The sequence below is a fragment of the Micropterus salmoides genome, unplaced genomic scaffold (genome assembly GCF_014851395.1).
Source record: "Micropterus salmoides isolate LMB-PRFRI ecotype aquatic unplaced genomic scaffold, ASM1485139v1 Ms_hic_scaffold_3, whole genome shotgun sequence".
Classification (NCBI taxonomy): domain Eukaryota; kingdom Metazoa; phylum Chordata; class Actinopteri; order Centrarchiformes; family Centrarchidae; genus Micropterus; species Micropterus salmoides.
The window spans coordinates 26,496,991-26,641,169 of record NW_024042261.1 but is presented as its reverse complement, the minus strand read 5'-3'; the positions used below and the strand labels follow the sequence as shown (position 1 = coordinate 26,641,169).

Below are 144,179 nucleotides of genomic sequence, written 5' to 3'. Positions count from 1 at the left end.
TTCTCCTTGACCCTGTGTTTCCTGTGTTCTCTGACCTTCATCGGTCGGCCCTCTGAGTGGTCCTGCATGCTGCGACACACAGCATTTGGCATCACCTTTGTCCTCTGTATCTCTTGTGTTCTGGGGAAAACAATAGTGGTGTTAATGGCCTTCAGGGCCACACTTCCAGGAAGTAATGTAATGAAATGGTTTGGGCCTGCACAGCAGAAACTTGGTGTTCTGGGTTTCACTCTCATACAAGTCATCATATGTCTCCTCTGGTTAACAATTTCTCCTCCTTTTCCATTTAAGAATTTTAAGGAGTTCAAGGACAAAATCATCTTAGAGTGTGCTCTGGGCTCAGCTGTAGGCTTTTGGGCTGTACTTGGTTATATAGGACTTCTGGCCATTTTATGTTTTTTTCTTGCTTATCTGGCTCGAAAACTGCCTGATAATTTCAATGAAGCCAAATTTATCACCTTCAGCATGCTGATATTCTGCGCAGTATGGGTCACTTTTATCCCAGCGTATGTCAGCTCTCCTGGAAAGTTCAGTGTTGCTGTGGAGATATTTGCTATTCTGGCTTCAAGTTTTGGACTGCTCATATGTATTTTTATTCCAAAATGTTATATTATTTTACTGAAACCAGAGAAGAATACAAAAAAGAATATGGTAGGGAAGGGGGCACCATAATCCTTCTGAAAATGTAAAGTAGTGTAGTTGCTAAGGCATTCTAGTGCCATTATGTATTTTACATAATAATGTGTTAACCAGACTATCAAGTAGACATCTATCTAAATTTTATTGAAGACTTGCATTGTGCTATTATAGTAGTTTTTCCACTACATATCCTTTCATTTGAGACATAGCATATCGAGATTACAATGTAATATACAATCATATCAATCAAATACAAGTACAAATAAATGCACAAGCCTAATACTTAATTCCAACATGTAACAGAGTTTTTGAAACGGTAATCAAAAAATACAATCCACATTTTCACAGATCTTTGGCTTAACTTGTTTGGTTTCCTTTGGTCTCTTGAGTCTTGAGTTCAACCATGACAACTTCCCCCTTGTTGTTGAACCTGTATAAAGCCCTGGCATGAGCTGTAGAGCCGTTTTGCCTGGCCTGAAGAGCAGAGCTATGCTGATGTTGAGGATGCTCCTTTTGGTTCTGCTAATGGGGAAGGCAGACTCTGTGTGCCGACTGCAAGGCACAGCACAACCAGCTGAACTGGCCCAAGATGGTGACCTTGTTATTGGAGGCATTTTTTCATTTCGCACAGCACAGGATTATGTAATTAACACATTTGAGACAATTCCAGAAGTACGAAAATGCAACAAGTATGTATTATTAGGGCTATATATTAAAAATTGTTTTAAATGTGTATTTTGTGCTGGATTTCAGACATTAACATAATGATATATATTTCATTCTATCTTTCACCACCCCCAGCTTTGATTTTAGAGAATTCAAATTTGCTCAAGCAGCGATATTTGCTATAAATGAGATAAACAAAAATCCTGATATGCTCCCTAATGTTAAACTTGGCTACAAGATCTATGATAACTGTGGAACAATGGACATACTGAGAGCTGCGCTGGCACTGGTGAGTGGACTAAAAGGAGAAGTCAGTGACGACAATTGCACTAAAACTGAGACAGTGCAAGCTATCTTGGGACATTCAGGATCAAGACCAACTATTGCATTTGCAGAAATTGTTGGAAGGTTTCAGATACCTGTGGTAAGTCAAAGAAAGTTTAGTTAGTGTGAATATTTAGTTACCATTGTGTTAAGAGTACTCTTGGAAATATCTATAGTTGATTAAAATGTACAGCAATGTAAATGTTGCATGAATCTAAATAGTGTTTATGCAGTAATGTTGAATATTTTCTCTTTCACTGCCTCTAAGATCTTTGTATCATTCACTGCAGATCAGCCATTTTGCGACCTGTGCCTGTCTGAGCAACAGGAAGGAGTATCCCACTTTTTTCAGAACTATTCCTAGTGACTACTTCCAGAGTAGAGCACTGGCAAAGCTGGTCAAGTACTTTGGATGGACCTGGATTGGGGCTCTAGCTGTGGATAACGAATATGGCCTCAATGGTGTAGCTGCTTTTATTCAAGTTGCACAAGAATATGGAGTGTGCATTGAGTATTTTGAAACATTTTCATTGTCAGATCCACCTGACAGTCTGCAGAGAATAACAGAGATCATTATGCATGCCACTTCCAAAGTTATTATGGCTTTTATGTCTCACAGAGAAATGAAGTTGCTGGCAAAAGAGTTGTACAAACAGAACACTACAGGACTGCAGTGGGTTGGCAGTGACGCCTGGATCACAGATCACTCTCTAACTGACAGTGAGGGACACAGCATCCTGGTAGGCTCACTAGGTTTCACTGTCAGCCAAGCTCAGATCCCGGGGCTGGAAGAGCACCTGAGGCAACTCCATCCCTCACAGTTTCCTGACAGTCAGTTTGTCAGAGATTTCTGGGAAGATGTGTTTGACTGCACTCTGAATAAAACTGCAAACACACAACGACAGCCATGCAGCGGCTTTGAGAGCCTGCAGAATGTCGACTCAGAGTTCACTGATGTGGCTGAGCTGAGATTCACTAATAATGTATACAAGGCAGTTTATGCAGTGGGTCATGCTCTTGACAACCTGATTAAATGTGAGAGGGGTAAAGGGCCCTTTTTAAATGGGAGTTGCGCTGATAGCAAACACATTCAGCCATGGCAGGTGAGGAACCACCAGTGAAGTGTGACAGAATGACAACTGCAAGAATCTTTGTCATTTAATGTAATTTAATCTCTGTATATTTTTCTTTTACTAGGTCTTGCACTTTCTCAACAGTGTGAATTTCACTACTGAGAGAGGGGAAAGAGTTTATTTTGACACTAATGGAGACTTACCAGCAAGATATGACCTTGTTAATTTGCAAATGACAAACAAGGGAACCATGGAAGGAGTAACAGTTGGCATTTATGATGCTTCTCTTTCAGAGATTCATCAGTTCATCATGCATAACATCCCAGTTGTCTGGGGAAATGGGCAGACAGAGGTAAAGCAGAAACTGAAGTTTGGACTCCTTAACTGTTCACTAATTTACTGAAAAATGTTCTAAAACCCTTGATATGCATGTGTTTTATGTTGTTGATGTGCATTTAACTGTACATATTGTACAGGTAGCATACAAATTGTGTTCATGTGTGTACTGTATGAGGTGCCTGTATCAGTCTGCAGTGAGAGCTGTCTGCCAGGAACTCGTAAGGTCCTCCAGAAAGGAAAGCCAGTCTGCTGTTATAATTGCATACCCTGTCCAGCAGGCGAGATCAGTAATTCAACAGGTATCTACCAGTATTTAATTTGCTGTTTGAAATGCAATAAAATATATTACATATAATAACATATATGAAAATAAAACAGAAAATATGAAATGCAGTGTTAAGCATTAACTTCTGAAACCATAACATCCATTCCGTCACATTTCTCTGTATTGCTTTTTGATTTGCAGATTCCATACACTGTATGAAATGCTCACCAATGTTCTGGTCCAATGAGCAGAGAGATGCCTGCATCCTCAAAGCAATAGAATTCTTGGCATATGATGAAACCCTGGGAACACTGTTAGTCTTATTTTCCCTGCTGGGATTTTTTCTAACTATGATCACAATGCTAGTCTTCTACTGCCACAGAGAAACCCCACTAGTTCGAGCCAACAATTCTGAGCTGAGCTTCCTGCTGCTCTTCTCCTTGACCCTGTGTTTCCTCTGCTCTCTGACCTTCATAGGTCGGCCCTCTGAGTGGTCCTGTATGCTGCGTCACACAGCATTCGGCATCACCTTTGTCCTCTGTATCTCTTGTGTTCTGGGAAAAACAATAGTGGTGTTAATGGCCTTCAAGGCCACACTTCCAGGTAGTACTGTGATGAAATGGTTCGGGCCTGCACAGCAGAGGCTCAGTGTTCTGGGTTTAACTCTCATACAGGTTTTGATTTGTATACTTTGGCTGACAATAAGCCCTCCTTCCCCTTTCGAAAATATCAAATATTATAAAGAAAAGATTATACTAGAGTGCAACCTTGGCTCAGATGTAGGGTTCTGGGCTGTGTTAGGATACATAGGACTTCTAGCTGTCCTTTGTTTTGTACTTGCTTTTTTGGCACGGAAGTTACCTGATAATTTCAATGAAGCTAAATTCATCACTTTCAGCATGCTGATATTCTCCGCAGTCTGGATCACCTTTATCCCAGCATATGTGAGCTCTCCTGGGAAGTTTACTGTAGCTGTGGAGATATTTGCTATTCTGGCCTCCAGTTATGGGCTACTTCTCTGCATTTTTTTGCCAAAATGTTATGTAATTTTGTTTAGGCCAGAGCTGAACACTAGGAAACACATAATGGGAAAGACATCTAATATTGATATATGTTTTTAACCATTGTCCAAATCATTTATTTTTGTCTCTTTTGAGTGTTTTTCTTTCAAACAAAATGTAATCTGTGCTTCTTCATTTTGTATCATGTTCCATAATGCGTTGGAATTTGTTTCAGTGAATAAATCTATAACCAGTTTTTTCATGTTGTTTTTTTGTAAATTTTTTTAGAAATACCACCAATCTACAACTTAAGAAGATTCTGAAAACATTCTAAGTGCATTGCCCATGTATACAGCCTCTGACACTGTAACAAATAAGCAATGTGAACAATATTATATTGGTAAACTACTGGCAACAACAGCAACATACTGTATATTGATAGTGTCAGCATTTAGTAGTAGTAGTTGTAGCACCAAATAAGCAAGTTGGTAGACTAAAATCTATAAAAAAAACCCTGTTAACTTCATTCCGCGACCTAAATCCAAGTGGTGATTTGTTATCGGACTTCTGTACAAATCATGGATTGGCCATAACTAACACCATGTTAATGCATAGGGTTATTCATAAGTGTACTTGGTGCCAGAACACATTAGGCCAAAGACTGATGATCAGCTTTATCAGAGCCCGTATTTATCAAGCTTCTCAGAATTACTCATAAGAACACTGCTAACTGTTAACTGGGCTGTCTGTAGTCACAAAGATATTTTGTTATTCTAAGGGCCCTTAAATAAATGCAAAGTCTTTGATGTACTTTTTATTACCGGCTATGAGGTTACAAAATAAAATCAAATATATCAGAACTACAAACCAAGAATTAAAACAAGCGCAAAGTTGCAGATCAACATTCAACAGATTCTTGCCAGCTTCCTCTCTAAAAACTGAAATGTTGGATTACACCTCCTGAACAATAAGCTACTGCAGACCCAAAGTACTTTTAATGTGAGAAACATAAAGCAAAATCAGTAGGTTTTAGTAAAGGTTACTCTTTAATCTGCTCCAAAGGGGCTGCATCAAGGCCACATTATTTTTAACAATCACTACAGCCAAAGTTAATTCATGATACCAGAGTTTGTATTTTGATAAATATTAAACAGAAATAAAAAAACTGTTTATGATGTAACTGGTGTGTAAACATAATCACTTTTGGATAAATATAATGGACGAGATGTGCAGGATATGTGTTCTGCATGCACCAATATTTTTATCACAGTTTATGTAATTACTGTATCCCTGTCATCCCTCCTGTCCATAGTGGCCCTTCATGTGACTATACTGTAAAATATTTCAGTCAGACTTTACGGTCCTTATTTCATGCAAAAATGCAATCTATAGTTCAGCCAAAGTTAAAATGACTCTTTGGCAATCTCAGTTATTAAAACCAGTTTCTTTGGTGAGCTTAGGGTTAGTAACACAATGAGAATTTTATCCTTTTTTTTGTTGTTGCATTATTTTGAAAACCCACTTTTTCAGTCATCTCAAGATATGGCTTGCAGCACTTCTGGCCATTGTGAAAATACTGCTGATATTTGTAAGTTGGCCATTTTAGGCTCTGCTTGTTGGACTTCCAAGTTGTAGCTGTGCATGCTCAGGATCCATGACTGTAATCTCAGCTTCCCTTCAGGTTTATTAAGGTTTTCTTAAACCAGTACCTATAGGAAATCCTAAAATTGAAAAAGTAACATTGATGGATAAAGCAAATGTGAAGGGGAAGTACGTCAATATGGTATTTCATAGATACTATGTAGTTTACAGTAGAAGAACAAGGTATAGACAGATGGAAATGTGTGGGGCTATAATATTCTCAATCTATGTGGATGCAGTTTTGAATTAGATACAAAGTAGCTAGTGGTTACAGTGCAAAATCTAATACCACTTAGTAGTAAAAACTGCTTAAAAAATGTCAAAGCACTACATGACCACCCCTGGTGTTGAACAGATGTTTATGAATAACTGTGTAACAACTTTGTTAGTGACTACAGTGTGTTTCTGACAAGATTCAATAAAGCGTGAAGCCTGCAACATAGCCCCAGAATTCCCATGATATTTATTTTAAAAAATTGCAGTGACACTGTGCAAATATACAATGATGCAATACAACAGAAATAAAGGTTACACATGAGCAAAAACAACTTGTGGAAAAACAGTGGAAGATAATTTAGTCCCCATCTGTTGTAAGCATGACTTCAATACCCAGTAGGAAAGCTAGAGACACAAGAGAATAAACATTGCAGATTGCTTCATCATTTTGCACAACAAGAGCAACAGGTGGCATATTGCTTCAAAGCAGAAAACATTGTATCTGTATTAATCAACACCTTTGTCACAACATGTAAATGTTATATCTTACATCAATTAATGGTTTGTTTTGATCTCTCTCTCTCTCTCTCTCCCTCTCTTTCTCTCTCTCTTGCTCCTGTTTTTTTCTTTTAGCTTTGACCTAAAGTCTGCTGTACTTTGCCATCGTTTACCCTATCTGCAATCTAAATGAAGTGTTGTATTTTAAACCATTTGGTACAAAACAATAATAAAATTATATGTAGCTATTTGTGATTACTGACCATGACCACCCTGAATTGCCTGTCCAATACGCCTCAATATGTGTCAACATCCAGCTGCTGTCCGTAAGGCCTTAAGGCTCCAAACGTTGTGCAATGTTATGACTCATGAATCTGTAATGTTTAGACAGGTCATAGTCCAATACAAATGTATTACAACTTATATACAGATTCTGATTGTGCAGGTACAGAATGCCAGGCCTGCATAACACTGCCGAAGGAGCACTCAACCATTGAAATGCTATTTTCATCTGAAATTCAAATAGAAATTAAAGCTGCGAGCAGCATTGGGCGGGCCCTCGCACTTGTAGTACGTCAGGGTGCGAGGCGGCCGCGTTGCACAATCTGGAGCTCTGCCGGTGCGGTTGTGAATTTGCTACGCGCTTCGGACACTGCATGAAAGTGTTATACGTCACTTCCTGTGTCTCCTTTGTGGCGCTCTAGGGCACTTGTGATACGACTATAAATTAATATTGGTGTAGACGTGTTCAGGGCGGGAAAATGATCAACCACGTAAAGTTTTGTGCAGATGTGAGCATGTACAGTAAAGTTACAACAACTTCCTGTGTCATGGCAAAGCATGGCACTTCGCCGCTACGCCACTGTCAAGGCGTTAACCGAAAATTTACAAGTTTTACAACATGGCCTCATCAATGTGTTAAGGGTTTCCTACCCGCTTGGAGAAGTACATTACAGCGTTGAATCGTGTCATTTCCTGTTGCCAGCAGTTGGCGCTATGACTTTGAGTGAATATTGGCATATGGATGTGTTCAGGGCGGGAATATATTCCAAATTTGGTGCAGATGTGAGCATGTAGTTGAAGTTACAATAACTTCCTGTTTTATGGCGAATCATCGATTTTGGACGCCACGCCACAGAAACTCACTATTTGCACAACTTTTAATCGTCAATGGGTTTAGACTGCACAGCCATAATTTGAAGTCAATCAGACTAATTCCCTAAGAGGAGTTTGTTAAAGTACAAAGTGTGTAAATCCAAAATAGCCGATTTCCTGTTGGTTGTTGGGCATTACTTCAAGAGGCTTTTTTGTATGTCTGGACATAATACACATACCCTAGAAATTTCGTACATGTAGGTGAAACATTGTCCTGCTCTGTAGCGGGCGCTAGCGAGCCATTTTGCCATGCCCATTTGCAAAACCCATAAAATACGAAGGCCCCAAAAATTGAGTTTCCTTTGCAGAAAAAAGAAAGCAAGAAATATCATTTCTTCAGTTTCAGTGGGGACCTCATGCGTATCGTGCTCGGGCCCTAATGAAAATTAAGGTAATGGCTAAGGTAAATAAATCAATAAGTAGCGAAGTAGCACAATGAATGTATACTAATGTAGCGGAGTAAAATTTATAATTTTTCTTTTAAAAACTGCTCAAGTAAGACTAAAATATGATGCATTAAAACTGTAACAAAGTAAACATAACTCGTTATTACCCAACTCTGATTATTAAATGTTACCCCCTTATTAAATTATTTAAATTCAAATAATAAATTAAATACATTTTCAGGAAAATACCCACGATTATATATGTCAGCAAAAATCAATCCAAAATATTTTATATCAACATTTCACATAATTTTTGGTTTTCAATAAAATCACAAGTTGTTCAGATTTACTCTAAACAGGCCATGCATTCTGTATCTTTTTGACTAACTTACAATGGCTAATTTCTGCTGACATAATTTCAAGCCCGGAAAGTTTGCTGGAGAAAGATTTAGGCTACTGGATTTTTATCAACTTTGTATCAGCATTTGTTTCATATTCAAATAGGATTACGTGACTAAAAAATGTGCATTGTCTTTAAGGATTGGACAATTTTTACAAATGTAATTTGCATAATTTCCTCCATGAATCTGAAAAGTCACAAAACATGACAAATTATTCATGGCGTAAATTTTGTCATATGCATATTTCAACAATTTTGCAGAGGTGTAAGCCAAAATATATTGTTTCTTGGACTATACAGCTCTGCACATAGGCGAATATGTCCCTATGCAAGCATATAGCATAAACTGAACCTTGTACATGTCTGCATAGTAAAAGCTTGAGATACAATAAGCAAACATTTTGACTTGTCATTATCAGCATAGCACAGGTGTAACTAATGACATTAATTAATAATTTTATTATGTATCATATCATGAAGTCATCTGTGAAGAAGGCCAATAGTGCATTGTGGAGGGCTGCAAGGTGTGGACAGAACATGCAACAAGCTAGCCTGTGGAATTCGATGCCACACAGTTAGAACACTAGTTGCAATTCACAACCCTCACCACTAGATGCCACTAAAACTTACACACTGAACCTTTAATACCCAGCAAAACTCAGAATGAGCAGAAAAAAATCAACAGTTTGAGCCACTCCTTCTTCTTGTAGAAATAATTTCTCAACAAACAAACAATCCTTTTTCAATTTGTCCTTTTCATACATGTATTTAACCAATTAACTTAATTTCTTTAAACTGTATTCAATGTTTATGCACACTTAACAATCATACACATGCATTCACTATTTAGTGCTGGTTTACAGAATCAGCTGAAAAACTTGGGGGTCTTAACCAAGTCTCAGTAATCAGTCTCAGTGAACACTCTTTACCTACAAGATTGATCGTTATTGGAAAACGGTGTGTATTCTTTTCAGATTTATTCTTCATGCTTGACATCCTTCAGGTCTTATGGTCCAAGTTGCTACATGCAAAACATTTGCATGTACCTCGGAGGATGGTCCACTAAATTGCCTCATTCACCTGGGTAGTAGAGAGAAAGCTACAAAAGACATCCTCCCAAGAATCCTGACTGTGTCAAAGGCTAGGCTCTGAGATGAAAACAGTCACATTTGTCTTCCTCACACTGTTCACTTAGATGGTGTCACCCACATGGCTCAGGTTGGACCAGTGTACTGAGCCCTTTCAGCATGGGCTTGATGAAGAGACAAAGTGCTTCAGCTCAAGTGCACCATCTAAAAATGCTATTATTTGTGACAAAACAAAACTGACACTGACATGTGAAAGGTGAGTAAATTCTTGGTAAATTACAGTGTTTTATGTTTTCTCCATTTCATCTACTTGCATCTTGCTCATTAACTTGTTTGTTTGTTTGTTTGTTTTGTCAAGGACCTGGATACCCCAGGGTGGTTTCCCACAGATTCCTCAGCAATTAGCTTGTAAATCAATGATTTCCTCAGCAGGGAATAAGCCTGAATTATGGGGACTAAACACCATATTGAGAGACCTCTCAGAAACCCAATTAAACAGTCTCTAGAGGAGCTTTTATGAGTCAATTACAATTTGAAGTCGGTTTGCTGTAATTATATACAAAATGACAGTCTCACAGTTGGGTTACTATGCTTTTGACATTGCACGTTGATTTGAAGATATTGTTTTACGAGCATTTCACAATGTTTTCATTTTTAAATGCCAGTTTAGCTTATTTCTGACAGCAGTTATTTAGCAGTTGGAAGATTAAAGCAATGTGTGACTGCGGTTAAGGGTTATGAATGTAATGGTTTGCTAAATAATGATGATGAACTGATGTCTGACTTTTTTTGTCACCTGTTTAGATCTTCTGAATTGAGTATTGCCTTGGAAAGGATTTTTACACTTGGCAGGATCAAAAAAGATTGTATCCTAATTCCTGGTGTGACTTTGAACTGCATGCTCTTTAATGGCTACATGAACCTGTTGCAAAGTTTCCTGTCTAAGACAAGCTTTCTTCTACTTACAATAGAGGTGAGCACCAGAGTTAGCTGTTAACTTGAATCATATTCATCAAAATGCATTTGAAATGAAATGAAATTTAGAACAGTGCACTCAACCGTTATTACCATTCTTGGGTGGAAAAAGTATTTCTGCTCATGCCAGTATATTATGAAATGTATTGACAGTCTTGTGTGTTTGTCTGTAACTTTCCACCATGCAGAAAAATACTGATAATCACAGCACACATTTGAATAACAGAAGTATCTGTCCTTCATCTGTCTTCCTGAGATCTGTGTCTCACTGCCCCTACATCATTGTCCTTAATCTAGTGGACCAGCGGAAAACCATCGATTGTGTCTGCATCTGCAGGGAATGCCACCTGGAAGTCCTGCAAGGCTATTTGTACAGAGAATGTGCATTACAAAGATTCCTTATTCTTATCCTGTCTGAGAGCCAAGTGAGTCAGATGTCCACCAAAGAGACAGCTTATGTCAGGATCTGCTATGTGAAAATTTGCATGTATACCTACAATATTTCTATTATGTATATTGTATACCTATGTTGTATCTATATTGTGCAGTGCCTTATTTCCTGCCTCAGTCTCTTGTAGAGTAGTGTGTTTTACAGTATAACCAGTGCTCATGGAGTGGCTGTAACAAATACAAAGATAATAAACTTTAAAACTAGAAGTATGGCAACCATACCATCTATTAGTTGTAATCAAGCCTGTAAAATCCGGTAATACATTGTACATATTATTGTCACAGACAGATGTGACCTTGCCATGAATGTGTTTATGCAATATTGTAGTATATAATATAGAAGAACAGTATTTAAATGTAAATCATTTTCAATATATTCATCAGTAAACTATAAACGAGATGTCTATGAAGATTCTCAGTCATCCAGGTCATAGTTATCCAACGAAGGTTAAAGTCAAGGGCAACTGGACTTGGTTGAAGATACTGGAAGACGTTTCGAGGGACGAAACATCTGTTCTTCCTCTGTGCGGTCTGGCGCTAAAGTGAGCGCACATGGCAGAGACTACTGGATGTGCCAAGGGTCAAAATAGCGCTGCTTTAAGGCCCATATTTTTTATGTGGGCTACGGTCTATGGTAAGGAGGAGACATGGTTGAGAAGGGCGGCTATATATGGTTTTTCATTGGAATAACCATCCATGCATCCATCGTCAACCGCTTATCCTGTGTTCAGGGTCGCGGGGGGCTGGAGCCAATCCCAGCTGTCGCAGTCATTGGAATAACACTTTTTATCAAATACAATCATTAAGCACATCGTTGATGAGCTGGTATTGATAGATGATCTGTCTCAGAAAAATGGTACTGACCTGTAATGGTGAGGCTTTTACCCAATAATGTTAGATGGGATCTTTCTGGTAGTCTTATTAGCATCCTTTGGGCTTTGCCACTGGTAGATTTACGAGTTGCTGAGATTGTTTATATTCTTTCTCGGGAAAGTATCAAAAAACAGGCAGTTAACCTATGTCCTAATTTTTTTTCCAAATGATCTTATGAACCATTAACAACTCATATATAAATGGTTTTTCATTAAAATAATACTACATTTATAAATAGTGAACCGATCATGTATAAAGTATAAAAATACAATTATTAAGCACATTATAGATGAGCTTATTAATAAAGAATACAACATGTATAACTATGTTTATAAATGACTTACTAATGTGTATTAACGTAAGAACAATGGTTTATAAATGATGAATTAAAAATTTACTAATAAACAACTGCTTCATAGTGTGTAGACAATAAAGAATAAAACATTTATAACTGTGTTTATGAATGACTTACTAATGTGTATTAATGTATGAACAATGCTTGATAAACTAAACAGTGCAATTTCTGGAGAAATTGCGTTGTGAATGCTTTCTGTTGGAGGGTAATGCTAAACTGAATTTCTAAACTTCATGCAAGCTCTCATTTCAGCCTCTCTCTTAAACAAGCAGTAGATGCTTCTGTCTCCCAGTTGTTATTGAGTTACACAAGACAGAAAATATAAGAAGCCTAATAACTCTCCTTTAGTGTGTGTGTGTGTGTGTGTGTGTGTGTGTGTGTGTGTGTGTGTGTGTGTGTGTGCACGCACTGTTATGTTTACATCTGTACTGTGTGACAGAGAGACAGGTGGACAATGAGACTGAGATGGACTGTGAGACAGAGAGAAAGGTGGACTAAAAGACTGAGACGGACTGCAAGACAGAGAGACAGGTGGACAATAAGACTGTGAGATGGACTGTGAGACAGAGACACAGGTGGACTGTAAGACTGTGACACCGTGAGACACAGAGACCCAACTATTTCCAATGAAGAGAACAGTGTGTGTGTGTGTGTCTGTTTGTGTCTCTCTGTGTGTGTTAGTTGTAGTACCAGGTAGTAGTAGTAGTAATTAGTAGAGTAGTAGTGTATGTAGTAGCAGATGCAGTACTCTGGATGCAGTACACTTAACGTCATTCAAGAAATAGCTTAACGTCTGTCCACCAATCGGAACACAGGACCAAGTGTGTGTGTGTGTGTGTGTGTGTGTGTGTGTGTGTGTGTATGTGTGTGTGCGTGAGAGAGAGAGAGAATGTGTGTGCGTGTGTGTCTCCCTTTGATCTCTCTCTGCTTATTAACATCACCTGGGCAACCAGCTATCCTATATAGACAGATAGGAAACTCTCTGAGACTTTGACTCAAACAAACCTCCTCAGAGACTAAAGTATAGGTTGTATCGACGAAATGACTTGACCGGGAGCGGCAGAAGGCATTTGTGAACAATATGATCTATTTTTTGTTTGGATAAAGTTGAAAAAAGTGACCACTTTGGCGAGTTAAAAAACTGGTACGTTCTGCTCTGGTCAAGAAAATTTGAGGAGAACTTACAATGGCAGCCAATGGATTAACAATTTTCTGTTACTCTTGTCCTTTGGAAGGACACAGAGACAAATCTATAACTCTGAGGGATTTAAAAAGCCCATTTGAGGAACCACAACAAAATTTACTACGTTTCTGGTGTAAAATTATGCACGAAGAGTTAAAATTGTGGTCAAGCCAACGAGTTAAAGAGAAAAATCTAAGAAGATTTTCCGAGCCTGCTACACTGTAGTGATGATTTCACCCACTCCAACTCACACAATACACACCCTTTATAAACTCAGAAAAGAGCTCAAAAAAAGCATAAAACTTCGGCGACCGTCAACAAACCATAAAACATCAAAAAGCTGAATACATCATTAATAGATTAACTTTTTGTGACCAATTTACAGTTTAAATCAAGTCTGTAACTGAAAGTATGCTGAACTGATGAGCTTTCAAAGTGGAGTAGGTATAAGGAGGATTTTGACAGTCTCTCCATTCACTTACGATGGGAGAATTTTCCTGGAAAACCTTGAATAATTTGAAAAGTATTCAAGGTATCAGTGACAAAAGTAATAGCACCCCATTCCTCATTGAGCCGGACAACTTGGAGTTTGAATGGAGTTTCTACGTCAAAAGCTGTAGGACTAGTTAGCGCACGAAAAAACGTGACAGAAGAATAATAATAAAGTTTAGCAACAACAAAGGATGCAAATGCTTGCAGCATTCACACCCAATGATGAATTCCTTATTTACTAATGCTTAACTAATGCTTAATAGTGTGTAGTTATTATAAAGTGCTACCAAAAGTGCTTATGTTGTATGCTGACAGTTGAGCTAGCCCCATGCCTAATGCTACAAAAATGCATATCAATTTCCACAGTTCCAAGACATCCATCCATCCAGCATAAACCGCTTCTCTTGTGTACAGGGTCACGGGGAGGGGGGCTGGAGTCACTGACATTGGGCAGTTCCAAGACAATAATCCAATATTCAGGTAAATGTAATAGCTACATATCCTACTCCAAATATTTTACAAATACCAACCCGTCCAAGAGCAGCAACATGACATCCATGTCTTTCCTCAGTCCCCTCTCTTATCTCAGCGGTCCACAACAAGGAAAACCTACACAAATGGTTATCCGTGTCACCTTTGATTGCTTTGGATCGTAATCCTTCCTCTAAACCCAAAGTTTCTTTTTTATCTGAAACATCATAAACTTTCCCTGGACACTTCTTAGGTTTTTCTGCCATAAGCCCTGCCATACTCCCATTTGTTTTAGAATACTCCGTTGCAACAGTTGCTCCAGAGCTATGTAGAGAAAGAGAGTTGTGTCATCTCTGTTTAAACTAGCAAACCAAATGTTGCCCCAGACACCATCAGTGATAGGCTTTATCAGCATTTTGTGAACTTGCTTGGCAAGTGCTTAAATGTAATCATTCATTTATATGTAAAAGTCCCATACTCCAGCTCTAATTTAACAGCTTACAAAAATGTAAAAGTATCCAAATTTTCAAACAACAATTTCTTCATTATGAAGATCAATGCATATTACCAAAGGATTTTAGGAATGTAACCCTGCCCAGCAGATAGCTGGCATTTGACTAGTGTTTGTGTAAGTGATGTGTGTGTCCTAGATATGGTGATCAACCTTTCCCTGTTGGACTAATCGTACCCATCTAAGATTGCTGTGCCCTTTGGGAAATAAATCAACCTGACACAGTTGTTATAAGAGCTGTGTCCTCATCTCTTTTTAAAAAATGCCTAGCAAACATGCATGATCTGCATGGATCTATTATCTTATCTCTGTTTGTTCTCTACCTGAGCACAGTTTCTGGCTGTGAGCTATTTGGTAGGTTTGACATGGCAAGTTTGTTTAAGCAGGGAGACATAATGATCGGGGGGATTTTCCCAGTTTTCAACAAAGAGATAAGTAGCACTTCTTTGTACAAAAGCAAGCCGCCTGGAGCAAAATGTGCAGGGTAAGTTTTAGTATATTTGACTTTTCAATACTTCTTACATGCTTCTCTACTCTTGTCTCACAAACTTGCAATTGTATGTACATGTACAGCAGTAGCTTTAAAATCTTATCACCTATTTCTATCACCAAATCCTTTAAAGATTTGACCTGCGAGCTTTTCGGTGGACCCAAGTGATGATATTTGCAATTGAGGAAATCAACAAAGATTCTGCTATCCTGCCAAACATATCTCTTGGCTATAAGATCCTTAACTCTTGTGCATCTCCTACAAATGCTTTACGTGCTGCACTCACACTGGCTAGTAGACCAGAGGAGATTGAATTGACTTCCCCTTGTCCTCCAGCTATATCTGCCCTCATAGCAGAGTCAGGATCATCTCAGTCTTTAGCTGTGGCTGGAACACTTGGACCATTTCAAGTGCCAGTAGTAAGAGATTAAATAAGATTTTTTATTTCATTGGTGAATTGTGAAATGCTCTTATATTGTGTGCTTATAAGCATTTGTTTTTAGACATCTTTTGGTGTTCTTTTTATAGGTAAGTTACTTCTCAACATGCGCCTGCCTGAGTGATAGAACTAAATATCCTACATTTTTTCGGACAATCCCCAGCGACTACTTCCAGGCAAAAGCTTTGGCAGCTCTGGTCAAACGTTTCGGCTGGCAGTGGATTGGGGTCATACAGTCAGACAATGACTACGGGCGCAATGGGATCCTGGCTTTTACTGATGAGGTTAAAGAGCTTGGGGTTTGTATTGCATTTGTTGGGACAGTTCTGCGTACATACACTATGGATAAAATTCTGGATGTTGTGGAAATGATCAAACAGTCAACTGTCAAAGTCATTCTGGCTTTTGCTCCAGAGGGTGACTTTTACCCTATGATGAAAGAGGTTGTGAAACAGAACATTACAGGAATTCAGTGGATTGCCAGTGAGGCCTGGATAACAGCAACTCGACCCTCCACACCTGAAATCTACCAAGCGTTTGGTGGAGCCCTAGGATTTGTTGTGCAGAAGATGGCTATTCCAAATCTAAAAGCATTTCTTATGGGCATTAGCCCTTACACTGATCCAAGAGCAGCCTTTGTGAGGGATTTCTGGGAGATTATGGTGGGCTGTATACCTGTTTTACCTGGGGAACACACGGGTACTGAGGGAACAAATAAAATATGCACAGGCAATGAGACATTAAGGAATTCCCAGGATGTGTTCTTCAATGTCACACAACTCAGAGTGTCCTATAATGTCTACAAAGGTGTTTATGCCATTGCCCATGCCCTACATCAGCTGCTATTCTGTCAGCCAGTTGTAAAAAAAACAGTGAGGCCATGTTTGAATATATCAGATATTCAGCCCATAGAGGTGAGAAATAGTGCAAGTAAAATCTGCAATATCCCCAACTGTCTACAAATATATTATATATATATAAACATATGTGTACATAAATTATTCTGTTAATCTGTTTGTTTTCACAGGTCAGTGATTACCTACAAAGAGTGAATTTTAGGAATCAGTTTGGGGATGATGTGTTTTTTGATGTCAATGGTGACCCTCCTGCATCTTATGATATTATTAACTGGCAGCTCATAGATGGGCAGGTGCAACATGTCACACTGGGTCATTTTTGCCTCTGCTGCTAACAGTGATTATAAGCTTAGCATTCAGGAGGGAGATATTGTGTGGAGGACAGGGAAAATGGTAATCATGAGGACTTTTTATCATGCATTAACCTTATAGACTTTGAATCATGTGTCCTGTTGGAACATAAAATCTACTGAATATGGCTGCACTGTTATAACATTGTTTAACGTTTTTCTTCTAAGGTTCCAACATCGGTATGCTCTAATATTTGTCCAGTAGGAACCAGGAAAGCTCAAATAAAAGGAAAACCCACCTGCTGTTTTGACTGCATCCCATGTGCTGAAGGAACTATAGCCAACTTGACAGGTATCAATAGCATGTATGCAATAGTAAACAAACATGATCATGATCCAATATAATAGCATTTATCGAGTCTTTGCATATATTTCAAAAATATTATCAGTTACTACAACATATTGAATTTTCTTTTGCTTTAATTGATTCTTTTTGTCCATGTTTCACAGGTGCAGCTGACTGTGCACCCTGTCCACAGGAATACTGGTCCAATGAGAGGAAAGATGAGTGCATCCCTAAAACAATTGAGTTCCTGTCATATCATGAGCCAATGGGAATAGCTATCACAGTTGTATCCCTGCTAGGGGTCTCCCTATCCCTGGCCACAATGATGGTCTTTATCTGCTACAGAGAAACTCCTGTAATAAAGGCCAGCAACTCTGAGCTGAGCTGTTTCCTGTTGATTTCTCTTGTTTTGTGTTTTCTCTGTCCCCTCACATTCATCGGCAGGCCCACAGTCTGGACATGCATGCTACGTCACACAGCTTTTGGTGTGACATTTGCACTTTGTATTTCATGTGTCTTGGGAAAAACTATTGTTGTTGTTACAGCTTTCAAAGCTACATTTCCTGGCAGCAAATTTGCAGGAAAATTTGGCCCTGCTCAGCAAAGGATCATAGTTTGCTCCTGCACTTTGATTCAGATAGTGATATGTGTGCTGTGGCTCAAGTTAAACCCACCTTTCCCAGACATGGTTTTCAAATACAGTAATAAAAAGATTGTTTTAGAATGTAACACAGGCTCTGAGGCTGCTTTCTATGCAGTGCTGGGGTACATAGGGTTCCTTGCAATAATATGTTTGGTCCTGGCATTTCAAGCAAGAAAGTTGCCTGATAACTTTAATGAAGCCAAATTTATCACTTTTAGCATGCTGATTTTCTGTGCTGTCTGGATCACCTTCATTCCAGCATATGTAAGCTCTCCTGGAAAGTTCACTGTAGCTGTGGAAATTTTTGCAATTTTGTCTTCAGTATTTGGCTTATTCATTAGCATTTTTGCACCTAAATGTTATATAATATTGATCAAGCCAGAGAAAAATACAAAGAAACATGTCATGGGAAAAACTGTGCAGAAATACAATTATAAATGATAAAATATGATATTTCTGGCGACCTGTCCAAGGTGTACCCCGCCTTTCACCCGATGCCAGCTGGGATAGGCTCCAGCCCCCCGCAACCCTGTACGCAAGGTTGACGATGGATGGATGGATGAAAATATGATATTTATTGAATCACTGTAATTTTTGTTCCTATTTGATGAGCAATAATTTTCACTGTGTGCGTTTAAGTGCTGTGTAAACATAAGTTCTACCTGTTTGCAGAAAACATTGTTGTGAGAGAAGAATATGAATTGATTATATTTGGCGGCACAATTTATGTACAAGTAATGTTTTTGAAGCTGTTCTCTCCTTCATCCTTAACATTTGCGTGATCAAACAAAAGAAACACTGTATTACTATATTGTGTAGAAATGCAAATTGCATTCATCATACTCAAAAATAAAAACTCTTCCCATCTCTCTCCTGGGATGTTTAGTATTTTACTATTATCATTTACTGTTAATAATACACTCTACTCTCTCACTCACACTAAACATTGAATAATACATAAAATATAACTTTTAACCATTGGTAAGATGCTTTATTTAATGTTCTATGTAATAAAGTTTTTTGTATACTGATATTTAAAATGTTATGTACAAATTGCATTTTATAAATTATATGTGTATATGTTTAATTATTTAGTTGTAACTTACGGTAAATTGTAGCATCATAAAGGAAACATTTTAAAGTGAGGAAAACAATTAGCTATATTACAACAATATTTCAATAATCATTTTCTAATACATTCATCTTTATCAACACATGTAATGTATTTCCATTTTCATCTTTGCCTCATGTTTTTCTTGCTGTTTTTTTCCGGTTTCAGAATTATCATATAGCACTTTGGAGCAAAAATGCAAAAAAGGAAACCAAAAGCTGAGGCTAAAATTGTAAAAATATGGACAGCCACTGTGTATTTCCCAGCTGTGCTCACATAAACTGGGATAAAGGTAATCCACACTGCAAAGAATGTCAGCATGCTGAAGGTGATGAACTTTGCCTCGTTAAAATTATCAGGTAGCTTCCGGGCAAAAAAAGACATGAGGAAGCACATGCAGGCCAAGATGCTGATGTATCCAAGAACACACCAGAAGCCAACCTCTGAACCAGTAACACATTCAATGATGATGGTAACATTGTGGTAATCTCTGTTGTTGTTGGCATGAGGTGGACTGGTGAGCAGCCAGATTAGACAGATTATTACCTGAGCGTTTGGATAAACATCATGTTAATTTTTAATCGACACAGCTCAAAAAATATTTATAGAGCTAACTTATAGACAGTGTTCTTACCTGGACTGCTGTTCCTAAAAGCACACTGGCTCTCTGCTGGTTGGGTCCAAACCACTTCATGACATTACTTCCTGGCAGTGTGGACCTAAAAGCCATTAGGACCACTACTGTCTTGGCCAGGAGGCATGAAATGCAGAGGGCAAAACTAATTCCAAATGCTGGGTACCTGATACGGCAAAGCCAGTCTGAAGGCTCACCAATGAACAACAGGCCCACAAGGAAACAGACAGCAAGAAACACTAAGAGAAGGAAGCTTAATTCCATGTTGTTGGCCCGAACTAATGGTGTGTCTTTGTATGTGAAGAATATAATGAGGAATGAGAGGGAGATACAAGCTCCGAAGATACATACAACACACAGCACAATACCCATTAAGTCATGGTATGACAGGAACTCAATAATCTTTGGGATGCAGAGACTTCTGGCTTTATTGGGCCATGTGTCCTCTGAGCAGCGTGAGCACTCTAAAGAATCTGGAGATGGGGAGAGAAAAGAGCTTATTTAATTAGAGAACCCACATTTAGACAAGCAGGTTTTTTTTCTATTTTTCCAGATACTTTATTAAACTTATCACCAACCAATGACTTTCTTTTTTAATTACAATAATACATTAAATAAAATCAAATAAAATGGGCGAGAAGGAAATTATAAGGAAATAAAACAAAAAAGCAAACCTAAATCTATTAGAGGTTACCAAGGAAGGAGGTGGGGACGTAATAAGAAAGATATGGGAAATGAAGACTGAAAAGGTTAGGGTGTAGGAAACACGTTATCTTTACTTGTGGGTGAGAGAAAGAAATATATATATCAGGGGTATTCAATTAGAATTCAAAGAGGTCCAGTTAGAGAAAATTTCCCGAAGCAAAGGTCCGGAACATCAAAACTTGCGTTATCATTCAGTACCATAACGTATAGTTGTATCACCATATGTTTTGAGTCAACAACGGACTGTCAAATCAAATAATATTTCAGTCAGTTTTCACATCAAACTGGAGGGATAATAAATAAATAAAATAACTACTCTAATAATAAATTCAAAATTTAAGTAAGTGCCTTTTTTTTAGAAAAAATGAAAAAAAAGTGTAGCTTGAAGTTCAACACATCTTAACAAATGAACAGCTGTAATGCCTCCTCTTCTCTTTCATTCCCTCTTACAGAGCTACCACTCCTACTTTCTCTTGTTCAGTGAGAATGTGAGCTCTAGTCTGTCCTGCCAGCTAGCATTGGAGTTCTATGAGATATTCTGGTTTTGAACTGCCCGTGGGAGGAATGTACATGTAAGAATCTGTACATTCTTGATTAAAAGCCATGTAAAATCCCTTTTCCCTTTTGTCTCCTCAATTCGTGTGTGTTTCCGAAACGTCACTGGTCTCACAAGCATCGGAATGCACAGATTTGATTGGCTGAGCAGCATCACATGAAACGATTGGAGCAGATGCGATTGGTCTGTGAGTTTCCTGGTCCACTAAACCAGTACAGTAAATACTTGAAAAGCTGCGCGGGTGAAAATAGAAATGCTCCGTCACGAGGTAGTAAGTCTAAATAATAAATCTGCTGTAGGTCGGCAGTCCGGAGAGGACAGAGGCTGGGTCCGGATCCGGACCGCGGTCCGACTATTAGTGACCCCTGATATATACAGTATGGTAGAAGGGAAGCAACTTTATAGAGTTAGTTTGGGCATAATAAAACTTGAGTCGTTAATGATACTCGTGGGACCATTAGTAGAAACAAGTCAATGTAATGGATGATTGAGATAAACAAACTAAATCAAAAATGGATAAAGAAGAGTGAAATTTTCAAGAAACTGATTGACATTGATAATAATAATAATAACAGAAGCGCAGAGGCACAGAGGATTATTGCTACCAATGAGAGAAATTAAACGGAAGATACAGAAGTATGGGAATGTACATAGGTGTTGTTTGTTGAAATTTGCTGTGGCACTAAGTCAGAGGCAGCTTGAGTGATGTAAGAAGTTTTGAATATGTTTCATGGAATTGCTGAGATTGATTTCTTTGAATGGCTGAGCTTTATTCCAATGTTACATGTTATGTTAAAAGATTCAACCATTGTGGAATAATGAGTTGGTTTTTATTCTTTCAATTAAGTAAAATAGATTTCTTGGCAATAGTTAGGGCTACTAGAAAGGCAGGAAATACAGGAAAAAGGGTCATAAAAGACAGAACACAACACACCAGTCTTATTACTAACTTGTCCCTCAGCACAGGGTACACAGTTGAAACAGCAGATGGGTTCTCCTGGTGATGCGGGAACCTGGTGGACAGCTGTCACTGCATACAGACCGGGAAGCCTGAGAGGCAAAGTTCAGCCACTCAAAATGACTTCAATCAATATTCCAGCTTTTGTATTTTTTCTGTTTTCTGCTTTGTTATGCAATACTTGCCTCCGCAGCCTGTATTATAGATAGAGACTAAAAGGTAAAAGCATGCAAACCAAATTCAGTGTGATCTATAAAAGTTGTGTTACAAATAAAACTGAAAACAATTCCGTGAACTACCCATTGTTATCATATCTTATCTACAGGATAATGAGGGGGTAAAAGTGTAACAATCCTGTAATAATTATCAGCCAAGTGTTTATTTTTTTTCTTGTAAATGTAATTACTGCATTGTTTGAACTGGAATATGACTTTTGTTGTCATAACCTTTAGAGCTGTGCTACAATGCAAAACATTATTAAAACATTTGCATGATTACATTCATAAATTACATTTGTAAAAGGCCACTTTCACTCTTTATGACCAACTACCCATTCAGACATACCTCTATTAACTTGGTAATTATACTTAAAATTTTAGGTTAGATAATGGGTTATAATAATTTTCTGATTGTTTATCAATAAAGCATATTGCACACAAATAAAAACAGATTAGCTTAACAATCTAAGAGGTGAACATGGTCTCAGGCCCATTTGTAGGGAACACACTTGCTTCCCAACAGGCCACTGAATCACTGAGCCATTTATGACCAGGGTGCGTCCAGAAGGTGAGGAGGCGTCGTAGAAACCTAATTTAACCAAAAATAATGAGCTGTCAGGCATCCTTTGCCAGTTCATGAGATCATAAGAAGCATTGGGGTCACCGTTTTGATCAAAGTTGACTATCTCCCCAAGTGCAGAAAAATTTGCACGCTTCATGTAGTGGATTACCTGAGAGAGAAAGGAAAACAGGTTGTTTACACAAACAACCTGTTTTCACAAACTATGGTGCATTTCTTTTTTTCTATTTTTACTTAAAGTGAAAATATTTAACCTGCAGTTACTCTCACCTGCCAAGGTTTAAAATTCTTTGGGTCTGCACAGGTGCCATTCAGGAAAGGCCCCAGTCCGACTGTGCAGTTACTCATATCTTGCAAGGCATGGGCCACCAGATACACTGCCTTGTAGACATTATAGGACACTCTTAGCTGTGTCACACCAGAATAAGGAGAGTAAACATCATGTAACTCCTCTGTCCCTTTACATGGCAGTCTGTCAAAGTTATCGACCCACGTGAGAGTGCCTGTTCACTGACCTGTTCAGTTGGCAGTTAAACATTTCTTCCCAAAATTCTGCCAGGAAAGCTGATTCATGAATATAGGATAGACTAGTGAGGTGTTGTTTCAGCCCTGGAATCACGTCAGCTCTCCGGATTGCAAAACCTAATGTTCCCATCAGGAGATCTCCAAACTCTTCAAATTTAGCAGTGGCCCAAGCCTCACTGGCGATCCACTGCAGGCCAGTTATATTACGATGTTGGATCTCTCTTAGAATACTCTGCATCTCTGACTCACCAGAAATGTTTATGATTACCTTTGAGGACGCCATCTTAACAGTGGAAATGTAGACATGATTAGTATGTAATACAATTAAACATTTTTAAGAACTTCAATTAAACCGATTGCGCTCTCCCCGATCCACGGGTATTTATTGCAAGTCTTCGTGTTATTTTGTCTATCCCTTGAATGTATGAAGAATTAGAATTGGCCCATAGGTACCTGAATAACATCCAGAAGCTCATCTAGAGCCTGCTGACTCAGGGAAACTGGGTAGAAGTGAGTGTAGGCAGAACACACACCATACTGCACAGACTCCTGCAGGAAGAGCTGGATGGCAAATCGAGCGTAATCAGATTCCACTCCAATGACTCCCACCCAGGTCCAGCCAAAATAGCTAACCAGCTGGGCTAGCGCTTTGATTTGGAAGGCATTCCTAGACATTGTTCGCATGAATGTGGGGAACTCCCTTTGGTTACTCAGACAGCTGCAGGATGCAAAATAACTCACCTGTTATTATGGAAAACAATAATTAACCTTCTGCACAGTTGGGCTCAATCAAACGGCTGCTGAACAGGCAGGAAATTTCACCACACAATATCAGAACTTTCCCTGCACTTGAAATGAAAGACGAGTTTGGAGTCTTGTGACTTAACTACTTAGCTAGATGGAAGATGAGACAATACTAATTTTAAAATGTGGACATTTAAAATGTTTTTTACCTTTCTGAACAGTTTCAAGAAAAGCAGATTTCAAAAGACAGCAATGATTTGAAACTGAATGGCACATCATCAATATGGTAAACACGCATATATTATTAACATTGGGACAGCAAAAGTACTCAGACAACAAAGTAGTCTCACCAGGGGGATATGGAAAGAACCCAGGCTTCTTAGCAGAGCCATAGACACGCCAGAGGCAGCGTCTCCTATGATTATTGGAGATTCTGTCCTTTGTAGAGCAGCACAGCCTAAATTAGAACTTATGTTACTTTCAGGACTTTCTCTGTCTCTGTTCACACTCTTGGCTCTGGAGCCACTCTCTGGCTGGCCGTTCACCAACAGCAAAGATGCTCTCAGAGACACAGGTATGTCATCACAGCTGTCACGGATGTGGAAACCCAGCTTGAGCTGTGGCAGGAGGTCGCTGCGCTGGTTGATCTCTTTGATTGCAAAAGTCATAGTCTGCATCCAGCGCAAGGCACGAGAGCTGAAGCTGTACAGAGGTGAAAAGCAGTTCATTACACAGCACAAATATATGTGTATATTAAAATACCCTGAACACACATGCAATTAAATGAAATGTACTCTGTGCTACACAAGCCAACTACTATCAAATACATTAAAATATTAACTTACTACTTATACATATTAGCTGTTGGTTTTGTGTTATATGTTGGAAGAGAAGACACAGGGCTGTAGTATAGAGGGAATAAGCCCCCAATAACAACATCTCCATCTTCATACAGACTGTTTTTCTCTTCTTCCCCCAAGAAAACACAGTTATCAAGAGCAGCAGTGTCTACAGCGGCTACCATTTGCAACACCACTAATTTACAATGGAATCGGCAGCTCACAGGTACAGTATTTTTGAGATTTTGGGGTACTTTGCTTCCTTAACATGTCATTTTTCAGACTAATGCAAGAAAACCCATTCAGCAGTTTATTTTAATACAGTATGTCTCTGTGTACCTGTAGAAGTTAACTTTCTAATGCTACATCTCCTGCCGCTGTCGCTGTCTGCACCATATCATCTGCGGTACCGTTGGAAAGCTCTCTCACTCCTGTACAATTCTGTTGGATCCAAATGTGGCCATTTCCTTTGTACCAGCAACCAATGGTGAATGTACAGAGGTGGATTTAAGCTAAGCATGAAATCTGGCTCTGTCTGTTTCTGTGTGTTTTGTGTGTGTAATTCTGTCTGTTCAGACATGCCGTTACTCAGATATCAGTTTTAATGTGTTAATATAGTGGTGTTTTTAAGGATTATATTTGATATTGGGTCTGTAAATACTCATTTTCAATGAAAATGTGTAGAATTGTACAATATTTATATACTTTTCTCAAAATGAGTTTTTCCTGATACTCTGAGCCTTGTCATGCCCAGCTCCGGCAGTTAAGGTCACGTTGTGTTATTTGTATTTTCCCCTCTGTTTTGTCTCACATCTCATCTTGTGTTTGGCTCTAGGTCTCCTCTGATCCCTGTCTGCCTCCCTGTGTGTGATCATTTGCCCCGATCTAATATGTTCCACCTGTGCTTCATTGTCGGCCTCTGTCTCTTTGTATAAATGCCCTGTTACCCTCTGTGTAGTCACCAGATTGTCTTGTTCATGTAACAAAATTCCAGCCACTTACTTTAGTATGTTTCCTTGTGTATCTCCTCTGTGTGTTAGACCTGACCTTGGGTGTGTGCCTGATAAGCCTAAAATCTCCACTTCAGTATTACTTACAAACACCCAACTTCTCGTTAGCCACTCCCCACTTGAGTGAGGCTTGCCCACTTTAGTGTACCGGTAAGTATGTGTGTTTGACCATGTATATTGTAATTATGAATGACACAGGTTTAATGTCAATTCAAAATGTGAATGAGGGCAGCAAGCTACCATGCAAGGCGCAGTTCTGACGATCGGGAGCAATTTTGGTTTGAGTCTCTTACTCAAGGACACTTTGATATGTGGACAAGAGGAGCTGGGTATCCAACCACCAACCCCGTGTGTTTGTGGACAGCCTGCTTGACCCAAATTTTCTAACCATTATTTGAAGCACCTCTGTATAATGCAATACAATTTAACAGTGCCACAAACTGCAGCCTCCAAAAAGACCATAAAGTTGAATCCTGTTTTTTTAAGTTGGACATTCTGTCTCTATTATAATTGTACTGTTACATAATTTACTATTTGTTATTCAGTCTGCATTAACCCACTTAACACTTAACACAATAAATAAGGCGGGGCTGCTGATGTCCAATCCAGTGTCACTCTGTCATTAATAAGATGCAAGAACATGAAGGTCTCATACTGTATATAATCTGGGTAATTTCTTGCTTTCTCTCTCTCTCTTGCTGGGGTGTGTAACAATATGACTCTTCTTGTGTTATTACCTGTGCTTTGCACTGTCTGTGTCATCACTATAGCTTATAACCCAGTTTCCAGCTTCACCTCTCCACCCCCATCTGCAGCCAAAGTGTGCATGCTTCAAAATAGCTTTCAGCCAGGTTTTGTTGCCAAGGGTGACTATGTTATTGGGGGGATCTTTCCCCTTCACTATAACCAGGAGATGCCAGACCTCAACTGCACCTACAAACCACCACCAGTGAAGTGCAACGGGTGAGTTTAATGAAGACTAAAATCAAAGGTCCTATATTTTACTTACTGCTTACTGTATACAACACACATGTTGGGAAACTCTTCTTTTAAAGACATATATTTATTTATATATTTATACAATACAGTGATAATTTAGCCTGACATGTGAGAAAATGTCCTTATATACAGTGATGGGTTCCACTGACTTGCACTTTGTTTGAGATAGATACATAAAAGACATGGTAATGCTTTGTTTTATGGCTGTGTAATCACTCATTTCAAAATCATTAAGAATGTCCTTTGGTAATGATGCAACGATGCAATTCAGACTAACTTTAAATTCAAAACATCCATGCTCGTTACATGATCACAGTACATTTACTCCATTTAGCCGATGTGCTACACCTGTCTGCTTTTCAGTAACGTTAACCACCTTTACTATCTGTGAATCTGTCACTGGAGGCTCAGCAATGTCAGCACAGCCCAATGTACTGGATGATAATGAAACGGTTTGTGAGCTGGAATGGATATTATAATGAGATTGTGTCAGACTTTATAACAATTAGGCCGCAAGCTAATGTGACTTTGTCTGTTTCTCCAGCTTTACTAATGCTCACTTTGTTCTGTTCTTATTCGACATCATCTGAACCTGATTGGTCCGATGGGCTTCAGCACATAAACCTTTATTGTTGTCTCCTTATGTGGAGCCTGTGTTTGCTGTGAGCTGGTAATTTTATGGTGTTAGTGAACTGCATGTTGTTAGCTGCCGTGTTGTCGCTGTAGTCTGAGAGAGGCTCGGGAGCGCGCACAGAGATGAATCCGACCGGGAGACCTCACATTAAAAGCAGAATAGTGGCTGATGCAAGCAACAGAGAAAACAGGCGTGTGGTTAATTTCTAAGTGAGTTTTGAGAAGAATTTGATTTATTAAAATCAAAAACTTACATATAGCCCCTTTAAGGAGATGTCCTCAATTCACATTTTAAAGCAAAGCCTCTCCACTATTTTCTTAATGGCTGGGTGGTGCATGGTGTTTAATCAGGATTTTTTTGTAGGAAATGTCAGAAAATAAAAACATCCCAACAGATTATTTACATTTACATTTACTCATTTTATCCAAAGCGACTTACATTTGAGGAACAACATACAAGCATCAACAGAGCATCAACTACAGATCAACTGACAATACATACTAGTAAGAGCAGCAATAAATACTAGTAAGAGCTCACAGTACATATCACATCAATGGGGTAGACACCTAAGGAAGGAAGCAAGAGTTAACAAAAAGTGCAATCAATACAAGATCATTGTAGGGGATAGAAGAAGAAGAGCACAGGAAGTGCATGTTAGAGGTTAGGAGTTAGAGGTGTTATAAGAGGAAGTGTTCTCGGAAGAGATGAGTTTTCAAGAGCTTCTTGAAGTTAGAGAGGGACGTCCCTGCTCTGATGGCATGTGGTAGCTCTTTCCACCATTGTGGTGTCACAGATGAGAATAGCCGGGACTGGGATTGCTTTGTGTGAAGGGATGGCAGAGCCAGGCGGCGTTCGTTGGAGGAGCGTAGCGGCCGAGAAGGAACGTAAGTTTGTATTATGGAGTTTAGGTAGATATGTGCAGACCCAGTAGTCACTCTGTATGCAAGCATTAGTGACTTGGATTTGATTCTGGAGGCCACGGGAAGCCATTAGAGGTCACTGAATAATGGAGTGACATGACTCCTTTTGGGCTGATCAAAAACCAGACGTGCTGCTGCGTTCTGAACCATTTGTAAGGGTTTCACCGCACAAGCTGGAAGACCTGCTAGGTGGGCATTGCAATAGTCGATGCGAGAGATAACCATGGCTTGTACCAGAAGCTGGGTGGCGTACTGAGTGAGGTAGGGCCTGATTACCCTTATGTTGTATAGAGCAAAGCGGCATGACCGAGAGACAGCAGCAACATGGTCTGAAAAGGACAGCTGGTCATCAATCATGACACCCAAGTTTCTCACCACCTTGGTTGGAGTGATGGTTGCGGAGTCAATTTGTAGTTTGATGTTATGGTGGATAGATTGCTTGGCTGGAATGACCAAGAGTTCAGTCTTAGAGAGGTTTAGTTTAAGGTGGCAAACCTTCATCCATGCAGATATGCCCGATACACAGTCCGTGATCCGCGCCGAGACAGTGGGATCGACTGGCGGGAAGGATAGGTAGAGTTGTGTGTCGTCTGCGTAGCAGTGGTAAGAGAAGCCGTGCGAGCGAATGATCGGCCCCAGTGAGGTGGTGTAAATTGAGAAGAGAAGGGGCCCAAACACTGAGCCTTGGGGCATCCCTGTGGAGAGGCAGTGGGAGGAGGATAATTGTCCTTGCCACAAAACATTGTAAGAATTCCCCCGAGAGGTAGGATTCGAACCACAGGAGTGCTTTACTCGAGATGCCCATTGCTGAGAGAGCGGATAGCAGGATCCTGTGATTGACTGTGTCTAAGGCATCTGATAGGTCAAGCAGGATAAGAACCGAGGATTGGGCTGCAGCTTTAGCTGACCTTAGGGCTTCTGTTACAGACAGAAGAGCCGTTTCAGTAGAGTGGGCACTCTGAATTCTGAGACCTGTTTGAATACTGCCCGTTCAATAGTAGTATCAACACTGGTTGATAGTTCTCAACTTGAGTTGGGTCAAGTGAGGGCTTTTTGAGCAAGGGTGTAACCCAAGCCCTTTTGAAAGTGGTCGGGAAGGTTCCTGAAGCCAGAAAAGTATTTATCACGAGTGATTGTCGGGACCACAGTAGGAGATATGGCTTGGAGGAGATTCGTAGGAATCGGGTCCAGTGGGCATGTAGTTGGACGGCTACGGGTCAAGAGTTCTGATACTTCGCTCTCTGTGAGAGGAGTAAATGAGGGGAGTGAACAACCACTGACCTGAGAGGGCAGAGGAAAAGATGTAGTAGGACTGCTACAATGGTTGAGTTTGAGTGTTTCAGAGAATTGGCTAGTTATAGCCTCCACTTTGCCTGTGAAGAAGGCAGCAAAGGTATCAGCAGACAAGTTTGTGGGTGGTGGAGGTGGAGGAGGATTTAGTAGTGCTTTAAAAGTGGAAAATAATTTCCTTGAGTCAGTGGCACTGCTTATTCTGTCATTATAGAAGGCAGTTTTGGCAGCACTGATGCTTGTTGAGAAGGAGGATAGGAGCAATTGTTAGCCCTTAAGGTCGGCGGGGTCTTTGGTTTTTCGCCATTTTCTTTCAGCCACTCTGAGATCAGTACAGAGCCCACGGATGGTATCAGTTAGCCACGGGTGGGGCTGGTTTGGGCGAGCAGGCTTGGTGGATAGAGGACACAGGCTATCCAGGCACGAGCTTAGTGTAGAGCACAGAGATTGTGTGGCATCACTGACCTCAAGTGTGGAAAATGTGTTGAGGGAGGGTAGAGCGGAAGCTACCACTGAGGCAAAGTGAGCAGGAGACAGGTTGCGTATATCCTACTCAGTTTAGCAGAGAACAGCATCACATCCTCACATTTGAGGAAGTGGAACCAGCAAATGCTGGGTTTTTGCTAAATAAATGGCTTAAACAATTATCTAAATAATATTTTTTCAGACAATGGACTAGTCAATTAATTGACTAATAATTTTATAATTTCAGAGCTGAAAGCCATTATCTGCTCCATAGGTGCCAGTGTCTGTGTGCAGTGCCAGCTGTCTTCCAGGGTCCCGGAAGGCTGTCCGTCATGGGGAGCCTGTTTGTTGTTTTGACTGTGTACTATGTGACGCAAAATTAGCAATCAGACAAGTGAGCTTAAAACCAAACAATAAAAATCACAACCATTCAAATCTAATATATCATATTACAACTAGATAATATTTCAATATTTTAAAATGAGCTATTTTTTTTATCTTCTTCCCTTTAGATTCAATAGAGTGCACATTTTGTCCTGAGGACTTCTGGTCAAACAAAGACAGAACAGCCTGCATCCCCAAGATGGTGGAGTTCTTGGCCTATGATTCCTTGGGTATAGCACAGTCATTGTCCGTGTGAATAACTCTGAACTCAGCTTCTTCATCCTGTTTGCACTGACCCTGTGTTTCCTGTGTTCCCTGGTGTTCATTGGGGAGCCAACACGTTGGTCCTGCATGCTGCGCCACACTACCTTTAGCATCACATTTTCACTTTGCATCTCCTGCATTCTGGGGAAGACTCTGGTGGTGTTGGCTGCTTTCACTGCCACCAGGCCAGGGGACAACATCATGAAGTGGCTGGGGCCCAAACAGCAGAGGCTCATTATCTTTAGTTGCACTCTGGTTCAGGTGGTTATCTGCGCTGCCTGGCTCATTGATGCTCCCCCTTTTCCATCCAGAAATACACAATATGAACGCTCAAAGATCATACTGGAGTGTAGTGTGGGCTCCAGCCTCGCATTCTGGTGCGTTCTAGGATATATTGGTCTACAGGCCTGTCTGTGCTTTGTACTAGCTTTTCTGGCCCGTAAGTTGCCGGGCAACTTCAACGAGGCCAAGTTCATCAATTTTACCATGTTGATCTTCTGTGCTGTGTGGCTGGCATTCATCCCTGCTTACATCAGCTCCCCTGGGAAGTATGCAGATGCAGTGGAGTCATTTGCCATTCTGGCTTCCAGCTTTGGCTTGTTGTTCTGACTGTTTGCTCCAAAGTGTTACATTATTTTACTGAAGCCAGAAAGAAATACAAAACAGCATCTAATGGGGAAAAAAAACCTCATAAGTTAACCATTTAAAAATACTTGTGATTTCTATTCACTTAATGTTATTTAAAAGTAGTCACATTTATTGAGGCAGTTTAGCATTGCAACTGAAAAGTGGCATTACAACTTAGTACTTGTAACTGTAACTTTAGTAAAGTGTACAAGGTATTCAGTATACAATGCGCAAACAACAACAACAACCATCTTGCATGACTTTCATCATTTCAACTCATAATGTGACTCAGTAGTGTGTATGGCCCCCATGTGCCTGTAAGCATTTCCAACAATGTCTGGGCATGTCCTGATGAGACGGTGGAAGGTGTCCTGGATCAGATCATCACTGAGCTCCTGGACAGTGTGTGGCGCTACAAGGCGTTGTTGGATGCACCGATAAATGTTAGGGCCAGTGAGAGATATGATTGGGCCAGCCCAGTGTCAGTGTAGAAAATTACTCAATGGGCCGATGTCTTTATGGGCCGGTCGTTGGCCCATTTTTTATAAAGAGTTAAATAAATAAATAATTTATGTTACACCTGCCCCACAGGTGCGCCGGCATTTGCCTCGTATGCCAGATTACCAGTCCACCCCTGTTCTTGAGACTATGCTGGGAGACACAGGAAACCTTCTTGTGATGGCAGGTATGGTTGTGCCATCCTGAAGTAGCGGGACTACCTGTGCATCCTTAATCGGCTGCAGGTACCGCCTCATGCTACCAGTAGTGACAAGGACACTAACAAAATGCAAAAATACATTTAGCTTTATGGGGGTTGTCTTGCTGTTGCCTCTCCATTGAACCTGTTCATGTTCATTTGCACAAAAACAGGTGACACTTATTCACAATTGCTTATGCTTCCTAAATGGACTGATTGATATCCCTGAAGTTTAACTGACTTGAAGGTATATTGTGATGATATTGTGAAGTGTTCCCAAATTTTTTAAGTGTATGCTCAAACATTATTACAACAAGTGCATCACTGTAATGTATGTATTTAAAAAGAAATAAAGATATTTTGCGGTGAAAGTTCTTTGGAGTTTATAAGAAAAAGGTCTACAATTGTGCTGACCGTGACTGAAGGTGAGATTGAGTGAAATGAATGTGCCAGCTTTTTATACCAAGCTGTAACATTACACTGCATTTATTTGGCTGTTACTTTTATCGAGAATGACTAACAATAAGTTGCTTTTTTCATCTGCGAAACATCTCTCTACTACTCCCTGCTTTTATGCAACACTCTACATAAGTCTTAGTCAATGCTTTGGTCACGTCACACATGACCTACTGTAATGCAATTCTGGCAAATATCCCCAATAAATATATTAACCAATTTCAACTCATCCAGAACTCTGCAGCACAGATTATTACTTACTCATGTCACGTCACAGCTGATTCAAGTACACTTGCTCCCTGTGTCATAATCGATTTCCTTTAAAATCTCATAACATTTAAAGCTCTTCAAAATCTATCCCCTGCTTGTCTCAAAGACATCCTTCAGACTTTCACTCCCTCTCGCCCCCTGCAGTCTTCATCAGTAAGTCTACTAGTACTACAGTGTGTACCAGGGTCTATGCTCCACCCAAACTTTTGATTGTAGAGATTGATTGTTGATTATTATTGATGATCTTATGTGATCTAAGATGACCTTGAGTGCCATGAAAAGTTATTATTTTCACTATTATGTACTTTATCGACAGAAACAGAAATGTTGATTTACAGTATGCCACATACATGAAGAAATTTGATGAGATGAAAAAACAAATTGCTTATCATACCCACCAGTATTTTATGGTAAACCTGATTCACATACACTACAAGTCAAGACTTTGGACACACTTAAAAATGTCCTTGTATTTGAAAGAAAAGTACACGTTTCTTCAATTAATCTGATATACAGTGTAGACATTACCAAGGTTGTAAATAAATCTATCTGCCATTTCTTGCACATACAGTATGCTTGTGATTACAACAGGTACATGTGGCAAAATAACTCACCCATAGGCAGCAGAGATGCTCACAAGTCTTTGAGCTAGAGTCCAAGTCAAGTCTCAAGTCTCTGAGCTAGAGTCCAAATCAAGTCTCAAGTCTCTCGTGGTTATTACGAATGTTGTATCACCTGCTGCGTTCAATCCAGGCTGCTTATAAAACTGCATAGCTATAAGGAATTCTGTAACTGTAACCTGTTTTTCATTTACAGAGCACAACCATGTAATGTGCAATGCAATTATTGACGGCTTATTAAATACTGCAAGTCAACACACTCCCCAGACTCTTAAACCCAGTGTAACGGTAACTAAATAAAACTGTGACATTGCATAATCAACAATAAACCTGTAACCTGTTTTTAACTTACAGAGCACAGCATGTAGCCTAATGTACAATGCGTCTACAATTAATTACAGCTTATAAACTACTGTAAGTCAACAAACCCTGTTGACTCTCAAACCCAGAGTAAAGTTAACTAAATAAAACTGTAACCTGTTTTTACCTTACAAAGCACAACCATGTAATGTGCAATGCAGTTAATAACAGCAAGGTCATCAGATGTTTCCTAAAAATAAACATTGTTCACAAGTCCCGCACCTCGAGGATGAGTCTCTAACTTGAGTCCCCATCTCTGATTGGCAGATTAAGTTAACTCAATATTTAGAGATAAGATAGAACCCAAAAACAAAACAGTATTAAACATTATTAAACATTGTGTGATTCATCACAAAAAAACAAACCAGGTCTCTCACACCAAAGGCATGTGTCTTATCCATTGCGCCATCAACACCGCAACTCATTTGGCCAACCCCCCAGAGACAGTATCGCCTGGTGCCATTGAGGTGACCCCCGTCCTGCTTGGTTCCTCGTTGGTGGCCGACCAACACCTGTTCCTGGTTCTCCATTGGCGGCCTGGCCGATTCCCGCCCCCAGAGTCATGTTGGCAGACCGGCTGGCTCCTCAGTCCCCTGAGTTGCTGCTGTCCCCACACGCTGCAAACCACAGCAAATCCCTGTCTTTGCAGTGCGACAGCAGCTTTCAGTAACTGTACAGCTACAGCAGCTGCCAAACCTTGCTGAGCTACGGCAGATCCCTGACCCTGTGGAGCAGCAGCTGAATCCTGCTCCTGTTGTTTAGCCACAGCAGCTCGCAGACTCCTCACTGCTATGACAACCCCCCGAAGCTGCTCAGTTGGAGCCTCTTCCAGACTCTACTGAGTTACTGCAATGCCTAGTTGAACTGCAGAGGACTGTTGTTGTCAACACTGTGTTATAGCACACTCCTGTCAATCCTGAGCAGCTGCACATCCCGGACTCAGCCAGACTCCCTGAACTTTAGCAAGAATACCTATCCTTTATAAGACTGTTGCAGCAACTTCCTGGACGGTTACAGTCCCTTGCTCCTGCTGTTCCCCCTGTACGGTGGAAGCAGTCAGTTCCTGTCTCCGCTCAGCTGCCACACCGCCTGTACCTTGTGCAGCAGCTGCAACAACCAGCTGAGCTGGAGCGCCACACAGTATGTGCTGTGCCGCTGCAGCACAGTGCCTCCATGGCTCTATAGGCTCACCAGTTGGGCTCTCAGTTGTCGGCTATAGTCTGGCTGCCCAGTTGCAGCCCTATAATCTGGCTGCGCAGACTCCACCCTCCAGTCCTCTTGCCAGTCCTCAGCCTAGCAGCCCTTACTCTGGTTTTCTGTTCTGCTGCTTTGCTGCTGGCCTACTGGTCTATTCCTACCCTGCCTCCAGAGGGTTACTGTCTTTGCCGCCGACCGCCTGCTCAGCCTCCGACCTGTTGTGTCAATCTCCAGGTTGATCTCTGGGCCTGTCCAGCCCCCTCAGTCTTCGAGCTGCCCACCGGATGTTTTGCTCCAGTTCCTGCCTTGGGCTTCCTGCCTGCAATCCCTTGCTCTACCCCTACTCTGTCCCCTGCTCTGCACCTGGACTGTGTTCACTGAGACTCTGTTTTCACAAATGAACAACTGTGAGGTCCCTGTGCTGAATGGTCTACTCATTCATTTAAACAATACAATTTAACAGTGCCACAAACTGCAGTTTCCAAAAAGGCCAAACAGATGATTCAACACCTTACAAAACTGTTTCATCTAGAATGCAACATTATACCCCTCATAAGGGTAAGATATATCACATGAGACTGCATTAGCATTATTTTAACTGTGTGTGCCTAATAAACTGTCAAGTAAACTTGACAATCTATCCCTAATATGCCCTGTTACGTCATTTACTATTCATTGTTCAGTCTGCATTAACCGACTTTAGTAAATAAGGCGAGACTGCTGTTGTCCAATCTAGTGTCATTAATAAGATGTAAAAATTAGAACGTCTCATACTGTATTTAACTTTCCTAATTCCTTGCCCTCTCTATCACTTTTTGAGGGTGTGTAGCAATATGACCCAACTAATCTTATTTCACTTGCTTTGCACTCTCTGTATCCTCACAAGAGCTTATAACTCAATTTCCAGCTTCACCTCTCCACCCCCATCTGCAGCCAAAGTGTGCACACTTCAAAACAGCTTACAGCCAGGTTTTGTGGCCAAAGGCGACTATGTTATTGGGGGGATCTTCCCCCTTTACTTTAACCAGGAGATGCCAGACCTCAACTGCACCTACAGACCGCCACTAGTGAAGTGCAATGGGTGAGTTTAACAGATGTTGATTAGAAAACAAGTGGTAAGAATTGACTTACTGTCTCCAATTAAAGTCTTTTATGAAAAGATTACACATGATGTGTTATGAATATCAGAATACAGTGATAATTTATCCTGACATGTAAGAAAACATTCTTATATTTACAGTGATGCCTTATTGTATGCCTTATTTTACAGTAATGCTTTATTTTATGGGTGTATAATTTCCTAATAGTTTCCAAGACGTTTACTGGAAAGAAGTATGTAATTTGTTCTGGTTTACACAAGCAACTACAGTAACTGGAATTAATAACTTGGAAGTGCACCAGTTGAAAAGTGTATCCATATCCCCTAAAATGTGTTAGAAATTGTAACAGTCACTGGACTGACATATATCTAATATCTATTTTGATAATTTTGTGACATTTAATAAAGCATAACGTTATTACAGCGCAGTTATGTTGTGCTAAGTTATAGTTTTAACACAGCCGCACCGTAACTTTAGTCCTGCTAGTGTTTATAGCCAACAGCTGATGAGAGTTGTTCTGGGTCCACTTCAGAGCCCTGACAGAGTTCTACCGGGAGCTGTCTCCTCTCCAAGACAAGTGGACTGGGTCATTAAAACATTAAAACACAGCCACATAGCAATGTTAGCCCTGTGATGTGTTTACAGCTGACAGCTGATCCGGTCCGCCAGAGAACACAACTTAACTTTTACTTTTTATTTATCGACAGAGGCGTGCTGTTGTTTCACCGCTCCTCACTGGTGAACAACCTGCAGTGTTGCAGTAGATTATTATTAAATTTGTTACATTTTTAGATTATTATTAAATTTGTTAAATTTTAATAAGAGTGTGTTTTATTCATCTAGTGTGTCAAGCTACTTCAGTATATTCCCTGTAAATCTGATGTTAATATATAGATTTTACTCATGGATAGGCGTTAGGCTACTGTATGAATAAGCACTAGAGATATAGTGATAGTAATTATAATTATATTTATATGGCTGGTCTGGTTGTATACTCAGGAAAGATTGTGAAAATGGACGGATTTAGCGTAGTGGCTTAATTGAATATTGACAACATATTTCTGTGGTTTGAATTTGGTTGTGGCTCCATGGGACTTTATAGAAGCATGATAGAGAAAGATCAAGAGGTGAATTTGTGCATTATACTTTGTTAATTAGAGCAAGCCAGGCAGCCTTCTGTGTTTGAGAACTGCGCTGTTTAAAAATCGTAGGCTAGGCTGCAGCTCCGCAATAACCAGCCTAGTTAAAATGAACGAAATGACACAAAAAAAGATTAGTTCATTTAAATGAACGATATTTGGTGACTCGAGTGTTTCAAAAGAGTGACTTTTCCCATCACTAGTCTAAAATGACAAGAATAGGTCACATTTACTTAATGGCCTACAGGAGGTGCAAGAAACACTTGAACAGAATGAATGCATGTAACATTACAACAGTAGCCCGAAAAAAAAGAAGCAGACTGCAAGCCAGACCAGTTTAAATGGCGTTTCATGCCAGCAGTGGTTTTGTTGTTTTTCAAAACAACTAATGTGCTCAAAGCAACAACAGACACCCCTGGCAGGTATAATCCAGTATGCTTACTGTTACGATATTGAATTTCATTTTATTTCACTTAATTTCATTAATTTTAATTCATAATATCTATTGGTTGTCAAGCTCCAATACTATCTCCAGGAAGTGACTTTTAACATTGCCGGGGAGAAGGTGAACTTTGACCGAAAGGGCGACTCCAGACCTTATTATGATGTAATCAACTGGCAGAGAGGCACAGATGGGAACAATGAGTTTGTCAACGTGGGATTTTTTGATGGAACGAAGCCTGCCGGAAAGGAGCTGGTGATCCATGAGGACAGAATAATTTGGGCAGGACATCAGAGTGAGGCAAGCTGCTCACACTGTGTTTTTACCTTCATCAGATGCCAACTGTTAAAGTTCTGTAGGTTGAGGTGGAGGTAAATCAGAACAGGCGGGACAAGCTAGATCTGACCTGAGTTCCTTTACAGTTAACAGTAGAGATTCGAAGCCCCTCATCCAGTATGACATGTTTAAGGATTTAATACTTTACCATTGCATTCCTTATGGTGGAATTCATGCAGGGAGGTCCAGCGGGCGGCCCGAGGACTGAGCAGGGGAGCCAGGGAGGTCCGGGGGCTGGGCTAAGGGACGAGACGACCTCTCCAGAGGCCGGGGAGCAAGGCGAGACAAGCCAGTGAGTACGGGCGGCAGGCCCGAGGGACGCCCCAACAAACAAAAGCAGCGACACGTGACCTCTTCGCTCTTCCCTTGCACTCCGGCACGCGCTCAGCGTGCTCCGTCTCCCAGCAATGCCCTAAGAAGTCCAGCCCGGCTTGCTGCGAAAACTCTTTTGGTCTTTTCAAGCCACACACGCGAAGCGCCGTGACTTCGGCTTTTCCCACATTTCCAGCATTTTATTTTCTTTTGTTATGTTTGTTAAAGGTCAGACCGTTAAGTTACACAATTTAAATTCAAGAATGACCAAGTTCTTTTAAGCTTTATTCCAATGAGCTACCTTACACTGCTCCCACTGAAGCCCGGACCCAGCCATGTGGGCCCGTCTTGCCAGCAGTAACCCAAAGGACTTCCAAACCAGAACAGCCTAAGGGTATTTCTTTGATGTGCATTTAATTGCATTTATTTCACCTTAGTTATCTAATAAATTTCACCATAATCACAGGAACTGTGTGTGTGTATTGTCTAACTCCAAGTCCCTGTCACGTAGGACCTACTCCTTCGATATGAGATTGACTGATTGATTAAAGATAATTGAGCGATTATTAACTGATCATTAACTGATCATTAACTGATCATTAACTGATCACTAGTGAATAATTGTATAATTATTAAAACGTTACCCAGAGGTCCGGAGACTCTGGGCGAAATATTAATTTTCATAATTTTATCAAAATAATACGTAGACCTGCTACATTTAAATGCATCATACTTTTACTCTTACTTCAGTAAATTTTTAGAGAAAAATCTGTACTTTTACTCTGCTACATTTGAATACATTCATCGTGCTACTTCGCTGCTTATTTATTTACCGCTGTCACGCATCCAAATGACTTGGAGCAGAATAATGGCTGAAGCTTATGGAAGTATGGCTTTCAAATAGCGCTTGCATCTAATATTTAGGCTACAGATTAAAATTTAGCACACCATGGAGCCAGCCTTGTCTCATCCCAGGGTTGTCCAATACCGACGCTCTGTCAGGCTTTCTCGCCCTGAGGCCCTGAGATGGGACCGTGTTAGTGCAGTGGGTTTCATGTGGGCAGAGGGGCCGGCTGGGGCGGTGGAGCGGGAGGCTAGAGGACAGCAAAAGGCACCGCGCTGGCAGTGGCCGCTGGGCTTCTGTGCCACTGATGACTCCCCCTCCAGCCACGCCAAGTTAAGACCACGGTTGAGGCCCAGTGCATAGACACAGCTTTTTCAGTGCTGCGCATGTACGCAAAGGGTAAACCTTATTATAGCGATAGCCTTGTGAAGCCTATACAAAATAGAACCAAGAGAGCAGTCTCAACAATGGTGTAGCTTTGCTCTGCTGGCCATTCAGCTCTACACCTTATGGCTGGGCTTTATGCACATTTAACAATGAGGAAAGTTGTCATGTTGAACTCAAGCCTCAGGAAACCAAAGAACACCAAAGACATTTTGTCCATGAATCTGTGGATTTTATTCTTTGATTAACTGTATTGAATGTTTTTGCTTAATTAAATATATTGGTTGATATGATGGTATATTATATGTTACGAGTGGAAAAAATACTACAGTATTCCAATATAAGTAAAAGCATAGATGTTTCATGGAAAAACGCCTAAAAAAATAACATAGCCAAAATGAATCAGGAATAACTCCACAACCATTAGGCCTAGATGCATCTGGTCTATTTTTTATAGGTCATAAAGTAAGGAATATGAATCCATTGTAAATTAACCCATTTATCTTTCCGTTACAGACTAAATGGAGATGCAATTAAGGAAAAAATTATATTTTCATCCTTGCCTGGTATAAAATCTATATAAGGCAATATCACTGTCAAAACCATCATCTTGCAGATTATAATGCATCTAAATATCTTCTACTACACCTGTACTACAACTGTAATTGTAAATATGATGAATAGAAACTAAAATACAACAGTTATTGTGCAATATTTTTAAAATATACAAGGGCAAATGTCCATGTTTTGGCCATATTAACTGTTTATATGTTGACTGTTACTGGGAGTTTTCTTCAAAACAGTATTTATGTCCACACCACCACGTTTCAAATAACATAAAGTTTCCAAAACATTGAAATATTGAGAAATACAGTGAATATTTATCAATAGTCCTATGACCGAAAGAACTCCCATGCTTTACAGGCCTTGAGAACAGAACATCCCACAGTCATGTATGTGGTCTCTATCGATTTGTCTCGAGCAGACGAATTGTTTGACATATGCATGTCTGTGTAACTACTACGAGTCGGCTACCAGACAGCGATAAAGGCCGTGTGTTTCAAAGCAACATTTCCTCTGCAGCAGTCAAAGCTGAAAAAAAGCTGGCAGAGCTCAGAGAGGTTTTTGCCCAACACAAAGATGGCGGCGTGGAAGCAGATTTTGCAGGCTTTTGAGCTATTTTTGGACTAAAAACAGTGAAAACTGCAAAAGTCAGCGGTTGTAATTGTTAGTACTATATGATAATTGTTATCTGGCTAATTAGTCGATGTGAGTGATATGAGTCACACAGCTGATCGCAGCTGGAGCTGAGCTTTGATTAGAGTAGTCAGTCATGTAGTACGATGAGATGAGAGATATCTGGATGGCAACAATTGCAGGCATGTGCAGTGTTCACAGAGCGATATACTGTATGTTGTGATTTAAGCTCATGTAGATGCTTGGTGTTTGATGTGTGTTTGGTTAGGATAAAAATGGTTGGTTTGAGATTCTGGCTGAGCTTCCTAGCTTCACGGATGTGTGTTGCATGGATAGGGTGATGTAATACTAGATTCGGAAATGATATTCATCAAAAACGTATTGCGTGAAAATCTTTCACTGCCCCCTGAACCAGGGGTGGCAGGGCTTAAAGTATTACAAAATTAGAATGCCTTTGCCACCATATTATTTTAAGATTTCAGAAGGATTATGGTGCCGCTTTCCCCATCATATTCTTTTTTGTATTTTTCTCTGGTTTCAGTAAGATCATATAACATTTTGGAATAAAAATACAAATGAGCAGTCCAAAACTTGAAGCCAGAATAGCAAATATCTCCACAGCAACACTGAACTTCCCAGGAGAGCTAACATATGCTGGGATAAAAGCGATCCATACTGCGCAGAATATCAGCATGCTAAAGGTGATAAATTTGGCTTCATTGAAATTATCAGGCAATTTCCGAGCCAAAAAAGCAAGAATAAAACATAAAATGGCCAGAAGTCCTATGTAACCAAGTACAGCCCAAAAGCCTACAGCTGAACCCAGAGCACACTCTAAGATGATTTTGTCTTTGAACTCCTTAACATTCTTAAATGGAAAAGGAGGAGAAATTGTTAACCAGAGGATACATATTATGACTTGTATAAGAGTGAAACCCAGAACACTGAGCTTCTGCTGTGCAGGACCAAACCATTTCATCACATTACTACCTGGAAGTGTAGCCCTGAAGGCCATTAACACCACTATTGTTTTCCCCAGAACACAAGAAATACAGAGGACAAAAGTGATGCCGAATACTGTGTGTCGCAGCATGCAAGACCACTCAGAGGGCCGACCGATGAATGTCAGAGAACACAGGAAACACAGGGTCAAGGAGAAGAGCAGCAGGAAGCTCAGCTCAGAGTTGTTGGCCCTGACAATAGGAGTCTGCCTGTAGTGGAAGAAAATAATTGCCACAACAGCAGTCATACATGTTCCAAATAGGGAGGCAACAGTGAGCAGTGCTCCCATAATCTCTTCATATGACAGAAACTCTGACTCCTTCTTTACACAGGCATTTCTTTGCTCATTTGACCAGAACTCAGAGTGGCATCTCACACATGTGATAGAATCTGAAAAATAATATTGAAGCAAGTGTTAGAATAGCTCAGTACATTTGTATTTTTTGTGTCTATGTTGCATCTTTTCTGTGCCTACAAGACAGACACTACAAGATAAGATTATGATATTATGATTACCAGATAATAAATGGATAACATTATGACAGCTGCATGGTTTGTTCATGAAATATTTGAATCTTACATGCAAAAGATACAGCATAATTTCTTTAATTGCTTTTTTAATACCTACGCATATATTTTGTTTCTTGAAAGATATTGTTGTAAAGTATGTTGCGTTTTTCAAATGGAAATGTTCAATCCCGTAGCAAGACAATAATGTAATTTGCAGTTTGAGTTAGCTGACCCCTTGTTGACCATTTCTAACTTGTTACCCATAATTATTCTGATATATATATATAATAATAAAAACATTAACCAGAAAGTACTTTATAATTGACCTAGTATTTAATCATTTCTGACCTTGTGACTTATAGTGGTTGTACCAAATAATACACTGATGCTGATAATGCATGCCACTATCCCTCTCTTCCCCTCCCACTGATATGACACAACAGGCCCTATTTTGGACCTGACCAAAGTGCAGCGCAAGTTTCATTGCTAGTTTCCAACCGACGTAGATGTCATTTTCACACCCAGTACTGATGTTCAGACAAATTGTTGGGGCATTGCTATCTTGAGGCAGCGGAAAGACCCCCAAAAAACATGTCTAAAGTCCATTGACCATTGAATGAAATGCTGTGTGCTTAGATCGTTAAAATAATCCCAATAAGTCTGAGAATGAATGGGCTGAAAGCAGCACAGACTGTCCCAATCTCCCCAGGGATTTTCAGAATTGTTCTATGTACAATGAAACTGGAGAAATTGTAAACACACTTTAGTTGCATAAATATTTCACATTGGTGCTTTAACTTTGATATGCATTTCCAAGACTGTTCATACCTTTATGTACCTACTTTCATACTTATGAATCAGTTTAGGATATTTGGTTTGCTAAAAAAACTACATATATGTGCCCTGTAGGAAATCCCCCATGCTTTTCGAATCAGATAAAAACTATGCCATTTCTTCAAATTTAACGACATGACAACTTATAGACTTTTGTTTTGTCTTGCATTCATTATTACTACACCTGTAATGTTGCTAATTTCTCCCTCTGCACATCTTAAACAGTCATAGCAGCAAACAGGCTTTCCTTTCTGGAGAATCTTGTGAGTTCCTGGGGGACATTTCTCACTGCAAACTGACAAAGGCACCTGCATGAACAAAACAAGTATGATTAAAGTGTATGGGCATTCACTTTGACATTGTGTTATCTTTGCAAGCATCTATAATAAAATTTATATGAATATAACAATTCAAATAGACCATTAACAATTACAGTAATCACATGGTAACTTACCTGTTTTGAGTTCTGTGCCCAAATGATAGACTTATTTCGCAGATTCAGCTGTTTGTCTGCAGGTAAAGACGCATCATGAAAACCAACTGTGACAAAGTCCACAATGCCATTTTCTTTTGGCTGCCAGTTTATAATTTCATACTTTGCAGCTGGGTCTCCATTCTCATTAAAGTAAACCTCATCCCCTTCCTTTGTTTTGAACTGAATCTTTCTTATATGCTGTAAAATCTAAGATTTGCATAAATGTATTAACGCATTATCTGATAAACATTGTTGTCATATAATATATATAATGTATATGTTACATAATATATACATACATATATACGTAATGTCTCGACAGCATGATAGACAGACTGCACAATTTGTTTTTTTAAATATTTAATTTTTTTGTAAATGTGACTTTATGTAAAAACAACAACTTTGGTCTTCAACTCACCGTGATTGGATCTAGCTGCACAGTGCTGTTGCATGTTTTATCACAGTTGAGAATATTATGAAGTGCGTGGGCAACAGCATACACTCCTTTATAGACATTATTAAATATAGGCATTAGCGACATGTCAGTGAAGCTGTTTTGCACTCCTGTCAGATCTTCATGTCCAGTACATTCTCTGTGATTCCCTGCTGATGACTTGGAATGGTTGAACTTGCAGCTAAATAATTCCTCCCAAAACTCTGTAAAAATGTAATTACTAGATGAATTGAGCGGCCTCACATCCAACATGAACTCTTTCATGCCACTGACATGTGCTCTGGGAATGGACAGGCCTATGGCACCATCCAGAATGTGATGCCTATCCATGGCTGCAGTTTGGGAATCAAAGATCCAGCCCTCACTGCCTACCCACTGGTACCCAGTCATGTTGTGGTGAGACAATGCATGTATTAGCACATCCATATCCGAGGGGGACAGGAAAGCAACAATCACCTTGGAAGTGGAAGCCTTGATAATGTCAACTATGTTTTGTATTTTGTCTGGTGCATCTGTTCTAAATACAGATACAGAGTACTCTAAACAGATGCCCAGCTGCTGGGCAGTTTCTGTGAATGTGGCCATGCCATTATTCCCGTAATCATCATTTGTTCTAATAGCTCCAACCCAAGTCCAGCCAAAGTGCTTGACCAATTGTGCCAGGGCTCTGCTCTGGTAGTAGTCACTGGGTACTGTTCTGAGGAAGGATGGGTACTTGATTTTATCGCTGAGACAAGCACAAGTAGCAAAGTGGCTGATCTAAAATAAATAAGAAATCATATCCAAAGATGAAGATGTAAAATATAAAACATTTACACAGCACACTACAATTAATTTAATACAACATGACTAGCTGGAAGAATCAAAGAATTATACTTAATTTTCACAAATTAAATTTTTTCCTGTCTTACTCACCAGTGGGATGTGAAAGGGTCCAATGACCGTAGCTATAGCTGTGCAAGGAGAGGAAGAGGTCTCTCCCATAATGGCCTGCACTTGGGCAGGTCTAGTACATGGTGCCTCGGAGGATGCGGATACTATTTCATTACCATTAGCCAAGGCCAGTGCAACCCTCACACATCTGGCAATGGAGCCACATACATCATAGATCTTATAACCCAAAGATTTGCCAGGCAGTAGATCTGTGCTGTTATTAATCTCTTCTATGGCAAAGAGCATGGCCTGGGCATATTGGAACTCTCTGAAATGCAAACTTTATGCAGAAAGTTATAAACTGTTGGAATTGCCAACAAATTGTCCTTGAAATAAAAAGAGTAATGTAGTAAATTAAAGCATTTGGTTTTTCAATAAACACAACAAGGAATATTTCTTACTTTATAGTTTGATAACCTTTTTTGTACCTTTTTTATCATACCTCATCTTAGTTATTTTAAATCTAAAAACATTTCTATGGTATATTTACCTGGTGCATTCCAGTGACAGTGGTTTGTGCATGTAGGTATCCTGTCTATCTCTCCAAGTGCTGTGGAAAGAGAACATCCCCCCCAAAATAATGTCTCCATCCTTAGATAGCTGGGGGTTCTCAGGATCCCCTCTCTGCTTGCACTCCATCTCCTCAGCCTGAGAGACAGACACCATTAACAACAGCTGTAAGAGTGCCCAGCCCTGCTCTGGCCACCTCTGTGTTAATGTCATATTGTCGAAGAGAGCTAAACCACTAACCCTAACTCTACCTTGATGTAAATTCTCAGCTTGCCCTGGTATTTATACATTTTGGAGCAGTAGGAAAAATAATAATAGAACTGTGATGTTTTACCTCTGTGGACCAACAAGGTGAGGCAAGAGGAGGGAGGTTCCCAAAATGTAAAAGAGTTTTGGGCATTTGTGTATTTTAAATATATTTTAAAAAATGTATTACATATATCTGTCAACAGATAAGAACATGCTTTTTGTTGTACAAAGGGTTTCCCTTTTTCCATCATTAATATTTAAAATGTATGGAGGGCACAATTGAACTCCTAATTATTATTATTTTATTTTATTAAAATTTTCACGAACATAGATATCAAACACATTAAGGACATCTTAAAAAGAAAAAAAACACTCCTGAGGTTGTGGTAGAAGCCTATAATGGATTATATGAATAACCATACCCAGAAGACATGCATATGGTAAAGATAAAAATACAAAATCACAAATACATTTTAAATATTTGTAATAGTAAATATTGCAAGTAAAAATAAATATGAAATAGAGATCCCCCAAAATACAGAGAAGCAGGAGTAGTTATCTAATGTATAGAATGAACTGCCGTTTTTTAGGAGTAACCATTTTTCTTTTAACTCAAATGTTTTTTGACAGCAGGGCATTTCTAAGTCTGTTTTTGTACCCAAACAACGGCACAGAGAAATCCATTAAATGCACATTTTCATTCCGCAAGATAACTCCATGATATTTAATAGAAAACTGACCATGTGATGTTTTATACAGAGGAAGATGAAGATTCTTAGCTTGTCTAGTTTGATAATTATGGAACTGGGAATTATTAACAAAGTAATATCTAAAACTCTGTGGTAAATCTGTATTCATGTATCTCACTTTAAAAACAAATATTCAACATTGTTGATGTCAAAAATAGTCAACACCTTCAGTTAAAAAAAAAGAGAGGTGCACTTGGTACAAAAGGTTTGGAAAGAGTTGTTAATCTCTTTCCAAACTGGAGCAGCAATATATTGTGAAGATAAGTTTGAAAAGTTCTTGCCCATGCAATATGTTAAATATCGATAAATTAAACTATACTATAATGTTAATAAATATGTGCTGTGTACAAAACATTTTATTTTTCTCATCTCTCAAGAGATTTAATAATCTTATTGCAGACAAAACCAACTTGTTCTCTCCAAGAGAGTTTATCGTCAATGCAGATACCTAAAAAACATGTTGATGAAGCTTTGATTAAGTCTTCATTTTGAAAATGGAGTTTAATTAGCTCACTGTCATATTATTATTATTTCCTGCAAAAAAAATGAAATTAGATTTTTTGATAATTACTTACAACTTATTTATTTAAAACCATAAACAGTAATAATAAAGATCATGATTTCTTTCTCTACAAAGAGCTGTTAGATCTCTATTTTAGACCAATAGGTTGGTGTCATCTGCAAACCAAAGGGAATGTGGTTTTAGATACTACAGCAGGATGATTTATATAAATAAGAAATAGTAAAGGTCCTAATATAGATCCTTGAGGTACACCATACATTATTTTATTACTTTTCGACTCTTGACTATTTGTAAAAACATATTGCTCTCCAGGGGTGTACTGTGGCTGAAATTCAGCCCAGAACTTTGAGACAGAGAGGCCATTTATGCGAGTGCCCTTGGGGGTGTGCAGAAATATTTTTTGCAGTTATTTTAATACATATTAGTGTTTTTGTTATATACAGTCAATCAGATTACGCTGAAGACATTCAAGAAACTTCAGGATGACGCCTGCCTCCTCATTTTGTATAAGCAAGGCAGCTCTGCACTGAACAAGACCAGGTCAGGCAAGCCTGAGTCAGTCAGAGTGCTAAAATTTTTAAATATACTCAAAAACTACAAAGCATTCCCATAAAATAGAGCAATGTGTGTATGTGTGTGTGCAATGAAATCAAAACCCTCATCTTCAGGTCTGAGTAGGCCTCTCCCAGGATGAGATTTCACTGTGCTGGCCCCCACTCTGCTTTTACTGATTGTACAGCTACGTATGCAGGAGAAAAAACATCAGTAGTAAATATGACTAACAATAATCCATTTTCTAATTCTATCTATGCATACTTTGATTTCCTAACCAGCCTTGCACAGTTCTGTTTCTTCTCTCCCTCCTTATCAACATGATGTCATCACCCTGTCACTCTCCGTCACTATAACCAACCAATATACATAAAAATGTACAGAGATTCCTTACTTCTAGAATTTCAGTTTATAATAAATGCATTAGTCTTTTAATTGTGCACCTGTCTCTGCCTGTGCAGGGTCCTGCCTCACCTGCTACAGCAACCTTTCTGCCAAGTCAATAGTTAATTATGTGCATTTAGCTGCCTCTTGTGCCAACATTTTTTTCTTCTTAATTCTTATTTCTTCTGCACCACTCATTTCTTTTTCCTCTTTCTCTTTTTTGCCACAGTTGCCATCTCTGTTGCGCTTATCACACAACCCAGCGCTGAGTTTGGAGATTAAACTCACCCCAGATGGAAAGTAAACACCCCAGATGGATAGTAAACTCCTTTGATCGTGCCATTGAGCCAATCAGATTTCAGCAAAAATGAGGATCAGTCCAAGTTGGGAGGGGCCGCTCGTATCCCCCCTCCATATCTAAAGTATTGGTTTGGCCCGGTCTGGCAGCGTTCACTGCAGCTGACCTGCAGGGTGGATCATAAAGTAAAACATTAGAAACTGAAATATAGCCTGAAAACTACTGACACCCGGCCGGTTTGCTCTCTATGAACAACACAGTTAACAAGCCACTTATAAACTTTACCATGGCATCCATATCTATATATTTTTGAAAGCAAAATAGCATGGTTAACAGTAGTTCAGTAAGTAAAAGTGACATAATAGTAGAATGAATCCATACTGATGATTATAGAGAATATTGTATGTGTTTAAGTGTTTCATGATTCTATTGTACTCTAGTTTTTCCAATATCTTTGAAAAACAAGGCAATTGGACAATAGTTTGTAAAGGATCCTAGATCACCTGTTTTAAATAGTGGAATAACTTCAGCCAGTTTCAGATCAGAAGGTATTAAGCCACTTTCCATTGATGATGCAAATATAAATGTTAACGGCTCAATACTATGAGTAATGACTTCTCTGATTAGGGAGGAGCAAATTCCATCATGACCTGGAGCCGTCTAATATAATATCATTCACCTCCTTAGTGTCAGGCAGATCAAAGTTATTAAAAGATGGGAAACTACCCTTTATATAATCTATCTGATTAACTTCTGTATCAGTTATCTTTTTGGCAAGAGATGCACCAAAAAAGACCAACAAAGACACCAACAAAGAGTTGTCAAAGTCATTAAGCCTACAAGCTATATAAAAATGGATCGGTGAAAGTAGAATATCCATCTGTTGGCATTTGTAAACTGTTCACTGAAACAACTTTTTTTTGGCTACTCTAAGGAGATAAATGTATTTATTTATGTAATTATACAGTAACAAATAATTCAGGAGAAAATTAGACTTATTAGGCACACTAAAATGCCCCACAATAGAATGTCAATCTTATTTAAAAAAGCATTCACTGATATTTTGTTTTGTTTTGTTGTGTTCTATTTTTTAGGCCACCTGTGGATCTAAGGAAGCCAAGGCACCAGTGACCCGTGTTTCCATCCAGGGAGTCAAGTGGACACTAGGGCTGACCCCGAATAATCTAAGATTCGATGCTTCGATGGGCAGAGCCTGATTCGACTGTCAGTCTCACAGTCGAAGCTTCGCAGCGAAACAAGGATCATGCCATTTTGGCGATATGGGGGTGCTCAACGTCTGATTTTACATAGAGCTACTAGTTTTCTCCCAATAAGTTAATATACAGCCTATTACAATACACATTTCAACTTTTAACCCCCTGAGGTCAGCTTGGTGTTTACTAAATGTTTCTATTAATATCTCTGCGATCATGTAGCACACAGAAAAGGTTCAGATATTGCCTTAATCGAGAGATTATCAGCTTCAAAGTCCTTATCCACGCGAGATCATACGTGACTCACACAGCGAGCTAGGGGGAAGACAAGATGGCCTTTCACCTTGCGTAATTGGTGGGTTAGCCTGTCTGTCTGCATTTTGTATGAAGCTAACCAATAGACGCTCTCAAAATCACTTCACCTCACAGTGGGGAAAATACCAATCTGACATAAAGAGAGAAAGGGGAGAAAAGTCTGCGAGAAAAACATGGAAAAAACATGTATAAAGAAGAGGAAAAAATAAGAAGAAGACGAGGACAGAAAATGGCGAAGACGCCTATATTGAAAGACGTTCTTGCAGCGGTTTTGGAGAGCAGTGACGAGGATGAGAGACGAGTTTCTGAGCCTGACTGTTTTGATTCTTACGATGAAGAGGATTAACATTACCTACACAAAAGAGATCCATTTGACGACGGGTAAGCGTATTTATTTTATAAAACCTTGTTTGCAATGGTGCACTTAGTGCTTGGCTAACTGTAACCATCTTGGCTAAAATAAGCTGCGTCTGTGCTGCTTTGTGTTTCACTAAGTTGTCGTGAACTTTGACAAATTGACTTCCCCTTTAGTTTACTTTTTGTAAAAGTTATTTTCTTGTGTAAAACTGGGATACACTTACAAATCGTAACATTTTAGGCATGTAGGCTGTTCTAGGTGATCTCCTTTTGATAACTTATGTAATATATCTTCACCTCCATTCACAATTTGAATAACATTATCTCTTGTAGTGATGACTAAATGTGTTTTGGCCGCTGACTATTTTATCATAGTACTTCTACAGATGTGGTCTTTCATATCATTTATCATCATCTATTTATGTTCAGTATATTTATACTGGATGAGTGTAAATAGAAGAGACAATATTCCCACATCTCATTCAGATGTTACTTGCTTTGATTTGGGGTGGACAGGGCTGGCAGCACAGATAATAAATTGGAATAGACACAGAGAAGATTAGCAGAAGGAAAATCTGTCAAATCTGTCATCCTCCACATTCTTGTTAGGTGTAAAGTGATGTGTGTGTGTGAGGGGGACCTAAAGGAAGACCAGAGAAGATGTGTAAACTTTCTTTCAATGAAGTCCTAATTTTTTAAAGTTTTTTTGAGAGGATTCCCAGCTGCCCAGGGCCCAGTGAAACACAGGCAGCATGACCTGTGCCTGCCTCCAGGTCACCACCAGGACCCCAACAGCATCCTGCACCCCCATCTACTCAGCAGCCAGCTCCACTGTCTTGGAGCTGAAGATGAACAAAGACCCAGCCATCACTCTCCATCTCCAGATTTCAACCAGCTCGGACACAGGGCTATAGCTCATAACATAACATGCAAGTTATGTAAATAGTGGGGCTTTTCTGTGTTTTTTAATACATAGTTAGTCTTTATATATAAATATTGTTTAAAAGTTAAAACATGACAATTTGTACATTTTGTAAATATTGTCAGTAGTGCGTTTTATTTCTGTGTGGCTTTTATACACATAGTAAACATTTTGCTTGAAAGAAAGACCTGTTGTAATGCTTATTTTTTATTTGCACACATCCCCATGAAGCTTGATGTGTTGTAGGAAGTTATTATACAGTCCTGTTTTATTTAAGTCCCTCTAACATTAGGTGAAAGTAGAGTCACAGTCAACACTTGTACTCAAAAAACGATTATTCAAAATGTCACTTTAGACAATTATTATGCATTATCTACAATTTTATTCATATATGTCACTACTTTTGTGACCCCAAGACTTTGGTAAATCCATTTCAAGCACCAAAAGAATTCATCCACATGACTATGTTTCCATAAGAGATTTGAAGAATTTCAAAAATCTTTTTCAACTTTAGAGCCACATTATCTCTCTCTCTCTTTACACAATGCTCTAGGACAAGTGGTAAGCTCATTATAAAGAGAGCGGGGGGTTTTATGCACATTTTGATATAAAACACATGGTATCATGTTATGCAATTGCCTTTAAGAAGATGAATTTAAGAAGATGTGTAAAATCAAAGAATATGTGAAAAAATGCCCTTAGACCTCAGAGGGTTAATGCTGTAAATAAACATGTAAAAAGAACAAAACTTTCAAGAAACATTTTTAAAAGTGCGTGAATAAATCCAAAATTGTAACCCTAACCCTGGATCATTAGTGCGCATGTGTAGGCGTAGCATGTGTGTGTGTGTGTGTGGTGGTGCTGAAGAGACTGGGCCTCAGCTTCACTGGTGTTATGCCGAGTTGTCCGCACCTTGCGGGACTTTCGGATTTATCACTGTTGATGAACCACACAAAGAATATTTAATTTTTTATAAATAGCCGGCTACTTGAAATAGACCCACGAGGAACCGCAACGTGCATGTAGTTGTCAGGAGCACGGCATGCACATAAAACTCACACAAGACCGGTGAATGGCAGGCGAGAGAAAGAGAGAGAGAGCGAAAAGGGTCTTCTGGAAATTTACAGTGTAAGTTGAATGAATAGAGACTGCAATTCTGAAGCTTCTCAAGATTAAAGCGGAGCTAGCGTGTGTTCTGGGGCAGCAGGTTAAGGGTAGCGGAGGCCAACAGACTCAACAAACTGATCCATCCATCAATCATCTATCAATATTATCTGTTTTAATACTTAATTTTTTTTTGTCTTTATATTTTATATTTATATATTTCTTTATTAACCAACTTTCTATTATTCTTCTTATTCCCTGTTGCTTTGATGTGCATTGTGTATATCTTTATTTTTGCAACTGTGACACAATAGTTTCCCCTCTGATTCTGATTCTGATTCAGAAATTTCTGACATTCTAAGCATTGGCAAATAACCTTGTGATCATGAAAAATAGATATGAATGTTTTTTAAATACACTTAGTGTTATTCTGAATAACATTTAACAAGGGTACATTCATATCAGTCACAATAAAAATAAATTATTAGCTTTATTCTTGAATATATGTAATATAAGGGCATAGGTGCTGCATTTTGTTTGCTTCTTTTGAAACCTTATATGTCTTTGACCCAATTATATGATTTAATTACAGACCAAACAGATTGTATCTTTAATTTGGAGTCATGTTTGTGTCTACCTGATGAATAAGTTAAATATTTACTCATCTTTTGGCTATGTTTTTTTCTCCACCATGTTCACCAGCTAGTTGCTAACTTTGTCTAACATTTGGTTCTGGGTAGGTAGCATACAGTGAGTTTTTATATTTTTTTGGCTGACTACAGCCTGTTGCGGCTGACAGTAGTGAAAGTGAATGAAAACTTTAAAGTTGAATTACACATATATTTGTCAATTTAATATATCAGTTTGTTTTAAAAATGTTGAAAAATAAGACTCTGAAAATACATAGTAAGAAAGACCACAAACCCAAATGTCGCGTATGTGGCGTCTGTTTCTCTCAGTGACTGCAACCACCTTTTGTATTAGGCTGTAAACGTGTTTTTTACTGCTGTAAAGTTGGACATTTTAACATGGGTGTCAATGGGGATTGACTCCCTTTTGGTGCCAGCCTCAAGTGGCCACTCGATGAAATGCAGTTTTAGCTACATCTGGTTTGGCCTCATTTTTGAGAACCAGATGTTGCCGCTTGGTGGCACCGTGGAAATGTGTATGTCGGGGTGGTAACCATGCAACTATGTTATTGAACTTTAGTAGGGCCTACATGTGGACTAGCTAGCACCTTCAATTGACACTGACACGTATGTACGAGCTTAGCATGTCATGCATTCTGTTTCACAACATCTCTCTCACTAACTTGTCATCAATCATAACGATTCATGCAGAACGAGTTTAACATTTAGAAAGTTTGCTGTATCACCACGTCAACCCTTTTTAAAATCCAGCCTGATTGGTCGGTTCACAAAAACTGACATTGACAAGCAACTTTATGCACACGCTTGGATAAAAAAACCAACGGGGTCTCCAGAACGCTTACCACCTCATCCGCACCTGCAACGGAAATGAGTGAAAGGCCAACTTTAACACCCCACTAGGACACACACAAGTACCTGGTCATACCTTTTGGACTCACCAATGCCCAGTGGTTATTAACATCCTCAGAAACATGCTCAACCAGTTCATTTTCTTTTACCTTGACGACATTCAGGTTTTTTTTCCCCCGGAAACAGGAGGGGCATGTGCAACATGTCAGGTTGGTGCTACAACGTTTGTTGGAGAACAAGTTATTTGTGAAAGCTGAGAAATGTGGATATCAGATACCTTTAGTGAATTTCCTAGTCTTCATTATTGAGCAGGGTCAGACCAGACAGGGGAAAAGTCAAAGCGGTGACAGATTGGCTAACCCCCATCTCATAGAAGCAAATGCAGTGGTTCCTGGGGTTTACAAACTTTTACTGCCTCTTCCTCCGGGACTACAGTAAAGTGGCCGTTCCCCTTACTCAGATTACCTCTCCTGCTACTTCGTTCGTCTGGATAGATAAGGTAAACCAAGCTTTCTGCAAACTGAAACAAATGTTTATCACTGCACCTGTGCTAACTCACCCTCACTCCTCACTTCACTTTGTAGTTGAACCTGTGATGGGGCTGTACTTTCACAATGCTTACACAAGGACAGTAAGTTAAACACCTGCGCCTTTTTCTTTAACTATGATGTGGAAAATTTTGACTTATTGGCTGTGGTGTTGGCATTTGAGGAATGGAGACACTAGCTGGAGACAGTAGAGCAGACTTTTGTTGTTTGGACGGACCACAAGAACTTAGTTTACCTTAAGTCTACTAAGTGGCTGAACTCGCCAGGCTTGGTCGTCTCTTTTTTTTGTGGTAACACTGTTATCTTAGTTGACAGATTTCCCAAGACTGTTCACTTTGTCCCCCTGACTAAGTTATCCTATGGCTCTGAAACGGCAGAATTATGCATGTGCAGCATGTGTGCAGGATTCATGGCATTCCTCTGGATATTGTGTCAGATTGTGACATGATGTAACAACTTGACTGTGTAGAGTATGCCCATACTCCCTCTCCTGTGCGGCTACATGTATGGCAACTTTTATGGTTATGCTGGATTATGAACCTCATCCCAGATCAGGAAGAAGAGATGACAGTTCCTTCTGTTATAACTAACATCCACCGGTGGTTTTCATCTTTGAGGTTTAGTCAGGCAAAGCTTTTTCCTCAAATCTTATGAAATGTGATCAGGCAAAAAAGGCAAAAATAAAGTAAGAATATGTTTTACACAAACATTTTTATTGTTCTTAGCTTCTTCTACATTTACTCTTCACAATGAGAACATTTCTGAATTTAAAGAAACACTTTACACTTTTTGGACATTTTAAAGTGTAACTTATTTTTCAACATGGATATTTTTGTGCCTAAGTGTATAATGCAGACAACATTTTTTAAAAATAGTTAGGTACTGAGCAAGTAAAGCTGCAGTTGGCTGCAATGAAATCCTTGCAGGCAATTGCATACCGCCAATGCATGTCACACATGTCTCACAACATTATGGAAAGGATCCCTACAGAGATTTTTGTTTAACCAGAAACAATAGCTAAATTACTTTGTTCAACACCACCAGACTCCCTTACCAAAAAAAAATATTTTAGCTTGCAGAACATAGGAGTTGCAGGTGTACCGCTTGAGGTAATATTAACAGTTTTTGTCAAGGAGTCTGGTGGCTTTGAACAGAGCGATGTAGCAGCTGTTTCTGTTTAAACAAAAAAAATATAAAAGAAAAGGTCTATCCCTGTAGGAATCCTTTCCATAATGTTGTCAGCCTGACGGTGGCAAAAAAAAGCTCTTTGGGGTGCACATTTGCCCACAAAGATTACATTGCAACCGTGTTCTGCTGATACACAATGAAAGAGAAAACAGGTTTAAAAATACACAAGTAACCCTTAAAGGGAATATCTCTACTGAATGAATATAAAATACATATTGGCTCACAGTAGTTGACCATGTTGCGGTTATTTTATAACTTGGTGCCTCGACCCATTATAGCTTTCTTTGTGTTCCTCTCTGGTCTCATCAGGATTATGTAACATTTGGGTCCAAACAGTGCCACTAAGAGACCAAAACTGGAGGCCAGGATGGCAAATACCTCCACTGCATCTGCATATTTGCCTGGAGAGTTTACATAAGCTGGGACAAAGGCCACCCACACAGCACAGAAGATCAGCATGCTGAAAGTGATAAGTTTGGCTTCATTGAAGTTGTCTGGAAGATTTCTTGCCAGAAATGCTAACAGGAAGCTAAGGATAGCCAGTAAGCCAATGTAACCCAGTAACACTGCAAAACCAACTGTGGAACCTACAACACACTCATAAACTATCTTGTCATTGTGGTATTGAGTGTTTTTATGAGGAGCTGGTGAGGAAGAAACAAGCCAGGCAGTGCAAATTGCTGCCTGGATAAAAGTAAGAAACATAACTGTCCCTCTCTGCTGCATAGCACCAAACCACTTCAGACTGGTTCCACCTCCTGGCTTGGAGGCCTTGAACACAGCCAGAACCACCATAGTTTTCACCAGAATACATGAAACACAAAGCACAAAGCTGATCCCAAATGCTGCGTGTCTCAGCTGGCATGTCCACAGCCTGGGACGTCCAATAAACAGCAGTGAGCAAAGGAAACATAGTTTAAGTGACACCAAGAGCAGGAAACTCAGTTCTGAATTGTTGGCGCGAACCATGGGTGTGCTGCGATGGTAGGTGAAGATGACCAGGACAGCAGCACAGATAAGTGTGCCCAGCAATGAGGCGGTTGTCAAGCAGATCCCTAGAGGCTCATGGTAGGAGAGGAACTCTGTTTTCTTAGGAACACAGTGATCATGCTGGGGGCTGGACCAGAAGTCCTCTGGACAACTGATGCACTCCATGGAATCTGAAAGAAGGGGAACATTATAATTCTTTCCTACATTTACCCCTTCTTTTCTCCTTTTCAGCTACTTAGAGTCTCTGTTACAGCAACAAGGAGATCATTCTTCCCACCTGTGAACACTATCATTGATGTGCAATTGTTTCTTTAGTAGCAGACACGTGCTTTCCCTCAACACGAACTGGGCACCCCCTGGGGAATACATGACTTTGTTTTGTTTTTTGTTTGTTTTTTGGGAGGGGGAGGGGGGTATTTTATTTGAAAGCTTTCTAGAACAGGAAAACTTATTCCCACCAAAAACTAAATAATATTTCTTTTCTTTCTTCAAAGGACATGAAGATGTCATCAATGTAACAGTGCTCAGAGTCTCTTATCCTTTTATCATACCAAAGGTTAAAAAGGTTATCAAAGATCATTGGTATGCATTTGTTTTTACATAGAGGTGTGTTAGATAACAAATCATTCCTCACTCCAGAAATGTTATGGACCTCATACCATGATCTAACTAGGTAGAAAATAAGTGGGTTTTTGGTTTTACTAATAGCCCCTTGATGCCTGAATTTATTTAAAACATTTTTTGTTTTTGCTTTCAGGTTGATGTTAAATTAAGTGGAAATTGTTCATTTGTCTATAGAACATAGAAAATATATAAATTCAAGTATGATGTAGGTATGACAACAGGCATAAACGAGAAACCAGTGCTTGCAAAAGGTTCCCAGGTACGTATCGAATATGCACAAACAGGCATTTGGGGAATACAAACGCTATCTCAGCTGCAGTCTGAAAGGAAGAGGTGTGATGAAAATTTGCAACAATCGCTATTAAGGGGATAATATTGTTGGGTTTCCATTTGTAAATTCCATTTATATAGATAGTCATCAAGCTCCTGTATATATATGAGAGGGGAGAGAGTATTGTTCAAAGATGACAGAAATCTTATTTGTGCTGCCCAATAGCAAAATTTGACTTTGACTTATTCTTTTTATGATTCCAGATAAATTCACTTACATTTGTGTTAAGAGCTTTAAAGATTGTGAAGAGGGATAGGGAGCGATTGAAATAAGTACATTATCCTTGTCAAAATGCTCATCTTTATACAGCTGGCTGCCAAATAAGTTTAAGGTTATCTTTGTGCACTTGTTAAGGTCTCTCTATTTTTTCAATTAGCAAATTTTAAATTTGATACCAACCAGTTTCATTGCTGATCATGCCCTCAGAACAAGGAATGCAGTCAAAACAGCATACAGGTTGTCCCCTCTTCCTAGCCATGCGGGTACCTGGGGGGCAGCCCTCGCTGCAAACTGACCTGGGTGGCTGTGAGTTATGTCATAGTTATTCTAAACCATTTGATTTTGTTGTGTGATACAGCACTAAGGCAAAAACACCAATAAACAAAAGTAACCTGTTTGGAGTCAAAGTTCCAGAAGATTTTGTCTTCATCAAGAGTGAGTTCTTCACCGTTGTACGCTGACTTTTTAACCACACCCACACTCTGAACCTCAGTTCTTCCATCAGGGAGCCACAGCCAGTTCATTACATCATATATTGGTAAGGCGTCACCATTCTCATCAAATGACACTTGATCACCAAATGGTGTTGTAAAGTTTACCTTTTCCAAGTAATACATAAGCTACACATGGGAGAGATACACATGATTTAAAATGTACAATGTTCTTTATTGGGTAAAATTCTGTGAGCAAAGCCTGCTGGAATTAGTCATTCTAGTGTAGTACAGAAAACATCATAAATGTGATCTATGTTAAAGAGGTCATATTATGCTTTTTGGCTTTTTCCATCTCCTTTATTGAGTTATATCTTTTTTGTGCATAGGTTTGCAAAGTGACAAAGCCCAAAGTCCACCCCAAAGAGAGTTCCCATCTCCCACAGAAAACACTGCTCTGAACTGCCCGAAAACAGCTTGTTTGTAGTCCAGCCTTTTCCCTTTGATCCCTGTGACACAGCAAAATGCACGTCATAATGCTTGCCAAGCGGCTAGTCCAACATCCCCTCAAAAACACCGGTGGAAAGACACACTGAGCTGCAGCACACAGTGACAAGGCATCCGCCTGCTGCCTCTCCTCTCCCTTCCAAACACTAGGTGTTGTGACTCCAGGCAGTCAATGGACATAAAGTTGTTACTGTCATGTAGAGACAGAGCTCAATTAAAACTTTATGGATGAAAAATACATTTGTTACAAATTAATAACTTACCACTCTGAAACTCTTGTTCCAGTCTATATTGCTAAGCTAGTAAGGGGAACATATACAGCTAAACTGAAGCAGTGTTTACCGGCTTCTCACGACCTGCCCTACTCTGCTTCTGATTGGCTAGTAGTCCTTAACTAGGAACTGCGCATGTGCAACTCCCAACAAACATCTTGTAGAGGCAAGATGTAGCACTCCATAGCTAGAACGAACAAAAGAAAAGAGGAGCTGCTGCAATGTGTGGTATAAAAAAAAATATGGTGCTTTGTGAAAATGAAACCATGTAAACCTGTTCTGGAACAACCCCTAAATTGGATTTTGAGCCTGAAAATGAGCATAATATGACCTCTTTAAGTGTTGAGGCACCCTCAATGTGACATTTGTTTTTCTGATCGATATATTATCAGAGGTTAGGGACTGTGTGACAACTGTCAAAATAAACAAAAGCAATTAATTTTTCCTCTATTTCTTGCATTAAATATGTTCTTTCATACTCATTAAAGAAATTCAAGTTAATAGCTGGCATACTGATATCAATACCCAATAATATAAAAGTGGATTCAGTAAGTACCTCAAGGTGTAGCAGCTGTATTCAAAACATTAACAGGTGGAGTGTAAATTGAAATCACACCTGCCATGGCTCCAGTCTTTGCAAACTGGCACAGCTGTGCCCGCTGAAAGGCCCTCTACCTGGCTCACACTGCAGCATGTCATCGAGGGCATATGCCAGAGCATACACAGCCTTGTAAATGTTGTACTCAGGTCCGAGTTCTGACACATTCAAAAACTCAGTCTCCACATTCTCTAGATCTTCCTGTCCAGTGCATAATGCTCCTCCAGCTTCCACCCAACCTGCCGGAGGTGGTGAAGATCTACAATGAAATGTGTATTCCCAAAACTGCTTCTCCTGAAATGAATTAAAAATATATAGTAACATAAAAAATATAATTCTTGCAATTGTCTTTGTCATCAGATTGTAAGGTTAAATTCTCACCATGCTATTTTCATAGCTGTTGTTTTGTTGTTGGTGAGGATTAATTCTTAAAAGGAAGTCCCTGAGCCCTGGTATTTTTCCACGATGGATAGCAATGCCCAGTGTGCCACCCAGGTATGGCATGAAGGCAGGGGTATGGAGTCCATCAACTAATGTCCAAGCTTCACTGGCAATCCACTGCAGGCCTGTCACATTCTGCTTCACCACCTGTGCATTGCATTCAATCAGTGTGGGTTTTTTCAGAATCCTGTACACAAGTAACACCTACTTTGTAGTTTGTAATAAATTACAACAAAACTGCACAGTGATTTTCTGGTACAGAAATAGATGTTTTCTTTCGTGATAAAAGTACCAATGTAATTAAATTATTCAGAGCAAATGTAATCTCATCTGCATATTTTGATCAATGTTCAAAAACAGCAGAGTGATAGAAACAGAAGTAAAGGATAAATAGCAGATATGATTTTAAAATGTATAACACGGGTATAGAGTCATATGAACTTTGTTTCTTAATGTGAATTTGTTTAATTGAAAATTAATTGAAAATGAATTCACATAATCAGGTGTGAATGGGTAAAAATATTTTAGGGATTCATAAATATCAATGTATTTTCATCCCCCAACCTCTTCCATGAGTTGAATCATGTGCATCTTAAGTGCAAACACAATGACCACACGAGCTGTGGATTTTGTCATCACACCCACAATCCTCTTATATTCATTTGGATCATTGCCCCAAGGCAAAATCTCTGAGTAGGCCAGGCAACCTCCACCAGACCTAGCCAAGTCATATTGAAAGGATCTGGAAACATGAAGTCCATAGTCATCATCACTGACCAGCAGACCTGCCCAGGTCCAGCCAAAGTGTTTTAGAATGTGAATCATAGCGCGCACCTAATTGAATACAGAGTGGAATGATTCATATATTGGCTGGAATATTCTTATAGTGGAAATTTGTTTATACATGTCTCAAAATGCATTCAAAGTTAATTAAAAGCTTTAAGAAGCTTTTTAACATAAATACATATAGTTTTATCAATTAAGCTCTGAGAAAATGATTTTTGCACACAGGATTTGTTAATTTTCAAGACTAATCTCAAATTTGCTACACTTGAAACATATATACAGTTATTATTTTACTAATCGTGTTTCACCTGGAAAGCATCACTTGGGATTGTTCTGAAAAAGGATGGAAACCTTTGCCGATCACTCAGGCAGGAACATGTAGCAAAATAACTCACCTATAAAAAAGCAAACATAATGCACACATGTTGTGCATTTTAGTAGAGAATAATTCAATTATTTTTAAAATTTAGAATTCAAAAACAGCATGTCAAAACCACACATGACACTAAAGGCAAGAAACTTACAATAGGCAGTTTGAATAAACCTAGCACACTGGAGATGGCAATAGAAAGGGTTGAGATGGGATCGCCCACAATCCCCACAACTGGAGGGTTTCCTAAACAGTTCTCCTGAAGCAGAAACTGCTCCTCTTGACCACTGGCCAATGACAACGCAGCACTGAACCCAATACCAAGTGTAGCACAGTTATCATAAAGAATGTATCCCAGAGTCACATTAGGTAGCAGATTGGTGTTCTTGTTGATCTCATCAACAGCAAAGGCCATGGTCATGGCATGCCTGAACCCTGGAGTGTCAAAACTAATACACAAAATATCACTATTAACCACTAAAAAGTACCACAGTATAATAATACAGTATAATAACCAGCTTATGTTGTCTGTTACATGAGTGTGAGACTTACCCTTGGCAGTTGGGCTGATGTGGCTCTGAGGTGAACGTCAGCTCTGGGAAGATAAAGCTATAGTGGACTTCAAACAGCCCACCAAGGATTACATCGCCAGCCTTGTGCATCCCATTAAGGTTAAACCGCCTCCGTAACTTACAAGATGGGGAAAGAGGGGAAGACTCAGAGAAGAAAAGAGAGGAATAAATTAAGAACAAATAAACACACAATAACAAATATTTGATAATAAATCTGCCCATAACTATCCTCCTCCCTTCACCCCTGTATCTAATCTTCATGGACAAATTCTTAATTTTATATGCAAGGCTATGTCATCCCTTTGCGTCATTGTTTAATCATTCACACCACCCATCGAGGCATGGGCAGCAGTGGGGGATGGACATAATCCACATTTCAAAATAATTGTGCCACATCTGTGCTACATTAGCAGGTATTTTGGCATATACAAGCCCCAAACCATATTATATATATTTAGTAATCGCTTTAATGTTCTCTAATGGTCTTTTTCTTTTAAAATCAATTACATTGTGAATCTCTCTAAAATACTAGAATCAGGTTAGAAATGTTTGTAATGATTGTTAACATGACAATTGTGATCTATACCATTATTTTAGGGGGAAAATAGCCAGAAGAAAAAGTAATGTGCAGATTAGTTGGATAATACATCTCATACTGCAGTAATGATTCAGAAATCCAGAGTACTGTCCTAAACCTAGAGGGAGCTGGATGTTATTTATCAGCAAAAGTGGCCTTTGTCAGATCCAAAAGGAAATGCTAGAAGAGGCTGATACAAACCAATTTAAAATAAGGAGCTATTTGTAGATGTTTTTATGAAATCATCAATTCATCTAAATTAATCACTTTTAACCTATTTGTGAACGGGTCGTAACCCCACGTAAAATTAACCACATGCCTGCTTTCTTGATCCCTTGGAACAGCCACTATTCAGCTATGTGATGAAATTGGGTAGGATTTGCTTCCTGCGCCCTTCCAATCCTCTTGCCTACTGATTCTGAACTTGTAACACCCCTCTTTGGTTCAGAAATTGACCAACCAGTGGTTAAAAATAAGTGGGCAACACCAGCAAGCTGTGCAAAATATAGCCTCCAAGTTTATTAATGCATTTAAGGAAATAGACAAAAGAGTTAAAACAAGGCTGAAGCTAAGAAAACTAAGTCTCAGTGTCATTTAAGCCAAACAACATGTCAAGTACTGGTCTGCTGCCGTTGGTCAGTTGTCGTCAAGTATCGTCTCGTGGACATTTTTAGCCCTTTACAGATCCTTTTCGTAAGTCCGCATTTCTGCAGACTTTGGCTGAGGGAATTGCCCACAGTTCATAGCGGTATGACATGAAACACGGGGGTTACCAGGGGAAGCCCAGAAGCGAAAGAAATTTCACAGCAAATCCGCGTTATAAGAGAAGAAGAAAACAGTAATCAAACAAGCATCAACACCTAAGCTGATGTTAAAATTGTTGAAAGTTTTCTTAACTTAGGATGGTACATAGAACAGATGAAGTCAGAGGAATGCAATCACCTTATTACACACTTAGTTTATTCAACTATTTATTTTAGTTTTTGCTTAATAATGCTGTTTGACTAACAATAGTGTATTGATTATTGACAAATACATATTTACATTTACCTCTGCTCCACTCTGTAGGGCAAGAGCCTGCAGGACTTAAAAATCAGGCAAAAACATAAAATAAAACGTGTGCAATGTGTTTCAGCGTCGTCAAGGTAACGTGATAAAGTGGCAAAGGGCTGTCCCGTTCCTCTTTACAGCATTTAGAGCCCTTGCAGCCTCTTAAACTCAGTCACTTTGTGACGTCAGTAAGTCTGTGAGGGTTCAGGGCTTAGGGCTTAGGTCACATGACCAATTTTTTCTATGGTTGCCTTGAAACAAATCAGATCCACATCAGAAGCCCTGGATGAACAGGGATGTACGTCTCCTGCTGAAGGCCCTAAACACTGACTTTAAAACGGGAGATGCACAACCCTACAGTACAGCCAGAGATGACCTGAAGCGGGCATCAAGAAGGCAGGCACCGCTACAAGCTGAAGGTTGAGAAGCACTTCAACTCCAACACCCAACGTATGTGGCAAGGCATTCAGGTCATCAGTGATCACAAGCCCACCAACCCCTCCCTCCTTTCCTCTGATATCCTCTCCTTCCTCAACGAGCTTAACAAATTCTACGCTCGTTTTGAGAAGGACAACGAAGTACCTTCAACCAAGGTAGTGCTGACTTCTGACCACCAACCCTTAACACTCTCCCCCCCACTGATGTCAGGGCAGTGTTGAGCAGGATCAACGCTCACAAGGCTGCAGGCCCTGATTGCATCTCTGGACATGTGCTCAGAGTATGTGCTGAGGAGCTGGAGGTCCTGACGGACTTGTTCAACATGTCCTTAGCCCATGCTTTTGTGCCAGCCAGTACCAAAACACTCCACTCCAACTTTCTCAACCAGTGTTGGGGGTAACGCGTTACAAAGTAATACGTTACTGTAATCAGATTACTTTTGTCTGTAACGCAGTAATGTGACGCATTACTGTTGATAACTTTAATCAATCAATCTATAGCCATGTTTCCATCCAATTGTCATGAAAATTTTAAGCGTACTTTTGAAATGTCGCAAAAAAGGAAAAAAAAAGAAATATGTGCGTTCCCATCAGCTTGCTTAGAGTGAATAAACAAGGCTAAGGCAAGCGTCGTTACGTCAGTAGTTGACGTTACACATGGCTGTAATAAACAAGACGTTCCAAACCAGAAACAAAACCAGTTGCTTGAACCTCATGGTCATCTTAGAAAGATGGAGAGAGGTCCTCAGAAATGTGTTTCAAGCAGGCAAACTCTTACCAGCCATGTCTCTGCACGTTATGGGAATATCCGGTGTTTTGCATGCCTCCCGAGAATTGCATGCAACTCCAAATAATGCTTTTAAATGCTATAATATCCTTTTTGGGGTTCAATGGGGATAAATGATTCTAAGTATATAGCCTATTCTATGAACGTTTAGAGTCGTTAATATTTTATTACACTCAGTAGAAGTAGCATTCATTGAGAACACTGTTTGATCAGTGTGCGGAGCAAAGTATCTGAAAAGGACCTTTAAGAGGTGAATGCATAATTTGGCAGAATGAATGATGAAGGTTACCTGCCGAGATTTGCATCCACCTCTTTTCTTAGCACAAATGAGCGTTACCAGCTGTGAGGTGCATGGAATTATCGCAGATATGCAGAACTCCGCACAACCGGGCAAGAGGCCGACAGAAGAAACAGCTGCTCAGACGTGAGTTACAAGTTCGGTACGTCAGAACTTATTCGGGAAAAGTGTTTCTATCTCCCATTTAGCGCATTTACTCTTTTTCAACAAAGGCAAAAACCACCTCAAAAACTTTATTGTGAAATTAAGGATTTTTTTTCAAATTTTGCCGTTTCCATTAACCTTTTCTAATGCGATACTTCAAAATGCACATTGAAAAACGTTGATGGAAACACAGCTAATCAATCATTTATTATTTGTCCCAAAAGGGCAATTTGTGCTGAAGCAGGCATATTAACACAACACAGAATAAAGGAAAATATAACAGTGAACCTATACACTGGATTCCTCACACCAATACAACATTGGTCGTCCTAGCTAAAAAGAAAGGCACTGACAACTATAAAATATATCTATGCCCATCACACTACTAACATTCTGCACTACAGCAATTATCCCACACTACGATATATTTTGCGCAAATTTTACCCTAGATAAAATATAACCCTACAGATAAAATCCCACAGATAGGATTTACTTATCTCAGTTCCAAAAAAAAACAAAAAACAACAACAATAAAAAACTAGCTAAACAGCTACATAGTTGCCTCAATCTCTTATTGGCATGGTCAGCGTCAACCATCCCCTCAACATCAATAAGGTGGCTACCTCTTTCTGCTATTCGCATTTAAAGCTTGAATGGAGACAGGAATGAAGGAGTTCTTATACCTGTTTTTCCTGGCTATAGGGGCTTTTAAGCACAGGCCAGATGGTAGTAGAGTATACTCAGTTAAGAGGATGGGCACTATCTGAGCGAATAGCCGTTGCTTTTATAAGCACATGCTTTACGAATATATGGTTCAGACTGCTAAACTGAGCTCCCACTATCTTGCGGGCTGCTTTAGTGATCCTAACCAGGGCATTTTTATCTTTGATACCAAGGTTGCCATACCAGCAGATGATGGAAAATGAAATGACAGATTCAATGAAAGCTCTATAGAATAGTGTCATTAGAGTCTTGTCAATCTGAAAGTTTCCTTAAGCAAAAAAGGCGTTGCTGGCCCTTTTTCAAATTTCAGGCGATCATCAATCATAGTGCCCAAATAATTATAATTAGTGACCATTGTCCACTGTTCAGTTTCATCATCACTGAGAAGGCTAACAATTACAGAGTCGTCAGCAAACTTAATGATGTGTCTGTTGTCATAATGGCTTCGGCAGTCATTTGTGTATAGAATATACAGGAGAGGAGAAAGAACACGCCCCTGAGGAGAGCCGGTGGATGATTTCAACACACTAGACATTTTATCGTTCACCCTTACACACTGCGTTCTGTTAGTGAGAAAGTCGAGGACCCAACCTGCAATACTTAAATCTACCTTAAATGATTAACTAGCTTCTCAACTAGCATATGAGGTTGGATAGTATTGAATGCTGATGAGAAGTCAACAAAAATAATTCTAGCATGGTTCCCGCTACCTTCTAGGTGTTTATATAGCTGTTTTTTGACCAGTTTTTCGAATGACTTCATTACTAAGGAAGTTAAGGCAACAGGTCTAAGCTCGTTAAGGGCTTGGGGGTGGTTTCCCTTGGCAACGGGCACCACAATAGACTTCTTCCTTATAGATGGTACTCTCTGCTGTGTAAGTGACAGTTGGAAAATATTATTAAAAATAGGAGCTAGCTGCTCTGCGCACACTATAAGCAGGGTCTGGGTCTACAACCTTTAAAACATTTAATCACACTGCTCGTCAAAGAAAGGGTTAATAGGCGTAGTAGGCCTACACAGAAGACCTTTCCTGAGCTCAGAGTGTTGATCGCTAAAATCCTTTACAAAAGAAAAGTTACAGACTTGTATGTGTCTTTGATTGTACCATAACATAGATCCAGAGTCTTATTGTGTCTGGTCGGGCATGTGACATACTGATGAAAGTCTCTCAAGTTATTGACAGTGTACAATGGTTCATATCACCAAGAATAATATTGGGGGCTTCGGGATATTGTTTAGAGCCTCTGTATTACTTGGTGGATAAGTTCACAGGCAATACTTTCATTTGCCTTCAGATGGATGTACACAAGTGTGACAAACAGGTGAGGAAACTCTCTGGGCAAATAACGAGGGCGTAAAGAAACAGAAAGCATTTCAAGATCAGCAGTACAGAGCTTTTCTCTGACGATGACAGATTTACACCAATGTTCATTAATGTAAAAACATACTCCCACACCTGTGGACTTGCCTGTAGTTGCTTTATTCCTGTCCAGGCGAAAGGGCATCCCGAAACCAAGTCTTTCCAAGTCTTTATACGAGTCTCTGACAGCCATGTCTCAGTCAGGGCTAAAATGCAGGCTTCTCGGAATTCGTGGCTATAGTGAGCCTGCGACTGCAGTTCATCAGTTTTATTCCGTAGGGACTGCACATTTAAAAGACTGATGGATATGCGAGAAAGAGGTTGTCTTTTTATCCTAAGGCATAGACCTCCTCTTCTCCCCTGCTTCCTAGTCTTCCAAGTGCGGTCTGGTCTGCCGGAGCGTTGCCATAAGCCACTAGTTTGGTATTCTTCTAAGTTCACCATATCAAAGTCCCCTGGAGGATCGCAGCATTTATCCCATCAGGAAAAGAGCTCCCTACTATACTGGATCCGAGTGTGGTGGTTATAAGTTGGCGAGTTCTGTTCCACTCTCTGGGCTAAGTAAAACGTGAGCCACAGCAATACCAGGGCTAAGACGTCTATGCTAAATCACTTTCTCGGTATCACAGTTTACGAATTAATTGCTGGAGGACTCTTTTAACGTCCCGCCTCTGTAGCCTGGGCAGTCTTGTGCTGACTCTGATGAGGAACAGGTTGTCCGAAAAACGATTTGAGAGACTTCTGCTCATCAGGTATTACCACTTCTTTGATAAGCATGTCCAGTAACAGGGAAAAATCTACTTTAAAGCCATAGTTCTGCAAGTGAGCTACAGTAAGTTTTTTGTGTGGGTTCGGCCTGTTAACTGCACAATTCATATTACATAACATATGCATAGTTTTTCCTTTGAAGTCTCACCATCATCTGATATTGTGATGAGGGCCAGTGTCTTCTTTTTTTTTTATATTATTTTCAACAAATTAGTGTAGCAGATCTAGGCTACGTAAAATTTTAATACAGTTATGAAAATATTGTTATGAATATTATTTTGTGCCTCGAAATTAGGAGCACCACCTAAAGATTTGCTTGTCCGCCCAAGGCTTTAGGTCCTTGAGTATAGCCTGAGAATTACACGAATTTCTGGTAATTCATTAGTTGTTACTGGTTCAGTTATTCTGAAATCGTAAGGTCAATCAGTCAGTCTCAGATCTGTGCATAAGTTCTATGTATAGGGACTCTAGATTCTTAATAACACACACACACATACATCGCTGTGCTCAAGGTGAATACAAAAGAGGGTACAATAGTGGGTAAATGTGGTGATATTACAGGGTAACCGTTAATATGACAACCAGGAGGTAATGAACAGGGTAGCCTATGTAAGGTTCGATTGAATTTCAGTTTATATTGTAGAGGGAGAGAATTCTACGAGTATGAGGGAACGAATGACCAAAATTAGGTTGTAGATTTAGTTTGACTCATCTAAGGGTTTATTAACTGTGGATGGAGCCAACTAGAGAACACCAACGAGTCACAGAGTGTGGTTTGTTTTGCCCTACCGTTTCCGCAGGTCCCGTAGCGAGGCTCGACTGCCGGTTGGCTCGGGGAGTCGGTTCTGGCCCGACCCCAGTGGCGTTTTCGAGTTGGGTTCGAAACCGGTGGGTTTGTCCGGAGTCCTCTGTGGGAAGCGCTTGCAGCAACGGGCCGTCAGCCAAGGCTTTTACTCTGATCTCAGTTCGTTTGGTGTCGCTATAGCGGAGCCCACTCAGGGTTCTGTCGTCAGAGCCGTGGTTTCATTTATTCAAGGCCATAAATGAAGGCTTCTGAGTTTCTGGTCCAAAGTTGCTCACAACGGTCGGATTAAGCAGGCAGCTCCAAACAGGATATAAAATTGTAATTCAGGGTCGCAGCTTTCTCAGCTCGTCTGAAGGAGATTTAAATACGAAACGAAAAAAATTGGAATTTCAAAAAGTAAAGGAAGTTAAGAGAGCGTATATGTTTAGTTTCAAGAAAGTTTAAAGAGAAGAGCTTTTTTTTTTTTGAAGAGAAGAGAGCAAACAAAAGACCTTTTTATTGATTCCACTAGGTAGTGTGACGTAAATTTTTGGGGATGGTCTCCCGGACGTCGCTAAGGTGTTAACTTTTTGGGATGAAGAAATATACGTTGCGCGTATTTCCCTTTAATCTCTCTCTCCACAATATTGACATTTGGAAAAATACTTAGTTCTAAACATTCGGATAAAGACAGTTAAGACAAGGCTAAACACTATGGAAAAAGGTTATAATGGTTATATAAAACGTAACAAAGCTTAATTACCTGTCCTCAGTATACTTGCTGGTAACTACTTTTAACTCACGAGACAATTTAGATGTAAGCGTGACAGCAAAATTTCATTTATGCAATTACATGGTGATAGGTAGCGATCCTGTCAGTGTTTTAAACACTTGCATGCTATACCTTTCTTGTCCCCTTGGTGGCGCTCGGGTCACACAAGAAAAGAGTAGACACTCCACTTTAACTGAGAGGCTGGTGATACACACAAGCGTTTCAATGGATAATTTAGTAGGAAATTGTATATGAAACATATAACTAAAGCATTAGTTAATACTGAACAGAAAGTGATTACTAGGGAGTAGCAGGGATGAATTAGGACAAAACAGAAAGAGGTTAGAAAACTCGTCCAAGATTACTTTCTTATGGGTCTGCTAGTCTTCAAAACATCACTAAAGGATAACAACAGGGTCATTACTTACTAAACTCAGAGGCAAACACCGCTGCTCACTTAGCAAGGTTATTATTTAAATAGAACACACAGTTATAACGGAACCTTGCTTGGTTCGAGAAACAGGGGTTTTTATGGTCTCTTTTCTTTGCATCGGCTATCAGAGAATGAAATGGTGGTTTATGGCTCAGCCGTTCTGTGGAGAGAAAAGAGTCAGGTTGAGGCTGGAGGTGACCTGCGTGAGGGAGAAGGGGTCAGATCGCCCCCTTTCCTGTCCTGTGGACTGTCTTTAGTGACACCTTTACGGCTAGAAAGGTTCACTAAGGCTCTTTGAATACACAATCCTTAAGCGATTCATTGTCTGATTGAGTCTCTTTCGGTCCTTACCAAACACCAGGCGATGACGGGAAACTTCCCTCCCTCTTTTGACACCATCTGACCTTCTTTGAAGTGCGTCTGGTTGAGTTCACAACATTAGCATTTGCACTGGTTGGAAGGACAACCTATTTTAACATTATTTTGTACTGTAATGAAATTCATTATTTAAAAAATAAATGTTTACAATGAAATGCCAATTAAAGTTCTAAACATTATAGTACTGTACTGTCGCCTTGTTCTCTCTTGACAAATGTTGGGCTGATGTTCACAAATTTGTCAGCTTTGTAATATTAAAGTGCATAAAAGAGAGATCATGTGTATGTTGTCATTATAATAAGGATTTGTGTTGATCTTGCAATGTGAAACACATTCACACATACCCACAATCCCTGCCCCTTTATGAGCAGATTGTGCTACTTTCATGTCAAATGCTTTCAATTAAATGACACCTGATACATATGTCATTGGTAGCAAAACTCCATCAGATATTTTGACACCTACTCAGAGGTGGAATATACCAATATGTATCCATCCTAAAGACAGCACAGCCAAACACAAGAAAAGCAATCTGGTGTACACTGTTCAATGCGAATAGGAATGCACCGACATGTATACTGGGGAAACAAAACAACTTCTACACAAATGCATGGCTCAACACAGAAGGGCCAATACCTCAGGTCAAGACTTAGCAGTTTGCCTACATCTGAAGAATAAAGAACACTCTTTCGAGGACCACCAGGTGCACATTTAAGATGGTTTGAAAGAGGTGTCAGAGTGAGAGTCAGCAGAGGAATAAGAATGCAGCCTTGAGGGAAACCGGTGCTCATGGTCCTGGAGTCGGAGAAATGTTTTCCCAGTTTCACGTCCAGCTTTCTGTCAGATAAGAAGTCTGTGATCCACCTGCAGGTGGAGTCAGGCACACTCAGCTGTGAGAGCTTGTTCTGCAGCAGAGCCGGGGTGATGGTGCTGAAGGCAGAGCTACAATCCACAAACAGCATCCTTGCGTGGTGCGTCGTCTACAGACCTGCTGACAATGTAGGCAAACTGTGTGGGGTCCAGGAGTGGGTCTGTAAAGGACTCGAGGTACGACAACACAAGGCGCACAAAAGACTTCATAATCACAGAGGTCAGGGCAACGGGTCTGTAGCCATTTATTCCTGTGATCCTTGTTTTTTAAAGATGGAGGCTTTGAAGCAGGCTGGCAAATGGTATGTCTCCAGTAAGATGTCTGTGAACCCCTGAGAGAGTTGATCAGCACAGTGCTTCAGGGTGGATGGGGAGAGAGTAGAGAGCAGTCTGTTGACATCCTTCTCCAGGATGGTGAGTGAGAGGGAGGAAGTGGAGCTACCCCGCTTTGAGGAGGGGGAGGAGGAGCTGGCCCCCACTGAGGAGGAGGAAGATGAGATGGTGGACTGTGGTCATCCAGTGGGGAGACGGAAGAGTAATTTTTAGAGAAGCGTTGTTGAAGTTTAGCTATTTTCAGTCGTTTAGCTTCTCGCACCTTGCTAAACCTGAACTTGGACTCCCTAAACCTGGCCCTGTCCCCACTCCTAGACGCCTCTTCCTTTTCCAACCTTAGCTGTCTGAGTTTAGCTGTGAACCAGTAATGAATGTAGGCACCAACCAGTATGAATTAGGCACATTCACAGGAAGAATAAACCGTGCTGCTGAATCACTGTCATATTGTTACAACATTTTTGTGCATTGCTATTTTCATGGTGCCAAAATCAAATTTGTGTGTTGCACATAATGTTGTAGGCACTAGAGAGAGGATGTCCTTTTCCATCTGTTTTATCATGGTGGCAGTGTCATAACCCAGCTCAAAGGCCATGACAAATGCGGAGAGGACACGGAGGATTGCCAAAAGTAAACATATTTATTGTAACAACCTAAACAACTAAACTAATAATCAACAATGTAGAGTGTGTTAGTCAGTGAAATCAGCGGTGTAGATGTGGGTGTGTTGAGGAGTGGTAACAAACATAATGTAACAAAACAAAGGAGTGTTGCAGCGGTTGCTGCTGGCAGGAGTGGGACCAGATCAGAGAGAGAGCGAGAGCAAAAAGGCCAGAGTATTTATCCTCCCACAGGGTCTTGCCCAGGTGCTCCCAGTCTAGCTCACCAGTGCCGATACCTTCAGGGACAAAAGGAGAACAATAAACTGTCCCTAGGGACCACCACACTTAACAAGACTACCCAACGGATCTAAACAACCTAAATTACGTCAATATGACACAAAGAAGATACATGACCTATGTCCCGGCCACTTCACCTGCAACCATCCTCACTTATCCTCAGTAACCCCGGTACCTGAGAAGCCGATTAAGAGAACATATACAGAAGGAACAGACAAATGACAATATCAACTTTGGAGCCCATACTAATCCCCATCAATGCAGAGGAGCGCGAGAAAGTGCATCTGCAATAATATTCTGACCCCTTTATGTATCTAATATCCAGGTTATAAGCCTGGAGAAACAATGACCACCGCGTCAGTCTCTGGTTGGGACATCTGAGCGAATGCAAAAAGGTTAGCGGATTGTGGTCAGTGTACACCACAATAGGCCCTCCTGCTGCTAGATAGATGTCAAAATGTTGTAAAGCCCAAATAAGTGACAACGCTTCTGTTATGGTGTGGGGACAGAGTGGACCCAACACTCAGGGTGAACAGGTTTAATTGAAGGGAAAAAGGGGTTGAGGGAGTGGAGGTGAGGGAGAGGTGGATGCCGGGGAAACACGGGCACGGGGAACCGAGGAAGTAAGGAGGCACGGGGAGGAGCAAGGAGGAGGTCCGAGGGGAGAGAGCAGGGTGGTGAGCCCAGCTGACGGAACGGAGGACGGAGGTGAGGGAACCTGGAGGGGAGACAGACAGACGGTAGATGCAGGGGAAAAAAAGTACAAAGAAACAGTGACAGATTACTCGGGTTAGAGCGATGAGGTGGCACCAGGTTAGGAGCAACGGCGATCAAGCATGGGTTCGCTGGAGGACCGGAGTAGAAGTACTGTCAGAGATGAGGCTGATTGCTGGCAGGTGTGGCAGGCAGAGGAGGTGGCTGACGAGGTACAGGTGCGGGTCGTTGGCTGGGCTCAGGAGTGGAGGGAGAGAGAGAGGGCGAGCACACGCAGGGAAGGAGACACAGGAGGCAGGCAGAGTACAGGAAAACACCAGGGGAAAACAGAATCACAAGCAAAAAGAGAAATAAACAGGACACTCACCGTCAGCCGAGCTTCCACCACAACAGCTTCCTTCTCAATCACAGAATAGTTACTCTGGTAAATGTTACACTTTCTGGAGGAGAAACTAACTGGCCTCACCAAACCTTGGTCACCCGCCTGGAGCAAAACGGCGCCTGCTCCCACCTGGCTGGCATCCACTTGAAGCATAAAAGCTTGATCAAAACAAGGAGCTGCTAGTAGAACACAACAAGAGTTTCACATTATCAAAGACTTGTTGACAACTAGCCAACCAATCAAATTTCCTCTTTGCCTTGAGCATTTCGGTGATGGGAAACAACAGTGGAGAAGTTTTTGCAAAAACCTCTATAATAACACACTAAACCCAAGAACCTCTGAAGTTCCTTTTTTGTGGTGGATACTGCTATTGCCATGACTTTGGCCTGGACTGGACCCACACAGCCTTGTCCTACCACATGGCCAAGATATGTCACTGTCGCCATGGCAAAGCTACATTTAGCCAAATTGATGGTGAGGTGTGCTTCCACCAATGCACGAATGCGCTGGAGATGTGAATGCCAGGTGTCACTATAAATGACCACATCATCAAGATAAACAGAACAGCCCTTTCAAACCAGACACTACACGATTCATCAACCGCTGAAAAGCTGCAGGGGCATTCTTTAACCCAAATGGCATCACATTGTACGAATACAAACCCGAAGGTGTAATAAACACAGAAACTTCCTTTGCACATTTGGACAAAGGCACTTGCCAGTAACATTTAAGCAAATCAAATTTGCTAACAAATTTGGCAGATTCCACCTGATCTATGCAGTCATCCATGTGTGGGATTGGAAACGAGTCTGATTTTGTTACAGCATTTACTTTCCTAAAGTCTGACCAAATTCTTGGTGTGCCATCATGTTTTGGAACCAAAATACAAGGGGAGGCCCAACTGGATGCAGAAGGAACAGCAATATCATTTTGGAGCATGTAATCCACCTCAGCATCCAAATAACTTCGTTTAGCTGGGGCCACACGATAGAAATGCTGTTTAATCAGCTGAGCATCTCCAACATCTATATCATGTTCAATCCAAGTGGTATGAGAAGGGATGTCACCAAACAGACATGGAAACTTGTGTACCAACTCAGCCAATTCACTACGTTTAGACTCGGGCAAATGAGCCAACAACTTATCCAAATTACAAGAGATTCTGAATTTTTCAGTCTCCCACAGAGCAAACTTTCGTCTGGCTCCGGCACCCCATCTGACTCGTGGCAAAAGCTCTGAAGTCACCAAAAGCGCTGGGCACACAACATCCTTCACATCCTGACCTGCATCAATCTCAACTTCACGCTTGTAGTAAGGTTTAGGAGATTAACATGATACAGTCATCAAGCTTTCTTACGTCCTGGCGTCTCCACAATATAGTTCAATTCTGAAAGCTTCTCAATCACAGTGTATGGACCAATATACTTAGCTTGAAATGGCGAACCCACAATAGGCATCAGTGCAAGGACCTGGTCACCTGGACTGAACTCCTGTCTCTCGGTATGTCTGTCATAGAACTTTTTCATTTTACTTTGCGATACACCCAATTTCTCTTGTGCCATACACCCAGCTTTAAACAAATGGTGTCTGAACCCATTCACAAAGTCTATCAGATTCTTCTGTATCAACACAGCCACTTTTCAAAACAGCCAAAGGACCCCGCACTGTACGCCCAAAAACCAGCTAATTTGGGCTAAAGCCTGTACTTTCCTGTACAGCCTCTCGTACAGCCAACATTAGCTATGGGAGCCCGTCTTCCTAGTCTCTATTTAGCTCCATACGGTATGCACGCAAAAGAGACTTAAGCGTCTGATGGAACCTCTCCAAAGCCCCCTGGCTTTGCGCATGATAGTCCGAAGACTGATTTTGTTTAATGCGCAGCAGCTTCAACACTTGACCAAACATGTGAGATGTAAAGTTTGACCCCTGGTCGCTCTGGATCACCTTAGGAATGCCAAATATGGAAATTAAGTGTGTCAAGGCCCTAACCACTGACTTAGTTGTAATTGACCTCAACGGGTATGCAGCTGGATACCTGGTGCTGTGACACTTAACAGTAAGTAAATATTTACAACCCGACTTACCACAAGGCAATGGACCCACACAACAATAAGGTGCGTAAAAGGTTCACTCACAGCTGGAATAGGCTATAATGGCGCAGGTTTGATTCTGCTTACCTGTAAGCTGGCACACATGACAGGTCTTAATATACGCACACATCCTTTTTTAGTTGAGGCCAAAAGAAATGTTTTAGGATGTTAAGGTATGTTTTCCAGACAACAAAGTGCCCACACTCATTATGTGCCACCTTCAAAACAAGTGGACAAAACTTAGATGGCACAACTACCTGGAAAACATCACCTTTCACACCATCCTCACTCACTGGAACCCATGTTCTAAACAGCATTTCATTATGCACAAGTAGCCAGATGCCACATTACCAATCTCCAAGGCAGGCACAACACGCTGAAATGTTTCCTTCAAACAGACGTCATTGCGCGGCTCCTGAACCACCTCACCATGAGACAATGACAAGGGCAGCTCAGCCAGAGATGGGACCTCCAAAGGCACATCAACACTTTTAGATTCAGGTAACACATCAAGCTGCAAGTTGTGCATAAGGAGTGTAACCACACAGGCTGGAGAAGCGTCCTGCAATGCACCAGAACTCTTATCAGACACAAACTCAGATGGACACAATGTGACTATTGGCGAGGGATTAGTGTCAGCCCAAACTCTGCTACCAGCCAAACTGTTCCCCAAAATAAGGTGTATACCTTCAATAGGCAATGCCGATAGCACACCCACGTCAACCTCACCCTGAACCTGGTCACAGTCAAGAACCATCCTGTGCAAAGGTGCTGGAAACACACTAAACCCCATTCCATGACTGAGAACAAAGTCACCAGTTTCTGTGTGCCCTGAAAAAGGTAACACAGAACTAACAATCTAGGAGTTGTAGGCCCCCGTATCCCTCAGGATCTTCAGTGGGATTTTAACATCACTACCCATCAGTGACACATGCCGCATTCGAGACCGGAAAAATCCCAGTTCCGACCTCAAAGCGTTCCAGGTGCATGGGGGTGCATGACGCCGAAAGTGAACAAAAACCATAGCTGACCGTGACAAAGTGGACACACAGTTGCACCCTCAGCAGTGTTTTAGGTTACTTTAAAGGATGGCAGTTTAACTGCAACAACTGACATAAATAGCCTATACGTTACTAGTTAACTGTGTACCCCTCTAGCTACATCAGTTGGTAACCCTCAAGTCAGTCAGTGTTGTAGATTACACTTCACTTCCTAATGTTTTGGCATTTCTAACAATAACTTTTATGCAGAGAAGATGACTTTATGAGAGTCTTTACTTTAGTCAGCTACCTAATAGGCCTAACATATTTCTACATCAATGTACATGCAGAACAGGTTTTACTATATGAACGTATGCATTATTTTAATTTAAATACATGCAAATATACTTTTTGTTGCTTTTTGTTTATGGTTTACTATTTACAATGTGTGCTTCCATGGGCGCTGACATTGTTTTGTGACGTAATTCTGCTGATACTCGTGAAGTTGAGGTACATATTTTTTTTGAGTTCACAAGTAGGAAATCTGACTTCAGGTGGCGTTCCAGGATAGTTTTTCTAGTTGGAGGTCGGAAATTTCCCAGTTCCGAGTTGCCTGCAGCAACAGACCCGCCTCGAATGAAAGGAGCATAAGCTGCCAAAAGTTCTGCTTCACAAATGAGTGAACACCTCTCAGAAACATAGTCAGCTTTAACAGTTGCAGCAAATGCCACAGGTCTAACATTAGCTTTTGTTCCCTTTGTCTTAGCCTTTAAAACAGCACAATCTACCTTCCAATGTCCCCTTTCACGACAATAGTTACAGACATCATTATCAGCAAATGTACGACTTGTTTTACAATCAGGTTTCATATGACTGATTTTCATTGAATGCACCATATCAGACGGCGCGTCAAAACCACTACGTCACGCACCAAACTCAAGAGCTACATGATGTTCCCTGAATCTGCTCTTATGGAGTAACATATACTCATCAGCTGCAACAGCAGCGTCCCCAGCCGTAGCAACGTTTCGTTCTGAGATGTATGTGGAAACACGTTCTGGCAGAGTATTCTTAAACTGCTCCAATATTACCAAGTTGCACAGATCCTCAAAGGTGGTGACTTCCAGCGCAGTTAACCACCTTCTAAAGTGAGTTGAAAGGTCTCTGGCAAACTCGGCATATGTCTGGCCATTCTTCTTTTCCCAAGACCTGAAGCGCTGGCGATCTGCTTTTGGTACAAGCTCATAAGCTCTAAGAACAGCTGATTTTATTTTTATCATATCTGCTATTGTCAGGACTTAAAGATGCATACGCCTCTTGTACTGAAGCATCAGCGCGCCGTCCCCTTCAGGCCAGTTCCTGGCCTTAGTGACACGTTCAAACAACAGAAAAAATGTGTCTGGGTCTTTGTCATTAAATGGTGGCAACAAGCGCAAGTTACTTACATCAAAAAAGTCAGATGATCTGGACTGCTGCCCGCCATGAGCCTCACTTGACAATAAGCCATCTCTAATCATAGATAACCGATCTCCCTCTAAATCTATTTTTGCCTTTTCAGTGCTCTGGTGAATTCTCTCCAATTCCAGCTGCTTTTTAACGTTCAATTCATGTTTCCTTTTCTCATGCTCCAACTGCAACATCAACATCTCTTTCTGATGCTCAAAAGAGAAAACATGTGTTGTTGGAATCTGCTTTAGACACTGACATAATGCCAGCTACTAGTAACTTAGATTTAATAGCTGATTTAATGGTTTCTTTGACACGTTTGTCTCTGACCACCTCCACTGAAAAATGCTCAGCAATCTGGAGCAGCTGCTCTTTTGTGCACTTATCCAGGGATTCCTGAGACGGAGCGGCAATAAATGCTTCAACTTCAGACATGTTAAATTGCCTATGCAACAAACCTCGAAAACTAAATGTAGGACACCCGACGTTCACCTGTGTGTCCAAAGAGGACTAATCCCCTACATAGTTTCCCCGCTATCTGAAACTAGTATGACCAACTAAGCTCCCCCCTAGTCTTCATGTGGCTAGTTGTGGTGGGTATTTAAGCACTAGAGACCGCTGGATCAGGAAAGCGACTGGCGAACCAGCAACACTCCCGAAACCACAGACATGCTCCCAAGCAACAGCTTTTGCCACGTTCGCCACAACACTACCCCCCAAACAGCTCACCGAACCCAAAGGGGAACGTTGCTACAACCTACAAGGGATAACTCATTACCACTACACAAAACTACACACAGGCAACCCGGCAAATGTCAACTGGATCAGCTGATCACAACACGAACCACCGGCAAAACGTGCTTTATCAGTACAAAATCATCCTCAAGTGCGTGTCCTTCCTGTTAATCCAAACAAAAGTTTACCAGCCCGCACCTGCCCAGGTAAACCAGAGAACAAAGACCACTGAGCACGCCACGAGCGCGCCGAACAAACTCTACGCATACGCGCATCAGATCCATGTGTGAAATACAAAGCAAACCTACATACTACTAGGCAACAAACTCTAAATACCAAATAACATTTTCAGTAATCTTACCAAACAATCGCAGCACCAACGGCTGGACGAGCCCCCAATTTGTCATAATCCGGCTCAAGGGCCATGACAAATGCGGAGAGGACACGGAGGATTGCCAAAAGTAAACATGTTTATTGTAACAACTGAAAACAAAGTAATAATCAACAACGTAGAGTGTGTTAGTCAGTGAAATCAGTGGTGTAGATATGGATGAGTAAGTAAGTATGGAGCTTGGGTGTTAAAACATAATGTAACAAAACAAAGGTGTGTTACAGTGGCTGCTCCCGGAAGGAGTGGGACCAGATCAGAGAGAGAGCGAGAGCAAAAGGGCCGCAGTATTTATCCTCCCACATCGTCTGGCCCAGATGCTCCCAATCTGGCTCACGGGCGCTGATACCTCAGAACAGTAAAGTGCCCAACACCACACAGTTAAACACCCAACTAGGCAAGGCCGTCACAGCAGTATGAAGTGAGTGTGAATATATCACTGTTTTTATAGTCAGACAAGGCAAGGCCAGGCAAGGCAACTTAATTTGTAAAGCACAATTCATACACTAGGGCAGTTCGATGTGTTAGAGGGAGAAAAAAAAAAAGTATGTAGATGTAAAATAAAATGCTTATAGTGTTAAAAATCAGTGGTGTATTGTAATCCTAACCCAGGGTCATCAGTGCGCATGTGTAAAGGCCTGTAAAGGCCCACTTATACTCCTGCGTAGGGTCTACGTGTGTACCTACGCCGTAGGCTACACACGTAGCCATGCATTTATACTTGTGCGTAGGTCATTCTGCAATTACACCCCCAAACGCTAGTCGGCGGTAGCGCTACAGCATCCACTGTGTTGACTTTTGGCGGCCGAGCAGGCTAACTTCCGGTTTAGCGCTTCGCTAATGTAAATGGAGGTAAAATTGTATACGTGCGGCTGGTGTAGCCTTTTCAAATGTTACCGACCAAATGGATCACATTCTGATAGTGAAACGAGTCATTTCGCTCGGGTTGCGATGGTCAAATATATTGATTCACTGTGTTACAGCTCCCATTTTGGCTGCTAGTAAATGTTACTTCAAAGCGTGGGGTACTTCCGGTCAGCTCGGAGGCACTGGAAGGCTACCCAGCCGACCAATCACAGAGCTCACGGTCCGCGTCAACTCGACGTGGGGTTACACGTCAGGCGACGGCGTAGCCTCTGCGTAGCCCCGTAGCCTACGCCGTCGATTTGACGCAGAAGTATAAATTGCACTTAAGCGTAGCATGCATGTGTGCAGTGGCGGTAGAGGAACGACATAAAGAATATTTGATCGTTTTTAAATAGCCGGCTACTTAAAAAAGGACCCGCGGGGAACCGTAATGTGCATGCAGTTGTAATGTAATGTAGTAATGCATGTAAAAGTCTGCACACGACCGGTGAATGACAGGCGAGAGAGAGAGAGAGAGAGAGAGAGAGAGACAGGGTCTTCAAAAAGCCTCAGTTTAGCTGGAAATTTACAGTGTAAGTTGAATGAACAGAGACGCGGAGCTACCGTGTGTAACCCCCACCCCCCGCTCGCAATCGCCGTGCACAAAAACACACATGATTCGACTATCAGTCGACTATAGACAGAACTTGACGATTCTGATTTGACTATGTAAATCCTTAGTCGGGGCCCTAGTGCAGAGGAACATTAATAATATTAATATAAGTTCTGCCATTCGGTAATCTCCAATGGCCAATGTCTGTTTACTTAAAGAGGGAAAAGTGAAAAAGTTATTTTGAATGTCAGACAATACAAGTGAAGTCGGTTTTTATGCTTTTATTCTGGTCCACCTGCACCTACCACTGGCTTTCACATGAGGAGTCTTTGGGGCCTGTTTAGATATGTGTTATGCAATGCAAGGAATCTGGGGTGTGTAAGGTGAGGGAGTGTGGAGAAATGTGTATCCCTAGCTGAATGATAAGAATGTCCCAAGAACAGAACATATCTGTTCGCATGGTGTATACATGGTATACAGTATGCCTAGCAAACAAATCAGTTCTTGGCCGAAAAGGTTATCTGGACATTAGTCAAACAATATGAATGGATGCTGTCCTATAAAATCCCCATAAACAATAGTTAATGGTTCAGACAGGGGTTCAAAGCATGTGATTTTGCTTGCTCTACAGAAACAGCTGTACCAGAAAAAAGGCACTGCAACACCTTCAATGACTATTTGGTTGTTTTGGAGTTAGCTCTGTGTATCTGTATTTGTGTAAGGCAATTTTTTGTTCTGCTATTGTAACCATATTTAACTTTTTTTAATGTCATATATTTTGTAAAGTATTTTGTGACCTTGTTTATACAAGTAAAGTCATATGTATTATTGTTATTGTGCATATGTGATGATAGGTTGTGGTGTATTTTGAATTTATGTGACCTGCCTTTTCTGCCTCCCATTAATTTTCAGGAGAGTTCGCTGATACATCTGAAGGTAACTATGCTAGAATGCCTTTGCAAACGTATTTATTTAAAGTTTCAGAGGGTTTATGGTGCCCCCTTTCCCATCATATTCTTTTTTGTATTCTTCTCTGGTTTCAGTAAGATAATATAACATTTTGGAATAAAAATACAAATGAGCAGTCCAAAACTTGAAGCCAAAATAGCAAATATCTCCACAGCAACACTGAACTTCCCAGGAGAGCTGACATATGCTGGGATAAAAGTGAGCCATACTGCACAGAATATCAGCATGCTAAAGGTGATAAATTTGGCTTCATTGAAATTATCGGGCAATTTCCGAGCCAGAAAAGCAAGAATAAAACATAAAATGGCCAGAAGTCCTATGTAACCAAGTACAGCCCAAAAGCCTATAGCTGTGCCAAGAGCACACTCTAAGATGATTTTGTCCTTAAACCCCTTAAAATTCTTAAATGGAAAAGGAGGAGAAATTGATAACCAGAGGATACATATGATGACTTGTATGAGAGTGAAACCCAGAACACTGAGCTTCTGCTGTGCAGGCCCAAACCATTTCATCACATTACTACCTGGAAGTGTGGCCCTGAAGGCCATTAACACCACTATTGTTTTCCCCAGAACACAAGAAATACAGAGGACAAAGGTGATGCCAAATGTTGTGTGTCGCAGCATGCAGGACCACTCAGAGGGCTGACCGATGAAGGTCAGAGAACACAGGAAACACAGGGTCAAGGAGAAGAGCAGCAGGAAGCTCAGCTCAGAGTTGTTGGCCCTGACAATAGGAGTCTGCCTGTATCTGAAGAAAATAATTGCCACAACAGCAGTCATGCATGTTCCAAATAAGGAGGCAGCAGTGAGAAGTGCTCCCATAATCTCTTCATATGATAAAAACTCTGCCTCCTTCTTTACACAGGTATCTCTTTTCTCATTGGACCAGAACTCAGGGTGGCATCTCACACACGTGACAGAATCTGAAAAATAATATTGAAACGTTAGACTAGCTCAGTGCATTTGTCTGTTTTGTCTCTATGTTGTATCTTTTCTGTGCCTACAAAACAGACAATACAAGATCACTAGACAATAAAAGGATAACCTTACGACATGTACATGGTATCTTCAAGAAATATTTGAATCTTAAGTACACGAAACAGTATAAACAGATTTTTAGGGCTGCAGCTAACGATGATTTTAGCAATCGAGTATTCTACAGATTATTTCATTGATTCGTCGAGTTGCAATCGAATTAATTGATTTCATCGATAAATACTTTCAGCCCTACAGATTTGAAGAATTTATTTCGATTCATTTTCATTTTCTTATAGTCTTAATAACTAAGTGCTATATTTTTTTTTTATGTATTATGATGTTGTGTTTTCATATAGCAAGATCCAAGCTGCGAAAATGTAATGAAATTTTAGTGCATTTATTGTATTGACATTTACTGCATGCTCAGATATCAGGAGGTATTTTTGTAATTTGAGTGAGCTGACTCTTTAACGACCATTTTATTACTTTTTACCCATAATTTTTCTTTAATGATTATTACAATATTAATTTAATAAAATATTTTATAACCAACTTCAAAGTGATTAATTTCTGACTTTGACTCATTGAGGTTTTACCAAATATTACACTGCTGCTAAAATGCTTGCCTTCATAACTTCCTTCTCCTCCTATGTATGTAATACAAGAAGCCTGAGAATGAATAGGCTGAGAACAACACATACTGCCCAAATCTTCCAAAGGATTTTTAAAAATCATTCTATATATAGTGAAATTTGAGCAATTTTGTAATTTTGACTTACAGTAATATCTTACATTTGCTTTGACTTTGATATGCATTTCCAAGACTATTCAGACATTGATATATCTGGTTTCAGACATATTGTATAGGGTATTTGATCCAAAGAGTTCTGATAAAATTATATATAGAGTTTTGTTTGTGTAAAAGACTACATAATTACTATATATTCCTTGCAAGTAATCCCCTCATCCTTTTGAAATCAGATTTAAAAACGGAACTATTTCTTAAAATTGGCATGTGAACATGACAACTTTTAGACTTGTGTTTTATCTTGCATAAATTATTACTACACCTGTAATGTTGCTTATTTCTCCCTCTGCACATCTTAAACAGTCATAGCAGCAAACAGGCTTTCCTTTCTGGAGAACCTTACGAGTTCCAGGGGGACATTTCTCACTGCAAACTGACAAAGGTACCTGCATGAGCAAAACAAATATGACAAAAAATGAATGGGCATTTAGTTTGACAAGGTGCGTCTTTACAAAAACCTGTTAATAAAAAATGCATCAAAACCAACAATTTTGATTTTATAGTAAGAATAACTAATAAATTATACATTTCTAATAATTCATATAGATGGTCATTCACAATAACAGTAAACATATGGTAGCTTACCTGTTTTGAGTTTTGTACCCAAATAAAAGAATTATTTTGCAGATTCAGCTGTTTGCCTTCAGGTAAAGATGCATCATGAAAACCAACTGTGACAAAGTCCACAGTGCCATTTTCTGTTGGCTGCCAGTTTATAATTTCATACTTTGCTGCTGGGTCTCCATTCTCATTAAAGTAAACCTCATCTCCTTCCTTTGTTTTGAACTGAATCTTTCTTATGTGCTGTAAAATCTAAGAAGATATATAGATAACTAGATAATTATCTGACAAACATTGTCATCATGTAGGCAACTTGTCTCAACAGCATAATAGACAGACTGCAATGTTTATTTTTAAAAATTGTTTGTAAATGTGACTTAATGTAAAACACAACTTTAAGACTTGGTGTTTAACTCACCGTGAATGGATCTAGCAACAGTGTGTTGTTACATGTTTTATTACAATTGAGAATACTATGAAGTGCGTGGGCCACAGCATACACGCCTTTATAGATGTTGTTAAAGATAGGCATTAGCGACATGTCAGTAAAGCTGTTTTGCACTCCAGCGAGATCTTCATGTCCAGTACATTCTTTCCCTGCAGATGACTCTGACTGGTTGAACTTGCAGCTAAATAATTCCTCCCAAAACTCTGTAAACATTTCATTACTAGATGAATTGAGCGGCTTCACATCCAACATGAACTCTCTCATGCCACTGACATGTGCTCTGGGGATGGCCAGGCCTATGGCACCATCCAGAATGTGATGCCTGTCCATGGCTGCAGTTTGAGAATCAAAGATCCAGCTCTCACTGCCTACCCACTGGTATCCAGTCAAGTTGTGGTGAGACAACGCATGTATTACCATATCCATATCCAAGTGAGAAAGGAAAGCAACAATCACCTTAGAAGTGGAAGCCTTGATAATGTCAATTATCTTTTGTACTTTCTCTGGTGGATCTGTTCTAAAGAAAGGTACAGAGTACTCTAAACAGATGCCCAGCTGCTGGGCAATTTCTATGAATGTGGCCATTCCATTATTGCCATAATCATCATTTGTTCTAATAGCTCCAACCCAAGTCCAACCAAAGTGCTTGACCAACTGTGCCAGGGCTCTGCTCTGGTAGTAGTCACTGGGTATTGTTCTGAGGAAGGATGGGTACTTGGTTTTATCGCTGAGACAAGCACAAGTAGCAAAGTGGCTGATCTAAAAGAAAAAAGAAATTATATTCCAAAATAAAGATGTAAAAAAAATAGACAGCACAGTCCCCCTTTTGTTATGAACAGCTGGAAGAATTACAGAACAATGATTATTTTTCACAAGAAGAATTTAAATTTTTACCAATCTTACCCACCAGTGGGATGTGAAAGGGTCCGATGACAGTAGCTATAGCCATGCAAGGAGAAGAGGAGGTCTCTCCCATAATGGCCTGCACTTGGGCAGGTCTGGTACATGGTGCCTCAGAGGATACAGACACCGCTTCGTTACCATTAGCCAAGGCCAGCGCAACCCTCACACCTCTGGCAATGGAGCCACATACATCATAGATCTTATAGCCCAGAGATATGCCAGGCAGTAGGTATGTGCTGTTATTAATCTCCTCTATGGCAAAGAGCATAGCCTGGGCAAACTGGAACTCTCTGAAATGCAAACTTAATGTGCACAGTTATAAATTGTAAATAATCTGTTCTTAGAAACAAATAGCACAGTAAATAAAAGCATTTAGATGTATTAATACACATATCAAGCAATATTTCTAACTTTATAGTTTATACCTTTTTGTATCTAATTTGTTTCTCTATTCACTTCCTCTTATATATTTTAAATCTAAATAGATTTAATGTATAGTTTACCTGGTGCATTCCAGTGGCAGTGGTTTGTGCATGTAGGTATCCTGTCTGTCTTTCCACCTGCTGTGGAAAGAGAACATTCCACCCAACATAATGTCCCCATCCTTAGATAGCTGGGGGTTTTCAGGATCCCCTCTCTGCCTGCACACCAGCTCCTCAGCCTGAGAGACGGACGCCATCAACAACAGCTGTAAGAGTGCCCAACCGTGTTCTGGCCACCTCTGTGTGGACATCATACTGTTGAAGAGAGCTAAACCACTAACCCTAACTGGTATTTATTTGGAGCAGCATGAAAAATAGTAATAGAACAGTGATGTTTTATCTCTGTGGACCTGCAAGTGCATGGGGCATGAGGAGGGCGGTCCCCCCCCAAAAAAATAGTATTGACAGATAAGAATATTCTTTTTGCTGTAAAAAAAAAAAGGCTTTCTTTTTTATACATTAACACATTACATTAATTTATAGAGGGGACAATTTATTATTAGGGGTCCAAGCCAGAGTGGGGCTGGGAACCCGCGAATGCAAGGCAGAGTGGGGCTGGGAACCCTATTGTAATTGTTCTAGTTTTTATTATTATTTTTTTCTTCCGTACGTTTTCGCCTAATTCCGATACTGCAGCCTAGACGGTAACTGCTAGGGACATGAAACTCACAGGGTAGGCCCATGAGACGACGGCATGCGAAAAAATTCGCTCACTTCGACCACTAGGTGGCACTACAAGCAAGGTCCAAAGTTTGGCACTTTCAAATCGCTGTAACTCCCGCATACAGTGGCGGATATAACCTTATATCCACGCTTTCGGGGGATCGAGCTGAATCTCGTGGTATAGCCACGCCCAATTCCGCCTAGACTTTTTTCCGCTACATTGCAAAAACTGAAAAACCTATTTTAATTAACTCCTAAGAAAGCCGCAAGTCCGATCGACACCAAACTTGGCACAGATAATCTCTGGACCAAGCTGATGAAAGTTTGTAGAGGAAATTTTGATCCGACTAAAAACGTCGCAATTATATGCTAGCAAACGTTTGCGAAAAACGCTACTAACAGGAAATGATGTCATATCTTCGCTTTGGAATGGCCAATTGACACCAAATTTGGAGCGTTAATGTGCGACGCCCCCCTGGCCTGTGCAAAATTTGGTGCAACTCATCCCTAGGTGGCGCTGTTTAATCCAAGAAAATTGTTCCTCTATAACCACAACTCACACTGACATGAAACCAGTGCCCAATTGTTCAGCATGGTCCCCTTACTACAGGCACCAAAGTTTACCCAAATATGCCAATAGGTGGCGCTTTTGTTGCAGATTAAAGACGTCAAAAAAAATTCCATTGACTTACATGCATTTTATATCTCCATAACCACAAGTCCGATTGACACCAAATTTGGGTCAATTGTTCCCCATGGGGCCCTGATGACACCTGAAAGATTTGGTGTACTTCGACCAAAGGGTCAGATCTCACCAGAGATGGGGACTCGAGTTTGAGACTCAGAGTCTAGTCTCTGGAGCTCAGAGACTTGTAAGCATCACATCCAGGTTTGTCCCCGCAGTATTGGGCAAGTTACTCAGAAATTGTAAAAAGTTACCAGTTACTTATTACTTCTTAAAAAAGTAAAAATATTATCTTACTTATTATTGGGTGATAAATGTAACTTGTTATGTTACTCCTTAGGTTGGTATATATTATTTTCACTCCCCCCCCAAAACAAAGCAGTCTCACCCAACTACCGACTTTTTAACAGCAGCAAGGAGTATGTTTTTTTACAAAACAGACAACATTTCTTAACGCCACTGAAATAAAAAATATAAAGCAAGTAAATTCTGACTTTTGAACTTGTGTTTTTTGCATATGTATTTATAAGTGCAGTTTTCAGTGTTTTTACAAAACGTAAAACTGCTGCTTCAGCAGATGCTTCAATAAATTAGATGTAGAATTGTTGGCAATTGAAAGCTTTTTTGCTGGTCGGACAAAGTTTACAACAGACGACAAGGTTCTTTGCATATTAGACTGTGACAATGCCCTACAACACTTCAAAAGAAATAATACTGAAATGTGACATCAGAAATAAGACATCATCTTGATGTTAGTAAAAAGTGTATGTGCATAAGAAAAAAGAAAGTTAACACATCAACACAAGCACAGGTTCGTGTGCTGTGTGCTGTATCATATGATGACCTTCAGAGCTGCAGCCTTCTTGCAAGGGCCCCTTTGTATTTAAAAATGTAGGCTTCTACACTTATCAGGTCTGAGTGCAGGTGCTAGCAATAGTTTCTTAATATCCATAAAGGCCCCATTGTCCCTCGCTCGGATATGCAATTAATTCTAAATTATGGCCTGAGCCTGAGCCTGCTAGCCACACTATACCACTGACCAGGTGTGTGTTTTTGCAAAATGTGTAGTGAGTGTGTTCTCCTGAAGTCTGGGTCTTCCTACAAAAACGTGAAGGCCTCAGCAACAGGCTGAGCGAGAAAACTGCACCTCAAAGTTTCAGTGTATCTTTAATAAACACCTTAAATATTATTCTACTAAATATGTTAAATATAATCCTAATCAAGTTATGCATAAAATATTCAAACATCATAGCTAATTTAAATCTTCAACAGCTGCTATCAGCTGATGTGCTGGGATTGTGAGCTGAGCTTGACTTTATTGCCTGCCTGAACTAATGCTATGCTTGATTTGTTTTGCTGAATACAACCTGTTACAGCTGACAGCAGTGAAAGTGAAACAAAACAGTAGCTGTCACACGAAAACAGAGTAACAGTGAGAATATATTTATATATTAATTTATTGTTGTAGAAAAATTGTGTCTACTTTAGGTTCTTAATGAAAGACAAACACACATTTCTTTAAATGAGAGAAAGGACTTACATAATAAACATCAATGGAGCAGTTTCTTCCTATCTTCCTTGAATTCCATCAGTTTTTAAAAATGAATAAATTATTTAAAAACAAGTAGTCATCCCACTATAACTTGTTCTAATTGGCACTACATACACACAGGTTTTTCTATTATATATGTAGCTCAAAGTTTGAGATAACAAACATGCATATCTGTTTTCAATTCATTAAGCACATGCACCTTATTTTTATATAGCACTACAATAAGTACTCTTTGATAATTTTTTTAAATACTAACCTTTTGCTAAGTCACAACTTACCGTCTACTTTATTTTTACACAAATCGGCAACAATAACATGGATTAATATATTTAAAAATGACCAAGTGATAAAACTAAAAAGTAAAAAATTATAAGTTATTAATAAGATAATGCTGGTTAAACTGGAGTACCTAAGAATTAAATATGTGTTTATGTTCTCCCATTTGATTTGGTTGTTTTGAGTGTTACCTTTGTGTATCTGTTTTTGGTCAAGGCATTTTTTGTTCTCATATTGTAACCATATTTTGTATGGTTATTTATTTTTGTTTATTCTCATATATTTGTGAAGCACTTTGTCTCCTTGTTTAGATAAGTGCCAAACAAATCAAGCTATAAGCATTATTATTGTGCATATGTGATGATAGGTTTTATGTCTTTGGGTGGGGCGCATTTTGAATTCATTTGACCTGCCTCAACTGCCTCTTATTGGTTTTTCTGTTGCTATCCAGGAGAGGTCACTGGGTGCCTGGAGGGAGTAACTCTGGCCGGGATCCAGCTGTTGTTGGTTGTGCATGGCAGAGGGGCAGTCACTGCCCATGTGACCCCAGCCATCACAGTTACAGCATCTCATTGGAGTGGTGTTTTGTAGATCAATTCTCTGGGAATAATGCTGGTGTTGGCCTGAACCACGTGCACCTGATCCTCTTTCACAGTCTCGTCCATGGTCACATCCATATCTCTGTGGGTAAAACATCAACTGTGCTTGTTGAAATTTCTTGCCCTGCTTTTGTTGGCAGTCAGTCTTTTTGATGATTTTTTTTTTCCAAACAGAGGCATAACGTCCTGCCTTTGATTTTGCATGAATAATGTGCCCCCAGACAGTTTTTAGGTCTGCTCCCTCCCAACCAGTGCAGGTTTGAGCTGCTGTGGTTTTGTGCTCCCAACTGAGTCCTCTGATGAGAGCATTCCTGAGTACACTGTGATATATGTTGTTGTCTTGTTCGAGGCCTGAATGGGAGACAAACATGTTTTCCATGCATGCACAAAAATCAGTGGAAGGTTCCAATTTTACATGTTTGTTAGTTGGGTCTAGTTAACAAAATATTATGTAAAGATTATAACGGCACTAGAAAGTTTTCAGAGCGATTTTGGTGCCCCTTTTCCCATCAAACTCTTTTTTGTATTCTTTTCTGGTTTCAGTAAGATAATATAACATTTTGGAATAAATATACAAATGAGCAGTCCAAAACTTGAAGCCAGAATAGCAAATATCTCCACAGCAACACTGAACTTTCCAGGAGAGCTGACATACGCTGGGATAAAAGTGATCCATACTGCGCAGAATATCAGCATGCTGAAGGTGATAAATTTGGCTTCATTGAAATTATCAGGCAGTTTTCGAGCCAGAAAAGCAAGAATAAAACATAAAATGGCCAGAAGTCCTATGTAACCAAGTACAGCCCAAAAGCCTACAGCTGAGCCCAGAGCACACTCTAAGATGATTTTGTCCTTAAATCCCTTAAAATTCTTAAATGGAAAAGGAGGAGAAATTGTTAACCAGAGGAGACATATGATGACTTGTATGAGAGTGAAACCCAGAACACTGAGCTTCTGCTGTGCAGGACCAAACCATTTCATCACATTACTACCTGGAAGTGTGGCCCTGAAAGCCATTAGCACCACTATTGTTTTCCCCAGAACACAAGAGATACAGAGGACAAAGGTGATGCCGAATGCTGTGTGTCGCAGCATGCAGGACCACTCAGAGGGCCGACCGATGAAGGTCAGAGAACACAGGAAACACAGGGTCAAGGAGAAAAGTAGCAAGAAGCTCAGCTCAGAGTTGTTGGCCCTGACAATAGGAGTCTGCCTGTATCTGAAGAAAATAATTGCCACAACAGCAGTCATGCATGTTCCAAATAGGGAGGTTGCAGTGAGCAGTGCTCCCATAATCTCTTCATATGATAGAAACTCTGACTCCTTCTTTACACAGGCATCTCTTTTCTCATTGGACCAAAACTCAGGGTGGCATCTCACACATGTGACAGAATCTGAAAAGTAATATTGAAGCAAGTGTTAGCTAGCTCAGTACATTTGTATTTTTTGTGTCTCAATGTTAAATCTTTTCTATGATTATAAGACAGGCAATGATTAACAGACAGTAAATGGATAACTTTATGAAAGCCATATTTCTCATTTTTCAATAAGCAATGGAATTGATGTAATTTTAAAACTAGTTGAGCTGCACATCTTTTTCATATTAGGGCATTAACCTTGATAAGCAATTCCAAGATTTTTTTAAGAGTTATGTGACCGATTTCAGACTTATGTATCAGTATTTATTTAGGATATTTAAAGACTTGATTTTAAATGGTTTGTTTAAATCACTAAATGATTACTATCAAATCACAACACCCCATGCTTTAGAATCAAATTACAAAACTATACCATTTCTTAAAATTGATAGCCTATGTGAACATGACACCTTTTTTGACTTTGGTTTGGTCTTACATTAAATATTTCTACACCTGTAATGTTGCTTATTTCTCCCTCTGCGCATCTTAAACAGTCATAGCAGCAAACAGGCTTTCCTTTCTGGAGAACCTTACGAGTTCCTGGGGGACATTTCTTACTGCAAACTGACAAAGGCACCTGCATGAATAAAATAACTATTAGAAAAGTGTATGGGCATTTGCTTTGACAAGGGGTTGTTTTTACAAGCATCTATTATTAATTTTAATGTATGGAAACCAAATAGTGCGATTGTCCACTAACAATGACTAATCAATTATACAGTTACGTTAATCACATGGTAGCTTACCTCTTTTGAGTTCTGTGCCCAAATGAAAGAATTATTTTGCAGATTCAGCTGTATCTCTGAAGGCAAAGATGCATCATGAACACCGACTGTGACAAAGTCCACAATGCCATTTTCTGTTGGCTGCCAGTTTATAATTTCATACTTTGCTGCTGGGTCTCCATTCTCATTAAAGTAAACCTCATCTCCATCCTTCGTTTTGAACTGTATCTTTCTTATGTGCTGTAAAATCTAAGAAGATATGTAGATCATTATCTGACAAACATTTTGTAGACATGTTAACTCAACAATTTTCGATTTCTATTTTCTATTTTCAAAATAAAAACAATTTCCTTTCCTGTAAATATAACTTAACGTAAAAACTATAATTTCAGTCTGTTGTGTTCAACTCACCATGAATGGATCTAGCTGCACTGTGTTGTTACATGTTTTGTCACAGTTGAGAATACTATGAAGTGCGTGGGCAACAGCATACACTCCTTTATAGATGTTGTTAAAGATAGGCATGAGTGACATATAAGTGAAGCTGTTTTGCACTCCTCTCAGATCTTCATGTCCAGTACATTCTCTCTGATTCCCTGACTGGTTGAACTTACAGCTAAATAATGCCTCCCAAAACTCTGTAAACATTTCATTACTAGATGAATTGAGCGGCCTCACATCCAACATGAACTCTCTCATGCCACTGACATGTGCTTTGGGGATGGACAGGCCTATGGCACCATCCAGAATGTGATGCCTATCCATGGCTGCAGTTTGGGAATCAAAGATCCAACTCTCACTGCCTACCCACTGGTACCCAGTCAAGTTGTAGCCGGACAACTCCTGTATTAGCACATCCATATCCTTGTGGGAGAGGAAAGCAACAATCACATTGGAAGTGGAAGACTTGATAATGTCAACTATCTTTAGTATTTTGTCTGGTGGATCTGTTCTCAAGAAAGACACAGAATACTCTAAACAGATGCCCAGCTGCTGGGCAGTTTCTGTGAATGTGGCCATGCCGTTATTGCCATAATCATCATTTGTTCTAATGGCTCCAACCCAAGTCCAGCCAAAGTGCTTGACCAACTGTGCCAGGGCTCTGCTCTGGTAGTAGTCACTGGGTATTGTTCTGAGGAAGGATGGGTACTTGGTTTTATCGCTGAGACAAGCACAAGTAGCAAAGTGGCTGATCTAAAAGACAAATGAAATTACACCACGAGATACTGTATGTAAAATATAAAACATTTCCACTGCACACTACAATTATGTTAAACCCCCTTTGCTATGACCAGCTGGAAGAATTACTGAATAATAATTAATTTTAACTAAAATAATTCAGTTTTTATCAATTTTACCCACCAGTGGGATGTGAAAGGGTCCGATGACAGTAGCTATAGCCATGCAAGGAGAAGAGGAGGTCTCTCCCATAATGGCCTGCACTTGGGCAGGTCTGGTACATGGTGCCACGGAGGATGCAGACACCACTTCATTACCATTAGCCAAGGCCAGTGCAACCCTCACACCTCTGGCAATGGAGCTACAGGCATCATAGATCTTATAGCCCAGAGAAATGCCAGGCAGTAGGTATGTGCTGTTATTAATCTCCTCTATGGCAAAGAGCATAGCCTGGGCATACTGGAACCCTCTCAAATTCAAGCTTGATGCAGATGGAGATAAATAGTTAGAACTGCAAATACTTTTCACTTGAAATAGAAAAATACCACAGTCAATAAAAACTTTTAATGGTATTAATACACACATCGTGGAATATTTCTTATTTTAATATTCAGTTTGTTTTTGATTCAGTTTTTTTTTGTATGTGTTTTGCATCTGTACCCACTTTCTCTTAGGTATTTTAAATCTAAGAAAATGTATGTGGTATAATTTACCTGGTGCATTGCAGTGGCGGTGGTTTGTGCATGTAGATATCCTGTCTGTCTTTCCAGCTGCTGTGGAAAGAGAAGATTCCCCCTAACATAATGTCCCCATTTTTAGATAGCTGGGGGTTTTCAGGATCACCTCGTCGTGTGCACACTCGCTCCTCAGCCTGAGAGAGAGACGCCAACATCAACAGCTGTAAGAGTGCCCAACCCTGCTCTGGCCACCTCTGTGTGTATGTCATACTGTCGATGAGAGCTAAACCACTGGGTGGCATCATGTGAACCTTAATTTAAATCAAAACTTTGCACTGGTATTTATACATTTTGGAGCAGCATTTAAAAATAGCAGTAGAACAGTGATCTTTTATCTCTGTGGACCTGCAAGGTGAGGCAAGGGAAGGGAGGTGCACAAACAAAAAATAAAAAATAATTAAGGGCCTTGTTCGATTTTCAAATCTTAACAGTATATGTTATCAAATAATCATATTCAGTTGTGCTGTACAAAATGTTTACCCTCTTGACAGTAAGATTTTAACATGATGGAGGCACAATTCATAATTGCAGTTTAGACACTTAAATAAAATGCAGGATGTAGGTGATATAAAGTTGAGAAAATTAGACTTATAAGGAATTCCCCACAACCACAAAGTCCCGTTAAAATGCATTAACTAATCTATTTTGTTTTTGGGGCTACTTAGTGGGCAGTGCAACAAGCTGTAAACACAACATAATCACCTTAGAAAGTTGATATAGCTGTCATGTGTTAGATTATGTACACTTCAAGCTGACACAGAGCAATATAAGCAATTGTTTGGAGTCATGTTTGTGTCCACCTGATGAATGCAAATCCAATATTCACTATCTTGAGTGCTCTGTTTTGGTCCCCACCAACTCTAAGTTCACCATCTGGTTGCTAACTTTGTTTGGAGATGGGTAGGTGTGTTTTTACGTGAAAGAATGAAATACGATGTAGTCATGGTAATGTCTCACATACAGTACAAAATGCCCATAAACCTTATAAAATATGTAGGCCATGCAATACATACTTGTTGCATTTTTGTACTTCTGGAGTTGTCTGAAATGTTTTAATTAATTACATAATCCTGTCCTGTGCAAAATGAAGAAATGCCTCCAATAACAAGTTTGCCATTTTGGGCCAGTTCAGCTGGTTGTGCACTCTACACAGAGACTCACTTTCCCATAGTAGAACCGAGAGGAGCTGCCTCAACAACAATAGTTCTACTCTTTTAACCAGGCCAATCAACTCTACAGTACATGCAAGAGGTTTATACATGAACAACAAGGGGGGAGTTGTTATGGCTGAATTAAATTCTCAAGTGATCAAAGGAAATCAAACAAGTTAAACCAAAGACAACTGGGGATTTTATTCTTTGTTTACAATTTTATAAACTATATTAAATGTTGTGAAATCAGTAAAGAATTGGTAACAGGCTTGTCCATTTATTTCTACTATATTTGTATTGATCTTTATGGTTGTATATTACATTTTATTAAATACTGTCATGTCAACGTGCAATATCACAAAATAAATGATAAACCGTGGAAAAACACTACAGCACTACAATGCAAATCTTCAATAAACTATATATTAATGTCTACTTTACAGTCTGGTTAACAGACTGCTAAATCAAAATTTTAATGGCAATAGAATGCATTTGCCAGCATATTATTTGAAGTTTCAGAATGACTTTGTTGCCCCTTTTCCCATCATATTCTTTTTTGTATTCTTCCCTGGTTTCAGTAAAATAATATAACATTTTGGAATAAAAATACTAATGAGCAGTCCAAAACTTGAAGCCAGAATAGCAAATATCTCCACAGCAACACTGAACTTCCCTGGAGAGCTGACATATGCTGGGATAAAAGTGATCCATACTGCGCAGAATATCAGCATGCTAAAGGTGATAAATTTGGCTTCATTGAAATTATCAGGCAGTTTTCGAGCCAGAAAAGCAAGAATAAAACATAAAATGGCCAGAAGTCCTATGTAACCAAGTACAGCCCAAAAGCCTACAGCTGAGCCCAGAGCACACTCTAAGATGATTTTGTCCTTAAACCCCTTAAAATTCTTAAATGGAAAAGGAGGAGAAATTGTTAACCAGAGGATACATATGATGACTTGTATGAGAGTGAAACCCAGAACACTGAGCTTCTGCTGTGCAGGCCCAAACCATTTCATCACATTACTTCCTGGAAGTGTGGCCCTGAAGGCCATTAACACCGCTATTGTTTTCCCCAGAACACAAGAGATACAGAGGACAAAGGTGATGCCGAATGCTGTGTGTCGCAGCATGCAGGACCACTCAGAGGGCCGACCGATGAAGGTCAGAGAACACAGGAAACACAGGGTCAAGGAGAAGAGCAGCAGGAAGCTCAGCTCAGAGTTGTTGGCCCTAACAATAGGAGTCTGCCTGTATCTGAAGAAAATAATTGCCACAACAGCAGTCATGCATGTTCCAAATAAGGAGGCTGCAGTTAGCAGTGCTCCCATAATGTCTTCATATGATAGAAACTCTGCCTCCTTCTTTACACAGGTATCTCTTTTCTCATTGGACCAGAACTCAGGGTGGCATCTCACACATGTGACAGAATCTGAAAAGTAATATTGAAGCAAGTGTTAGACTAGCTCAGTACATTTGTCTGTTTTGTCTGTATTGTACAGATTTTAGTGCCCTCAAACAAATGCTATTTACAGTTTATACAGTTTATTGTTCTTTGAAAGATTTCATGCTGTTAGGTTTTTCAAATGTCAATGTTCAAGTGTCAAACACAATTTCATTCACCCTCATTCCCTTAATTGCTGTTTCAGAGACAGCAAGACCTCAGCAGATAAGAACAAAATTCTCTAAACGATCAGACAACATGAGGAGGATATGAGAAGTAGGTCTGTAGGTCTTTTTTAAAATTTGAGTGAGCTTCCCATTTGATATATATACATACATATATATATACACACACACACACACACATATATATATATTATTATTGTTTTTTTAAATTTTATTTATATTTTTCCCGGTGTTGTTACAGTACTTTCTAATTGACCTTAACCCTTTCATGCACAGTGGTCACTACAGTGGACACTGATGTGTTATACCATACACTGCTACCCTCTGGTAAGCAGTTGTAAGCGCAACTCAAATTTGTCAAAACCAAGATGGCTGATGGACAATCCAAGTATTGATTTTTTGTTGGGAGGAAATTACTAATAATCATCTGTCCACTAAATTGGACCTTTTGCATCGCTGGCTATATTTCAATTCCAGTTAACTAATGAGACTTTGTTTTTCTTGAAATTATTTCACGTGCAACAACTCTTTTGGATGTAAATCAATTGATTCATTTATCAGAATGTAAAACTTGCAGTTTTTGTCGCAAAAACAATATTTTGTGCTGCTTAGTTCCATTATGTGAGTAACATTTAGTGTGTTTTTGTTTTGTAGAGCTTAAGTGCAGTGAGTAATAGAAAGGCCTTCAGGAAAGTGGAGCAAATTCCGTCAGAATCAAGTAAGGATAATGCTAGTGGCAGTGATGATGAATGGCTGCCAGAAATAGAGGAATTACCAAATGCTAGCAGCAGTGATAGTGGAGCTGATTTTTGCATTGCATTAAGCAGTATTAGAATTAAAATGTGTGACCACATTAGTTTAAAAGCATTAAAAATATAGTTTGCACACACTATATAATTTAATTAATTGGTTTACTAAATTCTAAAGTGCACGCTGTCCACCTTAGTGGACATGTAAAAAACTCCTCGAAAAATGTGTGTTTAAAAAAATGAAATTCAAATTTTGTTTTTCCTGCCTAAAGAGCAATAAAAACACATCCTGAAAAATCCTGAAAGAAGCTGTTATAATTCATGTATGAAAGGGTTTTAAAGTTAAAGATATCTGACCTAATGACTCGTAAGTGTAGTACCATATAATACACTTCCATGGATGTGACCCAGTAAGTCTGTGAATGCATGGGTTGAAAACAACACAGATTGCCCCCCTCTTCCTAGGGATGTTCTCACTTCTATATGAACAATGAAGTTTGAGTAATTGTAATTTAATTAATTGGTTTACTAAATTCTAAAGTGCACGCTGTCCACCTTAGTGGACATGTAAAAAACTCCTCGAAAAATGTGTGTTTAAAAAAATGAAATTCAAATTTTGTTTTTCCTGCCTAAAGAGCAATAAAAACACATCCTGAAAAATCCTGAAAGAAGCTGTTATAATTCATGTATGAAAGGGTTTTAAAGTTAAAGATATCTGACCTAATGACTCGTAAGTGTAGTACCATATAATACACTTCCATGGATGTGACCCAGTAAGTCTGTGAATGCATGGGTTGAAAACAACACAGATTGCCCCCCTCTTCCTAGGGATGTTCTCACTTCTATATGAACAATGAAGTTTGAGTAATTGTAAACTCACTTGGGTAACATATATATTTCACTTTGGGGCTTTAACCTTGATATGCATTTCCCGGACAGTCCGTAACGAAGGTTACGATATGGTAACCCTAGTTCTATAAGCACAGGCGGAGCCCTCTACTGGACTCTATTGGTACTACCTCCTCCAATCAAACACACGCACTGGGTGCAGTGGGTGGAGCCCGATGACTGTCCGCCCTAGCCACGACTAGCCAAAGTCCACCACACCAGCCCGGTCGGCCACAGGCTGGCCAAAGCGCCGACCACCACATCACCTAGTGACAGAATGATGGGACACCCCTGAGAAGGTCGCAGGACCGATAGGGGCTTGACCTGACCATTAACACCTGCACTGCCCTGACTTCTCACTGAAACGTCAGGCACTGCCAGTGTATGTTCCCCCTCTACACCCAGTAGTCACCAGATCTTCAGTTTTCAGATCCTAGGTCGCACTTGCAAGCTGGATCCCGACATATCCAAGAGATAGAAACGCACAAACGGGCACAGTAAGGGCCAAGATGCCATTGTGCAGATCTCTTTGACACACACCCCACTGAAAAAGGGTCGTAGACACTTCCACACTTCCGAGAGGAATATGCACGCACCACTAAGGGTCCTGCCCGTGTACAGGCTTGGGAGATTCACTCATAAAGCCAGCTGGCCAGGCTCTTCTTGGACAGGGTTTTACTGACTGCACTGAAACAGAAGAACAGCTGACCAGTGCATCGAATGGGGGCTGTGTGCTCTACATAGGACGTTAGCCTCGCACACATGGACACAACAGATGCACTCTCACCTCCCTGCACCCTCAGTGGGGTAGGGGGGTAAAAAGCATCCAGATGTATTGTCCTGGGCCTGAATATGCTCCTTATGTTCTTAAGAACAAAGGAGGTGTGTTGTCTCAATCCAGCTGCACTGTGGACACCAAGAACCAGCATGCAGCTGGGGTGAACAGACAGGCACACAGCTCACTCACCTTCTTAGCAGAGGTGAGAGCAAGGCGCAGGGCTGTTCAAGAGATAGCATTTTCAATGAGGACTGCTCCAGGGGCTCATAAGGTGCAGATATTAGAGCCACCAACACAAGCAGCAAGGCCTACTGAGGCTCTGGGAGACACGACACCGGTCACTGTCTTCTCACACCCTGCAGAAAGCTATCACGAGTGAGTGGATGAAGACTGTTCTGTCACCAAACAGGAGAGTGACAGGAGAGATAGCTGCAGCGCGACAGCCCCTTCTCCATCAGACCTTGCAGGAAAGAGAAAACGGATCACAACACTCACTGCACTCCCCTGAACAGCCTGTGGACCACCAAACGACGCGCACAGATACACTCTTGGAGTGTTGCAGTTGAGCACAATCCCCAGATACTCCGCTCGCTGCAGCGGCTGGGGGGAGCTCTCTTCCCAATTGATTGCAACCCCAGGCTGTTGAGGTGCAAAATCAACTGGGCTGTGTGGAGATCACTCAAGGCTTCAATCTCTCCATGACCATGAAGTCATGAGTAGAAAGGAACACTCATGCCCTTCTAGCGCAACGATTGCAGTGCGATGCATCTGCTGAGCATGTGGGGGACTAGCGAGTAGTTGACGGGGAGCCTAATGTATTTGTAGGCTACCCCTGAGAGGAGAAGCCTAGAAATTCCCTGTTACTGTGTCAAATCAACATGAAATAGACGTCTTTCAGGTCGATGGCGGTGAACCAGTTGCCGGGCAGCACTGGCTCCAGCATTTTCTTGATTATCAGCATGTGGAAACGCCCTCTTGTCCATTATGCTGGTTCAGGTGGCAGAGATCCAGAATGGAATTTTTCTGGGGACCAAAAAGTACATGGTGCAAGACCTCTGTGCATGTCATGCGCAAAGATGCCCTAAGACAGCCTGCTTCAGCAGAAGTTGCTGGATCTCGGCGGCCAGGAAGTCCACTTCCTCTTGAGAGGATAGACTGGCTTCCATTATGTCCAGGAAACTGGTGGTATGAACTAAAGAGAGTAGCCTGGTCTCAAAATGCTGTCCACCCAGCTTGTCAGCGTGCAGCGGCATCGCCATTCTCCATGAAAATGTGTACATGTGAACAACGCATCTTCGGCACTCTCCACCGCCAAACTTTCCATAAATGGAAGTTTAGCCCAAGGGGGGGCTGAAGGTGAACGGGCTATAGTGTCCCTGAAAGCACCAGGGCCGGTTGCTCCCTGGTGTCTTTGAACACACCACAGCTTGCTGCTCTGTGGTGTCCTTGAATACTCCACTGTCTGTTGATCCGTGGTGTCCTTGAACGTACCACAGCTCGCTGCTCCAATGACAGCAACAACGTGCAACAGTGTCACCGTGAGCATGTCGTCAGTGGAGCAGTCAATATCAACACAGCTACCGAGTGATGCTGAGTCAGGACAGGGCATCCTCCTCTCCACTGCAGCGAGCTGCTGCTCGGAGAATGAGCCGCTGTTCACTGTGATAAAGTTCCATGCGCCGCACCACTGGAAGAGACCTGTTGTCTGGTTGCATCTCTCCGGCTATATCTGATCTAGATTGGCGTTAGCTCAACTCATGCCGTCGCAGCTAGTCAGCTGGTTCGGTTGAGAATATGTTGACAATGTGTTTGTGTGTTTTAGGAACACACACACTGTCAGTGAGCTAGCGGTGTTCCCGTGTCGTGAGTGCATTGCATTGTGTCACTGTTGTTGTGAACTCAACCAGACGCACTTCAAAGAAGGTCAGATGGTGTCAAAAGAGGGAGGGAAGTTTCCCTCCCCGAGAGCTGACCTTTTCACATGTAAAAACCAGAGACATCGCCTGGTGTTTGGTAAGGACCGAAAGAGACTCAATCAGACAATGAATCACTTAAGGATTGTGTATTCAAAGAGCCTTAGTGAACCTTTCTAACCGTAAAGGTGTCACTAAAGACAGTCCACAGGACAGGAAAGGGGGCGATCTGACCCCTTCTCCCTCCCGCAGGTCACCTCCAGCCTCAACCTGACTCTTTTCTCTCCACAGAACGGCTGAGCCATAAACCACCATTTCATTCTCTGATAGCCGATGCGATAAGCCAGGAATGCATAGAGACCATAAAACCATCTGTTTCTCGAACCAAGCAAGGTTCCATTATAACTGTGTTTATTCTGTTTAAATAATAACCTTGCTAAGTGAGCAGCGGTGTTTGCCTCTGAGTTTAGTAAGTAATGACCCTGTTCTTATCCTTTTGTGATGTCTGAAGACTAGCAGACCCATAAGAAAGTAATCTTGAACTGGTTTTCTAACCTCTTTCTGTTGTGTCTTAATTCATCCCTGTTACTCCCTAGTAATCACTGTCTGTTCAGTATTAACTAATGCTTTAGTTAAATGTTTCATATACAATTTCCTACTAAATTATCCATTGAAACGCTCGTGTGCATCACCAGCCTCTCAGTTAAAGTGGAGTGTCTACTCTTTTCTTGTGTGACCCGAGCGCCACCAAGGGGACAAGAAAGGTATAACACGCAAGTGTTTAAAACTCGGCTTACACTGACAGGATCGCTACCTATCACCATGTAATTGCATAAAAGAAATTTCGCTGTCACGCTTACATCTAAATTGTCTCGTGAGTTAAAACCAGTAACCAGCAAGTATACTGAGAACAGGTAATTAAGCTTTGTTATGTTTTATATAACCATTATAACCTTTTTCCATAGTGTTTAGCCTTGTTTTAACTGTCTTTATCCGAATGTTTAGAACTAAGTATTTTTCCAAATGTCGATATTGTGGAGAGAGAGATTAAAGGGAAATACGCGCAACGTATATTTCTTCATCCCAAAAAGTTAACACCTTAGCAACGTCCGGGAGACCATCCCCAAAATTGACGTCACACTACTTAGCGGGATCAATAAAATGGCCCTGCTGTCTTTTGTTTGGGCTCTTCTCTTCTCTTCAAAAAAAAAACAAACTCTTCTCTTTTAAAACTTTCTTGAAACTAAATGTATACGCTCTCTTAACTTCATTTACTTTTTGAAATTCCGATATTTTACATTTCGTATTTAAATCTCCTTCAGACGAGCTGAGAAAGTTGCGACCCTGAATTCCAATTTTCTTAGCGGGAGATTTGATTTTTTTATTTTGTTTGGAGCTGCCTGCTTAATCTCAGCAACATTAAATAGCCTATATATATGGCCTATATAGCGAGGCCTCGCGAACCTACGGCGATTGTGTGAGTTTATTTGATTTTGTTGTTCTAACCTCATCCGACCGTTGTGAGCAACTTTGGACCAGAAACTCAGAAGCCTTCATTTATGGCCTTGAATAAATGAAACCACGGCTCTGACGACAGAACCCTGAGTGGGCTCCGCTATAGCGACACCAAACGAACTGAGATCAGAGTAAAAGCCTTGGCTGACGGCCGTTGCTGCAAGCGCTTCCCACAAGAGGACTCCGGACCCAATCCACCGGTTTCGAACCCAACTCGAAAACGCCACTGGAGTCGGGCCAGAACCGACTCCCCAAGCCAACCGGCAGTCGAGCCTCGCTATGGGACCTGCGGCAACGGTAGGGCAAAACAAACCACACTCTGTGACTCGTTGGTGTTCTCTAGTGGCTCCATCCACAGTTAATAACCCTTAGAGATAGAAACGCACAAACGGGCACAGTAAGGGCCAAGATGCCATTGTGCAGATCTCTTTGACACACACCCCACTGAAAAAGGGTCGTAGACACTTCCACACTTCCGAGAGGAATATGCACGCACCACTAAGGGTCCTGCCCGTGTACAGGCTTGGGAGATTCACTCATAAAGCCAGCTGGCCAGGCTCTTCTTGGACAGGGTTTTACTGACTGCACTGAAACAGAAGAACAGCTGACCAGTGCATCGAATGGGGGCTGTGTGCTCTACATAGGACGTTAGCCTCGCACACATGGACACAACAGATGCACTCTCACCTCCCTGCACCCTCAGTGGGGTAGGGGGGTAAAAAGCATCCAGATGTATTGTCCTGGGCCTGAATATGCTCCTTATGTTCTTAAGAACAAAGGAGGTGTGTTGTCTCAATCCAGCTGCACTGTGGACACCAAGAACCAGCATGCAGCTGGGGTGAACAGACAGGCACACAGCTCACTCACCTTCTTAGCAGAGGTGAGAGCAAGGCGCAGGGCTGTTCAAGAGATAGCATTTTCAATGAGGACTGCTCCAGGGGCTCATAAGGTGCAGATATTAGAGCCACCAACACAAGCAGCAAGGCCTACTGAGGCTCTGGGAGACACGACACCGGTCACTGTCTTCTCACACCCTGCAGAAAGCTATCACGAGTGAGTGGATGAAGACTGTTCTGTCACCAAACAGGAGAGTGACAGGAGAGATAGCTGCAGCGCGACAGCCCCTTCTCCATCAGACCTTGCAGGAAAGAGAAAACGGATCACAACACTCACTGCACTCCCCTGAACAGCCTGTGGACCACCAAACGACGCGCACAGATACACTCTTGGAGTGTTGCAGTTGAGCACAATCCCCAGATACTCCGCTCGCTGCAGCGGCTGGGGGGAGCTCTCTTCCCAATTGATTGCAACCCCAGGCTGTTGAGGTGCAAAATCAACTGGGCTGTGTGGAGATCACTCAAGGCTTCAATCTCTCCATGACCATGAAGTCATGAGTAGAAAGGAACACTCATGCCCTTCTAGCGCAACGATTGCAGTGCGATGCATCTGCTGAGCATGTGGGGGACTAGCGAGTAGTTGACGGGGAGCCTAATGTATTTGTAGGCTACCCCTGAGAGGAGAAGCCTAGAAATTCCCTGTTACTGTGTCAAATCAACATGAAATAGACGTCTTTCAGGTCGATGGCGGTGAACCAGTTGCCGGGCAGCACTGGCTCCAGCATTTTCTTGATTATCAGCATGTGGAAACGCCCTCTTGTCCATTATGCTGGTTCAGGTGGCAGAGATCCAGAATGGAATTTTTCTGGGGACCAAAAAGTACATGGTGCAAGACCTCTGTGCATGTCATGCGCAAAGATGCCCTAAGACAGCCTGCTTCAGCAGAAGTTGCTGGATCTCGGCGGCCAGGAAGTCCACTTCCTCTTGAGAGGATAGACTGGCTTCCATTATGTCCAGGAAACTGGTGGTATGAACTAAAGAGAGTAGCCTGGTCTCAAAATGCTGTCCACCCAGCTTGTCAGCGTGCAGCGGCATCGCCATTCTCCATGAAAATGTGTACATGTGAACAACGCATCTTCGGCACTCTCCACCGCCAAACTTTCCATAAATGGAAGTTTAGCCCAAGGGGGGCTGAAGGTGAACGGGCTATAGTGTCCCTGAAAGCACCAGGGCCGGTTGCTCCCTGGTGTCTTTGAACACACCACAGCTTGCTGCTCTGTGGTGTCCTTGAATACTCCACTGTCTGTTGATCCGTGGTGTCCTTGAACGTACCACAGCTCGCTGCTCCAATGACAGCAACAACGTGCAACAGTGTCACCGTGAGCATGTCGTCAGTGGAGCAGTCAATATCAACACAGCTACCGAGTGATGCTGAGTCAGGACAGGGCATCCTCCTCTCCACTGCAGCGAGCTGCTGCTCGGAGAATGAGCCGCTGTTCACTGTGATAAAGTTCCATGCGCCGCACCACTGGAAGAGACCTGTTGTCTGGTTGCATCTCTCCGGCTATATCTGATCTAGATTGGCGTTAGCTCAACTCATGCCGTCGCAGCTAGTCAGCTGGTTCGGTTGAGAATATGTTGACAATGTGTTTGTGTGTTTTAGGAACACACACACTGTCAGTGAGCTAGCGGTGTTCCCGTGTCGTGAGTGCATTGCATTGTGTCACTGTTGTTGTGAACTCAACCAGACGCACTTCAAAGAAGGTCAGATGGTGTCAAAAGAGGGAGGGAAGTTTCCCTCCCCGAGAGCTGACCTTTTCACATGTAAAAACCAGAGACATCGCCTGGTGTTTGGTAAGGACCGAAAGAGACTCAATCAGACAATGAATCACTTAAGGATTGTGTATTCAAAGAGCCTTAGTGAACCTTTCTAACCGTAAAGGTGTCACTAAAGACAGTCCACAGGACAGGAAAGGGGGCGATCTGACCCCTTCTCCCTCCCGCAGGTCACCTCCAGCCTCAACCTGACTCTTTTCTCTCCACAGAACGGCTGAGCCATAAACCACCATTTCATTCTCTGATAGCCGATGCGATAAGCCAGGAATGCATAGAGACCATAAAACCATCTGTTTCTCGAACCAAGCAAGGTTCCATTATAACTGTGTTTATTCTGTTTAAATAATAACCTTGCTAAGTGAGCAGCGGTGTTTGCCTCTGAGTTTAGTAAGTAATGACCCTGTTCTTATCCTTTTGTGATGTCTGAAGACTAGCAGACCCATAAGAAAGTAATCTTGAACTGGTTTTCTAACCTCTTTCTGTTGTGTCTTAATTCATCCCTGTTACTCCCTAGTAATCACTGTCTGTTCAGTATTAACTAATGCTTTAGTTAAATGTTTCATATACAATTTCCTACTAAATTATCCATTGAAACGCTCGTGTGCATCACCAGCCTCTCAGTTAAAGTGGAGTGTCTACTCTTTTCTTGTGTGACCCGAGCGCCACCAAGGGGACAAGAAAGGTATAACACGCAAGTGTTTAAAACTCGGCTTACACTGACAGGATCGCTACCTATCACCATGTAATTGCATAAAAGAAATTTCGCTGTCACGCTTACATCTAAATTGTCTCGTGAGTTAAAACCAGTAACCAGCAAGTATACTGAGAACAGGTAATTAAGCTTTGTTATGTTTTATATAACCATTATAACCTTTTTCCATAGTGTTTAGCCTTGTTTTAACTGTCTTTATCCGAATGTTTAGAACTAAGTATTTTCCAAATGTCGATATTGTGGAGAGAGAGATTAAAGGGAAATACGCGCAACGTATATTTCTTCATCCCAAAAAGTTAACACCTTAGCAACGTCCGGGAGACCATCCCCAAAATTGACGTCACACTACTTAGCGGGATCAATAAAATGGCCCTGCTGTCTTTTGTTTGGGCTCTTCTCTTCTCTTCAAAAAAAAACAAACTCTTCTCTTTTAAAACTTTCTTGAAACTAAATGTATACGCTCTCTTAACTTCATTTACTTTTTGAAATTCCGATATTTTACATTTCGTATTTAAATCTCCTTCAGACGAGCTGAGAAAGTTGCGACCCTGAATTCCAATTTTCTTAGCGGGAGATTTGATTTTTTTATTTTGTTTGGAGCTGCCTGCTTAATCTCAGCAACATTAAATAGCCTATATATATATGGCCTATATATAGCGAGGCCTCGCGAACCTACGGCGATTGTGTGAGTTTATTTGATTTTGTTGTTCTAACCTCATCCGACCGTTGTGAGCAACTTTGGACCAGAAACTCAGAAGCCTTCATTTATGGCCTTGAATAAATGAAACCACGGCTCTGACGACAGAACCCTGAGTGGGCTCCGCTATAGCGACACCAAACGAACTGAGATCAGAGTAAAAGCCTTGGCTGACGGCCGTTGCTGCAAGCGCTTCCCACAAGAGGACTCCGGACCCAATCCACCGGTTTCGAACCCAACTCGAAAACGCCACTGGAGTCGGGCCAGAACCGACTCCCCAAGCCAACCGGCAGTCGAGCCTCGCTATGGGACCTGCGGCAACGGTAGGGCAAAACAAACCACACTCTGTGACTCGTTGGTGTTCTCTAGTGGCTCCATCCACAGTTAATAACCCTTAGATTAGTCAAACTAAATCTGCAACCTAATTTTGGTCATTCGTTCCCTCATACTCGTAGAATTCTCTCCCTCTACAATATAAACTGAAATTCAATCGAACCTTACATAGGCTACCCTGTTTTATTACCTCCTGGTTGTCGTATTAACTGTTACCCTGTAATATCACCACATTTACCCACTATTAATAATAATAATAATAAATTCACCTTGAGCACAGCGATGTATGTGTGTGTGTTATTAAGAATCTAGAGTCCCTATACATAGAACTGAGACTGACTGATTGACCTTACGATTTCAGAATAACTGAACCAGTAACAACTAATGAATTACCAGAAATTCGTGTAATTCTCAGGCTATACTCAAGGACCTAAAACCTTGGGTGGACAAGCAAATCTTTAGGTGGTGCTCCTAATTTCGAGGCATAAATTAATATTCCCAGAAATATTAATTTTCATAACTGTATTAAAATTTTACGTAGCCGAGGTCTGCTACACCGTCATGGCAGCAGCCCTTCATTCGGCTGCCAGGCGATGTAGGCAACCCGTTAAGCGGGCTGGACAGATGGCTAGCAAGGACGAAGCCCATGTCCTACTACTGTCTCGCTCAGATGCCACCAGGAGAGCGACGTGGGACATGGGCTTCTGTCCCAGTGGTTTGACTAGCACAGCAAAGACCTGGGCCCTCCCACTGTCTCTCTCGAGCAAGGAGAGCAGTGTGGGCCGTAGGTCGGATCATCATCGGTGAACGTGCAGTTTTGTGGAGACTGAAGCGTGTTATGCACCGAGCCGAAGATGGAGGCGGTTCGGTGGGGAGGAGAATGCTCTTTAGGAATATACTGTATTTAATCACTTGAACATTCACAGCATTTTCAGGGTGTACACAGTAGCATATGAAACACAAATAAATGCATGCTGGACACATAACAGAGGGAGGAGGTCTGGTGGTGTGCATCAGCCTCTGTCCCTCTGTCACCCTTTTGTTTTAGTTTTTTAGTTTTTTTTAAATAAATAATAAGGCTTAGACTTTTTCCAAGGGCGGCAATCGAAAAGGCCTTGAACGCACCACGGCCGGAGTTGAAAAAGGCCGACCGGGCCTTGTATTCACCACAGCCGGTGTGACTGTGGTTGACACATCACCCGGTGTTGACGTCAGCCTCAAGCTCGCAGCTTCCATGTGAAGCGGCGGTAGGGTACACAACCTCGCCTGCTGCAACAAGCGCTACGAGCCGCTCGTGGAGGAAACAAAACCAACCGCAGCAGCGAGCGATGTCTTTCGTCCCGCTATACCGAGAGAGACCTGAATTTGGCTGTCGCTCTCCGGCTATAGCTGACTAGCCTAGCTGCGATGTGACCGCTTGGCAAAAGAGATGTCGGCAGGGTGGCGTGTCTGTTTATGTAACACGCTTTCACTGCCGGGGAGCTAGCAACGCGCCCGTGTGAGTCCTCGTGGGCGTGCTGGGAATGCAGAGTTACAGTAGACTGCTGCATTGCCCAGTTTCCACGGTAAGAACAGCTCGTTTCTCGGCTGTCACATCGTGGAAGTGGACCATTATGGCTGCGCGTACTCGGTGGTCAGGCTAGCTAAGTGGATGCCCGGGCCTCACCCACCCTCTCACTCGGTTCTGACCAGGAGAGCGGCGAACTGTTAGCTTAGCGTCGGTGAGCGCAGTGGCGTGTTCAACTCGGATAGCTCATTGGGATGGGGTTGGTGGTGGGGAATTAGCACTTTTAAGAATGTAATGTGTTTCTAATAAACAGTTTAACATTCATAAGCATCACCACAGTGTACACACAAGCAGCACATGTTAGAACAGTTGCTTCGTGAACACAAGGCTGCAGGGCGAACCCTTAGCCTCACCCCAGGAGTTAACGTTAGCTCTTTGATGAGAGAAGTTAACTTAGCTCTTTCCCTCCATAACGGTCACTTGGCCAGTGGCTCCCTTCCCCAGCCGCAGGTCATGGGTCACCTCGCCCGGTGCAAAGATAATTTTCTAGAAGTGGCGACTCCATCCGTGGAGGTGGTGAATTCAGTGAGCAGTTCGCCGTTTGCTGATGAGAAAAGGATGCTGAGGCAGTAGGGACACTGCTATTTATACGTCACGCATGTATCGGTAGTGACGTCCTATTTGTCAGCTATGTGCACGATAAAATTGTGTGTGTGATTGGAGGAGGTAGTACCCATAGAGTCCAGTAGAGGGCGGAGCCTGTGTGAGATAGAACTTCATGTAGCTGATTTAAGTCTCATGTTTCAGTATTTCTTCAGGATATCTGATGTATTGATTTTTTTGGTGTAATGATATATATTTTTTGCTTTAAATGCTACATAAGTGATGAATAATCCACTTATTTCAAATCAATTTACAAAGCTATGCAGTTTCTTAAAACTTTTAGACTTTTGTTTTGTATTGTCTTGCATTAAATTAAACTACACCTGTGATGTTACTTATTTCTCCCTCTGCACATCTTAAACAGTCATAGCAGCAAACAGGCTTTCCTTTCTGGAGAACCTTGCGAGTTCCTGGGGGACATTTCTTACTGCAAACTGACAAAGGCACCTGCATGAACAAAACAAATATGAGAAAAATGAATGGGCATTTACTTTAACAAGGTGTTGTCTTTACACGCTTCTAGTATTAAATTTGATGCATCACAAGAAACCATTATGATTACCTAGTAACATTAACTAATAACTTATACAAATGTAACAATTCAAATTGATTGTCATTAACAGTAATCACTTGGTAGCTTACCTGTTTTGAATTCTTTGCCCAAATTAAAGACTTATTTTGCAGATTTAGTTGTTTGTCGTCATGTAAAGATGCATCATAAAGGCCGACTGTGACAAAGTCCACAATGCCATTTTCTGTTGGCTGCCAGTTTATAATTTCATACTTTGCAGCTGGGTCTCCATTCTCATTAAAGTAAACCTCATCTCCTTCCTTTGTTTTGAACTGAATCTTTCTTATGTGCTGTAATATCTAAGAAGATATGCATTATCTCACAAACATTTTGTAGACGTGTTGTCTCAGCAGGTTGATAGAAAGGCTACAAGATTTGTATTTTCAAAATGTAAACAATTTTCTTTCTAAATGTGACATAATGTAAAAACATTCAAGCCTTTGGTGTTCAACTCACCATGAATGGATCTAGCTGCACCTTGTTGCTGCATGTTTTATTACAGTTGAGAATATTATGAAGTGCGTGGGCAACAGCATACACTCCTTTATAGACATTGTTAAAGATAGGCATGAGTGACATATAAGTGAAGCTGTTTTGCACTCCAGTCAGATCTTCATGTCCAGTACATTCTCTCTGATTCCCTGACTGGTTGAACTTGCAGCTAAATAATTCCTCCCAAAATTCTGTAAACATTTCATTGCTGGATGAATTGAGTGGCTTCACATCCAACATGAACTCTCTCATGCCACTGACATGTGCTTTGGGGATGGACAGGCCTATGGCACCATCGAGGATGTGATGCCTATCCATGGCTGCAGTCTGGGAATCAAAGATCCATGCCTCAGTGCCTACCCACTGGTACCCAGTCAAGTTGTGGGAAGACAACTCCTGTATAAGCACATCCATATCAATGTGGGAGAGGAAAGCAACAATCACTTTGGAAGTGGAAGACTTGATAATGTCAACTATCCTTTGTATTTTGTGTGGCGGATCTGTTCTAAAGAAAGATACAGAGTATTCTAGACAGATGCCCAGCTGCTGGGCAGTTTCTGTAAATGTGGCCATGCCGTTATTGCCATAATCATCATTTGTTCTAATAGCTCCAACCCAAGTCCAACCAAAGTGCTTGACCACCTGGGCCAGGGCTCTGCTCTGGTAGTAGTCGCTAGGTATTGTTCTGAGGAAGGATGGATATTTGGTTTTATCACTGAGGCAAGCACAAGTAGCAAAGTGGCTGATCTAAAAGATCGAAGAGATAACATCACAAGATAAGTATGTAAAATATAAAACATTTCCACAGCACACTAAGATTATTTAAAACACCCTTTCCTAATTATGTAAGTATTTAACTAATACAATTCTATTTTTACCAATTTTAACCCACCAGTGGGATGTGAAAGGGTCCGATGACAGTAGCTATAGCCATGCAAGGAGAGGAAGATGTCTCGCCCATAATGGCCTGCACTTGGGCAGGTCTGGTACATGGTGCCTCAGAGGATGCAGACACCACTTCATTACCATTAGCCAAGGCCAGTGCAACCCTCACACCTCTGGCAACGGAGCTGCAGGCATCATAGATCTTATAGCCCAGAGAAATGCCAGGCAGTAGGTCTGTGCTATTATTAATCTCCTCTATGGCAAAGAGCATAGCCTGGGCATACTGGAACCCTCTGAAATTCAAACTTGATGTGGAAAGATAGAAATAGTTGGAATTACAAATAATTTCTCCTTGAAACAGAAAAATACCAAAGTAAATGTAAGCATAATGGTATTAATAAACACAACATGGAACATTTCTTATTTTACTTAGTTTGTTTTTGATTTTGTTCTCTACCTATTTTTATATCTGTACCCACTATTTCTGAGGCATGTTAAATGTAAAAAGATTTATGTGGTATAATTTACCTGATGCATTGCAGTGGCAGTGGTTTGTGCATGTAGGTATCCTGTCTGTCTTTCCAACTGTTGTAGAAAGAGAATATTCCCCCCAACATAATGTCCCCATTCTTAAATAGCTGGGGGTTTTCAGGATCCCCTCGTCGTCTGCACACTCGCTCCTCAGCCTGAGAGACAGACACCAACAACAACAGCTGTAAGAGTGCCCAACCCTGCTCTGGCCATCTCTGTGTGGACGTCATACTGTCGAAGAAAGCTAAACCACTGGGTGGCATTATACGAACCTCAATGAAGATCAAAAGCTTGCACTGGCATTTATACATTTTGGAGTAGCATAAAAAATAACAATAGAACAGTGAGCAGAACAGTGATGTTTTATCTCTGTGGACCTGCAAGGTGGGGCGAGGGGAGGGAGGTGCACAATCAGAAAAATAATTTTAAAAATTCAATTGCACTGTAGTAAATGTTTCCCCTCTTTAAAATAATATTTTAACATGATGGAGGCACAATTTGTAATGGAATTTAAACACTGAAATATAATGCAGGATGAGGGGTGATAAAAAGTTTGGAAAATTAGACTTATAAGGCTCAATGAAATGCCCCACACCATATAGTCTTGTTAGAATGCATTAACTAATCTATTTTGTTTTGCTGGCCATTTGGGGGCAGTGCAACATCCTGTAAACACAACAATAGATCATATTTGTATAGACATGAAAAACGATAACAGAAGACCTTAAATAAAAATAAATAAAGGTACGAAACCCCACAGAATTCCTATGCCTGTATTTTTAGATAATGTGGTGTATAACATATGTGCATTTGACCATTACAGTTTAAAATAACACTCTTGCAGCTGGATAGAGGCTCAGTGAACTCTTAAGGGGGAGTAATGATTGATGGGTGTGTAAAGAGTGAACCCTCCTATGGAATTTGACCTCTGATCCAGTGTTAGGGGGAGTAGTGATTAGTGTTTATGAAGGGACTGAACCCTTCTATGGTGTCTAACAGATGTTTACACTTATCCTACAGCACTGTGGCCTTATATGGATTGGAGCTTTAGATTGCAGACTCAAACCCTTATATGGTATTTAGCAGATACCTAAACATGTCCTATATAAGCTGTGTTTGATGTACAGAGAGACAGAGTGGTCATCGGGCTGGGTCACTCTCCAAGCTGCTGCAGAGCTTGTAATTGATGCTGAACTCCTTGATGTAATAAACTTTTATGATCAAGAACAGTGTCAAGCGGATTTCTTCTCAACACATCATCGCAGCATTATTGTTCGGACACCACAATAATCTGAACTAAAGGTCTTACATTAGCCTTAGTTAGCCGCGCTGGTATTAACAATGCTAACACTGTACTGGCTAACATGCTAGCATTACAACTTTCACAAACTGCATAAAATTGGTATAGTTTTTGGTATTACCATAGTATAGGATTAAATCATAATATTAAAGTCAGTTGATTAAGTTAATATTGTTTTTAGGACATGGGTCTTCTTCAATTTAAGCTGTTATCTTTTATCTATCTAACATCATCTATGGTGCTGTAAACCTGGTGTTATAAAGCATTTAACAGAACAAAACCAGATAGGCCAGGTTTAAAACATTAACTTACTCTTAACAACCCCTTTCCAGGAGCACTTTAAAGAACATAGATGGAAGATGGTCACAGGTGTAAGTAAACATAGCTCCTACTGTTGGTGAGTATAAATGTGGCGTAAAGTTACAATGATAACCTTCTGCATTTTAAAAATTAAGTCAAAGTAGAATTAATTTCTTTATTTCACTGCGGGTTCATTGATCAGCTCCACTCTTAGTGCAGAACATGGTCAAGTCAGCCAAGAAACTGACACTGCTGGTTAGTTATGTGTTTTAGTTAAACCTATAGAGATGGCGTGTTCTTTGCTTATAAATCAGATATGTCATGTAGGGACTGTGCAGTAGCTGTATTTAAGGACTGATTGTGGAGCAACATTATGGAGCCTCCTCCAAAGCTGTGTGAGAAGGGTACATGATGCTCTCTTTATATCTTATGTAACTTGTGTTGCAATACTTTGTTGAAGTTGTGTTGACACAAACACATACATGGTGATTCAATCATCCACACCCAATCACAAGCACACACATGCATATCACTAATCACACGGACACACAGACACCACTCTGGGTGCAGTTACCTCTATAAATTGTCAGGCTGCATAGGAAGAGACAGACTCCTCTGCTTACTGCTTCAGAGTAGACTCTGTGTTGGTATCATGTATCATGATACATATCTGGAGACTCCTGGTCTCCAGATATGTATCTGCAATTGCTTTTGGTTTGGTCTCAAAACTTAAGGCACTGTCTCATCTGATCTCTTCTCATCAACGGACCCGGTGAAGTCGGCGTACTTCAACAGCTGCCAGTGTTGAAAATACATCCAATCTTAAGTCACTTTTTAGCACAGCATCAAACTCTTGTGTCTTGTATTATAAGATCCTCCAGATCTAAGCTAAGAACACAAGTAATTTCAATTCAATTTTACACGTTTTTATTATTTCATAGTAGGTCCATCATCCTCCACCTCTACATCCATCATCGGTATCAGCCAAGAAGCTGACAATGCTGGTAAGTTAAGCCTTCATCAACAGAAAATTAACAGTTATTCACCTCTAGGAACACCCAACGTATGAACATATCAACTTACTAAAATTACTTATTTAATGTGTTCATCTTTCTCATAGGTCTACCTGTGCCTACTGAAGTGGTGAGCAGCACCATCATGTTACCATCACATCCGGCTCTACTCCTTTTTCTACTCCTCCAGTGGATCCAGCTGACTGGCCATCAGTCCTTAATGAGCAATTACACGTTGATGTGGTGAGCAGGGAACCAACACAGGTTGACAGAAACATTTTCACATTTACAAAAAGACACTCAGACAGTAAAAGTCTTTTCTATCATTACATGTTTGGATCATTCATAAAGAAGCTGGTTGACATATTCAAAGAAAAAATTATGCTATCAACTGTATTGTAGTTTTTGTCTCTTAAACTCTTGTTTGGCTGTTATTAAAGATTTGACCTTTGATCAGTCATAATCACTTCACTATCAGTCTTTTTATTCAGTACAAAGTTCATCAGTGTCTATTGGGTCTTGCACTGCCATTAAGCTCAGTAGCTCCTGTTTGACATCAAACATAGCAGATATATATTAATATAGAGTATAGTCTAGTTATTATTTTTTATTAGAAGCAGCTTTATTGCCAAGTAGGTTTAAGCAATTGGCTTTTGTGTTTTTGTGCTAAACAAACATGGCAGGTTTAAGAATATAAGACAGATTTGACGGGTCTTTAATAAACAAGAGATGTTGTTTCTGTGTCATATATAGTGACAACGCCCGACTGTCAGAGGGGCCAACTAAATTTCTATTAGGGCCCCCGAAGGTCTAGGGCCGGCTCTGCATGTAAGCAAGTACATGTGTTAGCTTATTTACACTTCAAGCTGACACAGAGCAATATTAGCATTGATTTGGAGTCATGTTTGTATCCACGAGCGGAGAGCAACGTGATGCAGCGGCTCACATCAGGGGTAAGAAAACATTTAACTTTATTGTTATAAAATAAACAACTAACCCGTATTTAAATATTAGTCTATTGTCTCCCAGTGTACTTGTCTCAAAGTTTCTCTGGTGTTTCCCCATAAGCCCTTTGGGTTTCAAAAATAAAGTGCTATGTAATCCATCACTATTGTTCTTACTTTTTTATTATTGTTTACTGATTACAACAACTACAGCTCTACTTCAGCCATCGGCTCATCTGTGTTATGTACATTGACCTGATGTGTAATGTGGACACAGGAATCCTGTTCAATAAAAATATCTGATCATGTTGATGAATGTTCTTTCCAATTACACAGATCTTTCCCATTTGGGGTTCTAACAACTATATATTCCTTTACACACCAGAATGTGAGGACTGTGGACAACATCCAAACAACTGTGTTTCCATGCACCACACATGGCTGATCTTCCAGACCCAGGACAGAGTAACAGACAGTTCAGTCAGGCAGCATACAGACAGTTTGTAGTGTGGCAGTGTGGAGCACTTAGACACAGAATCGTGATACTGAGTTGCTGTTTCTGTAAGATATGCAACTGTTCTCCTGATCCTAGTACAAAGGTTTAATCCTAGCAGGGTGTAAGATGTAATGTCACTAACTGCTACACAACTAATTCCATCCACTGTGTGGATAAATACCTGTACATTGTTAGTTTTATTCCCAGGAGAGTAGAGAAAATAAAAAGTATATTTTTCCCTGTTCTGGATAATATTTTCATTCTTTTTTAAATAAAACATTGAAAATGAAAGATGCCTTTTCTTTACAATTGCAGCATAAACAATCAAGCTGCATGTATGTCTTATGTCTCCAATAATGACAACCAAATGTGGTAAAACACTTGTTTATTGTTATTATATACCACTAAAACTACAACCTATATCACAAATAGATCATTTTAAACATTAAAAATAAGTATATATAGGAATCGACAAGGTGTGTCCAGAGGTGTCCTGACTGATTATGAAGACAGTTCAGACTTTGCATGTAGCATCAAATCGCTAGTGTGGAGATGGTTAAATGTATCACAATGACCTCTCTGACATGATTACCACATTTCAAAACCAACCATATTACTTTTTGATTTATATTATCTGTATCTAGCAACACAGTTGGAGCAGGGACACCTAACAGAACCCCATGTTGACGGGGATCATCAGGTCTCCTGGTTCTGCTTCTAGGCATCTCCTCAGTAGTAGACAACTGTCGGAGGAGGAGGATGGCACTCTGGAGGTCTGCGATGCCACCTTCAATGAGTACAAGCTCCACTTCCTGGACCTTTTGTTGTACACCTTGCTGTACCTGATAATACAGAAAGGAGGATCAGCTTAGTGAAAAGTTTGTAATACCTGACATTATTCTCTTATACAGTAATTAGCATTTCCACATAAGATGCAATCAAAACAATAAATCAGCACCATCTATCTGTCTCATCACTTATAAATGTATTGAGTAAAATGCATAGGAGTACTCATAATGCAACATACTGAACTGTGTCATTAGCTCTTCTCCTGGCTGGACTGTGGACATGGTGGTTGTAATCCAGGCCAGCCAGCACGGTCCGATCAGCGTATACTGGTGAGAAGTACCCTTGGTGTTCCTCAGTTGTCACTGTCGTTGAAAAGCCACTCAGATATTACCTCCGGTCTGACCACTTCGCTCGTCAGGTCTCAGAGAGCTGACCGGTTGCGCGCACGGGGGAAGCTCCTGTAGCAGCACGGCTGGTAGCCATGGCAGCCAATCATTGCATTCGGTCCGAATGGAACGAATGGCTGTGTTTACTGCAGCCCTGAGAGGACTTCAACCAGCCGATTTTTAAACTCTCTTTTTCAAAGCACCTAACTTTTTAATATGCATTGGTGTATATAGACAGTTTCAACAAATATGACAAAAAGTGTTTTAGAAGCAACTTGCCTACCCTGCCTTTAAATACTGTACAATGCACATAAACCATGTAAAATATACACGCCATGCAATATGTATCCTACTTGTCGCATTTTTGTGCTTCTGGAATTGTCTGAAATGTGTTGATTACATAATCTTGCCCTGTGCAAAGTGAAGAAATGCCTCCAATAACAAGTTTGCCAGCTTGGGCCAGGTCAGCTGGTTGTGCTGAGCCTTGCACTCTACACTGAGGCTCACTTTCCCAATAGCAGAAGCGAGAGGAGGTGCCTAAAGAGTGGCATAGTTATGCTTTTCAAACCAGGCCAATCAACTCTACAGCTAATAGCAGGGCTTTATAGATGTTGAACAAGAAGGGGGAAGTTGTCATGGTTGAATTCAAGCCTCAAGAGATCAAAGGAAGCCAAACAAGTTAAGCCAACAACATTTTTGTCTGTGAAACTGTGGATTTTATTCTTTGTTTACAATTTTATAAACTGTATTAAATGTTGGGAAATCAGTAAAGAACTGGTAATAGACTTGTGCAATTATTTCTGCTTAAGAACTGTATATTATGTTGTAATAAATGTTCAACATGCTATGTCACAAAATATATGATACACAGCGGAAAAACACTACAGCACTACAATGCAAGTCTTCAATAAACTAAACATATATGTCTACTTGACTGGTTAACAAACAAAGTTTACGATGGTAATCCTAGTAGTGTTAGCACAAGCAGAGCCCTCTACTGGTCTCTATGGGTATTACCTCTCCTCATATCACACCCACTGAAATTTGCATAGTGAATGTAGCCGACCAATGGGGTGCTGCTACCGATTCAGGGAACCGTATAAATAGCATAAATTGTCAGAACCCAAACTTCATTCGTTCTATGGGTACAGTGGGTGGATCCGACCACTGTCCGCACAGCCGTGACAAGCCACAGTCCAACCCACCAACACGATTGGCTACAGGCAATAAGACAAGGTCACTAAACTGTGGGCCACCCGGTTCACAAGACTGATGGGGGTTTGTCAGGACCAAAGAAGAATTTAATCCAATCAAAGACTGTCCTGGCCCCAGGGATGACTAGTACAGACAGTGCACAGAGCCCCACCCCAACACCCAGTAACCTATAGCAGTTACCATTGTGTCTCAGTCACAAAGCCAGCCAGCCGGGCATTTCTTGGACAGGGCCTTACCAATCACACTGTCACAGAAACAGATGAACAGCTGATCGGTGGGTTAGATGGGGGCCGTGCGGTTAATGTATTGTGTTAGGGAACGCACCGGACACAACACATGCAGTCTCACCGCTCTGGACTCTGTGTGGGTTGGCGGACAGAAGGCATTCCAATTTATGGTCCTTGACCTGAAAGAGATCCTTGTGTCCTTAGGGATAAAGGAGGGCCACACTGTGGTTTCTCATAAGGGGTAGACCCTAGAGCCTTGAACACTAGGCTCTAACAAATCCACCTGGGGTGCGTATAAAACTGGTCTATGCTGCCTAACGCCATGCAGAAAATTATTTGCGAGGGGAAGATCTGTCTGTGGTGAACAGCGAATAGGAAAAGCAATAGGAAAGCGCCTGGAGCTCGAGCTGGTTGATGTGTTGGCTCTCTCCGGGGACCCAGACACCACCTACCACCTTCCCCAGGCAGGTCCACCCGCATCCGGTCAGAGAAGCGTGTGGGAAAAGGCCCAGCTTTTTGACCTGGCCATGACAATGAGGTCGTCTAAATAGGAGAAGACCCTCATGCCCTGTTCCCGCAGAGGCCCCTTTTCCACATCCACTGGCTCTTGTGGAAACGATCACCACAGGAACAGCCGTTATCAGTGCGGAATGTTGACTCATAGCAGCCTCTCGCTCTTTCCTAGGTAGCTCGACGCACCCCACCACCATAGCCATGACTGTAGGGGAAGACAGTGGACGCTTGCAATCTGCTGAAGAGAAAAAGATGCTATTTATACGGTTAGCACATATAGGTAGTGGTGTCCCATTGGTTGGCTACTTTCACTATGCACATTTCAGTGGGCGAGTACATGCGTGAAATAAGAGAAGTAATACTCATAGAGTCCAGTAGAGGGCGGAGCCTGTGTGAGATAGAACTGCTATGTCAAAATTTTAATGGCAGTAGAATGGATTTGTCAACATAGTATTTTATATATTAAGTTTCAGAATGACTTTGTTGTCCCCTTTCCCATTATATTCTTTTTTGTGTTATTTTCTGGTTTCAGCAAGATAACATAACATTTTGGAATAAAAATACTAATGAGCAGTCCAAAACTTGAAGCCAGAATAGCAAATATCTCCACAGCAACACTGAACTTCCCAGGAGAGCTGACATACGCTGGGATAAAAGTGATCCATACTGCGCAGAATATCAGCATGCTGAAGGTGATAAATTTGGCTTCATTGAAATTATCAGGCAGTTTTCGAGCCAAAAAAGCAAGAATAAAACATAAAATGGCCAGAAGTCCTATGTAACCAAGTACAGCCCAAAAACCCACAGCTGTGCCAAGAGCACACTCTAAGATGATTTTGTCCTTAAACCCCTTAAAATTCTTAAATGGTAAAGGAGGAGAAATTGTTAACCAGAGTATGCATATAATGACTTGTATGAGAGTGAAACCCAGAACACTGAGCTTCTGCTGTGCAGGACCAAACCATTTCATCACATTACTACCTGGAAGTGTGGCCCTGAAAGCCATTAGCACCACTATTGTTTTCCCCAGAACACAAGAGATACAGAGGACAAAGGTGATGCCGAATGCTGTGTGTCGCAGCATGCAGGACCACTCAGAGGGCCGACCGATGAAGGTCAGAGAACACAGGAAACACAGGGTCAAGGAGAAGAGCAGCAGGAAGCTCAGCTCAGAGTTGTTGGCCCTAACAATAGGAGTCTGCCTGTATCTGAAGAAAATAATTGCCACAACAACAGTCATGCATGTTCCAAATAAGGAGGCTGCAGTTAGCAGTGCTCCCATAATCTCTTCATATGATAGAAACTCTGCCTCCTTCTTTACACAGGCATCTCTTCTCTCATTTGACCAGAACTCAGGTTGGCATCGCACACATGTGATAGAATCTGAAAAGTAATATTGAAGCAGGTGTTAGAATAACTCACTACATTTGTCTCTTCTTTGTGACGCTATTTTATTGTCTGTGCCTACAAGCAAACAACACATGTTTAATAGACAATAAATTAATAACTTTATGGCAACTACATTGTATCATCATGACTGATCTGGATCTTAAATGGACAGGATACAGTATAAAGAGATATAATTCATAAATTTTTGGTCATTTGTTTTATTCCTTAATAACTAAGCATTACTATAATATAGTGAAGCAATTTGTGACCTTGGTCTGTGAAAGGTGGGTATACTAATTATATGTTACTCACTTACAGTATATACATTATATTATTTATTGAAAGGTTTCATGCTGTTTTCAGATGTCAATGTGTCAAACACAATTTCATTCACTCTCAATTCCTTTATTGCTGTTTCAGAGACAGCAAGACCTCAGCAGATAAAAACAAAATTCTCTAAGTGATCAGATACCACAGGGAGGATATGAGTAAACACTGTAGGTCTTTTTTTTATTTGAGTGAGCTGCCCTTTAATGTCCTTTTTAGAGATGGTTTTCCTTTTAACATTATAGTTACAATATAAATTTAAGAAAGCAATTCATAATTGACCTTAAAATTAAACATGTCTGCCCTAATGAGTCATCGTGGTTGTACCAAATAATACATTGCTGTTGACAATGCATGCCCCAATCCCTCCCTTCTCCTTCCATGGATGTGGGGCTTTAACCTTGATATGCATTTCCCAGATTGTCCATGAATGTGTGTAGCTGATTTCAGTCTCATGTATCAGTATTTCTTTAGGGTATTTGATGTATTGATTTTTTTGATGTGATGATATATATTTTTGGTTTGCTGAAGTTATGCATAATCCGTATATTTAGAATCAGTTTACAAAACTATGCAGTTTCTTAAAATTAGCATGTGAACATGACAACTTTTATTCTTTTGTTTTGTCTTGCATTAAATATTACTACACCTGTGATGTTACTTATTTCTCCCTCTGCACATCTTAAGCAGTCATAACAGCAAACAGGCTTTCCTTTCTGGAGAACCTTACGAGTTCCTGGGGGACACTTCTCACTGCAAACTGACAAAGGTACCTGCATGATCAAAAAGAACATGAGGTCTTGTCTTTACACTCATCTATTATTCAGTTTAATCCACCACAACCAAGTATTATAATTATCTAGCAACATTATCTAAAAATAAATGTAACAATTCAAATTGATTGTTATTAACAGTAATTACATGGTAGCTTACCTGTTTTGAGTTCTTTGCCCAAATTAAAGACTTATTTTGCAGATTCAATTGTTTGTCGGCAGGTAAGGATGCATGATAAAGACCGACCGAGACAAAGTCTACAGTGCCATTTTTTGTTGGCTGCCAGTTTATAATTTCATACTTTGCAGCTGGGTCTCCATTCTCATTAAAGTAAACCTCATCCCCTTCCTTTGTTTTGAAATGAATCTTTCTTATATGCTGTAAAATCTGTAAAAATGACAAATATGATGATCAACAGGATGATAGACAGACTGCAAGATTTGTATTATCAAAATGTAAACAATGTAAATGTGACTTAATGTGAAAACAATAATTCAAGCATTAGGTATTAACTCACCATGAATGGATCTAGCTGCACCTTGTTGTTGCATGTTTTATTACAGCTGAGAATACTATGAAGTGCGTGGGCAACAGCATACACTCCTTTATAGACATTGTTAAAGATAGGCATAAGTGACATATAAGTGAAGCTGTTTTGCACTCCAGTCAGATCTTCATGTCCAGTACATTCTCTCTGATTCCCTGCTGATGACTTTGACTGCTCGAACTTGCAGCTAAATAATGCCTCCCAAAACTCTGTAAACATTGCATTACTGGATGAATTGAGTGGCTTCACATCCAACATGAACTCTCTCATGCCACTGACATGTGCTTTGGGGATGGACAGGCCTATGGAACCATCCAGAATGTGATGCCTATCCATGGCTGCAGTTAGGGAATCAACGATCCATGCCTCAGTGCCTACCCACTGGTACCCAGTCACGTTGTGGAAAGACAACTCCTGTATTAACACATTCATATCGTGTTGGGAGAGGAAAGCAACAATCACTTTGGAAGTGGAAGACTTGATAATGTCAACTATCTTTAGTATTTTGTGTGGTGGATCTGTTCTAAAGAAAGATACAGAGTATTCTAAACAGATGCCCAGCTGCTGGGCAGTTTCTGTGAATGTGGCCATGCCATTATTCCCGTAATCATCATTTGCTCTAACAGCTCCAACCCAAGTCCAACCAAAGTGCTTGACCAACTGTGCCAGGGCTCTGCTCTGGTAGTAGTCACTGGGTATTGTTCTGAGGAAGGATGGGTACTTGGTTTTATCGCTGAGACAAGCACAAGTAGCAAAGTGGCTGATCTAAAAGACAAATGAGATAACATCACAAGATAAGTATGTACAATATAGAACATTTACACAGCAGAGAAATACTTTTTACCAATTTTACCCACCATTGGGATATGAAAGGGTCCAATGACAGTAGCTATAGCCATGCAAGGAGAGGAAGATGTCTCTCCCATAATGGCCTGCACTTGGGCAGGTCTGGTACATGGTGCCTCGGAGGATGCAGACACCACTTCATTACCATTAGCCAAGGCCAGTGCAACCCTCACACCTCTGGCAACAGAGGTACAGGAATCATAGATCTTATAGCCCAAAGAAATGCCAGGAAGTAAGTCTGTGCTGTTATTAATCTCCTCTATGGCAAAGAGCATAGCCTGGGCATACTGGAACCCTCTGAAATTCAAACTTGATGTGAAAAGATAGAAATAGTTGGAAATAGTTTGTCCTTAAAAGAAAAGTAAATTAAAGCATTTTATGATATTAATACTCACAACATGGAGCATTTCTTATCTTAATACTCGCTTTTTTTTCTTTTTCTTTTTTTTTGCAACAGTTTTTCTATCTTCTATTCTTTCTCTTGGGGATTTTAAATGTAAAAAAGATTTATGTGGTATAATTTACCTGATGCATTGCAGGGGCAGTGGCTTGTGCATGAAGGTATCCTGTCTGTCTTTCCAGCTGCTGTGGAAAGAGAAGATTCCCCCCAACATAATGTCCCCATTCTTAAATAGCTGGGGATTTTCAGGATCCCCTCGTCGTCTGCACACTCGCTCTTCAGCGTGAGAGAGAGACGCCACCAACAACAGCTGTAAGAGTGCCCAACCCTTCACTGGCCATCTCTGTGTGGACGTCATACTGTCGAAGACAGTTAAACCACTGGGTGGCATCATACAAACTTTAACGTAAATCAAAACTTTGCACTGGTATTTATACATTTTGGAGTAGCATGAAAAAATAACAATAATACAGTGATGTTTTATCTATTTGGACCTGCAGGGTGGGGCGAGGGGGAGGGAGGTGCACAAACAGAAAAATAATGTTGGGCCTTGGTCTGTTTTAAAATCATATACGGATATGGTATTAAATAATAAGGTTTTCGCTGTTTACAATAATATTTTTACATTATGGAGGCACAATCTATAACTGCAATTTAAACACTGAAACATAATGCAGGATGAAGGTGATCTAAAGTTGAAAAGATTAGACTTGTAAGGCTCAATGAAACGCCTTAGTCTTAGTTAAAATGCATTAACTAAACTATTTAGTTTTGGGGCCACTTGGGGTCAGTGCAACTGTAAACACATCATTATCACCTTATAAAGTTGACATAGCTGTCAAGTAAGCAAGTAGATGTGTTTATTTACACTTGAATGCAAATCCAATATTCCTTATCCTGGTTGCTCTGTTTTGATCCTCACCAACTCTTTAGTTGCTTATCGCTCTATGTTCACCAGCTAGTTGCTAACTTTGTCTATCTGACATTTGGTGCTAGGGAGGTAGCATACAGTGGGTTTTTGCATTTGTTTAGCTGAGTACAGCATGTTTTTGCTAAGAGCGGTAAAAAGTAGTGTTACTTTTGTCAGATGAAACTAAACGAAATATAAACGTCCACCTTTTTTCCTTGACGAAAACAATACAAAGACGACACAAAGACAATGTCTTTAAACACTGTGACTATATAAACATGCAATATTGTTGACGAAAAATGACGAGACTAAAATGTAAATCATAAAATAAAAACATTAATAAAATCTCTCTTTCTTTTTATCAGTATAATGAGGAGACAATATATTACAGGCCATATTTTCTCCCTCTAAATTTTCACTTGAACAGTGTTCATTCAGTGGTATTTTTTTCTTCCTGTGCTTTGAATGCTGGTCAACCGGGGTGACGCCTGGTGCGTGAGGAAAACGTTACTGTGGAGAATGCAAACTCTGGTGATGCACACAACATGCTAGGGAGAAGAGGTGCTTAGATATCAGCTCCCCTAAAAGCATGATTTGTGATATTTCGGTGGGTCTCTAAAATATTGACAGCTTGCTTTATTGCCATTAATCTCTGTATTTCTCCTTCATCAATGATCATGCGGAGCGTCAGACTTTATCCAGCCAAAGGGAACTATCACCTGACCATCACCTGGGAATTGTGGTAAGTTAATGTTTCCTTTGAAATAAAAATGAGAACAAAGCTAACATTTGAATCATATCTCTATTTTGGTTAGAGCAGATTGACCAAAATGTTAATCGACTCATTATACTTATGAGTTAGAAAAGACTAAAACGATGGTTAATGACTAAAACTAGAGTAAAATACTTTTGATTTTCGTTTGACTAAAATCAGACTAAAAAAAGTAAAACTTGACTAAAAAAATAGTATACAGTGGACTAAATATGACAAAAACTAACAAGGACATTTGACACAGGACTAAGACTAAAACTACATTTTAAAATGGCTGACAAAATTAACACTAAATTTAAACACTAAAGTTACAGGATGTAAAACCAAAATGGAGCAACAGAGACAGGCAGGGGTGGTGAAAGATAGAATGAATATATTGCCATATATTCATGGTAATGTCTTAAAGGAGACCTATTATACTGCTTTCCCAGTGCTATATTGTAGTTCTGTGACTCCTGTATGGCAGCTATGCATGACACAAAGTTCAAAAAACTAATTTTCTGTCTTATACTGGCTCTTCATGTTGGCCTTCATTTCAGCCTGTCTCTGAAACAAGCTGTAGATGCTCCTGTCACTTTAAGGCTCCCCAGCTGAGCGGTACAGGCAGATTGAGCGTTGCTGTGTGGAGCAAATGACCATATATGGAATACCGGCTCCGTCCAGCTCCCTGTGTGGTAGAACGAAGCCCTTGGTAGAAAAAGCAATTCAAAACAGAGCGTTCAGAACAGGAGGAAATCTGAGGTTTTTGCTCATTGGGATTTCTTTTAAATACTTTAACCTTTTATTTGAAGCTTTGGCCATATTTAACATGAACATCCAACATTGTAATATTGCAGAAAAGTCATAAAATGTGGAAAAGCATAATAGATCTCCTTTAAATACAGTACAATGCACATAAACAATTTGAAAAATACATGCCAAGCAAAACGTAGCCTACTTGTTGCATTTTTGTACTTTTGGTATTGTCTGAAATGTGTTGATTACATAATCTTTCCCTGTGAAAATTGACGAAATGCATCCAATAATTAAAGCTGCAAGCAGCGTTGGGCGGGCCCTCACACGTATAACGCGTCGGGGCGTGAGGCTGCTGCGCTGCATATTCTGGAGCTCCGCCGGTGCGGCTGTGAATTTGCTACGCGATTCGGACGCTGCATGAAGGCGTAGAAATGAATATTGGTGTATAGATGTGTTCGGGGCGGGACAGTTATCAAGCACGTAAAGTCTTGTTCAAATCTCAGCACGCCACGGAGACGCCCATTGATGAAAACTCACATATAGCACAATTTTTCATCGTAAATGCCTTTAGAAGGCACAGCAGAAATTTGAAGTTGGTCCGACTAAATCCCTAGGAGGAGTTCGTTAAAGTACAGAGTGTGTAAATCATCCAAAAATTGCCGTAAAATTCAAAATGGCCGACTTCCTGTCGGGTTGAGGGCATCGCTAGATGAGGCTTTTTGGTACGTCTGGACATGATACATGTGCCACAGAAATTTCATACATGTAGGTCAAACGTGCGGCGGGGGCTGCTTCTTTAAATGTCACTTCCTGTTGCCAGCAGGTGGCGCTATGACTGTGGGTGAATGTCGGAATGTACATGTGATGTGACTCTCATCCTACATATACAGTTTGGTGCAGATGTGAGCATGTACACTGAAGTTATAATAACTTCCTGTTTCATGGCGAATAATCGACGCCACGGACACGCCCATTGACGAAAACTCACAGATAGCACAACTTTTCATCGTCAATGCCTTTACAAGGCACAGCAGAAATTTGAAGTCGATCGGACTGAATGCCTAGGAGGAGTTCATTAAAGTATGGAGTGTGTACATCATCCAAATATGACCATAAAATTCAAAATGGCTGACTTCTTGTTGAGTTTAGGGTATGGGTTCTTGAGGCTTTTTTTTGTGTGTCTTGATATGATACATGTCCCCAGAAAATGTCGTGCATGTAGGTTGAACGTGGCCAAGGGGCTAATTTTTTCTTATTTTGTAGGGGGCGCTAGTGAGCCATTTTGCCACGCCCATGCGAGAAACCCACTCAATACGAAGTTTTTCACCACTTCTGACATATGTACCAAGTTTGGTGAGTTTTCGAGTATGTTTAGGCCCCCAAAATAGAGCTTACTTTGCAGAATATATATATATATATATCTTCAGTTTCAATAGGGACCTCGCACGGTTTGTGCTCGGGCCCTAACAAGTTTGTCATCTTGGGCCAGTTCAGCTAGTTTTGCTGAGGCTTGCAACTGAGGCTCACTTTCCGAATAGTAGAAGCGAGAGGAGCTGCCTCAACAATGGCATAGTTCTTTAAACCAGGCCAATCGACTCAACAGCTTATACCAGGAATTTATACATGTTGAACAATAAAGGGTTGTCATGGTTGAATTCAAGCCTCGTGAAATCAAAGGAAGCCAAACAAGTTAAGCCAATGACATTTTTGTCTGTGAAACTGTGGATTTTTAGTCTTTGTTTACAATTTTATAAACTGTATTAAATGTTGTGAAAAGAATAGGCTTGTGCAATTACTTCTTCTTAATTATATATGTATTGGTTGGTATGATGTGGGTGGAACTGTGGTGCAGTGCCTCACAGCAAGAAGGTCGTTGGTTCGAACCCCGGTCGTCCCAGCCTTTCTTTGTGGAGTTTGCATGTTCTCCCCATGTCTGCGTGGGTTCTCTCCGGGTGCTCCGGCTTCCTCCCACCGTCCAAAGACATGCAGACTAGGTTAATTGGTGACTCTCAATTGTCTGTGTGTGGCCCTGCGATGGACTGGCAACCTGTCCAAGGTGTACCCCGCTTTTTGCCCGATTTCAGCTGGGATTGGCTCAAGCCCCCCCGTGACCCTGTACGCAGGATAAGCGGTTGACAATGGATGGATGGTTGGTATGATAGTGTATTATGTTGTAATAAATGCTGGAACACAATAAACATTAAACAGTGGAAAAACACTACAGCATTACAATGCAAGTCTTCAGTAAACTAAACATACATGTCTATTTGACAGTCTGGTTAACAACTACTATGTAAACATTTTAATGGTAGTAGAATGCATTTGCCAGCATATTATTTAAAGTTTCAGAATGACTTTGTTGCCCCCTTTCCCATCATATTCTTTTTTATATTGTTCTGTGGTTTCAGTAAGATAATATAACATTTTGGAATGAAAATACAAATGAGCAGTCCAAAACTTGAAGCCAAAATAGCAAATATCTCCACAGCAACACTGAACTTTCCAGGAGAGCTGACATACGCTGGGATAAAAGTGATCCATACTGCGCAGAATATCAGCATGCTGAAGGTGATAAATTTGGCTTCATTGAAATTATCAGGCAGTTTCCGAGCCAGAAAAGCAAGAATAAAACATAAAATGGCCAGAAGTCCTATGTAACCAAGTACAGCCCAAAAGCCTACAGCTGAGCCCAGAGCACACTCTAAGATGACTTTGTCCTTAAACCCCTTAAAATTCTTAAATGGAAAAGGAGGAGAAATTGTTAACCAGAGGATGCATATAATGACTTGTATGAGAGTGAAACCCAGAACACTGAGCTTCTGCTGTGCAGGCCCAAACCATTTCATCACATTACTTCCTGGAAGTGTGGCTCTGAAGGCCATTAACACCACTATTGTTTTCCCCAGAACACAAGAGATACAGAGGACAAAGGTGATGCCGAATGCTGTGTGTCGCAGCATGCAGGACCACTCAGAGGGCCGACCGATGAAGGTCAAAGAACACAGGAAACACAGGGTCAAGGAGAAGAGCAGCAGGAAGCTCAGCTCAGAGTTGTTGGCCCTGACAATAGGAGTCTGCCTGTATCTGAAGAAAATAATTGCCACAACAGCAGTCATGCACGTACCAAATAAGGAGGCTGCAGTGAGCAGTGCTCCCATAATTTCTTCATATGATAGAAACTCTGCCTCCTTCTTTACACAGTCATCTCTTTTCTCATTTGACCAGAACTCAGGGTGGCATCGCACACATGTGACAGAATCTGAAAAGTAATATTGAAGCAAGTGTTAGACTAGCTCAGTACATTTGTCATTTTTTGTTGCCATTTTATTGTCTGCTCCTACAAGAAAAAAACACATTTAATAGACTATAAATTAATAGTTATAGTTATTAATATTTATGGCAACTACATGGTATCATCATGATTGATCTGGATCTTATATGGACAGGATACAATATAAAGAGGTACAATTCATTAATTTTTGGTCTTTTGTTTTATTCCTAATAACCAAGCTTTATTATAATATTGTGAAGTACTTTGTGACCTTGCTTTGTGAAAGGTGATATACTAATTACACGTTACTTACTCACTTACATGTACAGTATATTATTTATTGAAAGGTATCATGCTGTTTAATGTTAAGATGTCAATGTTCAAGTCTCAAACACAATTTCATTCACTCTCAATGCCTTTATTGCTGTTTCAGAAACAGGTCTCCTCATCAGAAAAGAACAAAATTCGTTAAGTGATCAGATACCACTGGGAGGATATGAGGAAACACTGTGGGTCGTTTTTTTAATTTGAGTGAGCTGCATCTTAATGATTATTTTTTGTTTTTTTTCACAGATGGTGATCCTTTTAGTATTATAGTTACAATAATACTTTAAGAAAGTACTTTATAATTGATCTTAAAACTGAACATGTTTGACCTAAGGACTCATCGTTGTTGTACCAAATAATACACTTCTGGTGACAGTGCATGCCCCAATCCCTCCCTTCTCCTCCCATGGATGTGACCCAGTAAGTCTGAGAATGACTGGGCTGAAAATAACACAGATTTCCCCCATCTTCCTAGCGATGTTCTCACTTCTATATAAACAATGAAGTTTGAGTAATTGTAAATTCACTTGGGTTATATGCATTTTGCACAGTGGGGCTTTATACCCTGATATGCACTTCCTAGACTGTCCATGAATGTATGTAGCTGATTTCAATCTCATGTATCAGTATTTCTTTAGGATTCTTTAAGAATTGATTTTTTGATGTGATGTTATGTATTTTTGGTTTGCTGAAGTTATGCATAATCCATTATTTAGAATCAGTTTTAAAAAACTATGCAGTTTCTTAAAATTGGTATGTGAACATGACAACTTTTGTTTTGTCTTGCATTTATTTAAACTACACCTGTGATGTTACTTATGTCTCCCTCTGCACATCTTAAACAGTCATAGCAGCAAACAGGCTTTCCTTTCTGAAGAACCTTGCGAGTTCCTGGGGGACATTTCTTACTGCAAACTGACAAAGGCACCTGCATGAACAAAATAAATATGAGAAAAATGTATGGGCATTTACTCTGACAAGGTTTTGTCTTTACACGCATCTATTATTTAAAAAAAAAAACATTACGATTACCTAGTAACATTAACGAATAAGTTATACAAATATTACAATTCAAATTGATTGTCATTAACGGTAATAGCATGGTAGCTTACCTGTTTTGAGTTCTGTGCCCAAATTAAAGACTTATTTTGAAAATTCAATTGTTTGTCGGCAGGTAAAGATGCATCATAAAGACCGACTGTGACAAAGTCCACAATGCCATTTTTTGTTGGCTGCCAGTTTATAATTTCATACTTTGCAGCTGGGTCTCCATTCTCATTAAAGTAAACCTCATCTCCTTCCTTTGTTTTGAACTGAATCTTTCTTATGTGCTGTAAAATCTAAGAATATTTGTAGATAATTAGATAATTATCTGACAAATATTTTGTAGATGTGTTGTCTAACAAGATGATAGACAGGCTGCAAGATTTGTATTTTCAAAATGTAAACTATTTTCTTAAATGTGACTGAAAACAATCATTCAAGCATTAGATATTTACCGTGATTGGATCTAGCTGCACTTTATTGCTGCATGTTTTGTTACAGTTGAGAATATTATGAAGTGCGTGGGCCACAGCATACACCCCTTTATAGATGTTGTTAAAGATAGGCATAAGTGACATATAAGTGAAGCTGTTTTGCACTCCAGTCAGATCTTCATGTCCAGTACATTCTCTCTGATTCCCTGCTGGTGACTCTGACTGGTTGAACTTGCAGCTAAATAATGCCTCCCAAAACTCTGTAAACATTTCATTACTAGAAGAATTAAGGGGCTTCACATCCAACATGAATTCTCTCATGCCACTGACATGTGCTTGGGGGATGGACAGGCCTATGGCACCATCCAGAATGTGATGCCTGTCCATGGCTGCAGTCTGGGAATCAAAGATCCAGCTCTCACTGCCTACCCACTGGTACCCAGTCACGTTGTGGTAAGACAACTCCTGTATTAACACATTCATATCGTGTTGGGAGAGGAAAGCAACAATCACTTTGGAAGTGGAAGACTTGATAATGTCAACTATCTTTTGTATTTTGTGTAGTGGATCTGTTCTAAATAAAGATACAGAGTACTCTAAACAGATGCCCAGCTGCTGGGCAGTTTCTGTGAATGTGGCCATGCCATTATTGCCATAATCATCATTTGTTCTAACAGCTCCAACCCAAGTCCAGCCAAAGTGCTTGACCAACTGTGCCAGGGCTCTACTCTGGTAGTAGTCACTGGGTATTGTTCTGAGGAAGGATGGGTATTTGGTTTTATCGCTGAGACAAGCACAAGTTGCAAAGTGGCTGATCTAAAAGACAAATGAGATAACATCACAAGATAAGTATGTACAATATAGAACATTTACACAGCAGACAAATACTTTTTACCAATTTTACCCACCATTGGGATATAAAAGGGTCCAATGACAGTAGCTATAGCCATGCAAGGAGAGGAAGATGTCTCTCCCATAATGGCCTGCACTTGGGCAGGTCTGGTACATGGTGCCTCAGAGGATGCAGACACCACTTCATTACCATTAGCCAAGGCCAGTGCAACCCTCACACCTCTGGCAATGGAGCTACAGGCATCATAGATCTTATAGCCCAAAGAAATGCCAGGCAGTAGGTATGTGCTGTTATTAATCTCCTCTATTGCAAAGAGCATAGCCTGGGCATACTGGAACTCTCTGAAATTCAAACTTGATGTGGAACGATAGAAATAGTTGTAATTGCAAATAGTTTGTCCTTAAAATAGAAAAATATCACAGTAAATGTAAGCATATAATGGTTTTATTACTCACAACATGGAACATTTCTTATTATCATACTCACTTTGTTTGTTTTTATACCCGTTTTTGTATCTGTACCCACTTTCTCTTGGGGATTTTAAATGTAAAAAGATTTATGTGGCATACTTTACCTGATGCATTGCAGTGGCGGTGGCTTGTGCATGAAGGTATCCTGTCTGTCTTTCCAGCTGCTGTGGAACGAGAAGATTCCCCCTATCATAATGTCCCCATTCTTAAATAGCTGGGGATTTTCAGGATCCCCTCGTCGTCTGCACACTCGCTCCTCAGCCTGAAAGACAGACGCCACCAACAACAGCTGTAAGAGTGCCCAACCCTTCACTGGCCATCTCTGTGTGGACATCATACTGTCGAGGAGAGCAATACCACTGAGTGGCATCATACAAATCTTAATGTAAATAAAATGCCTGCACTGGCATTTATACATTTTGGAGCAGCATGAAAAAATAACAATAGAACAGTGATGTTTTATCTCTGTGGACATGCAGGGTGGAGCGAGGGGGAGGGAGGTGCACAAACCAAAAAAAAAAAAAGAAATTATTTTGGGCCTTGGTCTATTATAAAATCTTAACAGTATATGTTATCAAACAATAATATTCAATTGCACTGTACAAAATGTTTCCCCTCTTTAGAGTATGATTTTAACATGATGGAAGCACAATTTATGCTTACAAATTAAGCAGTGAGAAATATTGCAGGATGAAGGTGAAGTTGAGAAAATTAGACTTTTAAGGCTCAATGAAATGCGGGGCCACTTCGGGGCAGAGCAACAAGCTGTAAACACAACATTAGAAGAAGAAGAAGAAGATTTAGAAGACACTTTATTGTCACATACCCATACATGTTGTGAATTCATTCTCTGCATTTAACCCTTCCCTCAAGGGAACAGTGGGCACTGTGCAGCGCCCGGGAACCAACTCCAGATCATTATCATCAGTGATGGTCAGTGTACTGACTGGAGAACTGTTGAGGAGGGGGATACCGGAGCACGCAGACATAGGGAGAACATGCAAACTCCACACAGAAAGGCCGGGACGACCGGGGTTTGAACCAGCGAACTTATTGCTGTGAGGCCACCGCACTATTCACTGGATCACCTTATAAAGTTTATATGGCGGTCATGTGTTCCTGGTTGCTTTGTTTTGGCCCCCACCCACTCTTTAGCTGCTAAATGCTCTCAGTTCACCAGCTAGATGCTAACTTTGTGTAAGTATGTGCGCCTGCATTCGTCAGACAGCGTGGTCAGCAATACCAGGGCCCCGCAGGGTATTGTCCTGTCTCCCTTCCTCTTCACCATCTATGCCTTCAACTACCACACAGAGTCCTGCCATCTTCAGAAGTTTTCTGATGACTCTGCTGTGGTTGGATGTATCATGATGAGGCTAAGTACAGGTCTTTGGTGGGTGACTTTGTCACATGGTTTGAGCAGAACCATCTGCAGCGCAACATCACAAAGACAAAGGAGCTGGTTGTGGATCTAAGCCAAGGCACAAGTGACCCCTTTTTTTTCCATCCAGGGGGTCAGTGTGAACACTGTGGAGGACTAAAAGTACCTGGGAGTGCACATGGACAATCAGCTGGACTGGGCCAAGAACACTAAAGCCCTCTACAGGAAGGGCCAGAGCTGTCTCTGTTTTCTGAGGAGGCTGAGGTCCTCCAACATCTGCTGGACAATGCTGAGGATATTTATGAGTCTGTGGTGGCCAGTGCTATTCTCTTTGCTGTTGCACGCTGGGGCAGCAGGTTGAGGGTAGCGGACGCCAACAGACTCAAAAAACTTATCTGCATGGCCAGTGACGTTGTGAGGGTGGAGCTGGACTCAGAGAGGAGGATGCTGTCCAAACTACATGTCATCTTGGACAATGTTTCCCACCCATTTCATGACGTGCTGCTCAAACGCAGGAGCACTTTCAATGCAAGACTCATCCCCCCAAAATGCACCGCAGAGTGCCCCAGGATTTGCTTTGATGTGCATTGTGTAATGTGTTCCTACACTTATCATCTTTTATGCAAGTATTTATAAGAGTGCTATTTTTCTCCTTTTATTATGTCCTATATATTGTTTTAAATCTTTAACCTGTTCCATCTTTATTATTGTTCCTCTTATTCTAGTCTGTCCACATGTGTCGGGTTTAGGTCAGGGATGTGGGGTTGTTGATTGTTTTCCTCACTAGCTGTTCTTCTCTTTCCTTGACTGGTCCCAGTCAAGGACCTTTTGTTCCCCAAAACATAGATGCTCAGACTGTGTAAATGATCATGCAACTGTTTGCTCTGGGCCAGATGTTAGTGACTGTCTTAGGAGACAAAACCTCTGGTCCAGCTGATTCTGTTGTAGTACTTCTCTGTTTATTCTCTTTTGTTAAATAAATTCTTCAAAGACAACGGTTCATTGTAACTCAATTATTTGCTCAACCTCTCACCAGGAATACAATTTCCACGACATGTATATCTTTATTTTTGCAACTGTGACACAAGACTTTCCCCTCTGATTCTGATATTTCTGCCATTCCAAGCATGGACACATAAACCTGTGATCATGAAAAATGGATATAAAATTCAAATTTTTTTAAAAATACACTTAGTGTTACACTTAATGACATTTAACCAGGGTACATTCATAATAATCACAATAAAAATGACTTATTAACTTTATTCTTGAAAATATCCAATATAAGGCCAATAACAGGTATTTGTTTGCTTCTATTGAAACCTTATACGTCTTTGACCCAATTATTTGATTTAATTACAGACCAAACAAATTGTATCTTTAATTTGGAGTCATGTTTGTGATGAATAAGTCAAATATTTACCTACTTTTTAGCTATGTTTTTTTCTCCAGCAACTCTTTAGCTGCTAAATGCTCTACCATGTTCACCAGCTAGTTGCTAACTTGTGTCTGACATTTGGTGCTGGGCAGGTACCATTCAGTGTGTTTTTACACTTGTTTAGATGAATACAGCCTTTTTTTGCTTCGAGCAGTAAGAAGTGAATTGAAACACTTAAATAATAGGTTGTTACATCAAAACGGAACAACAGAGGTGTGGTGAAAGATAGAATGAAATATGATATATTCATAGTAATGTCTCACATACTTTACAACATGCACCTAAACCTTTTACAAATATACAGGTCAAGTAATACGTAGTTGCTGTATTATTGTTGATTACGTAATCCTGCCCTGTGCAAAGTGAAGAAATGCCTCTAATAACAAGTTTGCTGGGCTAGTTCAGCAGGTTGTGCTGGGCCTTGCAGATTGCACACAGAGACTCATTTTCCTAATAGTAGAACCGAGAGGAGCTGCCTCAATAGTAACATAGTTCTGCTCTTAAAACCAGGCCAATCAACTCTGCACATGCCAGGGCTTTATACATGTTTAACAACAAGGGGGGAGTTGTCATGAACTCAACCCTCAAGAGATTAAAGGAAGCCAAACAAGTTAAACCAAAGACATTTTTGTCTCTGAAACTGTTGATTTTATTCTTTGTTTACAATTTTATAAACCACATTTAATGCTGTGAAATCAGTAAAGAATTGGTAGTAGGCTTGTGCATTTATTTATGCTTAATTATATTTGTATTGGTTGGTATGATTGTATATTATGTTCTAATAAATGCTGTAATCTCAGCACAGTGTGTCACAAAATAATTGATAAACAGTGGAAAAACACTAGAGCACTACTCTGCAAGTCTTTAATAAACTAAACATACATGTGTACTTGACAGCCTGGTTAACAACTACTATGTAAACATTTTAATGGTAGTAGAATACATTTGCCAACATAGTATTTTAAGTTTCAGAATGACTTTGTTGCCCCCTTTCCTATCATATTCTTTTTTGTATTATTCTCTGGTTTCAGTAAGATAATATAACATTTTGGAATAAAAATACAAATGAGTAGTCCAAAACTTGAAGCCAAAATAGCAAATATCTCCACAGCAACACTGAACTTCCCCGGAGAACTGACATATGCTGGGATAAAAGTGATCCATACTGCGCAGAATATCAGCATGCTGAAGGTGATAAATTTGGCTTCATTGAAATTATCAGGCAGTTTCCGAGCCAGAAAAGCAAGAATAAAACATAAAATGGCCAGAAGTCCTATGTAACCAAGTACAGCCCAAAAGCCTACAGCTGAGCCCAGAGCACACTCTAAGATGACTTTGTCCTTAAACCCCTTAAAGTTCTTCAATGGAAAAGGAGGAGAAATTGTTAACCAGAGGAGACATATGATGACTTGTATGACAGTAAAACCCAGAACACTGAGCTTCTGCTGTGCAGGCCCAAACCATTTCATCACATTACTACCTGGAAGTGTGGCTCTGAAGGCCATTAACACCACTATTGTTTTCCCCAGAACACAAGAGATACAGAGGACAAAGGTGATGCCAAATGCTGTGTGTCGCAGCATGCAGGACCACTCAGAGGGCCGGCCGATGAAGGTCAAAGAACACAGGAAACACAGGGTCAAGGAGAAGAGCAGCAGGAAGCTCAGCTCAGAGTTGTTGGCCCTGACAATAGGAGTCTGCCTGTATCTGAAGAAAATAATTGCCACAACAGCAGTCATGCATGTTCCAAATAAGGAGGCTGCAGTTAGCAGTGCTCCCATAATCTCTTCATATGATAGAAACTCTGCCTCCTTCTTTACACAGGCATCTCTTTTCTCATTTGACCAGAACTCAGGGTGGCATCGCACACATGTGACAGAATCTGAAAAGTAATATTGAAGCAAGTGTTAGCTAGCTCAGTACATTGGTCATTTTTTGTTGCCATTTTATTGTCTGCTCTTACAAGAAAAAAACACATTTAATAGACTATAAATTAATAACTTAATGGCAACTACATGGTATCATCATGGCTGATCTGGATCTTATATGGACAGGATACAGTATAAAGAGGTATAATTCATTAATTTTGCTCAGTGCATTTGCCTTTTTTGCCCCCCCCCCTCTTTTTTTATTTTGTTTTACAGATTTTACTGCCTACAAGCAGACAATACATGATTACTAGACAATAAATGGAAAGTTATGACAGCTGCACGGTATCATCATGAATGACCTGGATTGTATAAGTACAGGATACAGTATAAAAAGGTCTTTTTCATACATTTTTGGTCATTTGTTTTGTTATGTTTCTTAATAACTAAGCATTAATATGATTTTGTGAAGCACTCGGTGACTTTGATCTTTGAAAGGTGCTATAGTAAATACATGCTACTTACATTATATAGAGTATATTGTTCATTGGAAGGTATCATGCTGTTATGTTTTTCAAATGTCAATGTTCTAGTGTCAAACACAGTTTCATTCACTCTCATTGCCTTTATTGCTGTTTCATAGACAGCAAGACCTCAGCAGATCAAGAACAAAATTCTCTAAATGATCAGATACCAGGAGGAGGATATGAGAAAACACTGTCTTTTCTTAATTTGAGTGAGCTGTCCGTTTGTTTGTTTTTTAGATGGTGTTCTTTTTAATATTATCCCCAATCCCTCCATTCTCCTCCCATGGATGTGAACCAATAAGTCTGAGAGTGAATTTGCTGAAAACAACACAGATTGCCCGAATCCTCGCAAGGAGATCTCACTGTTCTATAAACAATGACGTTTGAGTACTTGAAAACTTACTTGGATTACATACATTTTTCACATTTGAGGCTGATTTCAGACTCATGTATCAGTATTTGTTTAGGACATGATGTAATGATATAGATTTTTGGTTTGCTTAAAAGGCTACATAATTTATGCATAATCCATGTATTTAAAATCAGTTTACAAAACTATGCGGTTTCTTAAAATTGGCATGTGAACATGACAACTTTTAGACTTTTATTTGTCTTGCATTAAAAATTACTACACCTGTGATGTTACTTATTTCTCCCTCTGCACATCTTAAGCAGTCATAGCAGCAAACAGGCTTTCCTTTCTGGAGAACCTTGCGAGTTCCTGGGGGACACTTCTCACTGCAAACTGACAAAGGCACCTGCATGAACAAAAAAACTATGAGGAAAATAAATGTACATTCACTTTGACAAGGTGCTGTCTTTACATGCATCTATTATTAAATTTGATGCATCAAAACCAACCATTTAGATTATCTAGTAACAATAACTAATAACTTATACAACTATAAAAATTCAGATGTAATGTCATTAAGAGTTACAGTAATCACATGGTAGCTTACCTGTTTTGAGTTCTGTGCCCACCTTAAGGACTTATTTTGCAGATTCAGCTGTTTGTCTGCAGGTAAAGATGCATCATGAAAACCAATTGTGACAAAGTCCACAATGCCATTTTCTGTTGGCTGCCAGTTTATAATTTCATACTTTGCAGCTGGGTCTCCATTCTCATTAAAGTAAACCTCATCTCCTTCCTTTGTTTTGAACTGAATCTTTCTTATTTGCTGTAAAATCTAAGAAAATATGTAGATCATTATCTGACACACATTATTTCAGCCTATTCTCTAAACAGAATGATAGATAGGCTGCAACAATTGTTATTTTCAAAATCTAAAAAATGACTTGACCTGTCAAAAAAATATTTTTTCTGTCATTGGTATCAAACTCACCGTCAGTGGATCTAGCTGCACTGTGTTGTTACATGTTTTGTTACATTTGAGAATACTATGAAGTGCGTGGGCAACAGCATACACGCCTTTATAGATGTTGTTAAAGATAGGCATGAGCGACATATCAGTGAAGCTGTTTTGCACTCCTCTCAGATCTTCATGTCCAGTACATTCCTTCTGATTGCCTGCTGGTGACTCTGACTGCTCGAACTTGCAGCTAAATAATGCCTCCCAAAATTCTGTAAAAATTGCGTTACTAGATGAATTGAGCGGCTTCACATCCAACATGAACTCTCTCATGCCACTGACATGTGCTCTGGGGATGGACAGGCCTATGGCACCATCCAGAATGTGATGCCTATCCATGGCTGCAGTTTGAGAATCAAAGATCCAGCTCTCACTGCCTACCCACTGGTACCCAGTCAAGTTGTGGTAAGAAAACTTGTGTATTAGCACATCCATATCCATGTGGGAGAGGAAAGCGACAATCACCTTGGAAGTGGAAGACTTGATAATGTCAACTATCTTTTGTATTTTGTCGGTTGGATCTGTTCTAAAGAAAGCTACAGAGTATTCTAGACAGATGCCCAGCTGCTGGGCAGTTTCTGTGAATGTGGCCATGCCATTATTCCCGTAATCATCATTTGTTCTAATAGCTCCAACCCAAGTCCAACCAAAGTGCTTGACTAACTGTGCCAGGGCTCTGCTCTGGTAGTAGTCACTGGGTATTGTTCTGAGGAAGGATGGGTACTTGGTTTTATCGCTGAGACAAGCACAAGTAGCAAAGTGGCTAATCTAAAAGATAAAATAAATTATTTTGCAATATAAAGATGTAAAATATAAAATTTAAGAAATAAACACAGCACACAATAATACTTTAAACCCCCCTATCCTATGACCAGCTGGAAGAATTATAGATTTTTTTCCCACAAATGTAATTACATTTTTACAAGCTTACCCACCAGTGGGATATGAAAGGGTCCAATGACAGTAGCTATAGCCATGCAAGGAGAGGAAGACGTCTCTCCCATAATGGCCTGCACTTGGGCAGGTCTGGTACATGGTGCCTCGGAGGATGCAGATACAACTTCATTACCATTAGCCAAGGCCAGTGAGACCCTCACACCTCTGGCAATTGATCCACATACATCATAGATCTTATAGCCCAGAGATTGGCCAGGCAGTAGGTCTGTGCTGTTATTAATCTCCTCTATGGCAAAGAGCATGGCCTGGACATACTGAAACTCTCTGAAATTCAAACTTAATGTGGAAAATTATAAATCATTGGAATTGCAAACAATTTGTTCTTGAAATACAAATAATACCATAGTAAATGAAAGCATTTGATGATATTAATACATACAACCAGGAATATTTCTTACTTTAGTAATCAGTTTGATCACTTTATTTTACATTTCTTGTATCTGTTCTCACTTCATATATATTTTAAATCTAAAAATATTTCTATGGTATATTTACCTGGTGCATTGCAGTGGCGGTGGTTTGTGCACGTAGGTTTCCTGTCTGTCTCTCCAGCTGCTGTGGAAAGAGAAGATCCCCCCCAACATAATGTCACCATCCTTAAATAGCTGGGGGTTCTCAGTATCCCCTCTCTGCCTGCACACCTGCTCATTTGCCTGAGAGACAGACGCCACCAACAACAGCTGTAAGAGTGCCCAACCCTGCTCTGGCCACCTCTGTGTGGACGTCATACTGTCTAAGAGTGCTAAACCACTGGCTGGCATCACATGTACCTTAATGTTAATTAAAACATTCACTGATACTTATACACTTTGGAGGAGCGTAAAAAAAAAATTAAACAGTGATGTTTTATATCTGTGGACCTGCAAGGTGGGGCAAGGGGAGGGAGGTGCTCAAACTTTTTTGTTCCTTTTAGTATTTTGAGCCAGTTGAGGTCAGTGCAGCAAGCTGTACAAACATCATTTTCAGTTTATAACGGTTATTTACACGTTAAGCAGACACAGAGCAATATTGGCATTCATTTGGTATCGTGTTTGTGTCCACCTGATGAATACACGATCCTCATTACACACGTTGTGTATGTTGACAGAGGCCTGTACTACAAGTAAAGTTCAACATACCCAGGATTAAAGGTGTACAGAGATGTCAATGTCTGTCAACTAACAAAATTATCTAATTGTCACCTGCCACCTGAATTTTGTGTTTCCCTTATATTATATTTTTATAAAGGCATTTTAACCATAAATTGGTGGGGAAAATGTCTTAATGTCTTAAATGTGTTTAATGCTTAAAATCTTCTGGGGGAGGTACCCCAGCCCCCGAAATCACACATCGTAGTAATTAATATCTTGTGTTATTCTCATGAGCCCAAAATTGAGCGTGGTCACGTCTCGTGAGTTAAGTTTATCAGTGCACCCCTAATCTGAGCCCTTAACTGTCCCCACCACTTTTCAGCACAAACTGACGCCATAGGCATGACTGAACCCCACCATCACCCAACCTTTAACTGGGGGACATTGAACAGCCGACAACCACGCAACAGACAGGGTGGAGTCCGATCTGCGGATCTGTTGACTTTGACTGGGAACCTATGGAGAGAACTTGGAGCCTTTCCAAAACTAGACCCTCGCCACTTCCACTCCGACACGGAGTGAACTCTGGTTGGAGTCACTCTCACAGCCAAATCAAGCTCCCTAACCCACGTAGGGTATAAATACAGCGGCCAGCTTTCAGACGAACCACCCTCTTCCCAGCGTAAATAGGATCTGACGTTACCGCGGCACTCACTGCTATAATATGTGTATCAAATAAACAGTTGTATTAAGATTCAGGATTGATGTTGAGGAAAAGTGTGTTATTTGCAATAATGAATCTAAAAGCATTTGTTATTTATTTTGTGTTTGTTTATGAACCAAATTATTTGGTTAGATTTAGAATATTTCTTTAAAACTATGACTTTAGATATTTACGAAAAAAGAAATGTTATAGTCTTTTATGAAAGATTGCTATTCATGGTAAAAGAAAAGCCTATATATTTGAACCACTTTATCTTATATTAAAAATATTACAAATATTATTCACAAATACAACATTTCAAAATAAATCAAACATTATATTGAAGCATTATATCATCTGAATAATTTAAAACAGTTAAAATGTATAAAGACTTATGAGGTGGTGTTATGCTCATTTTTAGGTTCAAAATCCTATTTCGGTTGTACCAGAACAGGTTTGCATGGTAATTTTCAAAAAAACACCATATTTTTTTTCATACTTCACATTGCTGCAGCTCCTCTTTTCACCCTGTGTTGAAAGCTTCGTTTTAGCTATGGAGTGATACATCTTGTCTTTAAATGATTTTTGTTGGGAGTCGCACATGCGCAGTTCCTTGTTAAGAACTGCTACCCAATCAGAAGCAGAGAAGGGCTGGTCAGCGAAAAGCCGGTAATAGCCAATCAGAAGCAGAGAGGGTCAGTGAGCAGCAAAAATGGCTTGTTTGGAAGGGAGAGGGGATGTGTGTGCAGCAGCACTGTGTTTTTCCACCGGTGTTTTTGAGGGCATGTCGGAGTAACCACTTGGCAAGCCTTATATGAGGCGCATTTAGCTTTCTTCCCCATGTCGTCACAAGGATGAAAATGAAGCGGCTGGACTACAAATGAGCTGTTTTCAAGTAGTTCAAAGAAGTGTTTTCTGGGGGAGATGGGAACTCCCTTTGGGGTGGACTTTGGACTTTTTCACTTTGCAAACCCATTACATGCACAATAAAGATATAAACTCAATAAAGGAGATGGAAAAAGGCAAAAAGCATAATACCACCTCTTTAACTATTTTATTTAATGCCTTCGTTGCTTGTTACGTGATACCCCTGTGTATCTAGTTGTGGCATGTTGTATAATTCTGTCATTTAATGTAGGTTATTTTGTTTTGGCTTACGATTTTCGTATGAGATGAATATGATTCAATAAAAACAACAGTTGTATTGTCTATCAGACAAGAGCATTTTTTTATCACACAATATAACACAATATAACCTTTGGGCTACATTGATAACCTGTGAATGGTGATATAAAATGTTATTGTAGTTTCTGAATTTAAAAATCCTAGTCACACAGAACTGACATATGAAAGAAAGTTCCCCCATCATGCTGCAAAGGGTATTACACACCTTTAGCAACCCGGCATCGGTGCTCACTCAGCATTGGAGGGTTTAACCCGCTAGAACGGCCATGACGGTCATTTTGACCGTTTTGAATTTTATATCTGCAATAACTTTGTTGAAAAAATAAATAAAATCCTGCTGGTACCTGACTTTTCCTAAAAGTGTCTGTATTTTCATTTAAAATGTTTTTTATATAAATTACACATAAGGCAAAAAAGAAAACAAGAACATATTTACCTATTTCGGCCAGAGATGGACATTTTGATCGCACAGATTTTCACGGTATTCTTTTGTTACATTTACTGCGGTTGACCTTTGTCTCTCTCACTAAGTAGCAGTCGTGAGTGTTTGCATATATGCTAATTTCTACAAACAAAAAAATATATTAGATTAAATAGGTTGATCAGAAATAGGCTAATAATACCTGACTATGTTATCTATATGTATTGCTAGGCTAAAATGTCTAAAATGAATGAGCGAATGAAGAGGAACATGATTGGAACCATGGCCCTGGAGATGCTTCAGAACTTGAATAGTGATGATTCGGATGCAGGGGAACAATCGGAGGTGGAAAGTGACAGCAACGTTTCCTGGGTACATGTAAATATTTCCTCCTCATCAGAGAGTGATTCAGAGTCAGAGTCCACATCAAGGAAAAAGAGGCGGCTGCTATCATCAGACACAGCGGATCCAGATGTTCCGGTCATGTTGGACGATACTGGTGAGCTCCGCTGCCCTGTCCTGCGCTGTGTGTTTTGCTGCAGGCTGTTCACTAGTTTTGCTGGTCCTATTATTATTATTATTATTATGCTATTTTATTATGATATTATTATTGTTATAGACCCTCCCGGAACAGTAGTTCTACCTGCTCTTGAGCCAGCTGTGCTCAGCCCGTCCTTAGAGCCATCTCAGCCAGAGACGACTGTAGAAAAGAGGAAGGATGGGACGGTGTGGACGGTCCTTCAGCCAACTGAACGTCCAGGAAGAAGGCAGAGCCAAAATGTCCTGACTGAAGCTTCTGGCCCCACAGTGCACATCAAGCGCAACATCGAAGATGCGCTCACAGCCTTCTTGTGTGCATTTGATGATGGCATGCTGAAGCATATTAGGGACTGTACTGTGGCTGAGGCACATTGGCATCGTGGTGACAGCTCATGGGACCTCGCAGTGGCTGAATTAAAAGCCTTCATAGCCCTGCTATATATCTGTGGTGCACAGGGTGCCTGACAGGACAACCTGTGGTCAGAAAAATGGGGCTTTCCATTTTTCAAGGAAACCATGGCCAGAAATCGCTTCAGGGAGATAATGAGATTCCTGCAGTTCGATGAAAAGGAGACCCCATGTGTGCGCCTGCAGGATGACAAGTTTGCCCTGGTGTCGGCCACTTGGAACAAGTTCGTTCAGAACAGCATAGCCTGCTACAAGCCTGGTGCCGACATCACAATTGATGAGCAGCTGTTCCCCACCAAGGCCCGGTGCAAATTTATTCAGTATATGGGGAATAACCCTGATAAACAAATTTTACACAAAGGTGCTGAAATGTGCTGACGCAACGCTTACCATCTACCAGGGAAAGCCGAGGAAGAATGTGTGTATTTTGAGTTCCGTGCACACAAGCGTGAGCATCACCGATGGGCCGAAGGCAAAGCCCGAGTCGGTGACGTACTATAATAACACCAAGTACGGCGTGGACGTCCTCGACCAGATGGCAAGGGCATACTCGGTGAAAGGCGGTACACGTAGATGGCCAGTCGCTGTATTTTATAACATCCTCGACCTGGCTGGGATCAATGCCCACATCCTCTTCAAGGAGTGCACCAGCAGCAAATTACCTCGTTCATGCAGCAACTTGCAAAGGAGCTGAGAGCAGAGTTCATGGAGGAGAAAAGAGCAGTATGGCAGTTGGCACAACGTTCCAGTCAGCAGCAGAAGCAACCACCGCAGCAGACACCAAAGCGGAGGCAGTGCCAGGTTCGGAGAAGCTGCAGTCAAAACAAAACCCACGGCACCTGCTGCAAATGCCGCAAACCTGTGTGTGGAAATTGTACAAGGAGAAGAGAGGTCACTTGCCTTGACTGTGAAGCTT

At 40.5% G+C, this 144,179-nt stretch overlaps 9 protein-coding genes and 3 pseudogenes across 10 annotated transcripts in view; 4 read left to right on the top strand and 8 right to left on the bottom strand.

Annotated features, from left to right (window-relative positions):
* LOC119882445 (extracellular calcium-sensing receptor-like) overlaps nt 1-672 on the top strand; it is a 4,484-nt gene extending 3,812 nt beyond the window's left edge. The window contains exon 6 of the mRNA XM_038692488.1: nt 1-672. This exon is cut by the window's left edge and continues 233 nt beyond it. Coding sequence (XP_038548416.1) covers nt 1-672 — 672 coding nt within the window.
* Nucleotides 673-1,164: 492 nt separating this feature from the next.
* On the top strand, nt 1,165-4,427 carry LOC119882444 (extracellular calcium-sensing receptor-like). Its single transcript, XM_038692487.1, has 6 exons — nt 1,165-1,328; nt 1,441-1,729; nt 1,920-2,732; nt 2,827-3,054; nt 3,217-3,319; nt 3,508-4,427. Exons 1-6 carry the CDS (start codon nt 1,165-1,167, stop codon nt 4,425-4,427), a joined length of 2,517 nt encoding a protein of 838 aa, XP_038548415.1.
* A 10,779-nt stretch (nt 4,428-15,206) lies between these two features.
* On the top strand, nt 15,207-18,939 carry LOC119882349 (annotated as a pseudogene).
* A 361-nt stretch (nt 18,940-19,300) lies between these two features.
* LOC119882364 lies at nt 19,301-24,968 on the bottom strand (annotated as a pseudogene).
* Nucleotides 24,969-26,187: 1,219 nt separating this feature from the next.
* Nucleotides 26,188-31,601, top strand: LOC119882443 (vomeronasal type-2 receptor 26-like). The gene is given in 3 exon segments (XM_038692486.1): nt 26,188-26,275; nt 26,717-26,909; nt 30,911-31,601. Coding segments are annotated over 3 exon segments (972 nt in total).
* Nucleotides 31,602-41,370: 9,769 nt separating this feature from the next.
* On the bottom strand, nt 41,371-45,850 carry LOC119882441 (extracellular calcium-sensing receptor-like). Its single transcript, XM_038692485.1, has 6 exons — nt 45,582-45,850; nt 45,074-45,371; nt 44,123-44,917; nt 43,684-43,911; nt 43,414-43,537; nt 41,371-42,275 (listed from the first exon to the last, which is right to left on the bottom strand). Exons 1-6 carry the CDS (start codon nt 45,812-45,814, stop codon nt 41,371-41,373), a joined length of 2,583 nt encoding a protein of 860 aa, XP_038548413.1. The 5' UTR covers nt 45,815-45,850.
* Nucleotides 45,851-55,038: 9,188 nt separating this feature from the next.
* LOC119882347 (extracellular calcium-sensing receptor-like) lies at nt 55,039-65,018 on the bottom strand. 2 transcript variants are annotated; one of them, XM_038692361.1, is made up of 9 exons: nt 61,625-65,018; nt 61,227-61,521; nt 61,011-61,097; nt 60,481-60,750; nt 59,857-60,063; nt 59,494-59,769; nt 58,060-58,287; nt 57,848-57,971; nt 55,039-56,663 (listed from the first exon to the last, which is right to left on the bottom strand). In XM_038692361.1, exons 1-9 carry the CDS (start codon nt 61,903-61,905, stop codon nt 55,753-55,755), a joined length of 2,679 nt encoding a protein of 892 aa, XP_038548289.1. In that variant the 5' UTR covers nt 61,906-65,018; the 3' UTR covers nt 55,039-55,752. The 2 variants fall into 2 exon arrangements, with proteins under 2 accessions (XP_038548289.1, XP_038548290.1); XM_038692362.1 differs by lacking the exon at nt 60,481-60,750.
* A 16,419-nt stretch (nt 65,019-81,437) lies between these two features.
* Nucleotides 81,438-85,412, bottom strand: LOC119882440 (annotated as a pseudogene).
* A 4,442-nt stretch (nt 85,413-89,854) lies between these two features.
* LOC119882360 (extracellular calcium-sensing receptor-like) lies at nt 89,855-93,603 on the bottom strand. The gene is made up of 6 exons (XM_038692375.1): nt 93,410-93,603; nt 92,880-93,177; nt 91,929-92,711; nt 91,539-91,766; nt 91,246-91,369; nt 89,855-90,768 (listed from the first exon to the last, which is right to left on the bottom strand). The coding sequence occupies exons 1-6, from the start codon at nt 93,586-93,588 to the stop codon at nt 89,855-89,857; spliced, it is 2,526 nt and encodes an 841-aa protein (XP_038548303.1). The 5' UTR covers nt 93,589-93,603.
* Nucleotides 93,604-95,099: 1,496 nt separating this feature from the next.
* LOC119882439 (extracellular calcium-sensing receptor-like) lies at nt 95,100-122,457 on the bottom strand. The gene is made up of 11 exons (XM_038692484.1): nt 122,194-122,457; nt 121,307-122,101; nt 120,949-121,176; nt 120,665-120,788; nt 118,779-119,682; nt 111,114-111,368; nt 110,593-110,890; nt 109,665-110,447; nt 109,280-109,507; nt 108,961-109,084; nt 95,100-96,013 (listed from the first exon to the last, which is right to left on the bottom strand). Exons 1-11 carry the CDS (start codon nt 122,455-122,457, stop codon nt 95,100-95,102), a joined length of 4,917 nt encoding a protein of 1,638 aa, XP_038548412.1.
* Nucleotides 122,458-127,344: 4,887 nt separating this feature from the next.
* Nucleotides 127,345-131,696, bottom strand: LOC119882354 (extracellular calcium-sensing receptor-like). The gene is made up of 6 exons (XM_038692369.1): nt 131,503-131,696; nt 130,984-131,281; nt 130,097-130,891; nt 129,710-129,937; nt 129,402-129,525; nt 127,345-128,258 (listed from the first exon to the last, which is right to left on the bottom strand). The coding sequence occupies exons 1-6, from the start codon at nt 131,589-131,591 to the stop codon at nt 127,345-127,347; spliced, it is 2,448 nt and encodes an 815-aa protein (XP_038548297.1). The 5' UTR covers nt 131,592-131,696.
* A 3,486-nt stretch (nt 131,697-135,182) lies between these two features.
* Nucleotides 135,183-139,535, bottom strand: LOC119882353 (extracellular calcium-sensing receptor-like). Its single transcript, XM_038692368.1, has 6 exons — nt 139,432-139,535; nt 138,915-139,212; nt 137,953-138,747; nt 137,569-137,796; nt 137,244-137,367; nt 135,183-136,096 (listed from the first exon to the last, which is right to left on the bottom strand). The coding sequence occupies exons 1-6, from the start codon at nt 139,518-139,520 to the stop codon at nt 135,183-135,185; spliced, it is 2,448 nt and encodes an 815-aa protein (XP_038548296.1). The 5' UTR covers nt 139,521-139,535.
* Nucleotides 139,536-144,179: the final 4,644 nt, after the last annotated feature.

Excerpts from the sequence above, each read along its gene's own strand:
- LOC119882444 (XM_038692487.1), top strand. The coding sequence starts at position 1,165 with ATGGGGAAGGCAGACTCTGTGTGCCGACTGCAAGGCACAGCACAACCA. Across the intron at positions 1,329-1,440 it reads GAAGTACGAAAATGCAACAA|CTTTGATTTTAGAGAATTCA; the intron begins GTATGTATTATT and ends CACCACCCCCAG. Across the intron at positions 2,733-2,826 it reads AACACATTCAGCCATGGCAG|GTCTTGCACTTTCTCAACAG; the intron begins GTGAGGAACCAC and ends TTCTTTTACTAG.
- LOC119882441 (XM_038692485.1), bottom strand. The coding sequence starts at position 45,814 with ATGACATTAACACAGAGGTGGCCAGAGCAGGGCTGGGCACTCTTACAG. Across the intron at positions 45,372-45,581 it reads CTGTCACTGGAATGCACCAG|TTTGCATTTCAGAGAGTTCC; the intron begins GTAAATATACCA and ends TTCTGCATAAAG. Across the intron at positions 42,276-43,413 it reads AGAAATTAGCAACATTACAG|ATTCTATCACATGTGTGAGA; the intron begins GTGTAGTAATAA and ends ATTATTTTTCAG.
- LOC119882347 (XM_038692361.1), bottom strand. The coding sequence starts at position 61,905 with ATGAAGATTAGATACAGGGGTGAAGGGAGGAGGATAGTTATGGGCAGA. Across the intron at positions 60,751-61,010 it reads TCCCAAGTGATGCTTTCCAG|GTGCGCGCTATGATTCACAT; the intron begins GTGAAACACGAT and ends GTATTCAATTAG. Across the intron at positions 58,288-59,493 it reads AAAGACTGGAGCCATGGCAG|CTTATGTATTACTTGGAAAA; the intron begins GTGTGATTTCAA and ends TCCCATGTGTAG.
- LOC119882360 (XM_038692375.1), bottom strand. The coding sequence starts at position 93,588 with ATGTTGGCGTCTCTCTCTCAGGCTGAGGAGCGAGTGTGCACACGACGA. Across the intron at positions 93,178-93,409 it reads CCGCCACTGCAATGCACCAG|CTTGAATTTGAGAGGGTTCC; the intron begins GTAAATTATACC and ends ATCTGCATCAAG. Across the intron at positions 92,712-92,879 it reads GACCCTTTCACATCCCACTG|ATCAGCCACTTTGCTACTTG; the intron begins GTGGGTAAAATT and ends TTTGTCTTTTAG.
- LOC119882439 (XM_038692484.1), bottom strand. The coding sequence starts at position 122,457 with ATGCTCTTTGCCATAGAGGAGATTAATAACAGCACAGACTTACTTCCT. Across the intron at positions 111,369-118,778 it reads ATGGGAAAGGGGACAACAAA|TGGTTTAGCTTTCTTCGACA; the intron begins GTCATTCTGAAA and ends AATGCCACCCAG. Across the intron at positions 110,891-111,113 it reads CTGCCACTGCAATGCATCAG|TTTGAATTTCAGAGGGTTCC; the intron begins GTAAATTATACC and ends TTCCACATCAAG.
- LOC119882354 (XM_038692369.1), bottom strand. The coding sequence starts at position 131,591 with ATGATAGGGGGAATCTTCTCGTTCCACAGCAGCTGGAAAGACAGACAG. Across the intron at positions 129,938-130,096 it reads TGCAGCTAGATCCAATCACG|ATTTTACAGCACATAAGAAA; the intron begins GTAAATATCTAA and ends AAATATTCTTAG. Across the intron at positions 128,259-129,401 it reads AGACATAAGTAACATCACAG|ATTCTGTCACATGTGTGCGA; the intron begins GTGTAGTTTAAA and ends ATTACTTTTCAG.
- LOC119882353 (XM_038692368.1), bottom strand. The coding sequence starts at position 139,520 with ATGTTGGGGGGGATCTTCTCTTTCCACAGCAGCTGGAGAGACAGACAG. Across the intron at positions 137,797-137,952 it reads TGCAGCTAGATCCACTGACG|ATTTTACAGCAAATAAGAAA; the intron begins GTGAGTTTGATA and ends ATATTTTCTTAG. Across the intron at positions 136,097-137,243 it reads AGAAATAAGTAACATCACAG|ATTCTGTCACATGTGTGCGA; the intron begins GTGTAGTAATTT and ends ATTACTTTTCAG.